This window comes from Schistocerca gregaria, chromosome 3 (genome assembly GCF_023897955.1).
Source record: "Schistocerca gregaria isolate iqSchGreg1 chromosome 3, iqSchGreg1.2, whole genome shotgun sequence".
Taxonomy (NCBI): domain Eukaryota; kingdom Metazoa; phylum Arthropoda; class Insecta; order Orthoptera; family Acrididae; genus Schistocerca; species Schistocerca gregaria.
Window position 1 is genome coordinate 156,986,136 of NC_064922.1, and position 144,179 is coordinate 157,130,314.

General features: G+C 39.2%; 2 protein-coding genes across 4 annotated transcripts; one reads left to right on the forward strand and one right to left on the reverse strand.

The window, feature by feature from the left end:
• Positions 1-30,657: 30,657 nt before the first annotated feature.
• On the reverse strand, positions 30,658-78,621 carry LOC126355743 (G patch domain-containing protein 1 homolog). The gene is made up of 9 exons (XM_050006125.1): positions 78,473-78,621; positions 78,086-78,277; positions 77,391-77,605; positions 68,442-68,593; positions 61,064-61,451; positions 57,947-58,505; positions 46,194-46,467; positions 41,559-41,805; positions 30,658-32,847 (listed from the first exon to the last, which is right to left on the reverse strand). The coding sequence occupies exons 2-9, from the start codon at positions 78,144-78,146 to the stop codon at positions 32,113-32,115; spliced, it is 2,631 nt and encodes an 876-aa protein (XP_049862082.1). The 5' UTR covers positions 78,147-78,277; positions 78,473-78,621; the 3' UTR covers positions 30,658-32,112.
• A 1,077-nt stretch (positions 78,622-79,698) lies between these two features.
• On the forward strand, positions 79,699-104,068 carry LOC126355806 (uncharacterized). Of its 3 annotated transcripts, none has more exons than XM_050006231.1 (3): positions 79,699-79,971; positions 93,801-93,991; positions 103,741-104,068. In XM_050006231.1, the coding sequence occupies exons 1-3, from the start codon at positions 79,872-79,874 to the stop codon at positions 103,906-103,908; spliced, it is 459 nt and encodes a 152-aa protein (XP_049862188.1). In that variant the 5' UTR covers positions 79,699-79,871; the 3' UTR covers positions 103,909-104,068. The 3 variants fall into 3 exon arrangements, with proteins under 3 accessions (XP_049862188.1, XP_049862189.1, XP_049862187.1); XM_050006232.1 differs by having other exon boundaries at positions 79,720-79,971; positions 93,805-93,991; positions 103,741-104,048; XM_050006230.1 differs by lacking the exon at positions 79,699-79,971 and adding an exon at positions 82,410-82,542 and having other exon boundaries at positions 103,741-104,048.
• The last annotated feature ends 40,111 nt before the right edge of the window (positions 104,069-144,179 follow it).

Below are 144,179 nucleotides of genomic sequence, written 5' to 3' on the forward strand. Positions count from 1 at the left end.
TAGGGAGAGTAAGGAGCCTGGTGAAGCACAGGAATCTGGTTTTTGGCCAAAAGAGGAATGTGCTGAAGCAATGTCATGATGGAAGTCCAATATCCTGTTGACTGCAAGTCTGGTATTTTGCGCCACACAGCATTATGTATATGGCGAAAGACATTGCTATAGTAATCTTTGGTGATAGTTTGACTCTGTGGTGTGTACTCACTATGTACCATACTGCGCGAAACAGAGAAAGCATTCTTGATGTTGCTGCGCACTTGGCAGGCCTTCTTTGGTCTTGGTGATGAGGAATGCTTCCACTGCGACAACTGGGTTTTGGTTTACCGGATGTACCCGTACAACCACGACTTGTCGCCAGTGATTATCGTGTTCATGAAGTGGAGGCCACTGTGGAGCCCAGCATGTCTTGTGAGACTTCAACAATAAGTTACTCTTGTTCTGCCGTCAGCAGCTTGGCACGAATTTCGCCAACATCCTCTTCAGGGCCAAATCTTTGGTCACAATAGAATGTGTCAAAAAACTGCTGATGTACACCTCTTCTGGAGTTTCTCTGATAGTCGCACAATGGTCCCGCATCACCACAAGCATTCACTTTCGCAATGATCTGGTAATTTTGGTATGTAATGGCTGACTGAAGTGTGACCCATTCTCTTCCGATGTACAGCCATATTAAAGCCGGTTGCACCACTCCTTAATCTGTGTGATGCCCATAGCATCATCACTGAAAGCTATCTGAATCTTCCAAACGGTTTTTATCTGACTGTCACCCAGTTGCTGGCAAAATTTAATGCAGCAAGACAGCTCCAGTCATTCTGTCATTTCCCTTACAATGAAAAACTGAAGTGAGCACTACACACTACCTCACTCAACTGCTGTTTGCCAGCAAGTGACGTTATCAACACGTGGAAAAAACCATGCACACGCACAAAGGTTCAAGAGTGGGTCATTGATGTGTGCTACATTCAAATCCATCAGGTGGTGACAAAAGAAAAAAAACTGATACTTTTCTAACAGTTCTCATATTCTTATAACGAACACAGTGTATAGAGTCCATATTCACTGTGTGAAAAATTAGTGTAGCTAAACACAGGAAAACATACCACTTCCATGATGAGTCGGAAGAATGACATTTTGTTACAATGCCTACAGGCAGGTGTATATGATTGACGTAATGCTTCTTTAGCCATACCTTTAGCAATTTATAGTAACAGCAGTCAATTTTTGTAGATTGTGTGCAAAAAACCTTTCATAAAACATAGGCATTATTCCATGTATCTGAAGTACTGATAAAACATACAAAACCATTTGATGATGGCACAGTAGTTAAGGAGTGCTTTCCCACATAGTGAGTTCTTGTCCATATTTAGAAACAAGTCACGTTTTATTAGCCATCAAAGCCATGCCCTTGTCAAGAGCTACCCAAGAAAAGTGCAATTAATGGCAGAAAATATAAAAGGTCAACTGAGAATAGATTTGCAATCCTGCTTGTGATTCTCACTGTAGTTAAACTAATGAGTACATGTAGTCAATTCATCTCAAGTTATGATTTTTGTAAGACTGAAATTTTCTGATTGCAGTGTAAAAGAAGACTTACTTACAGTTTTGACATTGAGAATATTTTTACAGTGCACTCAAATCCTTCAGTTTCAAACATGATTCGCCAGTTTAGAAACTTGTGCCTATAACTACTGATGAGGTGCCTTGCATGGCAGGAAAATACAAAGGATTTGTTACCTTCTATGTGAATGATGAATTTTTACTGCCTTTCTTTAAATGTCATTTTATAGTCTATCAGCATGTGTTTTATGGACATACTTTGAAAATGCCACATGTTAAAGAGAATTGTCACAAAAATTGTGAATTCAGTTGACTCACAATCACTACAGACAAGAAACTTCAGAGTGCTATTAGAATTGGATAGCCACTATGGAGAACTGCTTATGCACACTGATGTTCAAGGGCTGAATAAATGTATGGTTCTAAACAGAGTCAGGGAACTTCTGCCACCAATAAAATCTTTTGTGTCTGAAAGAGAGAAAGATTACTCAAAACTGTACAGTTTGAGCTGGTTGTTGGATTTTGAATTTGTAACAAACGCGACAGTTAAACTAAATGAGTTAATCAAAGAAATTCAATGAAAAATCAGACTGTCATAATTGTTATGTCTTCTATAAAGTGTTTCAACCAGAAACTTGATCTTTTGGTAGCACACATCCCTCAAATACAGTCAGAACTGTCAGTTCAGCAAATGTCATTGGACCAAGAAGCTACAAAGAAGTAAATGGCCAATGTGACAGCACTGAAGACAGAGTTTGAAAACCAATTTCCAGGTTTCAAGGCAGTGCAACCTGTTCTAACTTTTGCAGTTCAACATTACCAGAAAGTGAGTGAAACTTTACCTGAAGAGAAATACTTCAGTTTGAAAATTACATTTCCTTAAAGTCAGAATACAATGAAGAGTACTTTGAAATCAGTGAGAGCAAAAAAGTAAAAGTGGCATCATATGTTTTATTGGTTTCTGGATGAAGTTACCTGTCAGGCAGCTTTTTCAATGACAGCCACAGTGAAATCTAAGTGTAGAAGTATACTGACTGGTCCTGATCTCAGACTGTGTAAGGATTGGACTGACAAATTACTCACCTAAATGCAATAAATTGCAATGGTGTGCACAGCCCAGTATACAACTACATGTTTATCAACATATATGTTGATAAAGAGCCTATATTTTTTTCCATGTGTGTAATATCTGGAAAACTGAGTAGTTGGCTACATCTTTTCATGGAGAGAACATGACCTTTTAAAAACTCACTATCAGAAAAGCCCCGGGACAGGTATTTTTTTATTTCTGTGTTTGCAATGCTAAAAAAGTACAAATGTTGTTTTTATGTTGCCTGCTATGTGTGCGTCCTAGAAATGACCTTGTTCATGTTTCTGTACAAACTCACTAGGTGGCAGGACAATCCTTAGTCACATACTGTTTGTGTTCTTGACGCATTAGTTATGGTGACACAATGGATTGCAATTGTCAGCGAAGAGTGGACAATAAGGTCTGCGTTAAGCTTTGGAAAACCTCTTGTGATACATGGACAGTGTTAAGTAAGCATAAGCAGGCAAGGCACTTTCATGAAGCAATGTTTACGAGTGGCACAAAAGGTTTATGAAGGCATAGATTCACTGCAAGATGATCCCAGAGATGGTCACTTGTCTACAGCATATACCGATGCAAATGTGGAGCATGGAAGACAGTTTTTGCAAGAAGACTATCATGTAACTGTGCACATGATATCAAAATAACTAAATTTGAATCATAATGTGTGTCATAAGATTTTATGCGAAGATTTAGGGAAATGGAAATTTGTCCCTCACATGCTAACAAATGAACAGAAAGAGGAAAAATAAAGAATGTCTGCTGAACTAGTGGACAGAGCCAGAAGTGATCCCACATTACTGTGGTTGAAAGTTGGTACTACCAGTATGACCATCACATAATGCCTCAAAGTGCTGAATGGTGGAGTCCTGGATTACGAGTTTCAAAAAAAGTAAAATGACAACCTTCAATAACAAAGGCAATATTGATCACATTCTTTGATAGTAAAGGATTAGTTTACCATAAATATGTCCCTCCGGGTCAAACAGTGAACCAAACTTTTTACGTCGAAGTCTTGAATTGTTGGCAACTACCAATTCGACATCACTGCCTGGATTCGTGGCATTCTCAGGACTGGTTCTCACTGCATGACAATACAAAGCCGCATTCTGCTTTATCTCATTCTGAGTATCTGGCCGGACATTTCGCTATTGTCATTCCACATCTGCCATTTTCACCCAACCCCTTGCCTTGGAATATTTTCTTGTTTCTGTGAGTGAAAAGGCAACTTTAGGAAAGCTTCTTCAAGTTATTGCAGACATCCAACAGCCTGTGACAAATGAGCTTATAAGGATCACAGTTGAAAATTTCCTTGCTTGCCCCCAAGACTTCCAGAAACATTGGCAATTGTTTATAGATATACAGGGACTATGACAGAAGCTAGGATCATTACGCAGTAAGTGAAATTTTCTACTTTTAAAGAAAAACCTGTCCTGCAACTTTTCTGGCAAAGGGAGTATGATGATCTCACACATTAATACAAAGAAAAAGATATAAAACATGAACTAATTCAATAAATGAAACATATACAGCAGCTAGTGACATACCATTATTTAGTACCTTGTTTGGCACGGTCACATGAAGTGTTCAATTGTTATTAAGTTTTAATAATTTTTAAAAGAGTGTACATTTGCCCTTATAGCATAACTTCTGTAGTATTTGTTATTTACATGATGTTAGTGTCTCAAAACATACACCTCATTGTCATGGTTACTTTAAAGTAATTGGTTTTGCTGTACACTGAAGTTATGAATTAGTGTTTAATTTTTTAATTTCAAGTAGCACCAACCTGCCATATTGTAACCTCTGCGATCTTTAGAGCCAGCTGCTTCATCCATGTTCTGTCCAAGCAGCTAACCTCATTCCCCTAACTTGGGGAAAACCAGCTACTTCCTGCTGCTTGCTGGCTGGTGGCAGCAGGACTATCATGGCTGGCTCAGCTGCTTACCCCTGCCTAAGCCTCTTAGTCATATCAATAATTAAGCACTAAGCTTTCAGTAACTTTGGGTGGCTGATAGCATGCCAGCATATACATTATTTCACAACCTCCACAATGCTGGATCTGAATCTCTAACATTTCAGTAACCACCTCTGCCATTTGCCTTGATACCTCCGCTATGACAAAAAACACCCTGCATTCCAAATCTTTATTTATTTTATTTGTCCTCTGCCGCCACACACCGTCAGGTAGCTTGTGGACTATGGATGTAGATGTAGATGTAGACCTTGTTGCTACACAGAATATACATAAGATGTTGGACATCATTTATACAATACTGTTTCTATCTTTTTGGTATCGCTGATCTCTTATGGTTACTCTGCTTATTATTGGTACATTATTTGTGTTTACAATATTATGGTGCCTGTGTTATTCTGATGATGATGATGCACTGTGACGACCACAGCCAGTATGAAACACATCACATGAATTTGCAATTGCAAATACTGAGTACCATGTGCTCGACCTGGACTCGAAGCTGGATTTCCCACTTATCACGAGTGGTCACCTTACCAAATGGCTATCCGTGCACGACTCGCAGCCAGACGTATGGTTGACGACATATGGAACTTTGGGTCTGGACGTGAGTCGTGCACAGATTGCCAAATGATAAGGCGACTGCTCACAATAAGCGGTAAATCCAGGTTCAAGTCCCAGTCCGGCACACATTGTCATTGACATCATTCCACTCTACAGCTGATGGTAGTCATTATTTGCAATTGTGAATTGATGTAATGTGTTATTTGTATTTCTTCAGTGCTTACAATGTCACTATGGCTTCAGTGGATAAGACTGGTACATTATTATTCATACTGCCACATTATTATTTATCAAAACACTCTTTCAGACTGTAGAAGCAGTGATCAATTAGACACACCTTTACTGCAGCTTTGAACCCTACTATGTTGTTTACTGATCGTATGTCACTTGGTAGTTTTCTAAATATCTTTTTTTCAAGGTGTAGAACTCCATTTTGGCAGCGCTTAATTCTAATAGCTCGACAGTATTTGGAGAAGCTCCCTAGCAAATGACTCTATACTTCAGCATTAAATGGACACTTGTATAGTACACACTTTTTAGTCAGTCTTTACTATAGCAGCTTTCAAGGATCCTCGTCACATAGCACGATGTGTTCAATTTTTTGGTGACACTGCCAATATGAATTTCCCACCTGACATTATCCTGGATCCGCAGCCCAAGAAACTTTGTCAGGTCAACTCTATTTACAGTTTTGTTTGACAACTGAATATTTATAGTTTGTGTAATCTTTTCCTTGAAATTATGGAAGTTGATTCCTAAAGTTTTCCCTTAATTTACGATTAACTTAATGTATGTAAACCATTCTGCTATGCTATCCATTGTCTTTGTTGTGTTTTCTTGTTATAGTTTTTCTGATTCTGCAGTAATGGGAAAGCTTGTGTCATCAGCAAACTGGTAAGCATTTTGACACTGTATGTTTATTTGTAGGTCATTTACATATAGTTTCTACCACTATTACCATTCTCATTGTGATCAAGTCCTTCATCCTCATGCCTCCACATACTATTACCACATCTATCACATTGTAACATTGCAGGACATATTGGGACATATTGAAGTATTAGATACTGTAGACTTTTAGGGGATGTCGATACAGATATGCAAAATGTAAAGGGAAACTCTGGTGATGTTTAAATATTGTACTGTGTCAATATTAGGACATTTTGCACAGAAAGAACAAAAATAGAATTAATGTAAATATATATTAGTGTTAGTAACCTATTTTCATTCAATTTTGTAATTATATTTCATTTTGTGAAAGAAAGACTCACTGTTTGCTGTAGCTCTGATTAATTGTATAAATTATCAGTTTTGAGCTAAATTATTTCGTATAATATGGACCAGATACTTTTAAAAACTCACCAGCTAAAGAGAAAGTCTGTAAATGAACGTTTAATGCACACTTCTGGAACTTTCTATGGAGAAATTCTATAATATGATCGCAAAAATACGAAAACTTGTGAAAACTGTTTCATAACCTAATTTCAAAAGACGATTTGTATCAAGAAATATTGCTAAAAAGATTTATTTACGTTTTGAAACAAGATTTAAATCATTTTACATATAAATAGTTGTTCTAAATCACTCAAGAAATATCCATAATCAAATGTCAAGATATTTCTGGAAACATCGGTACAAATCTGGTGAAGGTTATCCAGAAGCTGGTAGAAAAATGTTATAAAATCTATTTGGAAATTATGCTTGTAAGAATTTATATGTACTGATCCTTTTACTTACTTTAATCTGTACTAAAATTCTGTAATGTCTAATTTAGTTTTAAGTCGTGAATTGCTATCGTATTGTATACAAAACATTGTCAAAGACTCTCATTGTTTGGAAAGATATTAATACACCTAGGAGATGTCAGTTGCCAGCTCGGATATGCAGTGCGGTTAGCTCTGAGAGTCAGTTGTTGAGTCTGTGAAGTCTGTCAGTTCTGTTGGTAAATAAACGTCTGTAATGAAGAATTACTTGTTGTCGTCAATATGAACTCAAGACCTTTTGCACGAAGCAGACACCTCCTAATGCAACGTTTTAATTTGGTTGAGGAACCTGGGATCGCTATAAGTGCAAACAAATTGAAGTGGAACGTTTTAATTTGGTGTTGAGGAGCTGGGATGTTATAATTTGGTGGAGGAGCTGGGATGTTATAACATCATGAACCATATCACCAACAATCATAATTCTTAATTCTCTGCGGGCTTGGATCGGAATACACAACTGATTACTATTCCTATCATGATCATTTTCATCACTACTGTCACGCTCCAACTTCCATTATAAACTTTGAAAATCTTCTATATCATCTTTCACTCAACCAGCAAGAATAATGTGATGTAAATGGAAAGGAAATTTCATAAGACAAATGCAAATTAATTCAGCACATCTGTAAAGATGGTATACAAATTGACTTTTCAGCAACATATGTTCAAAGAATTGGGCAGAGCTGCTAAACACAGAGTTGCTAAAATCATCAAAAGGAATCCTTTGAACACGAAGTTTCAAAAGGCCAATGATGTTAACAGCATTTGATACCCCACTTATTGCCCACCATGCGACCACAATATTGGCTGCTAATCGCAACAGGGTGCAGGACTAGAGATATCCAATGGTGAGCACAGCATGAGACTACACAGCATAGCAGAACTGCTTAGTTGATGAGCAACTCATAACAGTGGTACAGTGCTAGTGACGTTGATACAAAGCAGATAAATGACAGAGTAAACAAAGCTAACATTGAGTACTATCTACAACAACTGTTGCTGAAGTTGACATTTTGCCAGAAAGGAACCCAAGGAATTTTGCAGAGTTGGAAAGAAGTGGCAGATGAAATATTAGCATTTCTGCAAGATTAGTCAGACAGTGGAATACGTGGTATCATATATAGTCTACTATGCGGACAAAGTACATAAGGAGTACAATGATGATGATATGCACTGAACAAATTAAAGTGATACTGAAACAGGTGTGGAGCCATGTAGTTCATCATTCTTGATGGACAGGTGAAACATAGTAAAGGATTATCATGGTCCAAGGAGCGGATACTAAAACATAATTACATATATGGAAGATCATCCACAGCATAGTAAAAACATAATTATGAACAGATTTTGAATAAGTCTACAGCAATATGACCATGTAGTGCATAATAAAAACTATGAATACTCAAGGAAGGACAAGGTTCACCTGTTACAAAAGCTGGCGTTTGTGTGTTTCAAGGATGCTCAGCACAAGTTACATGATGTGCATGACAGTAACCTACTATGATAAGCACATCAAATTGCAATGCAACATAGATTGCAGTGATTTCAAGGTAAGCAATGGGTGGTTTCATAACTTCAAACAGTGCTACAGAATTGGAAGATGTAAGATAACGAAGTTTCAAGCTAAGCATCAGCTTGACGATGCACAGCAAACTGAATAATCAGCCCAAAAATTTGTAAATGAGATAAACAAACTTATCCCATCATTCAGCAAGGTATTTGTTTTAAACTCCAACCAACTGGGATTTGAAGAGGAAATGCACATGAAAGGAACCCTGGAAATTAGAGCTACCAAGAACGTTGTATCAACTAACATCAATGCCTAAACACATTTGTATATTTATTATGCCAAGTGTTAAACTGCATGGTTAAATTGAATGGAAAGTTGTTTATTGTGCTGTGAGGAGTTGGAGGTGCTCTGCCCTTGCCAATGATTCTTTCTCATATACATGATCTTGCAAGAGCAGTGGGAAATACTTGCACTGCAGCTAGCAAGAGTGGGGAAATGGGCATAAGAGCACTATAGCCATGGTATGAGCACTGCTTTTGGCCAATAGCTGGTAAAAATAACTTGCTTTTGCTTCGTTCCTGCTATGCGTAAAAAAAAAAAAAATCACACTCCTTTAGAGCAAACTATACCTCCTGAAACCCCGTGTGGGGTTTTCTAGTCTCCCATCGGGCACCTCCCCAGGTTGTGGATAGGGGAATGCTCTCTAGATATAGAGGGTACCAGGGAAATAAGATATCTGGGGTGGATCAAAGCTAGCATGGGCAGGAGAGGCTCACTCAGCCACAGTGAAGGCAACCCTCCTAGCGGTAGAGTGCCCCAAAATCAAGACACCTGGTTCTCCAGGTTGAGGGTTGTGTAGAGGGCTACCAAACACACTCATGTAAAAATATGAAACGCTCAGGATACTCAACGCCAGTCTTGGAAACAGGACATGATTTACTGGGACAAAAACTAGCAATGCTACAAGGAGTTCTCTTTTGGATCATGGAATTTTAGAAGCTTGTACCACCCTGGAACTGCCCAAATACTAGCAAATGAATTAAGAAAATCTAGAGTGCAACTGGTAGCTCTCCAAGATGTAAGATGGCAGGTAACAGGTTCACTGAAAATAGCAAACAGTACAATAATATATGGAGGCTGTGGTCAGTGCCATGAATTTGGAACCGGTTTCTACATTCATAAATCAATAGATGATTCAATAAGGGAGCTCAAACATGTTAATAACCATATATCATACATAACTATTCAGATGCAGTGGTTAGACAATACATTTCTAAATGCACACACACCCACAGAAGATAAGGTTGACAATATGAAGAAAGAATTCTACAGCCAACTGGAACAAATTTACAACTCATTAAGTAGACACAATGTGAAAATGGTGTTAGAAGATTTTTAATGCCAAAGTAGGAAAGGAAGAAATTTACAAGCCAACCATCAGCAATTTTACCTTACACGCGGAAAGTTCAGATAATGGGGTTTGACTTATAAACTTTGGAATGACAAATGGCCTCACGATAAGCAGCACAAAATTTCAACATAAACGCATTCATTTAGGAACGTGGATATCACCAGATGAAAAGGTAGTCAATCAAATAGATTATGTAGCTATTCATAAACGATTCCAAAACAGTGTTAAAGATGACAGAACCTTTAGGGGAGCGCATTGTGACACAGATCACATGTTAATCATATCAAAAATTAAAGTGAAACTCAAAAGGAAAGTAAATAGAAATAGAGAAGAAATTACAAGATATAACATACGAAACCTGATGAAAGTAAATATAAAAGAAAATTTTACAAAATAAATTGAGAGCAATCTAAAGAAACCAATACAGAACCACAGGATGTCAAAAGGAGATGGAGACACCTGAAGGGCTGTATTCAAGAAGCAGCTTCCACAATCATACGTAAAAGAATATGACCTAATAAAATTTGGTTTAAAACCAAGTGTCATGAAAAAGTGCTGGAAAGAAGAAATGTGAGGAATGTGTGGATTAAAAAAAGGGACAATATGACGTTAAAGGAAAGATACTATAAACTCCGCCAAGAAACGCAAAGAACCCTAACACAAGAGAAAAGGGAATATTATAACAATCTGATCAGAGAAGCAGAATTTCCAAAGGACAAGGCAGATGAATCAAAATATTAAAAAAATCCTTTGGTAAATTCAATAAAAGGGAACAGTTTATAAAGGATCAGTATGGGAAAATATTGACCAACATAAGTGACATACAAAAATGATGGAAAACATACTTTTCTCAACTGCAATGACCCACACTCTTACTTTAAATTGGAAGAATCTGATACAATTGATACAGTTACTACCCCATCAGTAAATGAAATACAGCAAGCAATAAAAAAATTAAAGAATAACAAAGCTTGTGGTGTCCGCAGCTTGTGGTCGTGCGGTAGCGTTCTCGCTTCCCACGCCCGGATTCCCGGCAGGGTCAGGGATTTTCTCTGCCTCGTGATGACTGGGTGTTGTGTGATGTCCTTAGGTTAGTTAGGTTTAAGTAGTTCTAGGGGACTGATGACCATAGATGTTAAGTCCCATAGTGCTCAGAACCATTTGAACCAAAGCTTGTGGCAAAGGTCAGATATACGCTGAGTTATTAAAGAATGGAGGCCCACAACTGGAATTATAAATAGAGGCGTTAATTTGGAAGACACCAACCATTCATGCAGATTGGAAAACTGCAATTGTGTGCCCCATATTTAAGAAGAATGATCCACTTGTTTGTGATAACTACAGAGGAATTGCCTTACTGGATGTCACCTACAAAATCTTATCAAGTGCTTTTAAATAGGCCGATTCCAATAACAGAAGAACTGATTGGGGACTACCAATGCAGTTTCTGCAGAAACAGATCCACATTAGATCACTTATACACCCTAAGACAAGTAACTGAGAAGGCATGGGAATTCATGTAGATGTCCACATATTATTCATAGATTTTAAAAAGGCTTATGATATCATACACCGACAGACACTCCTAAATATACTGAAGGAATTTAAAATACCATCTAAATTAGTTAAAATGTGTATATATGGAACTTTATGTCCCATAAATACACTGGTAGGAGAAACTGAAGATTTTAAGGTGTACACTGGACTGAGACAAGGGGATGCCATTTCATCGATTTTATTTAGCTTTGTCCTAGAGAAGACCGACAGAGAATTTTCTAAAACCAGTCCACAAGGGATCCAGCTACAGGATGTGAACATTACAAGACTTGCCTATGCAGATGATGCAGCACTAATAAGTAGTTCCAAAACAGAATTAATCAGAATGATGCCAAGTTACTACAAAATTGCTGAGAAAACAGGATTACATGTTAATGCAGAAAAGATGGAATACATGTCCATAAACAAGAAAACCAGAAAAGATACCACCTTTGCTGTAGATGGATTCAATTTCAAGACTGTTGACCACTTCAGGCACCTAGGAAGTCTTTTTAGTAATAACAACAGAACAGATATAGAAATAGATGCTCGTTTAGCAACAGCAAACAAGACACTTTTTAGTTTCATCAAAATTCTAAAAAAAAGATCACTTATCAGTAACTTCAAAATCCACTCATATCAATCGACCATTATACCTGTGATGTTATATGAATGTGAAACATTAACATTTACAAATAAAGATGAAGAAAAACTGTTAATATTCAAAAGGAAAGTACTAAGGAAAATTTTTGTGCCTGTATATGACGAAAATAACATGGAATGGAGAATAAGAAGAAATGAACAATTAAGAGGGCTGTATAAAGTGTTCAAGAGGAGAAGGTTGAATTGGGCAGGCCATATGGCAAGAACGACAGAGAATAGACTACCTAGAATGGCATTCAGCAGAACAATAGATGGAACGAGAGGAAGAGGGAGACCCAAAATCAGATGGCGGGATAACATTCGGAAGGACACAACTAGGATGAACAGCAACAGCAACTGGACAAACAGTGCATTGGACAAACAGAAGTGGAAGAGGCTCATAGAGCAGGCATATGGTCGATAAGGCCCTTGACACATGTAAAGTAATACCTCCTGAAAAGTGTGTCACATTGCAATTCATACCACGTGGAATCACCGAACAAATTCAGCCTCTGGATATTTGTTTTTTCCATGCCTGTAAAATATATTATCACACTATCTGCAGCTGTGCCTTAAAGGATAGCCAGTTTCAGGATAGGTTCCATGTTTTGCATTCGGCTGTATTCCATCACAATCCATCACTTCTCATCACCCCTTACACCAGTTTGATCCTGTATACATTCTTTAAAGTGACTACCTAGTTGAATGTCCTGCACGGTTTCTAAGTCCCAAGGAGTTCGCTTTCAATCTTGGTGGTGCAAACCTTGTGATCACTGTGGTGTGCCATTTTCCATTCAAAGTTCATGGTGCAAGTTAATGCATTCTTTTGAACATTTCTTGAATGTCGATGATGTCCATTTTGTGAAGTGTAATACATACATCCCATAGAAGGTTGATCTCTGCACTTCCCATACACTCATTTTCTGATGCACATGGTGAGTCATTAGTAGCTAATATTTTTCCTGTCATAATTGTTAACACTACAGTATCAAACGAGCCTTTTGAAAGGCTGAACTTGCAACCTTGTGCTCAAGGGGTTCCTTGTCAGACCTACATGCAGATAGGAACAAGCACCTAAACTCGTTATGAGATTCACAATTTCTAATCAGTCTATGCACGGTAACTGCAGATTCACCTTCCCATGTAACCACATACAAATGCAATGTTGTGACTAGGAGGCTAAGCTGGTAGAAGTGAAAAATCAGATGCTCCAAACTAGCACAAGGATGAATACTATTTGTCATATTTCTAAGTACTTGAAACTTCAAGACAGGTATGAAATGATTATAATCAAAAACAGACATCCCTTCACAACATACATTCTCTGACCGAAATTCCTAAAACTATGATAGGGCATCGTCCTCTGAGATACAGGTTATGAGTCATCTTCATGAAGTGAATTTACATCGTCATGACTCCTACTATAGCAGCGATCTTCACCAACACATCACTTAAATTCCCTTCAGTCTTTGATAATCTCTCATTTAATAGCTATCTTAACTCCCTTCCCTAACAATCACTCTGCCTCTCTTTAAATCTTCACAATGGTCTTACTTCTTACACTAACAGGTACTTTACCACTAGAGCCTCTGCTCAGGATTAACCACTAACTGTGCAACAGAGGTTCCCAATTCATGTACTTTTTTCCCTACATTCTGCTATTTCCTTTTCTGAACTAATCTTCAACTCCTCAACATTCTCCTCTAACCCCTGTAATAATGTAGCATAATTTTAAACCTGTTCCTAAATCTGAATAATACGTTCCTGACTAGGATTGCCTTAAGTCTATCTAGTAAATCTGTTTTATTCTTCTAACAACAGAAGATCCATAATGTAATAATGACAATATTGTGAAAAGTATAGACTCTACTCACCATATAAAGGAGACTGAGTTGATTGCAGACAGGCACCACTACGCATTTGAGCTTTTGGTCAAAAGGCTGTCTTCTAAAGTAGAAAAAACACACACATTTGCATCTGATCACTATCTGTGTCTCCAGCAGTGGTCATTCGTGTTTGACTTGAGGTTGTGTGCTTTCTACTTTAGAACAAGGCCTTTAAACTGAAAGATCAAATGTATAGTTGTGTCTGTCTGCAACTTAACATTTCCCGTAGATGGTGAGTAGCAGTCTATCCTTCCCAAATTCTTCTCACATTCCTTCCCGAAATTTTGAAAATCATTCTGTAGTTGTTTCCTTCATTCATTAATAACCTTTTGAAATTTAATTTGATCTTGCTCAGTAGTAGCAAGATTACCTTCAACATCTGAAATCCTCTCATTAAACTGTGTGCAATTCTTCCCTTAACTTGTATGCAGGATATTTAAATTTCTTGTAACGTCTTCACTAACAAATACATAATTTGTTCTAAACTATGGATTTGTCCTTGTAAAGTAGCAACAGTAGCCTCTATTTTCCCAGTTATTTTTCTTGTACTATGTCTATACTATCCCCTGACTTCTCACCAAAATCCTTCACACTATTTTCTATTTTCTCATTAAGTCCTCACATATCAGTCTCAAGTTCTGTTAGATTAGATTACTATTTCTCACTAAGTACCTGTACACTAATCCTGCTATCCTCCCTCAGCTGTTCAAACTGTACTCTGTTATTAGCTTCTATTTTTTTCAAATTGTGCTATTCAGTTCTTGACTTTGCTGTCTATTGCTATCTTCCAATCCATTTTCTAATCTCTCACCTAAGGATGCCACCAATTCATTTAGAAAACCTTGGTCAAAAGTAAATGCAGAAACTGAACAGCTATTCCGTTCTTAAATCAGAACATGACAAGCTAGAGAAACAGAAGAAGGATGTGCTAGCACACAAACATAACCACACATGTGTCTGAACTACCTCAAGTATGACCTCTCTCTCATTCATAACAACAGTGCATGTTTACTGAATTTCAGTCTTAACATTACTGGGTGCAGCACACACTACTTGGTTAGTAGCCTTAATAACAGAACCACTGTTAATTGCATTGTCACTCCCCTCAGTAGCAGCAGTGACAAAAACTCTGAATCAGAATATTCCATAACACTTAATTTCTCTCTTCTTTCCTTACTTTTCAAAAATGTGCTGTCCTGGTCTCTCTCTGACTGACTGTAGGTTTCTCCATAATGCATTGATTAGTAGCACCACCAAAATCCAACCAACAGTCTCAAAATAGTCTCACACAACAGCAAGTTGATCAAAACACCTCACATGTCCAGAACAACTTAAAAATGAATTATCCACAAAACCTATTACTAAACATCAATAAAGCACTTACGTAATTATCAAGACAATAAAGACTGGAACTCAAAATCTCTTTTCAGTAACATCTAGAATCAGCAAAAATGGAAATGCACCAGAAAATATGTATCATAGAAAAATATATAAAAAAACAGCCAAAATCTCACAATGTAATTTAGAGATCTAAAAATTAAATAATGGAAAATTCAGGGTGAAATGTAACAATATTAGGAAAAGGTAGCTGATGAGTCACAGATAGGCACAACAGAAAGACTGTTTCAAACACTAACTTTTGATTACCCAAATAAAATTACACTTCAAATTACTCCCTAATACTATCAGTGTATGTACTGAGCTCATCAACTGCAGATACGATCTCCTCAATACATCCAATTGGAAGTTGAAAAAATACACAACAATTCCTAACACTTCTTCAGTCATCAAGATACACGAATGTTGCACCCATAAAAAGCATGGAAATATAGATCCCAGATGACACAGAAAATATGAAACAAATAAAATCAGTATTTCAGAAGAATTCTGATCTTATAAGAGCAAATTAATGTTTCTCCAATACACGACATAAAATTATCATCACTGAGAAAAATCCAAAGAAAATTCATCAGTTCACATCCACAAAACTTGTGTACTAAACGGGGCTTACAGACTACACTTCAGAAGTTAGTGTTATGCCGATTTTGTAGTTATCAAACTGGGTGGGAAAATGAAAATAATGCGAAGAGGCACCTCAAATCAGAGAAACAAGCTGCTTCTCCAGAGAAACCATCATTTCCTAAAAGCTTAAATAGAATCAAAACGAAAAAATTAAGCAAAGACTGTCAGATAAAACTGTAAGTTTTTGCAGAAGCAAATATTCCGTTCAAAATGTTCTTATTAAAGAGAATAAAATCTCTCTCTTCTCTTTATTATTATTATTATTATTATTATTATTATTATTATTATTATTATTATTATTATATTTTTATTGCTGTTGTTATTTTATTTCCTATAACTGTTTTTCTAATTAATTTCATTTTCAGTTATGTGTGTGACAAACTTTAAAATTTATACATTTTTCTAAAAATATTATCCCTGTACACCAAAAATAGATACTTGCTCAAAACAGATGCTTGCACTCTAAATACTATTTTGAAAGTGTATGGATTTTGTAATTAACTTTTTATCTGTGCCTTTGCATATTGTTGTTTTAATTGTAACTCTATAATTATCTTTGTACTAGTGCCTTCACATATTATCCTTATCTGCCCTATTGCTTAATTTTATTTACTGTTAACACTAACTATTTTCCTGCAAAATTCTCTACCTTGTGTGCAATAGTAACACTCTAATTATTACTCTTTCCTTGGTTACATTACTTACTCATCTTCTTGGTTTAAACTGCCAAGAACAAAATTGCACTTGGTGCTGTTTTAGTAATGTCCAATTTAATTGTTAGCTTTTTGCATTAATCTTGTAGTTATTAAACCTTTTTTTCTCTGCTGGCAGCATTGGCCTTATAAATCATCTGCTTCTCTCTTTTCACTTTGAACTGCACAGTACATTTGGGAGGACGATGGTTCAATCCCGCGTCCGGCCATCCTGATTTATGTTTTCCATGATTTCCCTAAATCGCTCCAGACAAATGACAGGATGGTTCCTTTGACAGGGCACGGGTGACTTCCTTTCCCGTCTTTCCCTAATCCGATGAGACCGATGACCTTGCTGTCTGGTCTACTCCCCCAAAAACAACACAACCCAACAGCACAGTACACTAACCACTTTTCATCCTTTAATAAAGAGGGCAATTTTTTTCTGAAATTGTCACTATTCTCAGTCATATTCCCTCATAATAAATACTCTCTGCTTCCTACTCCGGTTTGTGTCATTTACTGCACTTAGTACTAGGGAAATGTGACTGATCTTGGAACTCCATGCTTCCTTCAGTGCCCTTACCTGCTTATGGGACCCTCTTCCTCCCTCAATTCCCCCCATATACTGCAAGTCACTAGCTATGCCAGAGTCCAGGGCAACCGCTGTCCCTACTTGCTCATTACAATGGAAGTGATTTGCAATGGTTGTATGCTACAAATCCTACATGCAAATGTGCAGCCTTCCACAGCCCACTTGACTGAGTTCAGATGAATATTTCAGGTCAGCTTTAATGTCATACTCCTGTTGGAGACAAAGCTAAAGCCGAGTAACACTTCCATTTCTATAAGCCTCAATGGCTATGTTCTTCTGAGACTTGACAGGTATATTGGATGAGGTGGCAGGGTGGCAGCATATATACATGCAAACTTACTCCCCAGTGTCATATTCACATCCAAAAGTGAGGACAATCATCGTGAATACATGTTCATTGAAATTAAGCGTCCCAACAGAAAGAATCTTATCTGTGTGATATAAAATCCACTCAAAACTGGATAGCTCTCTAGCTTTGAATGCACACTCCCATGTCTTGAATCTTAGTACGAATACATAATTGTAGCTGAACAAAAATTTTCTACACAACAGTTCTTCAGTTTCAAAATTCAAGCATATACTTTCCTGCTCAAATCTTACACTGCTTCTACTTGAGACAATTCATCATACATCAGACACTCATATCTCCATAGATATTTTCACAACGAAGGCTCCAAACGGAGTGATTCACGTTGATCGAATCTCTGCACCTGGGTATCTGCTCATGATGCAATGTTCATGACTTACTCGTTGTGATGTCCAAAGAACAAAACACAAGTAGCCACTTTTAGAGATCTTAAGCACTGGAAGATGTCTGAGTTTAAAGCTGATGCCTGTGGTATCTCTTGGCAGGGAATGACAAGAAGTAACTTTGACATAAATTTTAAAGTGTCTAATTGCACTGAGAGACTCAGTAATTTATATGCTAAACATGCTCTGATAAAAACTATGAGTCATAAGAAAATCTGCACCATGGTTTACCTATCAAATCAAACACCTTATTGAGCATCAGAGATGCATCACACAGGAAATGCAAATGGCACCCCACCTCTTGGATATCATCGGTCCTACACGCAACTATGCAAATGAGTTAGTCAGTCAGTGTGAAATACAAAACTCAGGTACAACCACTCATTAACTGAAGACTTTCAATGACCATCTGTCTTGTGCAAAAATCGACAAGGTCTAGGAATAGGCATACCTCAATCTGCAGATGAACCTCTTAGTTCCACTGAGGATCTAAATGAGTATTTCACCATGCCTACATCCAATGCACAAGGATGCAAACCATCAGCCTCTGAGTATCAGTGGTTGGTACAGACAAAAAAAGTCCTTCTGGGGCCAGTAAGCCTTAACACAGTTAAGAAGTCAACTGCGCAAATTCGTTCAGCAGCTGCAGGACATGACAGTATAAATGATCAGTGTCCTTGTTGATCCATTACTGCCCATTAAAACCAATATTTTTAAACATTCTGGGCTCTAGCATCTTCCCAAAAGCCTTGTAAAAGGGACTCATGGAACCTCTACTCAAAAAGGAATATGCTACAGAACCTTCGATTACAAGGCCAATTGCATTCTACCAGCATTATCTGAGGCTTTAGAATACATAGACCATGACCAGCTCGCGAATTATTTAACATCAAACAAATTCTGTATGAATACCAATCTGGTTTCAGAAAAAATCACAGCATGATGACTGATCTTATAAAATTGACTGATGAACTAAAATAAGCTATGGACAAACAAGAGGTGACTATTATGTCCTTTTTGGATTTCAGCAATGCTTTCGGCACTATAGACTTTGATATTCTATGTGGTGGTTTTAATGCTTCATGTGTTTCACAGTCTCCTCCCACTCAAGTACATTGCACATAATGTTCATACAATGATGTGAAACTGTCACAGGAGTCCTTTTTTGGGATGCTGTTCAACTCATTTGCCAAGAGCTTGAATGTTAGCTATGTAGTCAAAGCATTAACCCTTCTCGTGAATTTCTGCACTTTGTCGTTCAGTGGTAGGTTAGTATTGATAAAACCAAGTACTGTTAAACATGATGATTTGTTTCCACATTTTGCATTTCAGTCAATTTGCAGAAGTCATCCATATGTTGTCTTTTTGTTTGAGAGTACAGGTGTGTAGGACAAGCTTTACACACTCTTTTCTCTTCTTCAGAACATTCTGTAGAATTTCTTGGAAACTTCATTTAGAGATGTTGTTACAATGTAATTTGTGACACAGCAATGTTCACACATTACAACCACACATCCACGACTTAATGTCACCTGTTCACAACTGTCTGATTGAATGCACATCTGTTTTCATACCTGTTAGTTCCAGCTACCACCATAGCTACTGCATTGATGTCATTTATACGCCAGGAATAAAATCAGTCTTGGAACCTTTTAGAAGAACAGTGTTTAAGGAAATGGAAGATTAGTGTTTAACATCAGACCAACACTGATGTCCTGGGACACAGCATACAAGTTCAAATTGGATTAAGATGAGACAGGAATAAGACATAGCCTTTTCAGATAGGATTTCCTGATATTTCCTATAAGCAGTTTAGTGAAACTACAGAAAACCTTAAACTAGATGACTGGATAGGAGTCTGAACTGCTCTCCTGTGAGCTCAGTGTCTTAACCATTGCACCACCTCTCTCAGCCTCACAAATATGAGATCTAGTAGACAGATGTGAAAAACTGTGGGTCAAGGATCAGGGTACAATATAAAAGAACCTTCCCTCCAGTAAAAAGAAATGAATTGATCCTATGGCATTTAAAGGCCGGGATATCCCCTTTCGGGGTTCGGCCACCGTATTGCAAGTCATTTTACTTGACGCCACTTCGGCAACTTGCATGTCAGTGATGATCAAAATGATGATGAAGGACACACAACACCCAGTCCCCTGCCGGCAATCAAACCTGGCCCCCTTGCGTGGTAGGTGGTAACACTACCGCTGCGCTACAGAGGCAGACTTCCCTCCACTGACAGATTTGTAAGAAAGAATGAAAGGTAGCCCACAATAAGTTTGTTGTCTGCATAACTACATTTTGTGGATTCCAAGAAGCGAGAGGAGGTGCCACTTGCATGATGTGCAATGTATAATTATAAAATTTCTTGTGTATGAATGTGTTGGGCATAATGATCAAGAAGCTTCCACAGTGGTTAAAATACTGGAACTTTATTCAGGAGTTGTGAGTTATGATCCTTGTCCAGCCATCCCATTACAGGTTTTCCATGATTTCCATAATTTGGTTAAGATGAATGCTAGAATGATTTCTTTGGAAATAACATGGCTGAATTTTTCCCTTAACCTTATCTGATTCAAATTTTTGTTAATCTGTAGAGACCTTGTCACCTGTCACCCTGAAGTTCACCAACACATTTTTGAGGAGGGGTCAGTGAGAAATTTGGTGGTGACCACATAGATAGTTGACAAATCAAATGCTACTGAGGCTTTCAGTCAAATTTTGGCCCAATTTGAATTGCCCATTGTGCAAATATAGATGCTGATGTTAAATATTCAGGAAACAGAATGAGATTTTCACTCTGTGGCGGAGTGTGCGCTGATATGAAACCTCCTGGCAGATTAAAACTGTGTGCCCGACTGAGACTCGAACTCGGGACCTTTGCCTTTCACGGGCAAGTGCTCTACCATCTGAGCTACCGAAGCACGACTGACGCCCGGTACTCACAGCTTTGCAGGAGAGCTTCTGTAAAGTTTGGAAGGTAGGAGACGAGATATTGGCAGAAGTAAAGCTGTGAGTACCGGGCATGAGTTGTGCTTCGGTAGCTCAGATGGTAGAGCACTTGCCCGCGAAAGGCAAAGGTCCCGAGTTCGAGTCTCGGTCGGGCACACAGTTTTAATCTGCCAGGAAGTTTCATGCAGATGTGCCAAAGTGGAAGTTGATTTATGTTCAGGCCAAGGATTGTGGAGACAGTAAGTGCAGTCAACAATTTTTAAGTGGAGAACCATTCTGAAGCAAGTTATTCACACAGGAGGTATATGGCAGATTTACAGTGAACACCAGGTGCTGTTTCTTTGTATCTGCTGCTACAATCTCTTCTCTCTTGTTTTAGGAAATGAGCTTATATTTCACAAATAAGGACTTGAACAGAAAGAATTATCTTTCTGAAATGGTTTATAAGAAAAGTCTACAGAAACAGCCAACAGGGAGCAAAATGTGGTAAAGGTACTAATTCTAAGAGAAGTACACCAAAGAGTTCACAAATATGTAGTTGGTTAATCCTCTATTGCACTGTGTATATTTAAATATACATATTTTCAGAACTCTGCACTGGCTCATGTAATGTAACTGTGCTACTGACGTGCAGTGTATACGCAGATATACATCTGTGTTTTTTGCTTATCATGTCAGAGGACAGCATCTGCTTACAGTAGTTGAGTAAAAGTTCGCAGAACTGTTGGTATGTCTAGAAGGCTGTGGGCCTCCAGGTATGCGATTGTTGGAATTTATTTATTCATGAGTGATGTGTCTTTTGAGCTTTTCTTTCACCATGTTTCTATTGGAAGAATCTACAAAAGCTGTAAACGTATTGTTTCTTTCGAAATAATTGTTTCTTTGCTTTTTATACAAACTTTTGTGCGTGTGTATTTGAATGAACAGTGTGCAATAAAGGAAAATGTGGACAATATGTGAAGGGAACATGGATACCAGTTTATTTTACGGAAAAAGACAAGGGGGAAGCTATATTCCTCCATAAAGCAGTGACGAGGACTGTTTTGACAGTGATATGCATAAAACCTACATTCCTGAACGGCTTACAGGTGAGTTAGAAATTCACTAGCAATTTTCATTAAAAAATCATGTAAACAGTTACTTCAATATGAGAACTTGATTGGATTTTCGCTAGAGTGGCAACATTTATTGCTCTAATATATAACTCTTTACTGTTCTTTTCATGTGTGTTCTTTTTCTCGTGACAATATATCATTGTTGACGTCTCAAATGTGTTCCATGCTTTTTATCTAAAAAATTGTGCCTGTGACTTAGGCCAGCATTGTAGCCTGGTCAGCTTTATATAGTTTCCCAGCACCACCCCTTGTCCAGTTTCTGATGACAAGTAATTCACACTCTACTTTTCAGGCTCACAATCATGTGACAGTAGAAGCAGTAAAGAAAACTGTGATGAGCCAGATGAAGTGGGAGTGCCTTGTCTTTCAATCACAGAGCAGACAGTTGAACCTGAAGTTGGTGATAATCTTCCTCAGGCAGAATCTCCATCTCGTTGTAATGTGCCAAAATTGAACCTTCTTTGGAAGAGGAATACTGTAAAATCTGTATTTCCTTCTCCTGTTTGGACTGGAGAAATTCCACCATCTACAGAAGTATTTTCACCACTAAAGTACTTCAAAAAGATTTTTGGCTCAGGTATCATTGACTACATATGTCATCAAACCAATCTGTATTCGAAGCAGTGTGATATGGCCAACACCTTCAGTGTTACCTCTACTGAAATTGAACAATTTATTGATATTGCATCCTACATGTCATTGATTGCTATACCTGAGAACAGAAGATACTGGAACAAGAAATGTGGTGTGAAACAAGTGTCTGATGTAATGATGCTACGCAGATGGGAACAAGTAAAGAGATATTTAGATTTTGCTGACAATACTCAGCAATATTCTGCACCTGACAGACTGTTCAAGGTTAGAACGGTAAGCGAGATGCTGCGTAAAAATTTATCAAAAATACCAATTGAAGAACACCTTGCAGTGGACGAACAAATTGTGCCGTTCAAAGGTCACAATAGCTTGAAACAGTATAATCCAAGAAACCAAAGAAGTGGAGCTACAAAACATATTGCGTAGCAGGTGCCAGTGGTATTATTTAAGATTTTGAAGTCTATTCTGGACCCGTCAATCAACCCAGTCATCTCCCTAATGTAAACATCAATGGAAATGTAGTGCTTAGATTGGCTGAAAGAATACCAAAGTACAAAAATCATAAACTGTTCTATGATAACTAGTTCTGCAGTCCAGAGCTTCAAGTTGAGTTGGTAAAATGTGGTATTCACAGTCCGGGAACAGTCAGTTGAATAGAGTGAGAAACAATAAGATGCCATCTGATGCTGAAATGAAAAAGCAGGGAAGAAGCACATATGTTGAATCCATTGCATCAGTTTGTGGATATGACCTGATTCTTGTGAAATGGCAAGACAACATGTGTGTCAGCCTTCTGGGCACCTTTTCAGGTACATAACCAGAAAGCCAGGTTGCAAGATATGACAAAAAAACAAAGCAACATATCCAAATACAATGCCCAAAGACTGTGAAGGAGTACAACAAGATTATGGGAGGTGTTGACACTATTGACTCCTTATTACAGCTCTACAGAATGAAAATCAGGTCAAAGAAATATTACATGAGACTGTTCTTCCATTTACTGGACATGAGTTGTGTTGTTGCTTGGCTACTTTACAAGAGAGCCTGTCATGAAAGTAGTATTGAAGAGAAAACCCAGGTGGCTTTGTTTGATTTCAAGCTTGATATTGCTGAATCCTTATGCTGGTCAGGAAAACCATCCAAGAGACAATCGCTGGATAGCTCACCAGGCAGTGGCACCAAAAAGAGAAGGCAGACAAATACAGCAAATGCTGACATCATGGAAGGACAGAATCAATTACTGGCCTAACTACTGTGAAAAATCTGCCAGATGTAAATATAACAAATGTCAAAAAATAACAAAAGTAATGTGTACCAAATGTGACACCTATTTGTGTTTTGCACCAGATAGAAACTGTTTCTACAATTTTCACAATGTATACATTCTGGAAATATGTAATTGCAAGGTAGTGAACTGATGTATACCCAACTTTTATGTTTTTTATTTTCATTTTTAAATAAATAAAATTTCCTTTAAAGTCTTAATTTGTTCATGTACCATAAATTTTGAACTCTGTTCTCCAAAAATTTTGTACCTTATACGAACTAATATGTACGTACTCATTACATCCGTATTTGAGCAGTGTATATTTGAACATACAAAGTGATATTTTCCAAAATATATATACTAGAAAGTTTATTATCACCTAGTTTTCATTCATGGGCATTATGAAGTGTAATTCCAAAGTTGTTACTGGAAAATTCTTAGTTTTACTGTTCTTGTGCAATTGTAGTAACACGATTCAACTTTCCGTCACACTTCACCTAGTGTAGACCGGGAACTGTCTGCTAGGAATGCCTGATGTAAACTCACTAGGCTTGGCCTGTGCTGCCTGAGTTGTTGTTGTTCCACCGGCAGAGGGTGTGGCCGATTTCTCGCATGCCCTCTCGTGAACGTGACTTTGCTTGCAGCAACTACTGTCCGTGACGCGCCATGCCAATGTGTGCCTCCCGCGGTCTTTCTGGTGGCTACTGCACTCCTCCTCCTTCAGGGGGTGAAGCCTCTGTGATCCACTGCATCAGAAGGTGGAGCGTCGTGCAGTAGCAATGACCTCCATGTCCATTGGTAGGCAGGAGTCGGGGGGATCTGCTAACCCTAGAGCCGGAACCTTCGAATACGGTTGGAAGTGACCCACACGAAGAGGCCCCCGTCGTCCCACCACCAGAGCCTGGGACAGAACGGGCAACAAGCCGTCGAACTCCAGATCCCAGTCCACCTCGGGAGGGGCAAGACCCAGTGGTGGGGATGATGGGGAAGGGACGACCACAGGTGAACCAGCCTCCTGAGAAACTGGGCCTGCGAGGGGGGCCGGCTCTTGCCGAGGCATCTCTAACAATGGCGATGCCGGTGCTGGAGCTACTGGAGGCCGACAAGGCTGAGCACCATCGCAGTGTGGCGGAGTCACAGGGGAAAGGCGCGGTAGTGTCCCCTGAGAAAACAAAACGGGTGCCGACAATGGGGAAGCCGGAGCTCAAGGGGCCGGAGGGTGGGTGCCCAAACGTGGACGTAGCTGATTTTGGTGATGACATACCTCCCGGTCCCCCACCTACAAGCTATAGAGCCAGCGGCCCTTGCGGCGCAGGACCACCACTGGTATCCAACGTGGATTGCGACCAAACCCACGTGCCCAGACCGACACACCCAGTGGAAAGCCGGGTACCCCATTTTGCGAAGTCTGGCGAGGACCAGGCCGGAGGAGGTGCAGCAGAGTCCTAGGTTGTAGGTGCAGCAGAGTCCTAGGTTGGCGCCCTTGGAGGAGCTCTGCGGGGCTGCGTTCTCCCATCGGTGTGGTCCAGTATGCCGTTAGGAAAAACTTCAACGCCTCCTCCACAGGAAATTGGTGCACATACTTTTTGATCTGCATCTTAAATGTGCGCACCATGCACTCGGCTTCCCCATTAGATAGTGGATGAAAGGGGGGAGAGCAAATGTGCCGAATACCAAAGCGCCTACAAAAATCCTGGAAGGTCTGCGAAATAAACTGAGGTCCATTGTCCAATACCGGGGTGACTGGCAGACCTTCCACAGAAAAGGTTTTTGCTAGTGCCTGAATTGCAACTTCTGAAGTGATTGAGGAACAGTGAACTACATATGGGAATCAGGAATAAGCATCAATGACAATGAGCCAAAAGCCATTGAGAAACGGGCCTGCAAAATCTATGTGAACACGTTCCCATGCCTGGGTTGCAGGCGGCCATGAAGCGAATGCTGACCTGGGAGATGCCTGTTGGCTCGCACACTGAGAACCAAGTGCTCAATTGCTCTGTCAATACTGGGCCAGTACACATGTCTGCGAGCCAAGGTTTTAGTACGGGAAACACCCCAGTGCCCCTCATGTAATAACGTGAGGACCTCCTTTCTCAAGCTTGCAGGAACAACCACATGAGGAACTGTATCATCGGTAGCCAGAAGGAGAACGCCTTCCAAGACTGAGAGGTGGTCTCGTACAACAAAATAATTACGAGAGGGTCAGAGGACCGACCTGGAGGTTGGGACGACCACCCCTGCTGAACAAGGCGAACTACTTGCCGGAGAACCGGGTCAGCTGCCGTTTCCCTGGCAACTCTAGAACTAGTGATTGGGAAGCCATCAACCGCTTGGTGGGATGCCACATCCAAATGAAAACACATAATCTCCTCACGATTGAACTTAGGATCCGGGCCCACCAGAAGACGGGAACGAGTGTCGGCATTGGCATGCTGTCCGGTAGGGTGAAAATTAATGTCATAATGGAACTTAGAGAGGAACAAGGCCCAGCGCTGCAGTCTGTGGGCCGCCCTATCCGGAATCTGAGAGGTGGGGCCAAATAATGATAGTAATGGCTTATGGTCAGTGATTAACTGAAACTTCATACCATACAAGAAAGGGTGAAACTTGGTAACAGCGTAGACAATGGCCAAAGCCTCTTTTTCCACCTGAGAGTAATGGGCTTGCGTGGGACTAAGAGTTTTAGACGCAAATGCCAGTGGCTGCTCGGAGCCATCCACATTGCGATGGGCCAGGACCATCCCCACCCCAAACTGTAAAGCACCTGTAGCCAGGACCAACGGCTTATTGGCGTCAAAAGTAGCCAAACAAGGACATGAGGAGGCCCTTCAACGAGGTGAACACTCGCTCGCATGCAGGCAACCAATCAAAAGGCAGTACAGGGGGTGGGCTATGGTGTAAGCCCTGGAAATGAACTGGTGGTAAGAGGCAATCTTGCCTAAAAAAGCTTGTAACTCCTTCAGCGAAGCAGGCCGCGGAAGGTCGACAATACCTTGGACCAAACTTCCTAGCTGCTGGATGCCATGCCGAGAGATAGTGTAGCCCACATACTAAATGGAAGGTTGGAAGAAGTTCGACTTACACAGGTTGCAATGCAGGCCCATGGACCTGAATTTGAGAAAGAGGGTTCGAAGGTTGTGCAAGTGTTCCTTCGTGCTGCAGCCTGTGACAATTATGTCGTCCAGGTAATTAATACAAGGAGGGATTGTTGACTTGACGTGCTCAAGATAACGCTGAAATATCGCCGGGGCACTGCATATTCCAAAGGCCAACCGGAGTGTTGACGACCGCCAGCCATTTGGAGTCCTCATCAAGTGGTATCTGATGATAAGACTCCGAAAGATAGATTTTCGAAGAATATTGGCCTCCCACCACAGTGGAGAACAATTCATCAGAACGAGGCAAGGGATAGGTGTCCACCACCAATTGAGAATTAATGGTGGCCTTGAAATCGCCACAAAGACGTAATTTTCCCAAGGTTTTCTGGACAATAATGAGGGGCGTAGCCCACTCACTAGAAGAAATGGGAAGAACTACCCTGAGGGCTGTCAGCTGGTCTAGCTCTGCTCTTACCTGAGGGCAGAGAGCCAAGGGGATCTTCCTCGCGCATAGAAAACAGGGGCGAGCCGAAGCCTTCAATGTCAAGTGAGGTTCAAAGTCTGAAACACTCCCCAAGTCCTCCTCAAAGATATCCTTAAAGTCAGAGATCAAAGATTCCAATGATTGATAGGGAACGTCTTTGGAGACCAGCTGTATGGTGTCTGCAATAGAAAAACCGAAAGCTTGAAAGGCATCCAACCCAAAAAGGTTAGCGGAGCTCGCATCACTGACAACAATGAAAGTAAGAGGCCAAGTGACTGATTTGTAAGTCACATCAGTAGTGAATTGACCCAGTAGGGGAATGAACTGTTTACCATAACCGTGTAGACGCCGGTAAACTGGCGCCAATGGGGACGACCCAAGGTCGGAGTAAGTTTGTGCATTTAACAAGGAGACTGCTGCACCCATATCAACTTGCAGTTGTAATCGGCGCGACTGAACCGACACCTCAATAAAGAGTTTGTGTGCTGATGCATCGTGAGCCTGGCCCGATGAAACTTCCTGAATGTCAATGTCCATGTCCTCTGTACCTGCTTCCTTCGATTCTTTTGAGGCTGAGTGGCAAACTTTAGCAATGTGTCCTTTTTTATTGCATTTGCGACAAACGGCCCAACACTGGGGGCACTCTGACCGATCGTGATGTATGTAGCACGACGCACAGGACGGTAACAGGGGCCGGCGGCCGGAACTCTGTTTACGTTCTGTGCGGGAGCGGCACGTCGTACACCCCGGACGCAGTGGACACGGCCGCACCGCCCTGAACTGCCGCGACGTCGCACCACGCTTCCAGCTGTTGACCTGCGGCGTGAGACACTTCATGCGTTTGAGCAATGGACAGGACTTCCTCAAGGGAAGGGTTTTCTAACTGCAGGGCTCGTTGCTGGACCTCCTTATCAGGGGCCGAATGAACAATGATGTCGCTCACCATAATGTGGGCATATGACTCTCGCGACTGCCCCGTGACAAAATGACACTTGTGACAAAGACCGTGCAGGGTAGCGGCCCACGCCCGGTAAGACTGATGGGGCTGTTTCTTGCATAGATAGAACTCGACCCTAGCCGCCACAACATGCATGCAGCGGCGATAATATGAAGACAGCAATGAACACAATGCGTCAAAAGACAAGGACGAGGGTTCTGCAACAGCACTAGCTGCCACAAAACTTTATACAGTGAGGGAGATATCCAAGACAAGAAAAGAGCATGACATACATGCATCGGCAACATGAAACACCTGGAAATGCTGCTGAAGGCGATCCTCCGCTGTCTCGTCATACGGGGGAAAGGGAGAAGGGAACGGCGCCAGAGCAGACTGCGCAGAGAGCAATGCCGGAAGCCCTTGTTTCATGGTTGCAATGAGCTCCGTCTGCTGCTCAACCAAAATCCGCACTAAATCCTCCATGCCGTGGATAAGCTGCAAAACCAGAACAACGGCGCAACACGCGAAAGAACGACCCTGCTCGTCGCCAATTGTGTAGTAACACGATTCACGTTTCTGTCGCACTTCACCTAGTGTAGACCAGGAACTGTCAGCTAGGCATGCCTGATGTAAACTCACTGGGCATGGCCTGTGCTGCCTGAGTTGTTTCGCTGGCGAGGGCGCACCCAAATTCTTGCGTGCCCTCTGGTGAACAGGACTTTACTTGCGGCAACTACTGTCCGTGACGCGCCATGCCGATGTGCGCCTCCTGCGATCTTTCTGGTGGCTACTGCATTAATAAAGGGTTAAGGAAAGTTTTGATAAAAATTATTTCTTCCACAAATTTACCAAATCAGGAGGATGAATGGGAGTAAAATGACAAAGAGAGAAAAAAATAGTAAATACTGCAAAGCTGCCTGATTAACAAGTGCTGGGCTTCTCTACTTTTTTTCCCCTTTTTTCTGCATGGTCTCAGAAGGGAACAGTTGCAAGACCCCCTTCAAGTGTTTGTTTACTCATTTTCTTTTCCAAACCAGGTGCATGTATGTTAAACACCACTCTACTTCCCTTAAGTTAAATGGCTAACAAAATTAGACAACAGATACTGCATAATGCAAGAAATAAGGTAGCCCTGTGACATTGAACCCAAGGTTGGGAATCTTGGCAAATAAATAATCTCTTTCTACAAAAATTATGCATCTGACCAAAATACTTGTGCAAAATTCAGTTGGTGACTCTCAAACCACTAAGAATCATGTACTTACATTTTGAACAAACAAAAAAAGCACACTGAACATGTTTCAGCAACACTGCTGACTGAGTGGTGAACATAAACAAGAGTTTTTTTGTGTTTTTAATGCAAGGGAAAAGGAATGGAGTGACTTAACAGGTTTCCTACTTCTCATTCAAGAATGAATACGCGTTTTCTAACCAGCAATGAATGTGCATTATAAAATTAATTTTGATTTAATGAGTTACTAACTGTATGTATTTGTTAACAGTTTATGAATAGTTAGTGGACAATGAGACTTTATATTACAGGCATTTACAATAAATAGTTGATGGAGGGAATCTGCCAGCACTTGAATCACATATACACAAGCTTTAATGTGAATATAATATTATCGGCCTGGTAGGTGTGACTGATGACTAAGCAGCTGCACAAGTTTGGTAGATACACAACTAAAAGAATGTGGACTGTTACAATAATCTTCTCAGCAAATATAAGAAAATCTGCAACAACCAGCAGCTGTCAATTGATGAGAACATACCTAGTATCCGAATCAACTGACTCCACTTCAGAAATCTCCCACTCAGAACACATAGCACCTGGCGGACAATAACTTCAATCTGCATTAAGCTTGGGAGGTGAGAATGGTATAAAAATACACCACCAGAGCTCCAGAGTTTTCTCCATGCCAACAGCAAACCATGGGAACTTGATCTGCCTCACAGGACCTGGAGTACATTTAACAGGATCAAGAACCATGGGAGATGCAGTGACCTACCATACAGATGGGGAAAGATTATTACTTGAGAGAGCACCAGTGGCTTTCCGAGACACGCTGTCACACACATGGTGGAAGAACGCCCTCAAAACTCATACAATGGAAACCCTTGGATTTCTTGGGTCTTTCTTGGGCAGATGTGACAAATAATATAAATAATACATCTGTAAATTTTTTAATTACATACATATTGTGTTATATTGTATTTGTATTTCTCAAGTAATATATAGTTGCCATGCGATTAATACTAATGAATTTATTTGATGCTATGTTTGCTTTCCTTTTGTGAGGCTACCATTCCACTTCTTGTTTTTTTCACTGATGAATAAATAATCAGTTCATCAAAACTTAAATATCACTCTTGTCTACCATTATAAATCAGTTTTGCTTACATTTAATTTGCAAACTTCCCACATTTAGAATTTCAACTGTAAAATCACTAGTGTAACCTATTTATATTCAGCTAGCACAGCTGTGGGGCACAATGAGGTGGTGTGTGATCCACACCTATGACAGATAACAAGCCAGCAGTAGTAAGGATTATACATTTGCCCAATCTCCACAAGCTGGTAATCAGTCCCTTTTGTTGGTTGAGAAGTTTAAGTAGAATGAATTGAACATTCTTGTATTTTGTGTCAGAATGATGTACATCACACATCAATACTTCCATTACTCTATTTAGTAGCTGGAACGTCATGTTTGTCCTCGTCTCCCACTATCTAAACACATTTTTGGCACAATATTCAGCAGGTTGAGAAGTGTCAATAATCAACAAATAGAGCAGTTCATATGCAGGGGGACAGCCAAATATGTCAATCTACTTTACATCCCCACTGCACCTTTTAAAAAAAAACACTTCCATTTCACTATCAGGCACATGTGGGGAAAGATGGGAACTAAATGTATAGAAATGCAATCTGAAGACATGATGAGAAAAGAGAGGATTCAGTTTCATATCAGTTGACCAGGTTGTTACAACACCTTTTATAACATGAGATCAACAGTATAAAAGAGTTACAGCAATAAAATCTCAATGTGAGTTAAAGTCATTTATGGCAGCAACTAATGGACCAAATTTTGAAACAGAAATGTATATTTATTATTGACCTAGACACATTTGTTTGAATATTACTTCTTGCCACTAACACACGTTGCAACTATCCAAAGGGCTATCACAAGGATTGCTGTTCATGATGTGATTGACACATTAAAAAAATGAAAATTTTATGTGCCGCATAACTGTACTCTTACTCAAACATATGTGGTCAAACAGAGCCAAAATATTATTTTAATTTACTTTTTTAAAAATAATTTTCCAGATAGAAATTTTACTAATTTCAGGTGAGAGACCAGTAATACATTCCTTGAAACATACAAATTCTGCCTGCAGTAACTACACTATTACAATTTACAAATATAGTCTAGTATCAAGACAGCACATACACAAACTAATTACATTTTAAACGAGTAATCAACACATGTCCCCTTACACACACTCACACACACACACACACACACACACACACACACACACACACATACACACACCAGTACCATGAAAGATGAAAATATTGAGCAACAGGAAATCATCATACGGTAATTATAGGCCGGTATCAACACGACATTTACTTTACATATATGTACAAATTTACTATTATACATTAAATTAATGTTTACTTTTCTTATGCTTTTTTGATTTATGTTTCTTATGTTTTGATGCTTTTTTATGTTCCTTCCTATGTTTCTCTTTGCGTGAAGTTTTATTTTTCTTCTCAACCCAAATGAAAGATGACAGTTCATCTGTCAGATTAGACTCTGATATTAGCTTTGTATTTTTAGTTATATGGGGAATACGTGTACTTGGTAGAGAGGGTCCATACATTGCACTTTCCATGGCTGCACTGTCATCATCTACTGGTGCCTGTGCAGGTTTGCTACCTCCGGTGGTTGTTTTTGCTCCTGATATTGTGTCAGCACTAACAGTGTCTTCAGAGGATCGTACTGGGTCAGAATCTGTTCTGTTTAGTCCAATATTAAAATCAGAAGATTTTCCCTGCATTCTTTCCTTAATTTGAGTATTAATTGCATCAAGGTCTAGATTGGAAAAAATTCCTCGAGGTGGTGATGTATTCCTCAAAATATTGAGTGCACTTGCTGGTGTCTGCTTCAATGGTTCTGTTGTTGCAAAAGATGACCTTCCAAATAATGAAGTACCAGGTATTTCTTCAGCTGCTCTTGTGGTGCCTGGCTCCAATTTAATGTGTTGAGTAATTGCAGACTGACTAGGTGACTTATCTGTATTAGTACGTTCATCTTCAGATGCTGATTCATCTTCACTACTGCTAAGGAACACAGCTTTGTACAGGTCCATTTTTGAGGGTGGATCAGCAAAGTCCATCACCTAAACAGCAAAGAAGAGAGTAAAGTATCTAAAAGTTTGAGTGAGGCAATATCTATTATTAACAATACTTTAAGCACCACTTTCAAGTAAGTCTATGCCCAAGACAATTTTGGGATGACTAATCAGAATTAATAAATTAGCTTCAACTTATCTAGTAACTTAATCAGAACTACTTCTCAATTTTGTCAGATGTCAAACAACTGATGGAAATGCAACTACCAGCATTAAATGATTTGTTTCAAAAATTTTCATGTTCTTCTGACTCTCGATACTCTCCCTTCCCCCATCCCTCATCTCATAACAAATATATGGTTTTATGATTATGAACAATGGACAATACGTGTGCAGAACTGCAAACTCTTTACACAGAGGGCTAACCATACATTTACTTTCTTTGTTTATGTAATTAGCTGATAATGTCTTTTACAGTGCACTATCTAAGCAGAACAAAGAATTAATGCTGAAGAAAATGTAAAAGATACAGTATATAAATAAACTAAAAAAGCACATACAACAAACAAATTGAATATGCACGTTAAGTGTCAAAAATAATTTTCAGTTTTCCCCATTTTATTCCTAAACATGAACAGTACATACTGAGAATTGTTCTCATATATTATGTAACACACAAACATTGACAGCTGTCTTTATGGTCTAACAAGATACCTACATTAAACAAATTCAATGTCTATGGGTACTTTATTTTACTAGAAAAACTTAAACTGTATGAAACAGATTTGAATAAATCGGTAAGGACAATAGGACAAACAATTAACTACTTCAAAGTGTTACAAATCACTGCATCATGATTAGAAAAACAAATGGAGTGACAATGCATTAATAGAAAAATGAATGGTGAGTATTATTACAGAAATGGTTGTTCCACAGCAAAAACTCCCTGGGTCATAAGACACTGCTGAAAAAGGTAAAGCTGTCATCAATCTGAAGACTGATTTGAACAACACAGTTGTTTTTTTCTAGGTGAAGGTGGTATGTCCTTACCTTCCTCCAACATCTGAACTGACTGATTCAACCAGTTATAGGTGGACCTATAATTTAAGACAGTATCTGACTACAGTGCAACTCTGCATCTTTCACACTAAGAAACATTGTCAAACGTAAAACAAGTGATAATTTATATATAGAAATAGTGTGATTGACTGCAGAGTGAACCAAAGATGTTTGGATATATAGCCTTGCACTTCACTACTGAGCCACCAAACCACCCTATGGAAAGGTAAATGTCACTACAGAAGAGAGGTAAGAGCAAGTGAGCAAAGGACATCATACAAACATGAGACAGAATGTAGAAGGAATAAAGAAACTAACTGAAATAAAGACAAAAAAGTGTCACATTCTTAATTGTTCTCCATTTGCAGCTATAGAACAGAAACAGTCAGAATGTATTTAAAAGCCAATACGCTTTGAAGTGTCCAGCCAGGCTGATGACTCCATTTATTCACCGGACATCTGAAACATACTGTCTGTCAATCAGGGCAGGAAAATTTTAGATGTTATATGTGGTGTCCTACACTAGTGACACCACGTTAGCCACTCTACATCCAGAAGTTGGCAGCAGCACATGTGACAGCTCTGACAATTCGCAGCTGGTTCGTAGACACACCCTCTGCTGCACATGTGGGTACTGCCACCACTGACCTTGCTTAAGAAGATGCCACACTGACATCAGCCATACGATCATGGAATTCACTTGGAGCCTTTGCATCATTACTAAATTGTCTCCCTGTTACTGCAATTGTATATGACAAATGTGCCTGTGTTACAGACTAGTGTGGAATACTTTTTGGACTTGCAGAATAAAGTTAAGTAAACAATGTTACATACATATTACATGTGCTTATAATTATTTCTCTCTCTGTCTCAGAACCCACCTATTTCTCAGTATCCACAACCAGACCAAACCAAGAAGTGGTGCCAAGACTATACTCACAAGTATTTCAACCTTTGGTCTGCACTTGCCCATGTTTTTTTTTTTTCCCTCTCTCTTTTCTGTGTCTAATCAATTTTTTTCAGTGACCATGCACACTTTTCATTGTAATTTTTTTCTCTTCATTGTAGCCAGGCCTCCATGAGAATTGTGTGGTTGTTCAGTTTCAGTCACAGTACAAGCGGAAAATGATGGAAATCATGACACAGCATAGCTGGCCATAGCTCCTGCAGCACAGTCACAGCCAGCAATACCTGTTTCCATACCACCATTCCATGCTTTTAGCTAACGCATGAGGAACAGTTCAAGTATTGGGCACAGCCTGACAGACACATCATGGCACATTTCACTGAAGGTAGGGACAAGCAACCGTATTTCATTGCAACAGTTGGTGTTCCTCTGTCCTGGCTTGCCTGCTAACTTTTCACCACCCTGAATGTGTTCCTTATGAAGAATTAACTGCTGTGGAATTCAAGTAGTTTCATGAACATATTAATGTGGCAACTGCACATTACAAATTCTTTAGTTTACAGAGGCAACCTAATCAGACACATAAGCAGTGAGTAGCAGACTTACAATGCCTTACATGCCATTCCAAATTTAAGTGTGAGTGTAGACGTTATGACAGTTAGGCCATGATCAGGAACACCATTGCTCAAAATGTGTCAAATCCTCACATACACAAACAGATTCTTAAATATCATTATCCTAGTTTGCAACAGCTTTTGGAATTAGTGGAGCATCAGGATTTGTATTACAGTGCAGCGGTTGACATTGATTCCACTCCTATTTGTCATGAAGACTAGTAGAAAACAGCTTTTGCCAGTAGATCATGCAAAGTCTCAGCCAGAGAAGCAATGTAAACAGATTCAGTGTGCTAAGCAGCTCTGTTAAATCTCGTCCTCTGTGTTTCACAATGCACAAGCACCAGGTATGCCAGTGTCATGACACTAAGTGTTATCGGTGGGCTGAGTGTGCGATCACATTCAAGTTGTCTGTTTGCAAAAATGCAAGTCCAACACACACTTTGCATGTTCTCCTAAGTCATAACCAATGAATGTCAAAGCAATTTTTTCAAAGCCAAGTAGTAACTCTAGAGTAACGAGGTGCAAATCAAGTGCCACAATGAAGAAGTCACACATTTCTTCTACTCAGGGTCATGCAAATAAAATGTTTGACATTCTACAGACTGCCAATTCACAAAATATACATGCAGTTGGATACTGGTGCATCAGTGACTTTGCTGAACTGAAGGCCTTACGAATTGTCAGGCAAGTACAAACTTCATAAGTCACAGGCAACTCTTTCTGATTATAGTGGATATGACATTCTTGTATTAGGTATTTGCAACCAACCTGTCACTTTTTGTAATGTTACTAAGACAGTAACTTTCACGGCTTTGTGCTCAGGTGACAGTGGAAACAATTTCTGTATCAATTCTTTAGATTTGTTAGGTTTGTGCATTCAACAAAATGTTCTCTTTGTGAAATATTTTGTGTCTACAGAAAGGGTAGATAAACTGTGTGACGAATTTAGCGACTTTTTCAAGATCGCCTAGGGAAAGCTACTAATTTTGAGGGATATATTACCATGAACGACAATGCATAACCATAGTTTTGCCGAGCATGACTCATCCCTCAAGCTATCTGGGATTGGATGGCACAAGAACTCTTTATCTAGGCAGGAAAATGGTGTGATTTCCCCTGCAGCAGGGAGTCAGTAGGCATCACCTTTCATGATAATTAAGGAAACTTCAGTGCCACAAGTGCAGATTTCAAGGCAACAGTACATCCACAGACAGTGACAGCTTTCCTTTTCCAAGGCCTGAGGAACTCATGGACAATCTTGGTGCATGTCACTTCTTTTCCAAGACTTATCTTCACAATGTTTATTTGTGACTTCCCTTGGATGAACAGTTGCAACAGGTTTTTGTGATCAGCACCCTCATGGGTTCAGCATTATTTGACACAGCTGACTGCTACAGTTCATTCTTGTTAAAATTATTTGGATGACACAGTTGTTTCAGGTTGTAGTCCCGATGAAAATCTTTTGAAACTCAGGAAATTGTTTCAAGTGTTCTCAGATGCTGGGCTAAAGTGTAGTAAAGGCAAGTGACTCTTCTTCCAGAATGAGACTGAATGGTTAGAACATGTAATCAACAGGAAGGGTACCCATCGAATGTCAGTGAACTCTAAGCTGTGTAGGTAAATTTACTTGTTACATTCAGCTCATTCCAAACACTGCACAGATTGAAACACCTCTGCATCATCTTTGATGAAAGAATGTTCTGTTTGAGTGGACCAAAGAGTGACAAGTTGCATTTGAGGAACTGAAAGATGTTTTCGTGATTGATTCTTGTCTGGTGCACTGTTCTCTCACACAAGAATGGATTGTTTGAAAGGCCAACTGCCTTTGCACTGAAACACCTTACAAAACCACAGTGCAACTATTCACAGATTGAAAAGGAAGCTCTTGCAACAATGTATATGATGACCAAATTCTACTGATACTTATATGGCAGAAAATTTTACTTGGAGATGGGTCACAAGCCTCTCACCTCGTTGTTCAGCACTTCCAAACCAGTCCCTCCATGCACGGCACAAAAACTGCAGTGCTGGTCTCAGCTCTTTTCAAATTATCAGTAAGAAATTGTTCACAGGTCAACTGCTACACATTCACACACAGACACTCTCTCTCACATCCCAGACGGTGCTCATTCAGATTTGACACTTCTGAAGTGTCATGTTTCCACACTGATGTTCAGGACGATAAAACTCTTGATGGTTTTCCCATCAACCACTGACAGATTGCTCACACAATGGCTGCAGACTCCAATCTCAAGATTTTGTTGCAGTACCTCCACATCAGTTGGCCACATTGAATTAAGCATACAGGGGATTTAATAATATGCCTTTATTTTGCTTCATGGCACAACTTATGTCCAGCAGGGTGTTATCACACACAGACAATAACCAATTCTGTGTGGTGTGCCCCATGTGCTTCAGAAGGGCATTCTTCACCTTCTCCATAAGCAGTTCACCCGACACCAATGCACATCGGTTGGCATGGACACTCAAACTGAGCAACTGACTTCATAATGTCCAGTGTGTGTGGAACACCAGGCTGCTCCATCACAGAAACGTTTTGATTGGGTCACGCCCAGTGCCCAATGGCAGTGTCTGCATATTGACTTTGTGGGTCTCTACAGAAATTCTCATTGGTTTATTGTGGTAGATGCTTTCAGCAAGTTTCCGTTTGTAGTGCCAATGCAATCCACCACAACAGCTACTACTATCATGACTCTGATGTCGATTTTATGCACTGAAGGTTTACCAGAAGTGCTGGTTTTGGATAATGGACCCAGTCCACACCAACAGAATCCACCACTTCAACTACTACCAACACAACTTTAATGTGAATTTTTTGCATTGAAAGTTTACCAGAAGTCCTCTTCAACAGAATTTCAGCAGTTTTATGACATGAACGCCACTGAGCATTTGACGAGAGCACCATTCCACCCTCAATCTAATGTTGAAGTGGGATGTTTCATCCAAACATTCAAACAACGGATAAAAAGTTGTGTGCTTCCCATACTAGGGGTGCTTCCCATATGTGGGAGCAAGTGTTAGTGATCTTCCTCTCATCATACTGTTCCTAGCCACGCAACGAGTCAACAGCGGAACTTTGGCATGGGTGTTGGGATAGTACACTACTGCAGTTACTGCATCCTATGCAGTAGTCAGTCCATCCTCCACAGTGCTCTAAGTTTAATGTTAATGATGTCATCTTTTTCAGAGTTTTCAGAAGAGACAGGCATTGGGAGCAAGGCATTATCAAGAAAGTCTTGGGCCATTCTTTATATTTATTACAGCGTCCTGCTGGGCTCCAGAAGCACCGTCAGAATCAGCTTCACTTGTGTGGGCTGCTTGATAGTGCTGTTGGTTTTCAATTGCAGTTTCGGAGCCCGGGACGACCATGCAGCTTCAGCCACCTTCACCTCTCTCATGTCCTGCACTGCTGACACCAGACAGGGAGCCAACGGCTACTGATGCTCTGATGTCACCATCACCACAATGTCTGAATCCCCATTCACAAGAGATGGGCCCCTTTACCCTGCAACCTTCCAGTGGCTCAAAGTGTACCCATTGGTCACTGTTGCACCGTCATCAATAGAAAAAAATGCTGTGTCCCTAGGTGTAGTTGTGCACCCTATGGCTCATTTCGCAGCTGAAGTTTCCAGCCATTTGCAAGACAGATGTTGGGGTGCGGACAGGAGCTTGTCATCGGCTCGAGTTTTGGCTTCTGTCTTCTCAGTGGCATTTGCTGTCATTTTCAGCAGTACCAATACAGTTTTTGCGGGGGAGAAGTATCATAAACTATCAACACCACACCAGGCATTCTACATCATGAGTTTAGCAGTAACACATGTGACTATCCTGTCAATCTACAGCCGGCTCATACACCCACTCTCGGCTGCATACACAAGTAGCACCACAAGTGAGCTGACTTAAACGGAAGCTGCACCGATGACGGCCAGTCTAACTGTGGAGCTCGCCTAGAGCCTTTGCAGCATTACTAACTTATGCATTTGTTTATGATGAATATACCTGTGTAACGGACTGGTGTGGCATACAATTTGGACTTTCAGAAGAACATTAAGTAAACGAAGTTACACATTACATCTGCTTATAATTAGTTTGCTCTCTGTCTCTGTGCACACTGATTCCTCGGTAACCACCCCTGGACCAACCCAACGTATGTTTCTACTTTGCTTTCTCTTGCCCATTTTTCTATTCTTTTATCTCTCAGCTAGTTTTATTTCTTTTTTGTTCCTTTTATGACCCCTAATAATAGTCTTTTTATTTCATTGTCAGTAATCACTGAAGACTATGTTGGAGACTACTTTTACCAATTCTATTTCTTACTGTTTCCACCACATCTTTTGTTTTTTGCATTCAGCTCTTTCACACTCCCTACACTCAACATCTATAGCAACCTACTCTTACCACCTACTATAGTGCCCTTTCCTTCTTGGTTTTTCGGTAACCATGACATCAAACAATGCTGCACAGAGCTAAAGACGTTGGTCTCACATCTGAGGACACTAGGATTCAAATCCCTACCCAACCACCCAAATTTAGGATTTCTGTGGTTTTCTGAGATTGCTTAAGTCAAATGATGGGACAGTTTCTTTGGGAAATAAAAGCATAACAAGTTTCCTTCCCTAATTGAAGCTTGCTTTGCACCTCTAAAGAAACCATAATCAAATCACATTTTCTTCCTTAACTTTCTCTATCACTGTTGTTCTTCCCTCTTCATTATATTTTTTTCCATTTTCACTTATCCTTCTGGCACTACCCTTATACCTTTGATATCTTGTTATTCTGCCATTATCTCCTGTTAATGTGGTCATTCCCTGTCCTATTACATGAGATAGCTTTTTGAAAACCTCTGTTAATCTGTTCCCCCACCTATTTATAATGTATTACATTCAACCCCATCAACATTGTTCAAATCTCAAGTAGCTGTTTTTGCTTCACTCTCTTTCTACATCTTTCATGGCCAGTTTATTTTAATTCTAAAATACTTAAGATTCCATTTGTACTTTTAGATATTTCTGTGAGCCAGCCATGTATTTTGGCAACAATCAGTATGGCTTTCTTTCTATAATTTGGTACTTGTACATTTAAAGCTTCACTATTTTTTCTACACACAAGGTCTTTCAAAACTGCTTCTCACTTCAGTTGCACTCACAGTTGGTCCTTAGTGTCCAGAGTCGACAGTGTGTGTGTGTGTGTGTGTGTGTGTGTGTGTGTGTGTGTGTGTGTGTGTGCGTGCGTGCGCGCGCATGCATCTGTGAACAATATCTGCAACTCAATGCCTCTACCATGTGGTGAACAGCAATTTGTCCTTTTCATATTGTTGTTAATTAAAAAAACTGATAGATTGGTCATTATATAACAAGGATGCAAAACCAGTTTCCTGCCAATTTTGTCTCTTTTATATTTCTTGTTTAGTTTGCCCTTCCCATACGTCTTGACTTGCAACTGACCCACCATCTTTAGCCTCTCCATTTTCAAACTTCATTTGTTACTTGGATTTCGTTACTGGTTTTCCCATTTCATCTTGTGTTGTTATGTCATTCTGGATATGTGTTTCTGAGTGACTTTAACCATTCAATCAGTGTTACATTTTACTTTCTATATTCGTGCCATCACATCTGCTACATGAAGAGATTTGCGGTTCCAAAAGTCTTGTGACTGTCTGTGTGTGTTTCCTACTCATAAACTAAAGATTTATGGTGTACCCCTGGATAAGCAGCTAAGAGTAAGGTTAATGAATTGTTTAAAGGGAGTATAATTTGTTTGTGAACATCTTACAAATGTGAAGAGCAGTTTTTATACGTTTTTTGAAATTTGGGTCAGCGAACAGCACAAGTTGTGTACTTGAAAGACAAAATAAGCAAGATGTAGGTTTAATGACTCGATGATGAAAGGCACACAATGGGAACATTCGAGTGAAGGAATAGAAACTAGCTATCATACTGCTTGAGAATAGAACGCATGATGGATATTGGAGAGAGCATCAGAAAATAAAAGGAGATTTCACATGTGAAAACTGATTGTGGTGCCAATGTTGGAGTTTACTGGCAACAATTACACAGTACTCTATCCAAACATACAGTCACAAGTGGCATAACACGGTTTATATATTAACATATTCACTTCCAACAGTCAAATAGCAATTACTGTTCATAGCTTACCCGATCATCATTTGTCTGTTCTGTCAGATCCTTATCTGCAACTGTTGATGATGTTGTAGGTTGTGTTTGAGGAACAGTTTCTTTTTTCTGAACAGGGGACACTGCCGAAGTTTTGGCGGTTTCAGCTTCATCAGTTACTTGAGCCTCAGTCAGTTTGATATTATGATTTGCTGCATCTAGGAAATCAAATACTGAGAATTTGCTCACTCCTTTCTTTCTCACTAGAGATGCAGATGGTTGGCTAATACTGTAAAAGAGAAATGAATTAAAAAATACTGGAAAAACTATCATATTTATTCAGTTACAAGTACATCACAGCCTGCATACACAAGAGCTCAGCAACAAATATGGGCACTTAATAAGTTGGATGCATGTCTCCATGACACTTTTGCCCTTACTAAATGAACCAATGATGAATCAGGCTGCTCTTCATCTTGGGATCTTCTCTTTTTTTCTCTATCAACCTTACATGGTGAGAGTCCCAGTATGAGCAGTAATATGCAGATATACGTTGATCAAGAGTTCTGTAAGCTACCTCCTCAATAGGTGCATGGCACTTTTTACAGATTCTTCCAATGAATCTCAGTATGACATATGCCTTTCCTATAATTAGTATTGAGTTTTTGTTCCAGTTTTATAGTTCAATGTGCATACACTCAGATATTTAGTGGATGTGGCTGTTTCCAGTGACTGTGTAACAATCATGTACATAAACAGTGACATATCTTTCCCTATTTATGCACAACGTGATAGACACTGCCAATGCCTCCACCAAGTGTTGATACTTTGCAAATTTTTGTGCATTTCACAACAATTTTATAGGACTGTAACTTCTGTTCAAACAACAGAATCCTTTTTTCCCCCTAAGGGAAGTCTTTCCGCTCCCGGGATTGGAATGACTCCTTACCCTCTCCCTTAAAACCCACACCCTTTCATCTTTCCCTCTCCTTCCCTCTTTCCTGAAGAAGCATCCATCGGTTGCGAAAGCTAGTAATTCTGTGTGTGTGTTTGTGTGTTTTGTTCATTGTGCCTGTCTGCCGGCGCTGTCCCGCTTGGTAAGTCTTGGAATCTTTGTTTTTAATAGATTTTTCCCATGTGGAAGTTTCTTTCTGTAATAATGGTTCTACAACACTTCCCTGGAGTGGTTCCATATCAGTTCTCTCCAAGGCACCATAAATTATGTGGCAGAAGGTCCGTAATGAGTTTATTCCATTCACAGATAATGTGATGGAACAGTAACTGACAATATTTTCCTAATTTTATCATCAATATCATTACAGGAGACATTTATGAGAAGAAATAATTTTTTTTAGTTCATTACACAAATACACTCTCAGAATCTTATAAATACACACAATACACATTTCTTGCCAGAACCTCTTCTCACTGTAGATTGGTGGGCATTTAAGGGACATTCTCATGCGAACAAAACAAGGCTGTTGATAACATAGCGCTCCCCTCAGAATTTTTTCTATACTTTCTTTCAACCCAAGAAATACAGAAGTCGCATCCAAGACAAAATTTACATACTTCAAACTGCAGAAAGTGTGTAATATCGAAGTTCTAGTTCCATTTAAACTTTAAGTAACAATGGCAATTAAAGTAGTAGGATTCATATATTATTGTGCCTTGCGGCCAGCCTAGAACTAATATGACACTAATGCAACATCAAATGTTACAATAATATTATTCGTTTTAATGGAATGGAGTTTTTGATACACCACTGCTGTGAAACTCTTGCTTCAGTGAGGGCTAAAACTGATTCTGAAAAGAGTATAACGCAGTCAAGAGGAAGAGATATGCCACGATAAGGGACTCTGACTCACCAAAATGTTGCCATCCTTAAGCTAACTAGTAACACCATACAATGCACACAGTTCAATTATTTGAGTTTCTGTTCATTCGAACTGGCTATGGTGCAAGCTTAGTGGTGATACCAAAGCCAATGATTTGAAATCGTGGGTGAATTTTGCTGACGGATGACTTTTCATTTAGGTGGTTCAGTGAAGAAATAAAATGTTGATTGGTAGTCCTATCCAAAAGCACACTCAATGCATCTGTATTCCATCCAAACATCACATTATTGGCTTCAGTGATGTAATATTTTTTAAGACCATAGTTTTGTGGGAAGGCAGTCAAATTGACATCTGTGCACTACACAATGATAACACAGAACTTTCTTGCTGAAGAACTACATCTTTATGAAACTGATATTCAGAAATAAAATGGTTTCAGTAACATGGGGTGGACAGCAACAACTCCATGTCACCTAATAATCTGAAACACAGCAAATGATCTCCACAGGAGGGGACTTTCAGTGGCCTGCAGATTCTCCTTATATCACAAGGGAAACTCCCAGTTGCACTCCACTCAGATTTAGTGGGAAGATGTCCCAATGGATAACTCATCAAAAAATGAACAAAGACCAAGCATGAAAACAGGAATAAGGTGTAATTAACTGTGAAAAAAGAAGTGAAATAGAAACCACGAATGGTCCAAGCTCAAGATTTGCAACATCAAGCGAGTTTAAATACTTAAGGTGTTGTGGTTCTGTGGTCATGGTGTTGCACTGCGAAGGAGGAGATCCATGTTCAAATCTCCCTCGCACCCCATATCCCCCACCCCTTCCTCCTCCAAATTATGAACTGTCTGTCCAGTCATTGACATGTCTGTTCACTGTATTCAAATTTGTGTCTGTGTCGTGTGTCACAGCGAGTTATAAGGAAGGGACCTAAAGACACAACAATCTCCTATGTGTTCTACACAGGTAACACATGACATGACTCTTTTGTTTTACGGTTGGAATAACCTCCTCTGCTTACATTGGTTGACTTACTAAGTACAACTTTCTGCATTCTTTTCAATGGATATGGCATTATGCACTGGTTATCTATACCACCAGTCCCACAAGACCTCAGTTTATCCAGAAGAATATTATGATTCTAAAATGTGCCGTAAACAGGTCACAGTAAATACCAACTGGTGCTATCTTGTTATTCAATGCTTGTAAAATCTGGTGAGTAAATGTGTAAATAGCATTCTCAGTTGAGCTACTCTTGTGAAATACAAACTGTAATTTGCTGAAGATATTACAGTTGCTAAGGCGGGATACTATTCTAGAATACATGTCCTTCTCAAAAATTTTGGAGAATGATGTCAGTAGTGGAATGGGTAAGAAGTTATTGACATCTCTCCAATCACCTCTCTTACAGAGGGGTTTAACTATGGCACGTTTCAGTCTCTCTGGAAAAATACCACGAGTCATTACACATGTCAGAAAAGATGATGATTATTATATGGGAACAGACATTTAGTAATGTATTAGAAACACCATCAACTCCACATGAGCTTTTACTTTTGACAGAATATATAATTTTCTTAATTTCAGAAGAAGAAGTTGGTGAGACATCCATATGATTGAATTTTATGTAAGTTGCTTGTGGATGATGCTGTTGTATACAGAGAAGTAACAAGATCACTAATTGCAGCATATCGAAGGTACTGGGAGGAGTTTGTGTCCAGTGTTATTTATAGTATAATGACCACATAAAACTAATTGCTGGAAAGACAGAAGCTACACTGAGATTCACAAGTGGCTCCTAAAGAAATGACATGCACACACAAAAAAAGGAAGCTTACATAGGCCTATTTCACTCAGTAAGAACTTTGAAATCTCCCTTTTCTCGTGTGTGCATTTTATTTCTTTAGGAGCCACTTGTGAATCTCAGTCTGGCTTCTGAAATTCTTACTATGTAAAATTAATAGAGGCAACATATCGTATCCAAATAGGAGAAGTGAGTTTCATTGTGTGTTCTTTTGGTGAGCATGACAGCATCAAAATTCCAGTGACAGATAATGTAACAGAGGAACTGTGAATTATGAAAAGATTTACTGTTCACAGTAGAAGAATGTGTGCCCCAAGGAAAGTCATATAACATGTTTCATTCTCCCACCAACACCTCACTGCATAATTATGGTGATAAAACCAGAGAAATTTGAAGCTAATACACAATCTTACCACAGGAATAAGAAATCTTTGTCACACACAGTACAGATAATCTGAGATAGAAATGTAGATGATTCTTTAAAAATTGTCCTGAATAGTAAAAAATATCTTTGTATAAGTTATGCTCCCTGTTCTATTAAGGAATGTTGCACACTCGTTAAAACAGTGGATCTGTATTTGTAAATATATGATTCCAAACCCCCATTCAGCAAATCTCATTTATGTTCTATGGATTCCCCAAACCATTTCATGTATATGTCGACTGAGCACAATGTAGGAAGACAGGTGTGTGTGTGTGTGTGTGTGTGTGTGTGTGTGTGTGTGTGTGTGTGTGAGCGCACGCGCGCGCGCACACACGTGTGTGCGGATATGTGCATGTTCATTTTTTTCCTACAAGCTTGAACATGGAAATTCATTCCGAAAGCTAGCAAAGCTCTGTTGTTTGTGTACCTATTGACAACGCAGCGTTTCTGCCTTTTGGTGAGTCATCTCCTTTATTCCTCAATAATTCATAATTCTAAACCAGAACTTACCATACTTTATTAATTCATCTACTAATCTTTCAAAAACATAAGTAGGAAGCAAACTAACATAGCTAAATAACACAATCAGTGCAACACACTATTTACCCAGCCTGTGGCTCAGGAACATTGAAGCGCTTGCAGAGCAAACTCGTTGGTTTCCAGACACAGCGCTCTCTGGTGAGCTTGCCAAACATCTTTGCCTTCGCTGCAGATACACATGCTGGGATTTCTTCTTGCAAAACATCAGCACCAGGAACAGAGGCTGGGACAAATCGGTCATTCATGGCTGCCTCCAGTTTGGCCACACGCTCGAATTCTGCCACTTCTTGCTCCCGCTGCCACTCTGTCATATCCAATGGCTGGCATTTTGCAAAATCAGCTGAAAATAAATCATAGTCTATATCTTTTGAAATGATTAAGAATGTTAAATCGGTGGAATTCAACAAAGATGTTCAAAGCTATGTTCAATTGCTTTTCTTGTTTAGTTTTGGACTAACTCACCACTCAAATAACATCACTATGTACCATTACTCTGTACAGGATGTACACAGGGTGGATTAGAAGATGGAAGGGTTCATCATCTTCATATTGAAGATGCCATACCATTATTCTATTGGAATGAACTAAAAAAATTACAAGAAACCTAAATGGGGAAGAACAGAAAGTATGGTTCTTCCAGGTTTAAATCCAATGTCCTACCTGTAGTTTCATTTAAATGATTAATTATTCATCACACTTTCAAAGTCAAGTCTTCATACTTACATACAGGCATGTGTCCACTAGCAACTAACTTCTGCAAGCATTTGCTAAGGCATTTACATTACAGAAAATGTTTACTCCTGAAAGTCCCTTCACCACATGTTAATTTCAGGAACTTGTTGCAAGTACTTGAAGTTAAGTTAGTATTAAGAAATCAGTCTTAAGCACATTGACGGTTTTCTTAATACTAAGTTAATTTATATTAATCGCTTTCACTCCACAACCATGTTGTCCAAACTTCTACTTGAATAAGTGTTTCCATTACAGCAGCATCACGAGGCGGGCAAGTGGAAGTTTATTGTGTCATGGTTAAAGACAGAGTAGCCGCTACCATTACTGCATTATTATTATTATTATTATTATTATTATTATTATTATTATTATTATTGAAGAAAAATAGTTACTAAAATCCAGATTAGGAAAAAACAAAATGTTTGGCTGAAGTGATGGATATAGAGGATATAGAGGCATACATATTTAAGTTATCAAGAATCACTACTGAATGAAATAAAATCGGGGGGCTTCACTCAGACTGAAGAGTTTCTGAGAATGTTGTACGTTAGTTTCGAATCTCTCTCATCTATTGTTCAATAAAAGATTCAAAAACAGGATACAAAAATGCAGCAAGCCGTACCACCAAGAGATGGCCTTTTAATTACTCTTTGATTTTTGCAAACAGTATTTATTACTAATATAATATATTTATGTTTAGTCTGACCTTAAACAATCCAGTAAAATTTTAAGACATCTCTATTGCCATTCTACTTCCTCACCTGGTGAAACTTGGTTTGTTTCGTGATTCTAATGCACTGACATTTTCATACTGGTAGTCAACACAAAAATTTCTGTGAGTTTGAGGAAAACTTCCAGCAAATGGTAAGTTCTTGCAGCAAGATGCAAGAAACTGTTTCCACTAACTTGCGGAAGCTACTTCTGTGAGTTGATAAATCACACGGACGTTGACTTGCTAGGAGTTTTTCCACATCAAACAATTTGCAGAAGTAGATTCTGCAAGCAATGTGCAGAAGTTTATTACCTAGTGGACATGCACTTAAGCAGTAAAAAATTATGGTGAAAGAAAAATTCACCATAAAGAATCAACCAAAAAGAAACAACCTTTTTATATATTAGTGCAAATTACTAACAAATATCACCCTAAAAATAAATACGGGAAATAAGAAATGTGATTGGTCTTACACTAGTAATGACAATGAAATGAATACCCCTAGTTGCATACAGGCGTTGATATTAATCAACGGGGACAGTTGAAAATGTGTGCCCCGACTGGAACTCGAACCCAGGATCTCCTGCTTACATGGCAGACATTCTATCCATCTGAGTCACCAAGGACAGAGAGGATAGTGCAACTGCAGGGACTTAGCTCTGGCAAGACTCCTGTGAGACCCACATTCGCAACTTATTGTCCCGCACTATATTAATAGTGCCCCTGCCCATTATACTCATTACTCGCGGCTTTTTGCTAATTCCTGTAAGAGTTCGGACACTGTTTGTGCATTTGCACAGAAGAAAATAGTCAAATGGCTGGTGAGCCTTAACTATATATGAAGATGGTAACTGTTATTTTGGACATGTCCTGTATGCAGCTAGGGGCATTCATTTCATTGTAATTTCACTCTAACGAGCTGCATGGTCACCGATGTTATTTGTTCTTTCGGACATGTCAGAAAGAACAGATACCATCTTATATAAAAGTAGTATTTGTGATGCTAACATTTAAATTCTGAAAAAGTGACACACAAACGTTGAAACTCTGTTCTGAGGTAATGAGAATATGATATCCATATAGACATGTTTTTGAGTATTTTCATGTGCTTGAAAACATGTATTTCTTACAATTTTTGTAAGTTATGAGTGTTGTGGATAACTTGTTTTGTAGTAAACCAGCATTTGTGACTTAGTCACTGTAAATAACGAACATATTGTGCCACATTGGTTTTCTCTTTAACACAGATGTATATTGTCTGCATTATCATAAATTAATGCTATTGTCAAATTTGTTAGTGAACTTAATCTTAATCTTCAGACCTATGAATTAAAGGAGAATAAGCACACTTAGCTTAGAGTTATTTGTTTACTGCCCTGTAAAATATTGCAGCAGCACAATGCACCTCCACTCTGTATGTTGTCCTCAGTCATGGGATAATTTAATTGCTGTTCATAAGGAGCTAGAAATTACTCTAACTACTGTCAGCCAATTGAAAGTTGCCGCAAATGGTGTGTTGGAAGGGCAACCAAGAGTCATGTACCAGAGATACAAGTTACCTCAAGTATTATACTCTTCACTGGCTAATGTCTTTCCTGCAGTAAGTACAGGATCTATCACTACTTGTCATTTGACTGTAAAGGCGTTAGTGATAGGTTTAGGCATCCTGTACAGAGGAGACAGGAACCAAACCAGGGATATCTCAGAATGGTACACCCATCCCCCAATCAACAATTCTGAGGCACTGTCTTCCACCAAGCCAGTGAGATTTACTTCACCTATTGGGAAACATGCTGCATACCGTGTCAAGAGCAGTGGTCTATTTATCGTAAGCACTTCAAACATGCAGCGAATAATGTTGCACCTCAGGGAAATGGCATCAAGGGATGGGAAGGAACATGAACACTCAGTCCTTTTTTAACACGTTAAAGAGGCTAGGCAGACACAGAGGGATCAGGGTGCAACCAGCTGCAGATATGGCGGTTATTGGGACAAATGATGCCTGTTGACTGCGCTCTGAGATCGTATTTGGATCATTCCAGTAACTGGCAAAGAAGGTTGAGAATACCAGCCTTGCTCATGGTGTTTCAATGAAGTTCACAATCTGTAGCACTGTCAACAGAACAAACCATTGGACTGTTATTGTGAGTCACTCCATGGCTATCACACCCATTATAATAAGTTGTTTTCTAAACTTAATAAAGTTTGTTGTGTCGGTCATCGTTCTCTTGTGGAATAAGAATACACTAGCTGTGAGTAGGACCATCTCTTCATGTGTTTTTCATTGGGCAGTTGCTTTTTGTATTTTTTTTTTTTTTTTTTTTTTTTTTTTTTTTGGCACGGAGTCTCTGACTCAAACACTGATGCAAAAACAGAAGGCCCTCATAATGGTCATACAACCCATGGAACAGGCTTTTCCGCCATTGTTTTCCACAAATTCACCTCTGGTTCCACTTCCTCCTCAGTTCCCACCATTTGATGAGCTGATGTACAAACAGTACCTATGGCAACATTTTCATTATTTCCAGATCACGGATGCTACGATATTTTGTGCACTGTTTTTGTCAGGGATTTCTCTCACCTTGTATTAGGTGCTGCACCAAAGGCCCTGCTGCAGGAATGTTCCTCACTGGTCTGTGTTGCAGTCTGAAGAAGTTCAAATTTTTCCAACCATCTCTTGGGTACAGAATGAGAATTTTCACTCTGCAGTGGAGTGTGCGCGGATATAAAACTTGCTGGCAGATTAAAACTATGTGCTGGAACGAGACTCGAACTCAGAACCTTTGCCTTTCACGGGCAAGTGCTCTACCACCTGAGCTACCCAAGCACAACTCACGACCCGTCCTCACAGCTTCAATTCTGTCAGTACCTGGTCTTCTACCTTCCAAATTTCACAGAAGCTCTTCTGCAAACCTTGCAGAACTAGCACTCCTGGAAGAAAGAATATTGCGAAGACATGGCTTAGCCACAGCCTGTGGGATGTTTCCAGAATGAAATTTTTACTCTGCAGTGGAGTGTGCACTGATATGAAACTTCCTGGCAGATTAAAACTGGAAACATCCTCCAGGCTGTGGCAAAGCCATGTCCCCGCAATATTCTTTCTTCCAGGAGTGCTAGTTCTGCAAGGTTTGCAGTAGAGCTTCTGTGAAGTTTGGAAGGTAGGAGACAAGGTACTGGCATAATTGAAGCTGTCAGGATGGGTCGTGAGTCGTGCTTGGCACGGAGTCTCTGACTCAAACACTGATGCAAAAACAGAAGGCCCTCATAATGGTCATACAACCCATGGAACAGGCTTTTCCGCCATTGTTTTCCACAAATTCACCTCTGGTTCCACTTCCTCCTCAGTTCCCACCATTTGATGAGCTGATGTACAAACAGTACCTATGGCAACATTTTCATTATTTCCAGATCACGGATGCTACGATATTTTGTGCACTGTTTTTGTCAGGGATTTCTCTCACCTTGTATTAGGTGCTGCACCAAAGGCCCTGCTGCAGGAATGTTCCTCACTGGTCTGTGTTGCAGTCTGAAGAAGTTCAAATTTTTCCAACCATCTCTTGGGTACAGAATGAGAATTTTCACTCTGCAGTGGAGTGTGCGCGGATATAAAACTTGCTGGCAGATTAAAACTATGTGCTGGAACGAGACTCGAACTCAGGACCTTTGCCTTTCACGGGCAAGTGCTCTACCACCTGAGCTACCCAAGCACAACTCACGACCCGTCCTCACAGCTTCAATTCTGTCAGTACCTGGTCTTCTACCTTCCAAATTTCACAGAAGCTCTTCTGCAAACCTTGCAGAACTAGCACTCCTGGAAGAAAGAATATTGCGAAGACATGGCTTAGCCACAGCCTGTGGGATGTTTCCAGAATGAAATTTTTACTCTGCAGTGGAGTGTGCACTGATATGAAACTTCCTGGCAGATTAAAACTGGAAACATCCTCCAGGCTGTGGCAAAGCCATGTCCCCGCAATATTCTTTCTTCCAGGAGTGCTAGTTCTGCAAGGTTTGCAGTAGAGCTTCTGTGAAGTTTGGAAGGTAGGAGACAAGGTACTGGCATAATTGAAGCTGTCAGGATGGGTCGTGAGTCGTGCTTGGGTAGATCAGATGGTAGAGCACTTGCCTGCGAAAGGCAAAGGTCCTGAGTTAGAGTCTCGGTCCGGCACACGGTTTTAATTTGCCAGGAAGTTTCATCTCTTGGGTATCTTGGCCACATCATCTCAAGGCAGTATGCCCGACCCTTGGAGAGTTTTCTCAGGGTTATTACAGACCTGCCTGCATCCCTTGTCATTGCATCAACTGCAGGCTTTTTTTTTTTTTAAAGGTAAAATTGCCTATTACCATTGGTTCACTATTGGGGTATCCACTATCACGCACCTACTGCATCTCCTTCTACGTAAAAGTGCTCCCTATGTTTGGCTACCAGAATGCAACCAGGGCTCCACCACACAGAAGATATGCCTGTGGTCAGAACCGTGTCTAGCTATCTTTGATCCCAACAAAAAAATTCACGTTTTTTTTGTATGGCACTAAATTCAAACTAATTTCAGACCACCAATTTGTTATTTAGTGCATCTGCCCAAGTCACCAATAAGGCGGCTCACAAGTTGCTGGGTGGGCCTTGTTGCTCTCCAAACACAGCTACGACATACATTTTCACCCCACATCGTGCCTAAGGATGTCTTATGCCTCTTGCCCATTGGCCCAGACCCTGAGTTCAATCAGGAGGAAATTGTGTGTCTTCATCTGGATGTCTGCTACCGCCAAACAGTAGACAGTTTTCTGACCACTAGTGTTCGAATCGCCAAGGCAACAGTGGCCAACCCCATCCTCAGGCAAGTAGTCTGCCTTGTACAACAGAGTTGGACTTCTTGAACTCCACACTGCTCATTTGATCTGCATCGCAACTGCTTTGTCTTCTGCCATCATCTCCCATGCTTAGATGGTGTCCTGCTCATCTCCATGGACAATGAAGCTCTCCGAGTGGTCATTCCCAGGAGTTTGCAGTGGGAGGTTTTACAGATGTTAAATGAGAGGCACTAACGTGTTCCCTGCACCAAAGCCTTGGTTCACAGTCATGTTTATTGGCCCAGCACTGACTGAGAGCTGGAACACAGCTGCTGCATATCTCCACTGTGCTAGTCAACAGGCAGCTCTCAGGTCATTGTTCTCTCTGTGGCCCATAGTGAACAGATATGGCTGATTGTCACTGGCATGTTTCCCATGGTCTGGTGCCCCCCCCCCCCCCCCCCAGCCGCTACTGATATCCTATTCAAACTATTTCCAAGATTTTATCTGTGGAAGGTCTTCCAGCCATGCTCATTTCTGACAATCGACACCAGTCCCTGTCTCAGGTGTTTCATGATTTCTGTGTGTGGTCAAGCATTTGCGATGTTCGCTTCTCTCCCTTTCACCCACAAGCTAACAAAGAGGCTAGGCATGTGGTTCATACCTTCAAGACCCAGATGAAAAAATGCCTACAAGACTCCACTGACTTCACTGCCAAAGAGGCATTAAATTTTTTTCTGACGGCCTACTGGGTGACTCCTATTTGTTCCCATAGCCCTACACAGCTTATCCACGGGCACCAGCCAAGGACGCTGCTCCGTCTCCCCCATCCTATATCTCGCCCACCGTCGCTCTCCAGCATATCAGGTTTTAGACTGAGGATGGTAGTGTTGGTATTTGGTTTTCGTTGGTGCCCCTGCTAGCTACCAGCAATCATCATATGCCGGAACAGCCACTGCATACACCGTGCGGACAGGGAAGAGTGAGGTCAAGTGCCATCAAAATCAGCTCTGTATCCAGGTGAGCAGCACCCACTTCCCCCCTCCTATCTCAGCCGCAATACCCCCTTTTTAGTACCCTGGTCACTGGGTACCGCATATCCACAAGGGTTCCAGCCTCCTCTTTCGTCTGCAGCAGTACCTCCACCCAAAGGGCCTATGTCTCCTGCAACAGCTCCAGTGGTGCGCCAGCCAAAGTGCATACTCCTCATTGGTTGAATGTCACAGGAGCAGCCACCACCTGTGGCAGTGTCACCTCCACCTTCCACACCACTGCTGGACATTGCCATGAATCCCAACTTGTAGTGGCCATTGTCAGTCCTGTCATCTTGTGTTCTGACAGAGGAGTGTTGGGGTTCTCCTCACACTGGCCACTTTCGCCCATATCCCCAGATCTCCGCTAACTGGGGATTGATTGTGCCTCTCACATTCACGGCCTCCATGGATGTGGATATCATCTCAACATTGTGGCAGCCAGTGGTATCAGCAACCACCCAAGGGGGTGGTTGATTAGTGGGAGGGGACAAAACATTGAGGTCGTAAGTCCCATTGGATCAGGGAAGGATGGGGAAGGTAGTCAGCTGTGCCATTTCAAGAGAACCATCCCGACATTTGCCTGAAGTGATTTAGAAAAACCTAAGAAAATTTAAATGAGTATGGCCGGATGTGGGTTTGAACTGTTCGCCCTCCCGAATGAGAATCAGTGTGTGAACCATTGCAACACTTCGCTCAGTCCCCCAAGGGACAAGAGGTGTACTGACCAACATACATCCACACTGTAGATCCTGGTGCGCAACCATAGGGAACACCACACAAGTCAGCAGATGCAGCTAAAAGTTCGACAACTATCAGAGGCTGCCACTTGTGGATGTGGACGCAGCCTCTCATCAGTGCACCCTATCGTTTGGCCAACAGCTTCTTGAGATGGGCCTGGCCAGCCCTGACACAGTTACATGTTCACCTCTGCATATGTGTTACCAGACTTTTATTGTGAGCCATTCTGTGGCTAATGTACCCATTATAATAAGTTGTTTTCTAGACTTTATCAAGTTTGTAATGTCAAGCCATCATGTGATGTTCTCTTGTGGGATTAGAACAGTTAATAGATAAAGAGATGCTGAATGAAAATATGTTTAGATGCCAGGAGAGCAGTGTATGAAGCCTCCAATGAGAGCCACAGCTGGATATTATCATGACATCTCTTACAGAATCTGAAAAATTCTGCTCATATGTAAATGCTGTTAGTGGCATCAAGTTAGTGTCTAGGTACTCATGGATGAGGCAGGAACTGAAATCGAGAGTAACAAAGCAAAAGCAGACATACTGAATTCTGTTTTCAAAATTTCGAAAACCCGAGAGTAATTCTCCAACTTAATTCTTGTATCACTACAAAGATGAGTAGTGGCACTGATAAACAACTGAAGTCACTAAATTTGAACAAAGCTCCAGGACCTAATGGAATCCCTATTAGATTTTATACTGAGTTAGCCCCCGTTTTAACCACAATACCTCAAACAAAAAACGGTGCCCAGTGGTTGGAAGAAAGCACAGGTCATATCCCTCTAAAGTAATGAAGCAGAACTGCTTCACATAACTACCATGCACTATCATGGACATCAGTTTGTTGCAAAATCTTAGAACATATTCTGAGTGCAAATGTAAAAGATATTTCAAAAAGAATGACCACCTGCATGCGAGCCAGTATGGATTCTGGAAACATCAATCATTTAAAATGCAACTCATATTTTTCTCACAAGAGATACTGAAACCCATGGACCAAGGCAGGAAAACCAATACAGCGTTTCTTGACTTCCAAGAAGCATTTGACGCAGTACCACAAATATGTTTCTTACCAAAAGTATAATCATTTGGTACAGCAATTGAGGTTTGTGACAAGATTGATGATTTCTTTGTGGAAAGTGCACAGCACATTATCTTGGATTGAGAGTCAATGACAGATGTAGAAGTAACTTAGGTGTGCCCCATGGAAGTGTGTTGGGACCCTTGCTGTTCACGTTGTATATCAATGGCCTTGTAGACACCATTAGTAGTAACCTTGAGACTTTTAGCAGATAATGCAGTTACCTATAATGAAGTACTGCCTGAAGTAAGCTGTCCAAATATTCAGTCAGATCTCGATAAGGTTTCAAAGTAATGCAAAGATTGGCAACTCACTCTGTGTTCAGAAGAGTAAAACTGTGCACTTCTTAAAATTAAAAAATGCCAACTCATACAAATACCTAGCTGTATTAATTTGTATGGATACAAAATGAAACAATCACACTGTCTCATAGTTAAAACAGGTGGCAGACTGTAGTTCAGTGGTAGCATACTAGGGAAATGCAATTAGTTTCCAATGGAGATTGCTAACAAAACACTCCTGGGACCGATCTTAGAATATGGCAGAAGTGTGTGGGACCTATACCAAACAGGACTAACAATGGATATTAGACATATACAGAGAAGAGCAGCACAAATGGTCACAGGTTTGTTTTACCCATAGAAGAGTGTAATGAAGATGTTGAAAGAACTGAACTAACAGACTTTTAAAGACAGATGCAGACTACCTCGTGAAAGCCTATTTAGAAAATTTCAAGAATCAGTTCTCAGTGATGAATCTAGAAATATACTTCCGTGCCCTACACATCGCTCCTGCAGGGATTGCGAAGACAATATTACACCAATTACAGCGTGCATAGAGGTATTTAAGCAATTATTCTTTCCACTCTCCATGTTGTTGTTGTTGTTGTTGTTGTTGTTGTGGTCTTCAGTCCTGAGACTAGTTTGATGCAGCTCTCCATGCTACCCTATCCTGTGCAAGCTTCTTCATCTTCCAGTACTTACGGCAACCTACATCCTTCTGAATCTGCTTAGTGTATTCATCTCTTTGCCTCCCTCTACAATTTTTACCCTCCACGCTGTGCTCCAATGCTAAATTTGTGATCCCTTGATGCCTCAGAACATGTCCTACTAACCGGTCCCTTCTTTTTGTCAAGTTGTGCCACGAACTCCTCTTCTCCCCAATTCTATTCAATACTTCATCATTAGTTATGTGATCTACCCATCTAATCTTCAGCATTCTTCTGTAACACCAAATTTCGAAAGCTTCCATTCTCTTCTTGTCCAAACTATTTATTGTCCATGTTTCACTTCCATACATGGCTACACTCCATACAAATACTTTCAGAAACGACTTCTGACACTTAAATGTATACTCGATGTTAACAAATTTCTCTTCTTCAGAAACGCTTTCCTTCCCATTGCCAGTCTACATTTTATACCTTCTCTACTTCGACCATCATCAGTTACTTTGCTCCCCAAATAGCAAAACTCCTTTACTACTTTGTGTGTCTCATTTCCTAATCTAATTCCCTCAGCATCACCCGACTTAATTTGACTACATTCCATTATCCTCATTTTGCTTTTGTTGATGTTCATCTTATATCCTCTTTTCAAGACACTGTGCATTCCGTTCAAATGCTCTTCCAATTCCTTTGCTGTCTCTGATAGAATTACAATGTCATCGGCAACCTCAAAGTTTTTATTTCTTCTCCATGGATTTTAATACCAATTCTGAATTTTTCTTTTGTTTCTTTTACTGCTTGCTCAATATACAGATTGAATAACATCGGAGAGAGACTACAACCCTGTCTCACTCCCTTCCCAACCACTGCTTCCCTTTCATGCCCCTTGACTCTTATAACTGTCATCTGGTTTCTTTACAAAAATACAGTAAGGAAAACGTCGCCATTTTAAGTATTTAAAACAATTCTCATTCTCGCCGCTGGCGGTAAAATTCCATCTGCCGTACGGTGCTGCCATCTCTGAGACGTATTGACAATGAACGTGGCCTCATTTTAAAACAATGGGCATGTTTCTATCTCTTTCCAGTCCGGAGAAAAAAAATCGGAGGCCTTAGAACTTGAATGCACCTCGTATATTACATCGGTTGCTGTTCACATTAGTTGTTGGGCAAAAAGCAGCCAACAACAAATGTAAATCACACCAAATGAATATAGATGTGAACAGGTACCTGAAGATGGATCTGCTGGTCGAAATCAGTAACTGCATCATTAACATTGGATGTTTCTATTTTCTTCTATGCGAGGATCAACTTGTAAAAGCTTTCTTACTGGCACTTACAACTGGTCAGTTAGAACTTACTTTATTTTCTAATCTGTCTCATTATTTTTTGCAGTGTAGGGTAAGCAGTATAATTCTGTGGCATCAGAATACCATCTCAGTCTTTTTTATATGCATCAGTTTTGTGCAGACAGACAATGACTATTCTTTGTGTCAAAGGATAATTCAATTAAGAGAACTAATAAATTATGAAACAAAGTTACTGGCCTTGTACCTACCTTCAGAAGACGAAACGAATTTCTCTGCCAACAGACACATATCAAAGTAAAACCAGTACACTTTTTACCTTTCAGAGCCAAGAGCCCCTTCCTTGTGCAAGGTTAAAAGGAAGGGCAGGTTACTCATATCGCAGGATGAGCCCTAACTACAGGTGGGTCCCTCTCAACTCTCATCTAGAAATCTACACATTCAAGTATGGAGGCCACACAAATATAGTGAGTACAAACCTTTCCTTCCAGCTTTAACCAGGGCAGTATACTGCTCATATCGGCTCTGTTTATCTGGACGTCCTGCAAATGGACAGAACTTTGTTGCAACTGAGTTTTGAGAGAGTTTCTCAGTAATTTTTGCAGCTTCTTTGGCCAACATTTTATTCTCATCCATTTCACTTTCTTCTGAAGCTGTCAAATGCATGCAAGTATTGTCATTTAAAATTTGTGCCCTGTCGTTAGATGACAATGCGTGTCTTTGCAGACCCATTTTTCTAAAGTTGTTCTCTTGACTTTTGTCAGGTGCAGATTCGAAACGTGTCTTGCGAACTGTATGGAATGGCTGAAAGTTTGTTGGTAACTCTGGAGGAGGGAAAAATTTCCTTGAAGAAACTGAATGTGTGGCACAGACAAATCCATCCAGAGTGTCTTCCTTATTACTATCCCTTCGAACTGAGTCTTTCTTCTTTTGGAGCTTTTGTGAGTCATTGCCTCCCAAACTAAAGTCATACTGAGACATATCCTCCAGTGCATATATGTCTTCATCCTCCTCTTCTAATGCTCCAACACCAAATGCCTGTAAAAATATCAAGCAAATTAGTGAAATATCTAACCTTTAATTAGATAAGCACAGAAACATCAACTTGTTAAGAGAGCTATTTGAAAACTGGTAAAGCAGTGGTTTAATACTCTTAGTTCTCAGCAGCATCTGCCAGCGAGGGTGCACTTATGCAAGTACATTTCTAGCTGCTTCACCCTATCAGGAAATGATGTCTAGCTGAAACAGTGAATGGTACAATGGCAGGTTCAATGGTGACAGTTTGTGTTTACCAAATGAATTTTTAAGTCTAAAGGCAGGAAGAGAATGGCCAAAATTTTGGGAAATTAAAAATACAGTATCAATATGAATGTGTGGATTTGTACAGCCCTTCTCTCTGTTAACTTTTTTTAAAAATCTGCCTAGCTTACTCTTGTCATCAGTTTAATAATGCCATGTACCCAAATACTGTTTAATTCTTGGAAAAGTTTGTCAGTCTTGAATAATAGAAGAAGACAGTCCTCACAATTTAAACTGACCAAGCAGTATTCATTTCCTGTTACATATTTTCACCAGTCATTGTGCAGTGCCTTAACTGCAGTTTCACTCTAGCAATACACACCTGGATGAAATCAGAATTCAAAATCATAAATGAGATTATGTTAGTAATACTATTTCAGTCACTGTGAATTGGCTGTTTGAGATAAATACCACAATTATATCATGTTCTACAACATATTATGAACACTGTGCAAAGACTTTTGTGCATACAAACAAAAACAATAACTTTTTACTAGGAAATGTATCCATTTATTTCTGATATAGTTGTCAATATGATACTGAAAACAATCTTAATGATACTTCGGTGCAAATAGGCACAAGAATGGAGTAAAAAATTATTTTAATTATTTGTTGTAGCCTCATGAACAAGAATCAAAATAATACAAATATTTTATTCTTACACATACTAAGAAAAAAAGTTAACGACCTAAAATCTGACAAACTTTTCCCATTTCAAATACTGGGAACTGAATTATTAAGAAATAGTGCTGCTTCTTGACACTTCAGTTACCCATTTTAACTGGAAGAACCTGAAAGACTTTGGGCACTCAATCTATTTTTCTTAGGTCACTGCCGGCCTTGTGTGATCAAACAACACTATGTGCAGTACCACAGTAGTATGCATAGTGAATGTTGTGCTTCACTTTGCTGTGACCTGTTTGGTATTAAAATTAGTTACAAAGCTGTTTTTGTTGCATTAAGCTGTTTGTGTAACTTTTATTTTCAAAGTTTTACTTTCACTTTCATTGATGGTCAGTAGGAGTCACAAATCACATGTGGCTAACTGCAAAAAGGAAAGTGATATCTACTCCATCTGCAATGCTCATCTTCCCACAGCACTGGGTGATATAACACAGTTGTTGAAATATTGAACATTAGTTGGTCCAAATCACTGTCCAGGCATGCAAATTAATGTTCTCTGTAGTTTTCTAAATTGCTTAAGGGATACGCCATGACGGTTCTGAAAAGCAAATGGTCAATTCCCATTCCCATTCCCACCATTGTTGAACTCCAGTCCATGTTTGATATATGATGACCTCTTCATTGGTAGTACGTTAAATCCTAATTGTCTTTCCCTCACATGACAGAGAACGTGTGTGTTGGAGCCTATTTCCTTCACTCCTAATACATCTTCGCCATTGTGGTGACAAGTGACTAGTGTATGCTCGGACATCAGCACAACATGTTTGTTTTAATTTTGTGTTGTTTTATTTGTGACATGCTCATGTATCCAGCCATGTTTCATTTGATGCAACATTACTAAGTGACTTTCAGTATTATACCAAGTGCATACTACTAATAATGTTACAGGTCCCAATGATGAGAGCGTAGATCTGCCGAAACTGGTCATGCTAATACAAAGAATTGCAAGCACTGATTCCTGGTTGTGTGGAAGTTGAATGCCCACTGGAATCAACGGATCTCAATGGCTAATAGAGGGCAGTGTCACTGCAGCACTGAACTCGCCTTGTGAGTGTGGCACTATCTTGCTATGTGGATACACTGGCCAATAGTGTTCATCATGGCCAGCATAAATACCACTGCTCAGTCAATCATGTTCTTTGTCTGACAGCATTCGTTACTATCTCCACCGTACTACACACTACTTTGCTTGATATTGACTTTCCTCTCTGGTATCAATTTAGATTGTGGCTCGTACTTGACCTGTTGACAGCGTTGTCGCAAAAGTTTGTCACAACTCCACTGTAGCCTAGATTGCTATTGACTAGCTCTTGTTATGTCGGGTCCACCGTTCATCTGCCCTGTTGCTCGACTTCAGGATGGGTTTAAGTCCTGATTGCAGGTGGTCTACCCACCGTGTGGTGTCTTTGTTCCTTGCCTGTTCTCTGATGTGTGCACCGATATCCAGCAACTCATAGATGTAGCACTAGCAAGTGCAACATTGGCTAACGTGACTCTTCAAGAATAATACAACTTTCAGACCACCCCCAAAGTGATGCAATATCTAACGTATATCTTTTCACAATTGTTCAAGACAAAGTGTACAAATAGTGCATTAAAAATATTTACCTTACCTGACCAGATATTGACACCTTCTTATTTTTTTCATTCATTATAAGTGAAGATGGCTGGAAAAGGTTGATATGGCTAGACAAAACTGATCTTCTGTCTAAACCAGAGTATCCAATGCCAAAGCAGTTGTCTTTGGGTTTGCACAAAAAAGGTTCGTAGTCATCTGGGGCAAATGTAATGTTCTCGTCTTCTTCATCTGAAGATTCACTACTATTTCCACTTGAATTATAACCGTCAGTCGATTCTGGAGGAGCACAACCGTAAACCTTCTTTGTCATTTTCAAATGTTCTTTTCTACTTTGCTTCTTCTCCTTCTTAGTAAGACGTGGACCAACACCTTGGCCTGGCTTCCATCCCATACGTTTCAGAAGCTTAATGCCAATTGTGTCCCTGCATGAAGAAATAATATTTGTGTAAAACAAATTTCTAAAAGTACTAAATTTGTACTAACGATTCCCTTGTAAAGATGTAAGTACTCTAACAATTACCATAGAACACACAAAAATAAAAAATAAATAAAAATAAAGATGGAAGAATGCAGGAAAAAGAGGAAAAAATTAATATAAAGTGAGAGATAGTGTTCCATACTACTTAAACCTTTTATCAGAAAATGGTGGTTTCATTTCTTTAGATGTTCCGATTTCCACAAGCATATTAAATGAAATCAATAATAAATCAAAGGAAATTACTAAAGATATAGTTATCCTGCATGTTGCACAGCTGATGTGAAACAAGATGTGTTTTGAAAATTGCGTTCCTACACATAAGAATATAAAATGTGTGAGTGAGGTGAGGTTCAGGTTAAGACAATGGTGCTTCACATTACTTAGAAATATTATTAACATGCTAAACAACACTTTGCATTGGTCAGCTCTGAACAGATAGACATTTTGCTTTTGCAACTTTTTGACAGCATTTACAAGTTAATTTTATGCACCTAAATTGAATGCAAGGAGGAGTTACACACTGTCTGTTTCAGGAAGGGCAGCAGCATAAGAAATAGTAGTACCTCTAGGACATATACTGTGACAATTTGGAAGTCTGCACACTTTCAAATGCTGTCTTCCAGACAAAATTTAAATTCCTGTATAAGAAACAGGTAGTATTTTTTACATCATGCGAGGTGAGTAATCAGTGGGATATCCATTTCACTGAATAATTCAGTTTTATTTTGTGAATATTTTTTGAATTTTCCATGTTCTGCAGACTGCTACAAATATGGAACCTCAATTAACATAAAATCTCTGGCAAAAAACTAATAAAGCTTTCTGTGCTTTATAAGATGCCTAATAGTAATCCTGCCACACAATTTCTCTCCCAAGCACCTCATAGCCAAATAAGTGCTTGTATGACTTTTACTTTGCATGTTCTTACTCTCATAAGACAAGAGAAATTGCCTAGTTCTGTATTCTACCATAAAATTATCCAGGATCATTATCCACTAGACGATACAACAGGATGGGAAACATTTTCACTATTTTCAGTACAAGAGTCGGGTTCCTCAAAAGTTTTTATTTCAATACTTCAATAATCTACATATAATTAATTTACAACCAAACATCAGGCAAAGTGAGAATCCTGAACTCATTGAGTATTCTTTTTTCCTCTATATATTCTTGTACATTTTATCCACTCAGTCTCTTCTATAGAAATATGCTTTCAAACTACCATTCTCCCTCAAAGTGTGTGTCCACACATACACATCAAGTCATTGATTCTCAGTCTCTCTCTCTCTCTCTTTCTATCCCCCCCCCCCCCCCCCACCCCCCGCCCCTGCTTCATTGTTACTAGACTGGGCAGTCAAACTTGATGAGTAATAGATATCCAAAAACTGAGCAGCTGTCACCACTAACTTCGCTATTGTTTCTTCTGTATAATAATTGGTGATCTGTCACACTATAATTTACCTTAAATACAAGATCTTTCGTACAAAGTTTAATTTTCCCTTATGTCACTTAAAAATGCTGCTGCAAACACTGCTAAACCCAGTATGTGTGTCTCAGTTTCCTGTATGTTTTGTTATAACTCATTACCTTTGACACAGAATGATTTTGTAGTGGTCAGCTGCTTCAATCAATGCTTTTGCCATTCATTTGTCATGACTAAAGGTGAATGCATTCATCTTTATCACACAGTATTTTGGCTGCGTATTATTTTCTCACCTTGGAGTGATTCCTGAATAATGATGTTAGTTTATGGATGGCACACCCTTTTCTGTCACCACAGTTGCACCTTCGTCTAGGTGGAATGGCAGATGAGAAGGAAGTTACATAGGGGGATGTGTGTGTGGTGGGGGAGGTGGGGGGGGGGGGGGTTCGATGAGGGACAGCATGCACCATTATCCACTGTCTTTATTTCCAATCAGTCACATGGCCACTTCCAGAATTGTTACTGGATCTGTGCCATGTCTTCAGTAGTCTCACAGATAAGTTTTACATTTTACCCATTTGATGCACACAGCTGCAGGTAAGTTGTCATTTATGTAAATTATTATAGTGTCTTCTTACAGTAAAAAAACCTTAAATCAGCAGTATTTGCTTTGTAAAATAGTCTCTAAGTTATATTGACACAACATTTTTTGTAGGTTCTGAAAAATCATCATTTTCCAACTCAAAACTGATCACATGTTATGGATTACTGTGAACAGTTCCAAGAAACAAACACACACACACACACACACACACACACACACACACACACACACACACACACACACACATATATATGCGCATACATGTGAACGAGAAGTTAGTAACAGGAAATTTTCTTCTAGAAACAGCAGAGTTCCTTAACTGCTCTTCTTCATTTTTCTTGTTGCCAGTGTCAAATTAAGGGAAAGAGAGATAGATAGATAGATAGATAGATAGAGAGAGAGAGAGAGAGAGAGAGAGAGAGAGATTCAGAAAATCATTGAAAACACACAGCTAATCTTCCTGAATGAAGTAAAGAAACTGCATAAAACATAAAATTCAAGTGCCATATTACAAAGAGTATCGACTTCTTTCAGAACAACTATTACAAGTAGTCAACTTATGCAGTGATAACATCTCTGGACAGTAATTTAAATGAGACCAAGTACTCGCTGCAATCGTAACTTTGCGAATTTCTACCTCTGAACAAGTCAGAGGACTTAAACAGATTGCTGACAGCTGCCATGTGACTTATAGCACTCCTATTGCCTCAGTGAAAGGATTGGTCAGGCATGGTGTGTGATCATACTGACATACTGCCTTGTACTTCCTGACTGACTGACACATGTAAACAAAATGGGCAAGAAGTGAGATCTTCTATTCATTTGCTGCATCACATTAACAAAATGGGTACAATAAGATTCACAACAAGTCCGATTTTTATTCGAGAATATATTCCCGTACATGTCATATCACATCTGGTGCTCTCCCCCTCCCTTTTTTTCCTCCCTCTCTCATGCGTTAGTTGCTGGTTCTTCAGGTCTTGGGGAATAGATTTACAGCTTGTGAGATGGAAATGAATTGTTTTCATTACTAATTACAATACACATGTGTAATAATTCTGCAGTGCTGTAAATCAAACCAGAAGAGGAAAAACCCATGCAAAAATCAACAACTGGCAAACACAAACAGAAAGGAAGGAATACACTACAGAAAGCTACTCATAGTGAAAGAAATGGTTAATATAGTGACCTAGAGCAAAACAGGCTAGAGAAAGTCAATCATATAGCCTTAGCCAATGCAGTCAATTATGTATGAGAAGGAAGTATCTTATAAAACTTATGATGTATACAGGGTGTTACAAAAAGATACGGCCAAACTTTCAGGAAACATTCCTCACATACAAAGAAAGAAAATATGTTATGTGGACATGTGTCCGGAAACGCTTACTTTCCATATTAGAGCTCATTTTATTACTTCTCTTCAAATCACATTAGTCATGGAATGGAAACACACAGCAACAGAACGTACCAGCGTGACTTCAAACACTTTGTTACAGGAAACGTTCAAAATGTCGTCCGTTAGCGAGGATACATGCATCCACCCTCCGTTGCATGGAATCCCTGATGCACTGATGCAGCCCTGGAGAATGGCGTATTGTATCACAGCCGTCCACAGTACGAGTACGAAGAGTCTCTATATATGGTACCGGAGTTGTGTAGGCAAGAGCTTTCAAATGCCCCCATAAGGGGAGTTGAAGTCAGGACAGCGTGGAGGCCATGGAATTGGTCCGCCTCTACCAATCCATCGGTCACCGAATCTGTTGTTGAGAAGCATACGAACACTTCGACTGAAATGTGCAATAGCTCCATCGTGCATGAGCCACATGTTGTGTCGTACTTGTAAGGGCACGTGTTCTAGCAGCACAGATAGAGTATCCCGTATGAAATCATGATAACGTGCACCATTGAGCGTAGGTGGAAGAACATGGGGCCCAATCAAGACATCACCAACTATGCCTGCCCAAACGTTCACAGAAAATCTGTGTTGTTGACATGATTGCACAATTGCGTGCGGATTCTTGTCAGCCCACACATGTTGATTGTGAAAATTTACAATTTGATCACGTTGGAAAGAAGCCTCATCCGTAAAGAGAACATTTGCACTGAAATGAGGATTGACACACTGTTGGATGAACCATTCGTAGAAGTGTACCCGTGGTGGCCAATCAGCTGCTGATAGTGCCTGCACATGCTGTACATGGTACGGAAACAACTAGTTCTCCAGTAGCACTCTCCATACAGTGACATGGTCAATGTTACCTTGTACAGCAGCAACTTCTCTGACGCTGACATTAGGGTTATCGTCAACTGCACGAAGAATTGCCTCGTCCATAGCAGGTGTCCTCATCATGCTAAGTCTTCCCCAGTCGCGAGTCATAGGCTGGAATATTCCGTGCTCCCTAAGAGGCCGATCAATTGCTTCGAACGTCTTCCTGTCGGGACACCTTCATTCTGGAAAACTGTCTCGATACAAACGTACCGCGCCACAGCTATTGCCCCATGCTAATCTATACATCAAATGGGCATCTGCCAACTCCGCATTTGTAAACATTGCACTGATTGCAAAACCACGTTCGTGATGAATACCAACCTGTTGATGCTACGTACTGATGTGCTCGATGCTAGTACTGTAGAGCAATGAGTCACATGTCAACCAAGCACCGAAGTCAACATTACCTTCCTTCAATTGGGCCAATTGGCAGTGGATCGAGGAAGTACATATACTGATGAAACTAAAATGAGCTCTTATATGGAAATTAAGCGTTTCCGGACACATGTCCGAATAACATCTTTTTTTTATTTGTGTGTGAGGAATGGTTCCTGAAAGTTTGGCCTTACCTGTTTGTAACACCCTGTATGTGTTACAGTTTATGAGACAGGAAACAGATAATTAAGTTATTTAGTTTTTCCAATGAACGTCTTACAATGATATAGGAATTGTCATGGTAATACAATGAAAATCACTAGCTCGAAATACACACACATCGAATATATAATGATGCTTTATGAGGATAGGATAACGAGTCTCATAAATTTCTGTTAGAATGGAATGCACAATAAGTTGCAAATGATACGTACCAAGTTTCTTGTTAAGTTACTCTGTTACACATCTCTTTTCCAACTTACACACAGCAACTACAGTTCTTAGATTTGTCAACAGTTCCAATAGTGATTACCATTTGTGAATGTATTTGCAATACCTCAGCATTTGATTTCTGTGATTTCTCACAGGGATCGAATGTCCCATAGTACGCGAAACATTTTATATTTATTATTTCACTTCAAAACACAATTCTCATCTGCAATTAACACAATAATTTCTGCTTCTGGACATTGTCAAATAAAATAGCAAAATAATGGTCTGCAAATGGTTCAAAAGAACATTTGCACTTAAAAATTAAATACCCATCCACTATATTACTATTACTACTACTACTACTACTACTACTACTACTGTTATTTTATTTGAGTCAACTGAAAATTGCAGTACCATCCATCTCCTTTGACTCATATTGTGTGGTATCATAGTGGATCGAGTTTGCAGGTAGCATGTTGCAGTGTTTGGTAGTGATCTCTTGTATTGGATGTTTATATTTTGAAGTTGTTTGGTAGGTACATTAGTGAGTCATTTGACATTTGTGACTTGATCTTATTGGAAGAGTTTGTGCCAGTTTGCTAGTGAGTTACCTTGAATTTGCTTATTGTGGTTGATGGATTCATGTTTGTGTTCGGAATTATTAGTTCCGTGGGTTTCTTATAGTCTGAGATATAATACTATTTATCTTTTTTGGCAAAAAATTTATGAGTATGTGATTTATTGCTGCAGTGGATGAAGATATGTTGTATACTATTAAGTTCTTATAGTTATTTGGACTGATCACAGAGGCTTCAGCCGGTGAGAATTTTTTGTTTTGATTTTACCATGATTGTTTATGTTCACAATTGTGTGTGTAAACTTAAATTGGTGACGATGTATGTTTTCATGAATTTTGTGGTTTTTCTAGCCAATCTTTGGTAATTGTGTTGGATTATGGTTGCTAGGTAACATGGATATTGCTTTATCATCATTGGTTAGGTTACAATTTTTATATTAGTTAGGTGCATGAGTTTTGTTTTATTGTACTGTGACTTCATTTTAGATATATATGGTAAGTGAATGTTTGGATAACAGGTTTGACAATTTGAGTGTGTTGGTCTTTGGTACTGCAGACATCCTTTCAGCTGCCATATAGGTCAACTGAAATTTGTAGTATCAGGTTTTGGAGGTTCTTGTATGTTTGTTATGCTGAGGGCTTCAGATGAGCAATCTAGGTCAAATGAAATTTGCAATCACAGTCCTTGATTTGTGTGAAGGTTGCTTGGTAATGAGTGCTACAATGAACCATACAGTTCAAGAGAAATTTGCAGTACTGTGTTTTCACACTGTGTGGGGGTTATTGCTATTGTTGTCTCTGTTTCAGTTATATAGATCAAGTGAAATTTACGATTCCCATTGTATAGTTTTTGCATTTTTTGGTTGTCCTATATGTTGAGAAATCCATGTGCTTCATTTTTGGGTTAATATTTGATTTGGAATGATGTCATTATTCTTATTGTCGTATACTTAGTCTACCCCTGTCCAAAATCACCTACTTCCCATGGTTGTCCCATCAGTTTCATTCTCTTGCTGGAGTTGAATGTTTCTCATGTTATTTATGTTTGTTCATGGGTGTAATGAGTGAAGTCATGCTTGCCACGATGTATACACTGATCATGTCACGAGTCAAAGCTGAAAGGAACAATATTACAATAGTCCTACAAAATACATAAATATTACTCTGCAGGATGCAGAGTTCAACAACTGTGCAAACTGTTAGTTCTCAGTTTTTATCCAACAAAATACTATATAATGACATATGAACATTTACCTTGCTGGCTGTAGGAGCTGCTTTAAAACTGGTTCTCCTGGAATGGGTCCAGTTGCTGGGCCCACCCTCTCTCTTTTTCTTGCATTGAGGTGATCAGCATAGTCACTTGTTGAACGGAGAACCTTTGGAGCTATGCCAAATTCACCTACATCCTGTAAAACATCATCTATATTTAAAATAAGTGATACACAACCAGATATTTGTGAACTATCTAAGGTTGCAGAGACAATCAAATTCATTACTTGCATATTTGTGGCATACCATGCCAACATTCATCATAGAACAGGAAAGTTGGTGAATCTGAACTGAAAATGGGGACATATGATGTATGTATGTTCAACTTAACACACACGTAAAAACATGTAGACATTAGACTAACTTCTGAATATGTGGTGTGATTCAAAATTCTATTATAAATTTCAAATGGTCGCTAAGGCCAATGAACGGATAATACAGGTAATACAATACCATGTCTCAAAGTAAGTATTTCCAGATCTGTGAAACTGTCAGTACAGAGGAGTATCCACTTACTGCCTACAATGAAACCCACTGCCATGAGCAGTATCTTCAGCCTCACTGTTATTACCCCTTACAGACTTATACTTTGGGGGGAACCCTATCTGCTTTGATGTGGGCCATTGTGTCTTAGCCCATGCAGAATAGCACCTCACTAATGGAACTAATAGAAGGGAAAAGCATCCCTTTATCAAACATCATACTGATAAGATACTTACAAAGAATGCAACTTCTTTTAACTCGGACCCTGAAGTGAGAGTGAGGTACCATAATCCCTAGCCCACCCCCTTCACTTTCTGCTATCCATTCAATCTCTGTAATATAATACAAGTACAGCAGTCATCTAAGCAAAGATGGTTTGAACACCATAATGACTTCCTGGGCAGAGTCTTATTTGAGGTTGTATGTTCTTATCTTTCTTCAACATGAGACTTGTTCCATCAAACATTGGCAAAATGTGTGATTTGAACTACAGTACAATTTGGCATTTCTTGTGAACATATATCTTTACTATGTACGAAAGTCATTTTTATGTTAGTGAAATAAACTCAAAAAACTGTGTTTTACCACAGTCAGTATCGATAATCACATGTATGCATGAAGGGATCCTTTGTAAAATATAGATTAAGCACACTGCCAGGATCATTCATTTCTGTCACATCACTGGTGCAACACTCCTACATAGTACAAGAAAAGATAATATGCGAAATGGCACAACTGACTTGTAAGTTTTGTGCAGCAATCTGTACTGGTATATGAACAGTAGCTATTAGGCAAAATGGACAATTACAAACTATTTGCAGAGATAACATCAAATGTGTTACTGATGGATCTGCTGTGGGACAGAGGGGCGCTAAAGTTACTTCATTAATCAGATCATTTGGATGCCCTTCCAACCAAAAATTATTCTAAATTCCACAGATGTATTATAGTACTTCAACTAGCGTATCATTCTCATCATGTACATGGTCTTAATTCATGTAAGTTTATTACCTCTTTATTTCCTTGATCTTTCTGCAGTCTTTTTACCTTCTCTTCTCCATTTGTATTTTGTGTTATAAAGCTCTCTCTGCCCTTCTACCAAAATGTTCAAATGTGTATGAATTTCTAAGGGACCAAGCTGTTGAGGTCATCGGTCCTTAGACTTAACACACCTCTTAAACTAACTGATGCTAAGAACAACATGCACACCAATGCCCAAGAGAGGACTTGAACCTCCGGCGGGAGGAGCTGCGCAGTTTATGACATGGTGCCTCAAATCGCGTGGGGCCACTCCGTGTGGCCCTTGTACCCCTAACTTTGTGTACAGTGATGTCCACAAGGAAGTGTATAGGATGCAAGATAATGAGAAAAAACTGCAATCATCATTACTAAGTTCTGCAAATGAATAATTTATTTTGTATAAACAGTTTCAGAGAAATTTTAAAGTTCTCGATAAAATGCACACCTGTCTGCAGACAAATTGTTATAACGACCTATATGTGTACCTCACGTCATAGCATTGTACAATGGGTAAGCTCAATTTGAAAATTTGTAAAATGAAAACAAATTGAAATTACATTAAAAATTGCAACATAATGTTTCTCTCACTAATCTTCTGTTATCTGTAGGCATACTTAGTTTCAGCTCTCTGAGACTGCAGACATGTGTGCAAGTTGCGTGAGTGTGAGTGTGTGTGTGTGGTGTGCGTGTGTGTGTGTGTGTGTGTGTGTGTCTACTGCTGACAAATGCCTTAATGGCTAAAAGCTATGAGTGTGTGAATCTTTTTATTGTGCCTATCGCGATTCAGCATCTCCGCTATATGGTGAGTAGCAACTTTGCTTCTCTGGTATCAGTTCTAAAATAAGAAGACCCACAGAGTCTCAGTTTATAGAATATGTCAAGGCCTATAAGAAAATATATAGATAGGTAAATGCAAAGGCAAAGCTGCTTAGAAGTGATTACATAATAAGAATGTCAGGTAACAAATCAAAATCTGTGTGGGATACTGTAAAAAGTGAAACAGGGAAGATACATGAGCAGCAGGAAATTACTCTTACAAATGCTTTTGATCAATAGTGGAAAAAATGACCTGCCAAACTACATAAATGATTGGTTTATAAATGCTTCCCAAAAACTTAGCTTAAATTTCAGTAATAAGGTTAAACTTAAGTTTTACACAGAAGTATACAGCATGAGGTTAGATCCATTTAATGAGCATGAAGTTGTAAAGGTGATTAAAAGTCTCAAATTCAAAATGTCAGCTGGTGTAGACGGTGCAACAGTGTCACTTATAATCCATACTCCTTCACAAATTGCAAAGTCCTTGTCTCACGTTAATTTATCATGCACTGAGGGTGTCTTCCCTGAAAGATTAAAAATATCGAAAGTGATACCTTATTCAAGTGTGGAAAAATGATGATGATATATGGTTTGTGGGATGCTCAACTACATGAGCACCCGTACAAATTCCCAATCTTTGCAATATCCACTCTTGCCACTTTTCTCAAATGATGAAACCAACACAAACGCCCAGCCCCCAGGCGAAGAAAATCCCTGATCCAGCCAGGAATTGAATCCAGGATCCCGTGATCCAGAGGCAACAACGCTAGCCACTAGGCTATGAGCTGCAGACTAAGTGTGGAAAAAGGCAAAAAAGCTGAGAATTACCATTACACTATTCTTGGCGCTTTCCAAAGTAACTGAGAGATTAGTGAAACAATGAATTGCCAAATACATATACAAGCACAGCCCACTGGATAATAAGCAGCATGACTTTCAAACTGGAAGAAGAACAGGACAGCAATAAATGATTACACTGATGAAATAGTTAGTAATTTGCCTAACAATGAGACTGTTAGACCTTTATAAAGCTTTTGATGCAATTACTCATGAATTGCTTTTAGATAAGTTGCATGCTGTGGAGATAACAGCTATAGAAAACAAGTGGATTAAATTATATTTCATAAAGATATTACAGGTTGTGGAGCTCAAGTCAGCTCATGCTAATCATAAAATCACATTAGTATCTGATGCAAGGAAAATCAAAACGGATTTACTCCAGGGTAGTGTGTTAGGCCCCCTTCAGTACCTAAACTATAAATGATACACAAACCTCAGATGCTGCCCCCAAGATCATGTTGTTTGCAGATGACACAAGTGTAATAGTGAGTGATGTTAAGGAATCTCTATCCACTACAACTGATAAAGTCCTTACATTAATGGTTCATTACCAATAGGCTCCCCTAAATGTGAAAAAAACTAACTTTATATACAATTTGGGAAGAAGAGTCAAAACAAATATCTCCGTCTGGTACTGGGTAGAGATGAGTTAGAAGAGGTATGTTGCACAAAACTTTAAGAAATGCATGTTGAGCATGACTTAAACTGGAAAGACCATGTATCTAATGCCTCTCAGAAACTCAGTTCTGCATATTTTGCTTTGAGCATTATTTCTAAAGTTTGCTCCCAGATGTTGACAGAAAGGCTTATTTTGGTTACTTCCAGTCCCTTGTAGCTTATGGAACAGTTTTATGGGGTAAAATTATTAATCACATAAGTGAATTTTTTACATTACCGTAAAGAGCTATTCAAAACTTGCCGCACAACTTGGCTAGAGCTCACTGCAAGCCCCCTATTTACAAAGTTGTGTTTCTTACTGTTCTCTTCGCATAAATATATTAGGGCAACAATATATTAGTGCCAACACTGCTGTAACATGAAGATGTACATCCCAGGGCATGCACACTCTCTGTATCTGATAGCAGAAGTTCAGCTGAAATGGTGCAATGAGTGGCAACCGTTGTGTTTCAGTCAGTTGCAGTGGGTGCCGTGTGAGAGGGTGGGAGACCAGTTCAAGTGCCCTAACAGAATGTTTCAGAAACACAAACAACATGCATGGATCAAGACAAGTGGCATGTCATTGGAGTGCACAACATTTTCAGAGATTATGTGAGGCTTGATGAGATGAAGCATTGCCACACTGTACAGTGGCTAGATGGGTGAAAGTGTTTTGGGATGGCAGGGATTTCATTCAAGATCAGCCCTGTTCGGGACATCCACCCATGGTCAACATGGCAGTTAAGCTCCTTGTCTCTTCCTTTACATGAATTGCCAATGAAACGCATACAATCATCCTTCATGACAATGCACAATGCCATATGGTAAATCCTGTGCAGGAGCTCCTGTGTATGTGAAGCTGGGAGATACTGGAACATCCACTGTATTCATCTGATATGAGTCAGTGCAGTTATGACCTACACGCCAAAATGAATGAATCTCTTCATGGCATATGTTGCATCACAAGAGACAACATCATCCATGTCAAAGAACAGTCATTGACACAGGTAGATGCATTGACAAGAGTACGACACCTTCCATTGTGGGGGTGAAGGTGCTCGAGATGTGGGGTGATTATACTAAAGGCATGTAATATGGTAAACATTTGTCAATAAAAACTGGTATGAATTATAAATGGGCTCCCACCACTTTTTATAGAACCTATGTACAAATGTATGTTGATTACAAAAGCTAGACTTGGTGCCCTGCTAACCAACTCCAACTACCACAACTATAATACTCACAAATGTGGCTCCCTCCACATGGAACTAGTTAGACTAACCTGCACTCAAAGATATGTGAGCCACTTTTGTGTCTTTTTATAATGCACTCCCAATATACATACTGAGATTGGAGAAGAAAATGGTGTTTAGATCAGAGTTAAAATCATTTCTTGTGAGAAGTCTTTCTGCAATGTAAATGAATATGTTACCTCATATGATTACTAGGCCTTCAGTCATTGCTGGGTTCTTTTGACTCTATTAACTGATGTACCATCAGTGCTGTACTGAGCAAGGTAGTGTAGTGATTGGCACACTGGACTCACATTCGGAAGGATGACAATTCAAACCCATGTCTGACTATCCTGATTGAGGTTTCCCATGATATACCTAAACCGCATCAGGAAAATGCCAGGATGACTACTTTGAAAGGGCAAAGCTGACTTCCTTCCCTAAGGCAATGGGACCGATGACCTCACTGTTTGGGCCACTCCCTCAAATAAACCAACCAATCAGTGCCGTGCTTGTCAAGGTGAATAATGTTTCTGCTGTTGGTCTTCTGCTTTCTCTGCTTCAGATGTGGTGCAACACACTTCTGCTGAGGAAGGATCTGGTGGTAACTTAATTGCAATGGTTGTAGTGTAGGCAGGTTTTTGTGTGCTCATGCTTGATACCTTTTGGCAATGGTATAAAACATTTACTTTTTTTTAGGGGTGTTATTAAAAGTTTCATGTGTTACCTACATCATTGACTATCTTGTTGTGCATTTTGCACATTTATGCAGTGTTTTTTTAATTTGTTCATGTGTTTTTACTTTCGAAATTTCTTTTCATTTATTTACTTATAATGCATATTGCACTCACAATGTAGATAATGTGTTTTGTTATTTCCCTTCCAGTAGGACATCAAACAGGCCGACTTGGAGCAGGAGAGGCATCACAGGACATTTTAATTTCCACTGTCTATACTTTTACAAATAAATTCATAAGACTTTGACAGCATGACCAGGAAGGATTCAGGATTCATGCTCATATCAGTGGAAGCTCAAAAACATAACAAAACACATTTTTTAAATGTGAAATTTCATCATTTTTTCATTTGCTACTGGCTGCATTTGTTGCTATAGGTACACTTTTCTTCATAAGTAAGAGAGACTGTTCGATGAATTTTGCACAGCATACAAACCATAGTTACAGGTGTATGAAACTCCAGAAGTTATTTAATTTATGAAAAAATGAATGAACTGTTACATTTTAAACTTCATGTTTATCAAAAAACTCAAGTTTTACAGTTAATTATCTCATTTTTTTCCACAGTTTTTTAATAGATTTGGAAAATTCTAGAGTTTCATACACCTGTAACTACTGTTTGTATGCTATTAAAAATTCATCAAGGAATCTCTCTTACTTAGGAAGAAAAGTGTACCTATAGCAACAAATGCAGCCAGTAAAAAAAAAAAAAAAAAAAAAAAAAAAAAAAAAAAAAAAAAATGAAATTTCACGTGTAAAAAAAAAAGAAGGTATTTTGCTACATTTTTGAATTTCCACTGCGATGAGTGTGAGTCCTCAATCCTTCCTGGTCATGGTGACAAAGTTTTATGAATTTATTTGCAAAAGTATAGACAGCAGAAATTAAAATGTCCTGTGGTAACTCTCCTGCTCGAAGTCGGCCCGTTTGACGTCCTACCCCCCTTAATGTACTGGACTCACACTCAGGAGGACCAGGGTTTATTCCCTATTTCCCTGTCCAGTCATCTTGATTTGGGTTTTCCTTGTCGTAAAGGTGAATGCCGGGATGGTTCCTTTCATTAGGCCATGGCCGATTTCCCGATCTATCCTCACCTTTTCCATCCTATCTTGTAAAACTTTCACATGTTTATATTACTTCTGCTTCTTTCTGACAGGTCCAATACAACTGTAACAGGTGGTCTATGGATGAATACATAATAAATATGCAAATACTTGTGCTGTATTATCATTACTCTTTTTATTCTTTTTTTTATTATCGAATTTGGTAGGTCAGGATTATACTATTCTGATTTTTTCCTTTCAATAAGTTTAACTGAATAAAAAGTAAAAGAGTTAAATATGTTATGTGTTAGTTTAAAGACTGTAAAACTCCAAAAGAACATGTTTGAAACCAGTCATGAAAAAATATATGCTAATTTGAAAAAATTGTGACTGGCCATCATTCTCTCATGTCGCTATTATGATACCTGAAGTGTGTGAATCAATATTTACTTCATTAATTACAGGCAGCTTAATGTTAGTAGCTCTTTACAAATTTGCATCTTTACTGTTGGTATATTATTACTTCAAAGTCATTGCCTATGCCCTGCTTCCTTCCTGATGTAGGACATGGAGCAATCTTTTCTTCAGCTCAGTGCCCCTTCCTCTTTCTTTGGAATTTTTAGAAACTTCAAAAACTAAGGATTTAACCAAGGGTTTCAATTTGTTTGAATGGCAGCTTGCACCAGTAACTCTCCTTTTGATCCTCACTACGTAGCTGCACATCTTCAGTTAAAATACTTGTAAAGTATGTAGGGAGTCAAAGAGCTCTTGAGTCTTTCTAAGCAGTACATAATGTAAATTATTGTGTCAACTAGTTCCCTTAACCTTTTTACTTCATCTTTTAGAGTAATGGTTTCTTACAGTAGTGCCCCGTCAACAATTCTTTTAATTCATATTTTTAATAACACACGTTAACAGTTCAAACAACTGAACCACTGGTGCTTATCTTCTTTAAAAAAAATTGAATCAGCTACAACTAACTAATTCTGTACTCAAAATGAAGTAACTCTGAAATTCCGTGACCACAATCAACCACACTTGTACATCAAATTCTGACAAAATTGGAGGAGGGACAGAACATATATTTTCTTATGGAATGCAATAATTTGTGTTGATAAGGAAGACTGTTCATAAAATACCTTCCAGCAGTAGTATAAGAAAACAGGATTGTTCTAAATGATGGACTCATTTTCAAAAATTTGTATGTATTTAAGTACAAATCCAAACTGAACAAGTTTTATACTAATGAAAAGAGAAAACTACAAAGTTTTCAGTGGGCAGTGATAGTTTCAAAGCAGCTGGTAGAGTTCAAGTGGCGATAGGGCCGTTATTCTGCTTCACTGTCAGTTGTGAGTGAGATGGAGACTGTGGGGCACAAGGTTTACTGTGTTCTCGAATTTGCAAAAAGTGAGTCGCAAATTGCACCGCAGCACGCATTTCATACCAAATTTGGTATTCTACCATCAACTCGCAAAAGCATTAGCCATTGGTTTAAGCAATTTAAAGAGACTGGGAGTGTATGCAAAGAAAAAAGCACAGCCGATCACATGTGTTAGAGGATGATGTTCAACGTATTCAAGAAAGTTTTGTGCACAGTCAAAGTAAGTCCACCAATCGAGCCAGTCGAGAACTTGGAATATCCTGACCATCTGTATGGACAGTTCTGAGACAGCATTTGCTGTACAAGCCCTACCAATTATAACTTGCACAGGCTCAAATTTTTAAACACTAATTAATTACAAATTATTAAATTTAGAACAAACATTATGAAAAAAATCTGAAACTTCCTCTTTTCATTGATATAAAGCTTGTTCATTTGTACTCTAATAAATACAAAGTTTTGAAAATGGGTGCATCATTTAAAATTTTATAATCATGTATTTTTACGTTGATGGGTGAATTGCTTTAGAAATCAGTTCTACAGCTCTCATTTTTCTGTTTTCAAGGGAGTTCAAAATTTCATCTCTGATAAAGGGAGCACCAGTAGTCTTCCTTAGATTTTTCTGTGTCGTAGTTTACAATATTTGAAATTTATTTATGTATTTACTCCAACAACAAATCTCAGCTCACTGATAAACATGGTAAAATTTAAAGTCTATATTTACCTCATCATCCATAAAGTCTTCTGGTTTCTGAATCTTTCTCTCTGCCTTGTCTGATCGAGAGGACTTGAAGGTTGATGGTGCCCATCCTTCCAATGAGCCAACAGTATTAAAGAAACCGGCAGAAAAACCTCCAGTAAAAGCTCCATGAAACCTCTGTTTGCTATTCCTAGCAACAATTTCTTCCAGCCTGAATGGCTTTTTCTTGGGAACGGCATCTAAAATTAGAGTAATGAACAAGGTTACAATAGTATTCGTGGTATGAGGAAGGACCTATGACAACTGATGTGACAATCAATATTCACATTGGACAGGTGGGAAGAATAGCCTGCTAGACAGTCAATAACACTAGAGCTTTTATTACGTACAAGTTTAAAATAATTGGTTTGGCAATATATACACAAACAGTATTTTCTGCAAGAATGAGAATTTATGTTTCTATATATGAAATGACATTCGTCCAACAAGAGACTTCGACAACTACTTGTAAATAAATCATCTAGAACGAGTAGTCTTATCTGAATCTCAGTCTTCATAATGTGTTGTTTGTTTCACTATGTACTCCTTCTGATATCTTTGATTTACCAGAGGAAAGTTGACGTGACAGCATATAAAACATTTGGTTTCTTTTAAACCACATCGTAACAGTGATCATAATACAAGCACTATCAAAAGGATAACTACAGTTTGCAACGAACCTTCATCTAAAGGGTCTAGGGGAGTTCCATATTCAACGTAGTCCTCATCTGAATCAGACATTATTCAAAAATTCCGAAATTTACATTACTTCACTAGTAATCTGTTTGTCAACAAATCAAGCACGCACAACATGCTTTATCACCATCTCTGGATAAGCTGTCGCAGAAACTCCGTAAGTAACTTCGCAGAACCTAAAAGCAGTTCTTGTTTTGTAACAAGGTTGTGAGCTCTTGAGATGACACTGTCACTGCTTTTCACTTATTCTAATTTTAATGTTTCTTATAAGTTAAGTATGCTGACAGTTTCCTTATTATTTTTTTCCCTTAGTACGCTAACACGCTTGATGCTCTTCACTAGGAACTTGAGTTTTAAAATTTCTTATTTACATCTTCTGTTTCTTGTTAAGATTATGAAATTTTAGAAATACGCACAAAATAATGTAAGTTGACCCGCAGAAAATGTAAGGGAGAAATGGATACAGCGAGATGGGAACTAAAATGAGGGAGACAATGCGAGACAAATCAAGGAATATCGGCGATAAAAGTTCTCATTACCGATGCAGTTTGACGACAATCAATACAGTGATAATTACTTCAGCAGTCTTAAACCAGTGTGCAACACTTATGGAAAAATTGTTCTGGACAGTGCGTCACAGAATAATCTGTGATTCTCCCGATTCAGTACCCAATGTTTCATTGTTATGTCCTATATCTGGTTTAATCAAAGTCGTGGAAATGTAGATAATCAGATGTGACGTTTTTGTACAAAGAATATAAGGGCACCAATGGAAAAGATTCATAAGGTGACATTAGAAGATCGTCATTGAAAACTGATGCTGTAAAGCACAACATACGGTCTTCAATTTATCTTCGACTTTAGTTCAAAATGACAATCATGTATAAACTCAAATACAAACAAATGCTGCTAGGTCCTTTCATAAACGCGTTCCCTTGCAACTGACGGTAGTACGCAAATGCAAAGGTGTCGTCGCCATGCAACTTAATAGACGTTAACCAGTAGCATAGTTTTTGTTAATATACGATAAATTGGCGATTATGTCCCGAAATAATCCGAAAATGGATAGCAATTTTTAATCCTAATGACAATATTGGTTCTTTGTTTTGACTGTTATTCCTACAAGCAACTGTGGAATGATTCTGTGCTTCTTATTTACAAATGATCGTGCTAAACCATTAACTATCGCATGTTTTATACTAGTTTTCCACAGGAAACATCGTTTGCAAAGACCCAGGAGCGCATGGGAATATTATGAAACAGTTTTAGTGTTATCTTTACATACGCCTTACTACTTAAACTTTAGACAATTTATTTGTCACTATTACCCTATACGCTTTTCCATTACAGAACTTCATGTTCTCATTTCCTGAGAAAAGTATGAAACTATACTCCTCATAAAACAAGTTGCTTAAGAATTTAAATCTGTTTCCGCTACATGAGAATTTGTCACAGCACGTATTAGGAAACAAGTGACAGATAACTCAGACTAAGAATTCATAATGTTATTCTGACATTCTTATACAATAACAGACGACTATACGAACTTCTGTACCAGAGATATGAGAAGCCAGGCTGTAAACATAGTTTTAAACATAAGAAGTATAACAGTATCCATAGAAACGAAATAAAACTTTTTATAACCTCTATATATTTAAAAGGGAATAAAATCTTAGTATATTTTTAATTATTTTGGAAATATATTGTAATTTTTGCAAGTGTTATTATCTTCTTATCTCCCAATTCCATGCATTTTAGTATCCAAGAAAAATGTCTGAAGTAGATGATCTTTTGAAAGAACTCAATTACGAGTTTAATAAGCGAGAATTTACCATCAAATGCTACATCAACAATTTAACGTCTCCTGTAGGTAAGCATATCAAAACAGAATATCTTTCATACTCATTGTAGTGCCGATAGTGACGACATCGATATAGAAGAGCGCTACCATTCAACTCCATATGACATACTATAATAGAACTGCAGTTGTACGCCATGTGGCTGGCCTGTGATCTAAGCATAATTTTGGCAAAAACTGGTCTATAATTTTGAACCTAAAACCTGATTATCTACACAAGGGTGAGTAGTCCATATGACATTTCCCTCTCTAAATGTCTCATATATGGGCCTATTTTGCTTTGATTTGTGATTTGATGTTTCAATTAGTCTTAAGTGAGTATTTTATATCATTTGTTGTTATTTGGAACATAGATCAGTTCGATACCATATTACGTTTCATTTTGAGGTTTATATTGGCCCTGTGTAAAAATACTCTTATTTTTGTCAGTCATTTGTTGTCTTGTCTTCTAGTATCTATAGTTGATATATATTACAAGACCACATATGAGAACTTGTTATCATTTTGTATCTTTCTATTTAAGGTTAATTGTAGAATATTTTATTTTATTATTCCATATTATAAGGCGCCAAACAAAGGGAACAGTGAAGAAACTGCGATACTATAGCCATGTTATCAAATGCACATATGCAACAAAACTGATGCGACTTAGTCGCCATTCGAGTGGCGGCACCGAAATTCCTGTGCTGCCACTCGAGTGATGCCTGTTTTAGCCATGACAGATAAATAACAGTCGCTTTAACTTCGGGACAGCACTTTCCTTCCGCAACCCACGATTTGCATCAGAAGCAAGACGAACACTTAGCATTAGGAACAACTCAGCTGAAACGAGAATAACCAATAGCAATAGAGGGTAGCAAGATGAATGCAACATTGGCACTCTTTGAAATACTGCAATTCATGACATAAGTTCATGACTTGTAGAAAATAAATTAATACTTAATCACAGTAGGACTCCATTTTTACATTTTCTAACACATAATTTAACAAATCCCAACGTTTTAATTTCACCAAACAGGCATATGATTAGTAAAACTGAACGGTTCAGATTTAATGGTGGTCAGATAGGTAGTAAACTGTCATGGAAAGCCAAATTCAGGATCTTGTTAAAAGACTTAATGCTGCCATTTTTACTACTGTAATGGTATTTGAAGTGAGTGAGTGTTCAACACGAAAAGTAGCCTACTTTGCTTATTTTCATTTGCTTTTGACGTATGGTATTGTATTCTGAGGTAACTCTTCCCATTCTCAAAGGATATTTTTGGCTCAGTGATGGGGTTTTTGTGAAATAATTGGTGTAAGTTTTCGAACATCTTGTCGACATTGGCCTCTCAATATATATATATATATATATATATATTACTGACGTGTGTTGTAAATAATATAAGCTTATTCCCAAGAATTAGCAGCATTTGGATTGCACTTTCTTTACTCTTGTGCAGAAAGCTGTGCAGTAACTACTGCATCCATTTTCAATAAACTACCACAAGAATTCAAAAATCTTAGAAGTAATCCACACACTATCAAATTGAAGCTGAATACTTTCCTCATGGGTCACTCCTTCTATTCTATCAAAGAGTTCCTTGAAAAATTAAGCTGATTCCTGTGTTACATTGGTGATTGGGTTTACAGAAACTTATGGCTTGTCTTCTTTGGATTCATAAACATTTTATTTTATCTGTTATTACTTTCATGTTTTAATTTCGAGCACTGACACGTTCCATACCCTTGGAAATTTTCTCCTCAATTTGATCATACGGAACTATACATGTAAAATAAAAAAGTAAAATAAAGAGAGAAAAGGAGTGCTTTGTTTCAGATGAGCTCATATGCAGCCTGGCAGAAACGTTTTTATTTTTGTGTTCTATGGGTGCTATGGCATATGGAACAAATGCAAAATTTTTATGTGTAAAACACTGTGAGGACAATTTGTCATCAAATTATTTATGGCATAATGTATTTTTTCACTGCAGTTATTCACTCCCAAAGGCGAGTGAAATAAAACTTGCACCAGAGTTTCAATCTGTGAGTGCTCATGTTGATGGCTTCTGCATCTGAATATTCATAGTCTTATTGTAAAGATGCACCAAAAACTTGAACATGTAACACGTCAGCCTCAGTTGCAAATAGAAACCAATCTTTAGCCAGATTTCAGCTAAAACAATTTGGCCTTTTTCACAAGCCAGTGACACTAAACTATTGTATGCCAAAGTTCCGCTATGTCAAGTATAAAACTGTAGCACGGTAGTACCTATTCATAAATCTACATTACTTGGGCTGAAAAGAAACAGCATGCCCCACTGTGTAAATGATTAAGCTAAAATAATATTTTTGGTTTGAATATTGACTATTAGTTTCGATGATTTCCTCACTGACTTTTATGTTTATAACATGTAGGTTCTTGAAGGACAGTGGAAGGGAAATCTTGTGGATGCAAGCACTGTGACGAAATATAACACACCAGTCAAATGCAGCACAATATGTTCAAACTGTTTCCTCAAAATTCAATTTGTTCGAAATTCATTGTCATGTGTTCACACCAGAGTCATACATTTTTCATTGTTTCTGTTCTACATGCGGAATGTAAGTGGGACTAAATTTTTCGTGAGTAACTGTAGTGTTTCAATGGATAATGCTATCTATTTGATAGAAATTGATGTTCAACCCATTTTCCTTTGCGGATGGCAGCTGGTGTCACAGCAGTTGTCTATGCACTCTATATTTCACTTAAACGTTTACGTTTGATATAGTTCAGTGAATGCAGGTTGCGTCTAGTGAAAAATTACAAATTGAAAATTTTCAAATTGAAAATTTTCAACATATGTGCATATGTGTGCATATGTGATTATTCTGCTCTGTGCTAACTGTTATATTGGAAGAGTCTTCTTTATTTTGGGAACTACCACTCTGGAAAGCAATAATAATTTATGAACATAAAACCTTTGACATTTTAAGGTTAATTTTATGCATTTGTTTGCTTCTTAGTGTTGCCAAGAGACATCCCCCCTCAATCAATCTAAATAGACCATTTCATGGCTGTTGTTCATATCAACAGAGAATTGTACAGTGTAAGTGATGTAAATATGCAAAGGAGGGGCGACATCAAGCTTCTTCAGCAGTCATCAGTTTTGCATCAGATAGTGAAATAGTTATCTGAATCATGTGATAAAGACCTTACAGAAGATGGACTACATACATGAGGAGTACTACAGTATATCCAATGTAAATGAAGAGTTGTTACATCAGTTTGCAAAGACAATAGTTCTTGCTGTTCTTACAAAATGTGACTCAGGTTAGAGGCCTCTGAATTGACGCTTGACCTTTATTCAACAAGAGAATATGATTATGTCAGTGTTATATATGATACATCTGTGCAATATGTATGTCCACAGAATTCCACTAATTTAATGACTGGTGAAGTTATGAGTAAATGCTTAAATAAGATTTTGTTTGTGCAGTATTCTCTTGAGACATCAGTGGTCGCTTGATAATCACTTGATGTTAATTCTAGTATGGCCCTTGAAGTGAGAATTCTGATATCCTTACTCACAGAAACAAAAATAAATGCAAATACAATAATCTATTTGTCATTGAAGGACAGTGAACTAGAATTGTGATAAATCATTCTGCTTAATAAGCATTTATATGTTGACCCTTGCATAGAAGATAACAGAAACCAGTCCCTTTTTACAATGCTATTTATTTATTGAAATATCGCAATTGCCAGTTTTGAATGGACAGGTTTTTAATTTCTTAGTGTGTGTGTGGTGCTTTACGTTACGTGCATACATATACATCCAAAAAAAGTGCATCATACAATTATCGCCGCTGCAAGATCATAAGCAGTCTGCACTGGAACATAATGTCGCGGATTTTTCATCAGTACCACCACTCCAAGGAAGTTTTAGCAGCTGGGAAAACTAAAGGCGAAAGGTAATGTAAAAAGTGAACTAGCTGTCTGAAGATAAACCTCTCGGTTCAAAAACGGTAATGGCGATATTTAAATAAATAAATAGCACTGTAAAATGTGGCTGATTGCTGTTATCTTCTGTGTGAGAGTCAACCAGTATTTTGTACACAGTCATGAGCTCAAAATGTCGGTTTTTCACAAAATAGCATTACATTTATTTTGTTTGTTAACGTGACTTAAACATTTAATTTCAGAATGCACTGGAATATTGTTTTGTTACATATAAAATTATGATTTAAATCTATAACCCATTTGTTGTTAAAATTCCTTTTTATGGGAATCATAGCTCAAACTTTGTGCATTAGTGATTATAATAGTAAGTTAAAATCATGGCTGAAATATAGAAGGGTTGGAGCTTAAACAGTGGCAACTATTTATTCCCTACCGATACAAAAGAGTTACATGTTTGCACCTGTTAATGCCCTTCAGAGTAGTCAGCAGCGTTGTGTAGAACCAATTGCCATCGATGTGGAAGGCGTAGTATACCGTTAACAGAGCCTGTTCAACATTGCTTAACTTCAGTGATCAGACAGGAACTGATACCACCACTGTGGCAGGGTACTGGGCGATATTCACTGAAGTGGACAGAAAATGCGAAGTTTGATCATCGTGGTCCCTGGGCAGATGTTACTATTAGTGCCAATTGTTCATGTTACCAAATGATGATAATTAAAATGGTCAGCTCTTTTGCTGTGATGTAGTCAATGCTTAATAATAACATTTTCTGTAAGCAAGTTAGTTCTCAACCGTATGATTATGAGTAGTCCTCTACAAAAGTCGTATCTAAGTTCATACACAAATGTGACTGCCAGTCAGTGGCTTTCAAGTAGTGAGAATAAGTTTCACAAAGGATTTAAGGGGGAAACCCTTGTTTTGGTCTCAACAAGATGGTTTACTGCACTGCCCCCTGGCTTCAGTCAATGCCTATTATAAGCTTGTGTAGTGGCATCTCCCTTTATTCTAATCTCCTTGTTGCACCTACTATGTTCAGTCACAGAATAATATGAGAAAAATTTACTGAAAAGAAAATGAATCAAATGTCATAAAAGAAGATCTGCAGTTGTAATGCATACCACCACATACAACACGACCTTAAGGAAAAAATTGTATGAAGTACTAGTGTCACAAAATATACTTTAGATATGTATCTCAAGCAGTTCAATAAGCAGTTATGTATATGCGGAAGTATCAGCAGTAAATCGAGATGGTTATCACAAGAACACTAACTATTTATCAGAAATAAAACGAATAGAAGTACACAAAAAATTTCGACAGGTATAGTGGAAGCTGTAATAAATAGCATAAATAAAAACTGTCATAATACCATTGAAGCTAGCATGGTAAAACGCACTTTTGCTATATAGCTTAAGTGGAGACTGTAGTACACAGTTACAAATGTACATACATACTGTACTAGAAGTAAATCTAAATGATTGCTGATATCACTAGAACTTTCACCATTTATTGGAAAGAAACAGAATCGAGTATAATTAAAAAATTCCCTACAGCTCTACTCAGCACCCTGACACAAAGTGCGAGTTTGTAAAAAAGAACATAATATTTATCACAAGGGAAAGAAAGACTGACAAATCGACGAAATATTGTAATTCTTGCTGAAACAAAGATACATATCATCTTTCTCATACACAACAGAGATTAAAAATGTTTTTTCTCTCGAATTCAAAGACAATATGACACCAAATCACGAATAAAATAAAAACAAATTTCATGTTAAAATGTCCATTAATAAGTTATGTCACAGCAACCATTACCACTAAGTCACAAGTGAAAGTCACTGGACAGTTTCACAAGTTTCTCTTTATGCAAAGAAGAAACTGCATGACATAAAAATAAATTTTGCTGCTAAGTAAATGTTTTGACAGTGAATAAATTTCGAAGAGGATACTTCATTTGTTGAAAAACAAACGATTTTTCACATTGTAAACAGCATATTGTTGACTAATTAACGATCTTGTTGTGGTGCATACTATGCCAGGACTAAGCAAATTTTTTCTGGGTGCTGAGAATGGTATTCTTATATATTTTCATGATTAGCACACTGGACTCGGACTCAGCAGGATCATGGTTCAAACCCATGTCGAGCCATCCCGATTTAGGTTTCTGTGATTTCCCTAAATCGCTTCTGCCAAATACTGGGATGGTTCCTATGAAATGGTATGGCTGACTTCCTTCGCTATCTTTCCCTGTTCCAGCTTCCTCCCCCCCCCCCCCTCCCCAAATCAACCAAGAAATGTTCATGATTAAATTAAACTGTGGAGTGTGGGGTCCTAGTAAAATACAAAACTTTTTGTTGTAGTGTCTACGCCACTAGACATTCCTTATTGTATAAGTTCACCAGTTTTACCAGCACGTTGTTGTCATCTTCAGGTCATATAGTCATTACCACAGAAAACTGTCACTTCGATAAATCCCAATTTTTCAACTGACATCTGATCGCCTTATATATGAAGAAATTATAGCTACCTAGGCATTACAATAAATAGTTTTATTCTTGTACATGTTTCTTACTTGGACTCCGGTCAGACTGCACCAGTATCTATGCAGTTTCACCTGATACTGATAATATGATCAGTCGTCGAAATTTTGTGTGCAAAAATGCAATAGTGAACTCGAATGGATACATTTAATGGTGATGTTTATCAATCATGCCGAGTGAATCCCAGCAATTACGTTCATATTATAGCTAAACAAGCTGTTCCTCAAAGAAAATGTAGGTTTTTACTGGAGATGTTCATGGAAAAGATGTTCATGAAAACCACGAAAATTAACGTTATTTTGGAAAGCAATTGGTTGTATAAAAACAAAAATCTCGCCGCCCCCCTTTCTCTGTCCGTATGTATGTTTGTATGTGTATGTGTGTCTTCGATTTTGATGAAACTTCCCACAGCGTAAGGACATATTTCAACGTCACAAAACGTTTGTGCATTTGTATGCCACAAAGATCAGTTCCTTGGTAATACATTTAGTGTTGTACCCTTTCCTATGGTGTATTTACTTTCACTAGCTGCATTTACTAAAGTTTTGTTGCTACAGTGCAGGCCTGGATCCAGTAAAATGTGAGTAAACTACGAAATATTACCATGATGTAATGTAGTCAAGTCTTGAGGATATACTTGACCCTTCTTTCTGTTTGCTTCTTTAGTACTATCTCATAAATATCTTACAAAATAGCTTAGCCACTTATAGCGACAAGAAACTTCTTGAAACTTCCTGGCAGATTAAAACTGTGTGCCAGACCGAGACTCGAACTCGGGACCTTTGCCTTTCGTGAGCAAGTGCTCTACCAACTGAGCTACCCAAGCATGACTCACGCCCCGTCCTCACAGCCTTACTTCTGCCAGTACCTCGTCTCCTACCTTCCAAACTTCACAGAAGCTCTTCTGCAAACCTTGCAAGGATATTGCAGAGACATGGCTTAGCCACAGCCTAGGGGATGTTTCCAGAATGAGATTTTCACCCTGCAGCGGAGTGTGCGCTGATATGAAACTTCCTGGCAGATTAAAACTATGTGCCGGACCGAGACTAAAACTCAAGACCTTTAACTTTTGGGGGCAAGCGCTCTACCAACTTTTTTTTAAATCTTATTTTGTTAGCATTTGTTCGTTGCATCTGCTCGGGGCGGACGTCGTAATACATCCTTTTAAGCTCTTTGTTGATCGATTAACTCAGTTGTTTTTTATTACAGAGGGCAGCTAACCCTCTTACCGAACACGCTGAGCCACCGTGCTGGCAAATCAACTGAGCTACCCAAGCACGACTCACGCCCTGTCCTCACATCTTTACTTCTTTTCAGTCTTATCTTTAAAGCCAGATATAGTGATTCAGTTTTTCTGCATGGCTTTCACATGTCTTCTTCTATCTCTTTTGATGACGAGTAACGTTGATGCAGCAGATATAGATACACTAAAAAGCGATCTTCTAATCAGTAGCAGAATACGCTTAAGTGCCAAAGAAACTGGTATAGGCATGTGTATTCAAATACAGAGATATGTAAACAGGCAGAACACTGCGCTGTGGTCGGCAACGCCCATACAAGACAACGAGTGTCTGGCGCAGTTGTTAGATCAGTTACTGTTGCTGCAATGCCAGGTTATCAAGATTTAAGTGAGTTTGAACGTGGTTTTATAGTCGGCGCATGAGCGATGGGACACAGCGTCTCCGTGGTAGCGATAACGTAGAGATTTTCTCGTGCGACCATTTCATGAGAGTACTGTGAATATCAGGAATCCAGTATAACACAAGCCTCCGACATCTCTACAGCCAGAAAAAGGATCCTGTAAGAACGGTACCAACGACGATTGACGAGAATTATTCAGCGTTACAGAAGTGCAAACCTTTCGCAAATTGCTGCAGATTTCAATGCTGGGCCATCAACAAGTGTCAGCATGCAAACGATTCAACGAAACATCATCGATATGGGTATTTGGAGCTGAAAGCATACCCTGTACTCTTGATGCCTGCACGACACAAAGCTTTATGTTTCGCCTGGGCCCATCAACACCGACATTGGACTGTTGATGACTGTAAATATGTTCTCTGGTCGAACGAGTCTCGTTTCGAACTGTATAGAGTGGGAGGACGAGTATGGGTATGGAGATAACCTGTTGAATCCATGGCCCTGCAGATCAGCAGGGGACTGATCAAGCTACTGGAGGCTCTGTAATGGTGTGGGGCACGTGCAGTTGGAGTGATTGGGACCCTTTATACGTCTAGCTACGACTCTGACAAGTGACATACGTAAGCATCCTGTCTGATAACCTGCATCCAATCATGTCCATTATGCATTCTGACAGACTTAGACAATTCCAGCAGGAAAACGCAACACCCCACACGTCCAGCGTTACTACAGTGTGGCTCTTCTGAGTCTAAACACATTCGATGGCCACCAAGCTTCCCACACATATACATTATTGAGCATATTTGGGATGCCTTGCAAAGTGCTGTTCAGAAGAGATCTCTACTTTCTCATACTCTTAGGGATGTATGACAGCCCTCCAGTATTCATGGCATCAGTTCCCTCCAGCACTACTACAGACATTAGTTGAGTCCATGCCACGTGGTACTGAGGTATTTCTGTGTGCTCGTGGGGGCCCTACATGATATTAGGCAGGTATACCAGTTTCCATGGCTCTTCAGTTACCGTCAGGACAAAAGAATATAAAGGTTTCTGTAAATCACGAAACTAAACGTATTAGTTTAAACTGCAGCTAGTGTAGGTGTAATATGAGAAAGGACAAACTTCATTGTCACAAAACAGTTGTGCATTAATACACCACAAGAAGTGGTTCTTTAGTAATATGAGCAAAACTATTCAGCTTGCTAGCTGCATGGATTCAAAATAAAAAAAGATTTAGGTATAAACTAATTCAATTGAGAACAGGGTCATAAACGACAGAAGATAAAATAGAGAACACTATCACAGCCTAGACACTACAAAATATATGCATAATACATTCACTTTTGTTATTGTTGTAAAATTTTTGTGACACAACTTCAGAATTAACGTTACAAATCATTATAATTCACTAAAAGCATTAAATAAAAATATAGAAATACTTTTTTGAAATATTTGAAACCTGAAATGTGTGGCAGTTAGAGCCAGATTTCAATTTTTAAAATTGTGTCTGTTATATTTTTATGTAAAAGTTGTCAAAATGTGGATAACATATTTTTCCAGCAAATTCATAACTTTTGATGAAACTTAAATATTGTATAAAAATATTTTATTTTTTAGAAGTTCAGCTTAAGATTTATTTTGTTCATTTCATCATTTACTTTCCGTAGCATGGACAATTCTTTCACGATATGCTTATGTTATAGAAATTAATATCCCATATGCAACTATTTCAGAAATTTTCACACCATTACTACCAGCACAGTTTAAAACATACTCTATTTGTCACTTGATATTTTCCATTTTGTAAAATGTTCAGACACTTGAACAGAGTCAAGAGCTTTTTTTTGGAATTAATCCTTGAGCAGACATACTGTGTTTTATAACATGAGGGGTACACATTGTAGTTCTTACAAATGTAAAGTATGTTAACAAGATTAATATGAATGAGCAAAATCACATTTTGAACTTAGTTTAATTAAACAACAATGAAATAAACATACATTATATGAACTACATCACTATTTAATTAAGCAATAGTTTAATTAAACAGTAGTTTAATTAAACAATAATGAAGTATAAATGTGTTACCCCACAGTAACAACCGACTCTAAGCATTAAAAACTGCAGTTACATTAGCTAGCAACGACCCACTTCTTTGATACTAATTACCTTATAGATTACTGCTTCATTGTGGGATTATTCTGCTACCTTGGAATCTGGGTCACTTTCTTGCATGGATAGTAAGTTTTTTCACCTATCTCGAAGTTTATTTTCTATTACTGCACTTTGTTTGGACATCTAACAAAACAACTTACGACTGTGGTAACTGAAGCAATAATGAAGGAATACATGCAGGTTCACAACTGTAAAACAACAATAGAATGGAAGAAGACAACATTATTTGTGGTTGGCGCACTTTATACATAGGCATGCCTGCTCGACAGTTAATCTCACTTTGCCAAAAAGGTCATCTATATTCAAAGCCAGATTTTTTCAGCTTTAAATCATCAATAAGTTAAAAAAATTATTTTATGCTGAATTATTTAACTGACTTAAAATTTCACTAAAGTTAAAAATGTTCTTCATGGTAAGTAATAGATGAAGGAGGAGGTAACTTAGACCATCAGTAATCTCCTAAGATGTTTGCTCCAGTGTAAAGTGGGACTGAGTGATCTTCAAGTCTAGGTTTTCAGTGTGCCAGTGAAAAAAACTGACAGAGGTTTGGCGTTTTAAAAAGGACAAGTAAGGTAGTGCTGATCAAACGACTGTCCTATCAAGAAAAAAAGGTTGGCAACCCCAGGTATCATTATTTTTGTGGTGGTATAATATGTTCTAGAATTCTGCTACAAATAGTAGTGCATGCCATCAATAAGTTGTATTACTTTTTCTTGTAAATGGATGTGATCTTTGTTCTCATACTTTAATTGGAAATATCTGTCTCCTAAAGGTAACTGGCTATGTTCTACATAGTAGTGGACGTTATTTGTAGTCCTAAATAGGTGCTGATAGTTATTTCATCGATCTCACAATGGAGTGGCATATAAATGGTGCCACCATTCACTGATTTTTCTCGTTAAATGAACATTTGAAGACAAAATTTAGGTTTTTCTCTCTCATTTTGCTGTTTTCAGTTCTCAGCCTGGAAATACACAGCTGTATGAACATAATTTCACAGTGACTGCCTTAACATAAGATTGAGTCTCTCAGGGGTTTTGAAGGAGTCTTCTATGAAAAAATTTGAGCAAGAATTAACTGTAATAATTCATACAGTACAAGTGTGGTAGGCAAATGAGTTTTGATACCTATTATCATTTGAACTTTTCTTATCTCTATTGAATAGTAAATAGTGTTTTAATGCAGCTTTGTCACATTGTTTGTACAACAAAGGCAATCTCTCTCTTCTTCAACTGTTCCCTTCGCTACAATTTTTCATCATGCATGAATCATTTTTCTTACATCAGTTCTCCACATTTGACTTGCCTCAGTTGAGAAGCTCTATCTTCTGTATTTGCACTATTTATAATAATATTTAGCATAATATTGACAGGGATCTGTTTTAAAATAATTCTTGTGTCCACACAGCAAAATAATGACTGATACATGAGTTGCATCTGGAGAGCACAGTATAAATTGATTTTCAAAATAAGTACATGGCACATTCCTAAGTACACTTTCAGAAATCTTTTTTATAAGAATTACATACTGTCAAGTATTAAAGTTTAAGAAATTATAGAAAATTCTTATGGTATTTAATTTTGATTGTAATAACATACAGCAGGGAGAAAATATGTCTTCGCTACATGATAGCTCGGTTTTACTTCCTATTTTTCTACAATGGTTTGAGATTAAAACATAATTTCCTTGAAAATTTTACTTACTGCAAAATGTATATATAATTAATTTGAGCATCACTATAACATAGGTCTGTGTGATTTATTAGTAATAGTAAGGGATTAAGTTAAAATCAGCCAACTATTTTCATATCAGTGTCCAGCAAATTTGATGTCTGATTGCCGCTATTTGTAACAGACTGTAAACCGGTACTTGATTATAATACTGTGACAACAAGATATGACTTCTTTCAAGACACATTGGTGCAAACAAAAAGCTTCTTAACCTTCTGACTACAAACAGTGTATTGTCAATACCACACCTCGAGTTTCAAAAAGCAAGAGTGTACTTAATCCATTAGACCATGAACCACAGACTGTTGCTATATTCTGCGATCTGTCAAGGGCATTAGAGTGTGTAAACCAAAACATCCCTTTTAGTAATTGGAATATTATGATTTAACAAGAAATGCTATAAAATACTTCAAATTTCATATCTCTGGCAAGGGACAAATGGTGTGAATACGAAAGAATCTTGTGTTAAGTTATTAGTCATTATCAAACTGGAAACTATTTACATATAGTGCCTCACAAGGCAACGGTTTTGTAATTATTAATGAACTTTCAGCAGCAACATTACCAAAGCCCATGTTTGTTTGATTTTCGAATCATAGAAACATTAAAATAAATATCAAATCAATATAGTTTTTGAAAATCAAATAATGAAATTTTCATGGACATTAATAAATGGCTCCTATCTATTTATTTGTCACTAAACATCGTTATAGTATTAAAAAGGCAAACTATATGCAGTTCATAAATTGTAAGAAGTCCACTGCCCCTCAGTTTATGTCTAAAAGATGATGACAGACAACATAGGAGATTGGCAGTGCTATGTTTTTGGGACAATAACTTTATAATAAATTCAATTGGGAGGAGCATGCTACAGAGTTACTAAATCACATAAGTAAATCTTCATTTGCAATGAAGATATTGTCAGAAATATGTGATATAAAATCTTCTCTTACTTTCATTTCATAAAATCATAAGTGAGGATTTTTGTTTTGTGATGGGGAGGGGGGATGACTCATCAAGGCAAGCTAAAGTTTCCAAGTGCAAAAGAATGAAGTATATTATTTCTGCTGTCGACTCAAGGATGTCCTTCAGACCTGTTCAAGAAGAATGTACTAACTACTGTTTCCCAATACTTTTTCTTTAATGAAATCTATCATAGATAATTCACTTCTTTTCTAAACCAAGAACTCAAATCACTGAATACTACTAGAAATGAAAATAATCTTCATAAAGTTTTAAAGTAATGCACTTTGGTCCAGAGATGTCTCCAATATTCAGGAACAGGCAGATATAACAACTTACCAGTGGATAAAAAAAGTTTAACTGCTAACAAAGAGCAGTTTAAGAGAAAACTGTATGTGTATTGGTGGTTAATTTCTTCTACCTCATTGCCGAATTTTTTAGTTGAACCTATTAATGTTCATGTATTATCAATAGTCTCAAGTAATTTGAGTGTTTGGAATATCTGTCTTCTTCAGGCCTTCAGTGCATTAATGTGAACAATGTAACTAACTGCTGTAATTTGATTTTTCTCTTGATGATGTGTGGAAACATTAATGTAAGAACTATCAAATGCACTTCACTGTACTGTACATTTGCATGTTTTGTGATATTACATCTTAAATAAAACAGGCTCTTAAAATATCTCGACATTTCTACATATCTGAGGACAACTTCTTTTAGGCTCTGTGAAAGGGACTTCTTTCTTTTTTATCAATATGTATTATTTATTCCTTTTTTATGACATGTTCTACATCCTTAAGGACTTCTTCAGTATGGATTTATGGTAAAATCTAACCTTTAATTTCATTTTATTTTTGTCTGAAAGACAGATCGCTGGCGTCTGCATGGCTAAAGAAACTGGCCAAGAGCAATTCATCTCTTAAAGAAATGAGCCTGCGAAATGATCTAGCCCGTCAGCTTGCAAAAATTGTGCAAGTTGAGAAACGCCTTATTCCACCTTTCACGATGTTTCCTCCAGTGGGACCACTACAGCCATGTCTATGTCCATCAACTACTGTGAGTATATGAGAATACGGACAACATATGAGATCAGAAGTAATGTTCATTATTCTCCTGTACTAAGCTTTACTTTCATCAGTTCAGTATTTGTATTTATCATTGTCATTATTATGATGATCATTCAATAATTAAAGAGAAAAATTGGTCTGGAGTAAAAACTGTTAGTAGGGCAAGTTTACTACTTTCGTGGCTTTAAGTTGGCATCCCTGGGACGAGCCCTGCTCAGCTGATGTATCAACATTGTTTTGTTTATAACCTCAAAAATACATTTCAAGATGGTAAGTCCGCTTAAAACATGCACATTAGTTGAACAACGTTCTGTTATTCGTTTTTTACTTGTTGAAGGCGAGAAACCAGTGAATGTATACAGTAAGATGACTAATGTTTATGGTGAGGGTTGTGTGTATCGTGCAAATTTTTAAAAGTGAGTAGAGCAGTTCAAAGATGGTCATGATTCACTGACTGATGAACACCATTCTGGCTGACCAATTGCAGTTTCAAATCCCTCTCTTGAAAGTCGAATTGATTACATTATTCGTGCAAACTGCTGTGTGACTGTGGAAATGATAGGTGATAAGGTTCAAGTTAGTACTGGTGCAGATCATAACATTATCTATAACAAGCTGAAGTACTGCAAAACATGGACAAGATGGGTCCCAAAGGAGTTGATGCAGCTACACAAGGAAACAAGGTTGAGAGTGAGAGCTAAAGGAACGTTATGAAAGACGAGGTGAGCATTTCCTCAACAAAATTCTAACTTGTGATGAAACTTGGATTATTATGACCCAGAATCATGTTGATGGTGTTTCGGGATGCTGAAGGTCCAGTTTTTTGTGCAGCATACAATCAACAACCATTACTACTCGTATTCGCTTTTAAACAAGGTAAAACCAGCCATGAGAGAGAGATGTTGTGGATCTCAGTGGACAGGTGAGATTTTCCAGCAAGACAATGCACGTCCGCATATTGCTCATCTAAGCTGTTAAACCATCGACAAAATGGGCTGGGAAGTATTGCCTCATTCTCGTAGTGATTTCCACTTGTTTGGTGCACTGAGGGAGGCTTTATGTGGTTAGACGTTCCAGGGCAATGAGGGAAAAAAGTTTGTGGGAAATTGGTTCAAATGTCAAGATAAAGAGTTCTTTGCAGTCAGAATAAAAAAAGCTTGTAGCCCGTTGGAACAAGTGAGTAAATATTTAGAGGGATTATATTGAAAAGCAGAAAAAGTGTTTTTAAAAATAAAGACATTTTTATCCAGACCAACTTGTCTCTTTAATTATTGAACAACCCTCATGCAAGGTTTTCATCATGATCACCAATACCAAAATTGTGTGTCAATAGAAAACCATTGGATTGCAAATGAATCCTTGTGGCTAAAAAATACAGACAAGACATGTAAATTATTTTCTTTAATTGAGTCAATAGCACATTCCATTTTTAGATGAGGCTACTTTGAGAATTATTGAAAATTGACTCATGTTTTGATGAGTTACTAATGCAACTACATATATAGTCAAATGTCATTATTGTTTCCAATTACACATTCTGAAAGTGCAGACTCTGATGAGAGCAGCATGCTCTGTCTTTTTACACATAATTAGGAGAATTAGGTAGGCCACAAGAGTATTGCAACGTAACATTACTCTTCTGAAGATCTGGAATGTACACATGAGGATATAATATTTCTGTAGAAAATTTAGTTTCTTCCCTACAATATCTTCAACACACATTTGTATAGTTACTGCTTCATACAGAGACCAGTGATGATGATGATGGCTGTCAGGATCATGATGTGCAATTGGAAAATGAAGCAATAATTTCAGTGCTTATAAAATTCCTTTGTATTAATGGTAGAAACTGGATCACATTGCTGCTCATATTAGATGTCATGGGAAAAATGTGCCAGAGATGTTCTGGTGTGCTGTGACATTTTACACCAGGAGACTAGGATATTGATGTTCGTTGCTCCTGCAAACCTCAAACACTCAACCTTCCCATAATCAGTTAAGATTAAGCAGCACCACTGTCCCATGAATGCCTGTGAACATAACTGATATAAACGTCTGGCTGCTATATGGAAGATTTTGGCTTTAGCCCCCTACTGCCAAACACTGTCCTTGTTAGGACTGGAGCATCTTATGGACAAAAGAGTAATTATTAGAAAGAATGATTGCAGGTGCAGTTTCATAAGCAAGTATTGTGGAATGTGACACTATAGCCTATGCATGTGCCAACCAGGTACAATCCTAAAATGATCTCTAATGCAGATCATGTAACAATGGTCAGTCAGAACGCTAAAGCCCAATATATATTGCAGTGCTAATTATTTTAACGATATAAAATGAACTATTACTGCCGTATATACAATATATCCAGCACGATATCACTGTCATGTTCATATACCAATAATAAGGATAATTCTAAATATCAACCATTCCACTTCTCACAGCATGACAATACATTATTTCTCAACTTATAACAGTTTGTGGGTGTACATGTGCCATGCAGGCAATAGTATAATACGAACACACACTTGTAGTTGGTAAACACTTTAATACTCTGAATCTTCACAATGATACAGTATGAATACAACAGGGCTAGTCAGAACAAACTGAGGTCCAAAGAAGTTAGCTTGCAGAGATCAGACTATCGATTGCGCAGAGGTAGATGGTCGCGACAGAATCTCCCCACCCAGGCAGTGTGAAGCAGAGCAGAGGACAAGCAGAACAGACAGTATCTTCAACACACATTTGTTCATGTGTCTGTTGGTTGGCAGCACTGGTTGACCACTAATGCCATGGCAGGACCCAAAGGTAGGTATTAGTGGACCATTCTTCAATGACAGGAGGAGCTCGATGGTGACAAGAAAGACAAAATAGTGTAGGAGCCAGAGGAGCGTGGAGAAGATGGCTCACATGGGACATGGGAATATTGAGGTCGCATGTGGGTGGGGGAGTGTGCATGAGGAGGAAAGAGATGGTCAGAAGTCCATTGGTATCAATAGATGTGGAAATATTGTCCATATCAGCAAGGATTTGGAATGGAGGGATGAGGATAATATGTAGAGGGAGTTGAGGAAAGGGCGAAAAGTGTGCTGTGCAGGAGGCATCAATGTGGAAAGTCACCATGCCGAAGGCAAGCACATCACTCAAAATACTCATTTGAGATTTTGCATATGGAAGATCTGCAGAACCCTTGATATAGGGGAGTGAGGAAGTGGTAGCACCAGGGGAGACAATTCACATGGAATACAAACATCAGATGATCTACTGTGGTTGTCAATGGAAGGGGGCTGCAAGTCAGGTACTGGGGGGATGTGGCAACACTTGAGGAGCGGTCAACCTGTGCTTGTATGAGGGGGAGGGGTCCTTGTTGAGAGTCCACACTCGCTTGACACATGAAGAGAAATGTCTGTTATCTTGACTGACCTGCTAAGCACTCATTGTGGTCCTGAGTCGGGGACTGCAAGGCTGTATGGACAGAACCATCACAAAGCATGACAAATTCACATTTGCTGAAGTCTTTGTAACAAATTCTATTGATGAGGAACTGGGGAGGCGAGGAGGAATATGTAACTGAGCAATTTGACAGCAGACACACTCAACAAGTGTAAGGAACACTGATGGAGCAAGAAGAACGAAATCATTGACAAAGTCGGCTTCCTCGCATCTGGTGTCGCAGTCCATAATGGAGAGATTGTATATGAATCCTTCAGAGAAGGGCAGCAGAGTGGTGAGGTCGAGACAGATGTAGCGAAACCTACTTTAGGTAACTCGAAGTGTCCCATTGAAGACTGGGCGTGGCAACTAACTTAAGTGTATTGATAGGGTAGGCATGTGTGAGTCCAAGAGCAGCAGTCACTCTAAATTCCAGGCCCAACAACACGCTCAGCTACCAGGCACGTGATAGTCCTGAAACTAGAGTATGACAGCTCATGTAAGACTTAGAAAACTTTAAAGAGGAGGGGTGCAACGTCCATGGTACGGAGTGTTCTGGTGGACATGTCATACAAAATTGATGATGCAGGAACAGGCAGTTGACACAGTTGAGTGTTCAGAGAGAAAGAGGTGTCACGTAATAAGCCTAACATTTCAGGGTTCTATATCTGCAGTGAACCATTTTGTTCAGCTCAAGGGGGGTGGACACAGTGTTCAAATGCAACATGCAGTCTACAACATTGTCAGCACTTTTAATATAGCAGACGTCAATAGTATATTACAGATAAGGTCCATGTGCTGGAAGCTATGAGGGGGGAGACCATCTGCGAGCAGTGAGTTACCAGTAGAAACAGTGACATCACACCCCTTTATGTCCTCACAGATGTAAAGTGTAGCCTCATTGATTTCTAGCAATTCTCTATCAAAGGCTGACTACTTACATTGCAAAGGTGAAATTTTTTTGGAGAAGAAGTGCAGAGATTGTGAGGTGTTCATGATGTGTTGTTGTAGAACAGCCCCAATAAAAGAATCTGTTGCAGCTATGGTGATGAAAATACGAATGTCGGCAATCGGATGTGCAAGGGTCACCACATTAGAGAGAGAAGTTCTGAGTTCATTGAATGAGTCATGTCATCAGACAATAACTGCTCCTTTCGTGTGGTGGAGGTGCTTTTATCCATGAGAGAATCTGACAAAGGAGCCTGAAGTGCAGCAGCACGGGAGATGTGGAGCCAAAAGAAGTTCATCCTGCCAAGGAAATGGCGTAGGTCCCAATAAATCATAGGAAGAGGCAGGTCTTTAACGAATGGGACCTGCTCTGATGTTGGACAGACTCTGTAAGAGGTGACAGTATGGCCGAGGAAGGTAATGATAAAGCATCAGAATTATGGCTTGTCATAATTCATTTCAACACCATTGTCCACAATAACTTTGAACATTTGGGTTAAATATTGTTCTTGCTCCTTGGTAGAGGTGGGGAAAATGAGGATGTCATTGAGATAAGCTACGAAAGCTGATTATGTACTCGTAATCAACAAAGAGTCAATGAACCGTTGACATATATGGACTGCATTCTTCAGGCCATAGGACATAAAGCAATACTCAAATAGACCAAATGGTGTGGTAATGTCAGTCTTGGGAAAATCATCTTTATGTATAGGAATTTGATGGTAAACATTTAGACAGGCAATGACGCTGAAGAACTGCATGCTGTGGATCTGTTGTGCGAAGTCTTGAGTACAGGTAATTCAATAGCTGTCCATCACAGTACATGCATTGAGTTTGCAATAGTCTTCAGAAAGTCTAAAAGTACATTTTCTTAGGAGATGACCAATTGCTATCAGACAGGCATATGAAACTAGCATCTAAGACTTCTTGCACTGCGAACGTTTCATGATGTAGTTGTTTGGTGGTTAGCTTTGTACAAGATGGGAGGACCTTCAATCATAATCAGCCTGTATTGGGCACTTTTAGTAATCATGTCAACCAGTAGCTCATAGGCTGTGGAAGGGGGAGTGTCACACTCAACATTAATAGAATGAGATTCACTGACTTACAGTGTCCTTGGTGAGGTCAGTGAAGGAGCAGCAAGTGAGTCTGCGGCATCCCCAAACGAGGGTGGCAGTGAAGTGGTGAGGTCATCAACTGTGCAGCGAGTACATGCCAGGCTTGTAGATGCATCGTCGATCAGCTGGTAGTGAACGACTTTGATGACATGTAGCATATCTATGTCGTGGTATTAAGTCATGAATTCAGCGAAATAACTGACTAAAAAAGTAGTTAGGTAAGAGCACTCAGAGGATGTTCATACAAGGGGTTTGCAATATACCACAGGAGGGGTGCGAGAGGGGGGTTAAGGAGCATGATTTGTACATACCTGATGCATGATGAAGGAAGGTGATAGCGTGAATGACCAGCAAGAGTTCAAAATGGAGAAGGAATTCTACCCTGACAACTGGGTCGTCCACATCAGCGACATAAAAGATTCACGAAAATTGAAGCATGGGCGTAAGGAGAAGCTGAAGTATGGTGGCGCTGCAGACAATGATATTGGAGCTTTTGGCTACCTGTAGAACCATCGACGATAGTAGAAGGCTTGAAGGATCAAGGGCGCGAAGAACGACTCTTGAAGCTGTACTGGTATCACCAGGAATAATGTGTCAATTGCACGGTCGAGCAAGTAGAGTCTGCCAGTGGTAGAAGATACAGGAAGTGATGACTGATGATGGAGGTGGCACCCTCTTGCGACTGTGTGGCATGGAGTGCCTAAACAAACTTGCACTTGTTATCTGGGAGCTGTGTGCAAGGAAGACATCAGTTCCTTGCGGCATCCCCACTATAGTGGCTACCAGTAGAAGACTGCTCGACGGCAGCAGGAGCAGGGAAGGGGGCCAGAGCCGGTAGCGCCACTAGCTCCTATCTGCATGGCAGTTCCGGTGTTGCTGACGTCACACATGACCTGACGTGTCTCCTGCACGAGAGGCGAGGCAGAAGGTGGCGATTGGGTCACTCTTGCCATCTTTATCCGTACACAGGTGTCGATGACGAATTATATCGTATGCCCTGTCGGCAAGGCAGAGGATCAGAGACATGTGATATCAGTTGGAGTTGCAAGTTTTGTGGTAGTTTTATCAACTACACTGACCACAGGGTGCACACACTGTCGACGAGAGCATGTAGACGACGCCAGAGATGAGATGGCAACTTGTGAATAATGTGACGTCTTCTGGAGAGCGTGATAAACACTCGATAATGATGTTTTTGGCACCAGTGTATTATGGCATAGCGGGTAACGATAGGAGCAGGTCACTGGTAACCTCTGAATATTCACTAAATTGTGTGACATGGCACACAAACCTGATGATGTCATCACTGACGATCCATGTGTATCAAGGATATTACCCACAAGGGCTATCCGTGTAGAGCTGTGGTGATTAAGAGCTGTGGTAATTTCGATAAACGTTTGACCCTGTCGTTGTGCAGTACGAGAGGCGCCAGTGTCTTCTTCTGATGTCTCGTTGAGGGGACTGGGGGTGGGCTGTCCACACGAGACACACTGCACAGTGGGCATGCAAGGGGATGATGCAGGCACAAAAATGACGGCCTCGACGTGTGGTGAAACCGGCGTGGGAGCCACAGTGATTCCAGTTTCTAGAGGTATTCGCGCATCCATTGGCAAATGGAGTCATACAGGCGTGAAGTTTGGATCATAGTCTTGCGTAATAGTCTGTAGGAGGATATGCTCCTGTTTGATGTGTCCATGTGATAATGCTAACGTAGGCATGTAACTGAAGTGGAAGATGATTTCGGTGGTATAAAGTGCATCATAGTGGTCCCGCCAGGGTTGTATTAATTGTGTGAGGTTAGAGTCTTGTAAAGACAAATTGACGAGGCAGTTGCAGTTAAACTGTACCACTCAACTGATGCACGGTGAGTAATGTCCAGTGTGAAAGACATCGATAAAGTGCAACCTGTCCATCGTCGAACCGAGAATGCAATACCTTCATGTTGAAGACAGCTTTATCTTATAGCTGACTCTAGTGAGAACTGCTGGTAGAATCTTTCATCAGTGTGCCTTCCATCTGCCACTGACTGTTGTCTGTTTTCTGCCTTTTGACTATCTCATATCTTTGAATAATTTTGGTAGCAGTGATGAATTATTATCTGCAGTTTCATTTAATTCTCCACACAGCACTTCATTAAACATTGACAGACTACTATGTCTGTTCCTTTCTCCTGTGAGCTGTGCAGCTGGTCCCGAAGGAGATTCGAGTCCTCCCTCGGGCATGGGTGTGTGTGTTTTTCCTTAGGATAATTTAGGTTAAGTAGGGTGTAAGCTTAGGGACTGATGACCTTAGCAGTTAAGTCCCATAAGATTTCACAATCATTTGAACATTTTTTTTCTCCTGTGAGGATAAGACAGAAAGGGACCAAATTCACACAGAAAGTGGGTCATTCATTCTACCAGGATCATGTATGTGACGGTTTGTCTGTTTTATACATTTAGTGCGAAATGATATGTTCTTCTGCCTTTAACATCTTTCACATTCTATACATTCTGTTACTTTAGTCAGTATATTAATGCCTTTTTTCCACATTCAGGTGTATAGCATTGATGACGATTATTACCAGAATGACTTCTGATAATACTGTTATGCATATCCTTGGAAACTACAGCAGAGCTTTTATTTGCATCCTGAACATGATCATTCACATTTTTAAAACTTGCAACTTATATACCCAAGTGTGTTCCAAAACTTGGAAATAGCAGGAAATGTTTCCATGTCATATATTCAAACAGATTTTAATAATAACCCAAAATTATTTATGCTTATAATCAAAATTTTGATGCTTTCTCACATCTTCTGATGAGATGGTCATTGACATTTTGTTTCTCATCCAGCATCAAGGTATCACCACAGTTCATTCTTAATGACTGCTTCGCCCTTTTACTCACTGTAGGAGTTCCCTGTTCTGGACAGCCTCCCTTCCAGCAACATACACAAAGCCTTGTGAACTGCTACTCTGAGCTTGACTTGAAACACCATTTACATGTTATATCTAGGACCAGATTACTGTTCCCTTGTAAATTGATTCTTGAATTCCCCGACATTGCAGTAACACTTCATCTTTGTTAAGTGTGATTCCTTTTGTCACCATTATTTCTACTTAACTTTCTGGCAGTAAACTCATAGCGATGACATTTGAAGCGTGTCCAAATATGGAATCCTGGTGACAAAGCTTCAGGACAGTTTCTGTTGACTGGTTTCAGGAATCCGTTAACTATTGTTTACACTTTGTAGTATACCAAGAAGCTACAATACTGTCTTTTAGCCACATAAAAAGAGCAGACATCCATAGGTTTGCATATACTAGTGCAAATTCAATCTCATCAGATCTACTGTATTTCCAGTTACATTGTTTACTCCATGTAGTATGTTATTTGTAGCGTTTTGCATTGATATTTTCTTTCGGTAACTGTACTGATTTAGATTTTGTTCAGCAAGTCCGTGCATTCTGTGATGCAAGAGCATATAGAATTTCTCGAAGATTGTGCAGCACCATAAATAGACACGTGACTTTTGCAGCATAGAGCTTTTTGTGCCTTTGCATCAGCTTACAGCTTTTACTTTTTCCATACTCTCAGTATGCGACTTTCCAGTACATATTCATTTGATAGCTTTGTCAGATAGTAGGTGACTTCTTCCTCTGTACCCTGTAAAAAGTCTACTTTTAACTAACTTTCGAAGTTTTTCCTTTTTCAACTGTGTGATGAGCATTCTAAATTCCTCTTTAGCAAGAGACGTTATCCTTTTCAAATAGGTACCTCATCTCATTCATTAATGTTTTATGTTTTTCTGTTTCTGCTACAATGTTCCGAAGACTGATTTCTTAATATCAAATGTGCTTTATCCTTTGATTTTGATATCCATTTTAGGAGAATCGTCTGTCACTCCTCTGAGAATAAGATTGTTTAACCACTTATAATACAATCAGTTACTATTACTTATGGTTTTTCTGGGTGCGTATCTGATGGTTAATGTTAAACCTTCAACTTCAAGCCATGCTTGAGTGTGTAGATGACAGCAATAATGATGGTAATAACGCATTTGTGCCCATTGAAAACGACCATCTGATAACAGGTAAAAACAACTTAAATAGAATGAACTAAAACGACATTTAGGTGTCTTCAGTTTAGATATTTATTCTCTTGCACTGCAATAAGCTTGTTCATTCATTTTATGAACAGTAATATAACATGGATTTGTCTTAAGTACATCTCGTTGCAATGTCTCCTTTTTTTTGCAGCCAGTATCATGCCCTGCTGCCACTCCTACACAGAAAAGGTCGAAACCTTTGCTACATAAAATTTCGAGAGATGGTGGCGCATTTCTGTGTGGTCAGCCAATCCCACCCTGTGGAGTCTTTTGCTACGTCGCTGTTGTTGGTGATGAGGATAATGCAGACACAGATTAATCCGTCTTTCCAGGCGATTATCAATATGCAGTGTACGATAACTAGCAACCTTCTGAGTCATGTCTGTGCTGATATATTGTAACAATTTTGAAAATCACGTCTGTAATATTGTTATTTTTATTTTCTTTGTAATAAATTCAGTAACTACCTCTTCAGAAAATATGTACATTTCATTAGCATATATGCATATATTTTCACCTGTAGATCGTTGTGAGTAGACTGGTCTTTACACGAGTCAGCAGTGGATGTCATATAATTATTGCGGTAGCATATCTGAAAACCTCTATCAGTAATTCTACAAGGGTCACTCCAAAAGAAATGCACACTATTTTTTAAAAATCCATCTTTTATTCTACATGTTTGAAAGTTTTACAGTGTGTAGATACATCCTTTAGGAACAATATTTTCATTTCTCCACATAATTTCCATCCCTCTCAACTGCCTTACGCCATCTTGGAACCAGTGCCTGTATACCCGCACGGTAAAATACTGGACCAACCTGTTGGAGCCTCTGTTTGGCAGCGTGCACAAGGGAGTCATCGTCTTCAAACCTTGTTCCACAAAGAGAGTCTTTCAGTTTCCCAAAGGGATGATAGTCACATGGAGCCAGGTCAGGACTGTAAGGCGGGTGTTTGAGTGTTGTCCGTCCGAGTTTTTTGATCACTTCCATGGTTTTTTGACTGACATGTGGCCGTGCATTGTCGTGCAACAGCAAAACATCCTGCTTTTGCCGATGTGGTCGAACACGACTCAGTCGAGCTTGAAGTTTCTTCAGTGCCATCACATATGCATAAGAATTTATGGTGGTTCCACTTGGCATAATGTCCACAAGCAAGAGTCCTTCAGAATCGAAAAACACCGTAGCCATAACTTTTCCAGCAGAAGGTGTGGTTTTCAATTTTTTTTCTTGGGTAAATTTGCATGATGCCACTCCACTCACTGCTTCTTCGTCTCTGGTGGAAAATGATGGAGCCATATTTCATCACCTGTCACAATTCTTCCAAGAAGTTCATTTCCACCATTCTCGTACTGTTCCAAAAGTTTGCTGCATACCATTTTTCCTGTTTCTTTGTGTGTCACTGTCAACATCCTGGGAACCCACCTGGCACCAACCTCTTTTCACGCAAACACTTCCTTCCCTTATCCAAATGTAGCATGACAATTCGTTCACTGTGATGCATCTGTCAGCAGTCACCAACTCTCTGCACGTTGTCTGGAGTGTGTGCAGTGTAAGGCCTGCCACTGCAAGGACAATCCTCAAAATTGCCGTGCCTGCTTTAATCACGTAACCTGCTTGCCCACCATCTAACTGTACTGTAATCGACAGCAACATCTCCATACACCTTTTTCAACCTCTTGAGGATGTCTTCGTTGATCCATTATGGATCGTGGGACGACGGCCGGTATCAACTTCTTGATGCAATAATTTACCCACAGTGGTATGTATTGTAGAAATTTATTTTATTTTATGAACTTCTATGTGCTACCAGTTTCGGCCAGTTATATGGCTCCTTCCGTGTATAGCGATTTTACGACTATTACGAGTGGGGCCTGAAGGTAGCAACAATGTAATGCCGAAACTGATAGCACATAGAAGTTCATAAAATAAAATAAATTTCTACAATACATACGGCTGTGGGTAAATTATTGCATCAAGAAAATTTTGTAAATGTTTCCCACTGTCCCGTTTTCACAGCACAGGAATTCTATGACAGTTCACTGCTTCTGACAAACGTCAAGTGCAGCAGCCACCTCTAAGAAACGTTGTGACAGCGCCACTCACGGGAACAGGTTGAACTTAATTTGAAAACAAGTGGGAAGGATATATCTGCACACTGTAAAACTTTCACACATGCAGAATGAAAACTGTATTTTTACAAAAATAGTGTGTATTTCTTTTGGAGTGGCCCTCGTACATATGACTGAAACAGTGGTGAAAAGCGATGTCAGATCAAAGTTGAATTAATGTAGTGTGACATAGCCTGAAATTTGTTTGTACATTCAATTCACTGGGAAAATTTTAAAATTCACAAAGTATTTAACGGATTGAGAGATACCACTTACAAACATCACTATACTTAGCATCATTCCCACATTGTCATGAGTACATACTTTGTATTTGGACCACTGAATGAGGAATAAAACATTCTGAATAGAGAACAGAAGCTCCTGTCTCTGTTCTGCAAAACATTGCACTCACACATCTTGTAATACAAAGGTGATTTGAAAAGTTCTCGAAATCACCACGAGACGTCAGCGCTAGCGTATCGAGGTCTTCACGTGATATTCGTTCTACTGTTGCCTGTAAACACGTGACACGCCATTGCTCTTGGAAGAGAGCTGTGGCGGTGACGTGGCTCTGTTGTTGTTCCCGCGTAGTGATTTGCAAAAATGGAAAAATTCGAGATTCGGGACACTGGGGGACTCTGCTTCTTCATATTCAACTGTTGCCAAGTGGACAAATGAATTTAAATTTGGTCACTAGAGCTTACATGATGATCTGAGTAGTGGTCGGCAAAGACGTGTCACTACTCCAGAAATCATTGCAAAAGTGCACTAAATGGTCTTGGAGGACCGCCGATTGAAAATTCATGAAATCGCTCATGCTTTCCAGATGTCATCTTAAGGGGTATATCACATTTTAACTAAAGAATTAGAAACGAAAAAATTATCTGCAAGATGGGTGCCATGACTCTTGATGCTGGATCAAAAACACACATGCCATCGCCATGGAAAAATTACACAAACTATGATATGAATTGTTGCCACACCCACCTTATTAACCTGATATGGCTCTGTCAGACTTCCATCTCTTCCCAAAACTGAAAATTTTTCATGGTGGACGAAGATTCACTTCCAACGAAGAACTGATAGCAGAGTTGACAACTAGTTTGCTGACCTGGAGTAAACTCATTTTCAAGGTACTTGAACATCGTTGAGCCAGATTCATTAATCTACAGCCAGCCAGTGTGGCCAAGCAGTTCTAGGCGCTTCAGTCTAGAACCGTGCGACTGCTACAGTCTCAGGTTCGAATCCTGCCTCTGACATGGATGTGTGTGATGTCCTTAGGTTAGTTAGGTTCAAGTAGTTCTAAGTTCTAGGGGATTTATGACCTCAGATGTTAAGTCCCATAGTGCTCAGAGCCATTTGCATTAATCTACGAGGAGACTACATTGAAAAATAGAAAAAGTTTCAGTGATGTGACTATGTTCCAAGAACTTTTCAAACCACCCTCGTATGTTTTTATACTTTTATACCATAGTGTCATTTCATATTTCAAGTATGTCTATCCTTCAGGCGAGTCATTAACACAACTTTCACTGTCCAAAAATCACGAGTTCCCTCTTCTACTCTGCTCTGCAGTGAGCTTAACGCCAGTACAATGTAATCAACAGTTAAATTCTATTTTAGCAGACACATCTCATATAGAATCACAGATGTATGATACAAAATACTTATAAAATATATCTAAAATTATTACAGTTGTTTCTTTAATTTATTTATTTGCCAAATAAATCTAAGAAATATAATATTGTGAAAGTTATTGCTCTGCCTGTCAACAGATGGCAGGAAACTAAAAAGCAAGACTGACATGTGACTACGGCCTCCCTTAGAACATACGCCCGGTGGAAGTCTTTCGATTTGACGCTACTTCGGCGACTTGCGCGTCGATGGGGATCAAATGATGATGATTAGGACAACACATCACCCAGTCCCTGAGTGGCGAAAATCTTCGACCCAGCCACAAATGAATCGAAATCGGGGCCTTAGGATTGACATTCTGTCATGCTGACCACTCAGCTACCAGGGGCGGATGGCAGGAAACTAGGGAGATTCTCATGCCAATAAAACGCCTGGCTGGGATAGTTAATGCTACTTAAGAAATGAATACAGTAATCAGCTTAAAAGTTATGTAGACAGTAGTAGTTATTCGGAGATGATGAAGCCTGCACATTATAGAGTAATGTGGAGAGCTGCTTCAGACCAGTCTTCAGACTGAAGATCACAGCAACAACAACGACAACAACAACAACAACAATGTTATTGTGATGACTGTCACTGTTTAAATGATGTGGTAATGCTTGCCCTTTACGTTAGTTTAAAAAAATTAGAGTCTCCATAATATAAATACATGGGAAAGGTAGACCTAAACACTTACACAGGGGCTTACAGGAGTTTCTCACTTAGCTGCTGCCAAATTACATCAGAGCCCATATTTAAGATGGAAAAGAAAATAAGTATAATAGGCACTCTTAATTGTTGTTTCACATTACATCCTTTTTAAGTAACATTGAAGGTATGTACATTTTCCATCCCAAACTCAGTGACACAGTTAATGAATATGCTCAATCAGACAGCTAGCCATGCACCTACATCTCAAACTGGCATAGTAGACACACACTCAGCAGCTATTAAAAATAGTTTCTTCTTTCATAAATTAGGAACCATTGTAAGTGAAAAACAGCTGCTTACTTACAACACTTTCTCCTGTTAAAAGTTTCTTCTTTGTATCAGTCTCTGTTACCCCATTTACATGGTGCTCCCAAAACCGGATTTCGTAAAACGTTTTCTCAGTAAAGCTTCTGGGTGGCCATGTAAACACTTCAATATCGATTCTGGAAATCCCATGTAAACGCAAGCGGTTTTGAAACATGCTTGGACTTTCAGCTTTCGTCTTGTTTTTAAAAACCGTAAGCTAATATCGACAGAGTGGTTTTCTGTACAATGAAGGATAAGTAGAAATATTGAAGCTATTTGCACCTCATCTAATTAAAGAGAAATAACGATTGTGCTGACTAAATCATAAACTGTATCATTTATGACGCCATATTTAACTAGGTAAGCAAATGCGCTTCAGACCTTAACATGTAAACACGACAGCAAAAGGTGGTTTCCGAACTTCAGTTTTCGTCTTTTGAAAGAAATTCATATCTGTCAAGCTGGTCAAAACCATTTAAATGATGTCGATATGTGGTGTACTACGAGGTGTGACAATAAAGTAATGAGACTGATGTGAAAAAAAAGTTGCTTACTGTTGTAGTCAAGTTTAGTGTTGCCTCCTTCGAAGTAGTTCCCTTCTGATTGCACACACTTTTTGCAGTTTTTCTGCCATTGATGGTAACATTTCTGGAACTCATCTTCTGCAATATCTTCCAAGACCCTCGTCACAGCTTTTTGGACATCTAGTGTTGTTTGAAAATGGTGTCCCTTGACCGCCGCTTTGATTCTTGGAAATAGAAAAAAGTCGCACAGAGCGATATCTGGTGAATAAGGTGGCTGTGGTAGTACTGAAATTTGTTTTGAGGTTAAGACTTGCTGCACTGACAGAGCAGTGTGGTATAACGCATTATCGTGATGCAGATCTTCAGTCAGATCAGTCTTCGGTCAGATCATACGAGTTCACGCACCCTGGCCAAGTTGACTTCCATCCATGAGGTCGATGGTCATCCACTGCAGTCTTCATCTCCAACATTCACTCTGCCTTTACTAAACATTTTATACCAACGAAAAACTTCAGCTCTTGATATAACCTCCTCTCCAAAAGCCTTCTGAAGCTTACCGTAAGTTGTCGACGAGTTTTCACCCAATTTAACGCAAAAAGAAATGGTATACTGTTGCGCAATATTATGCATTTCCATTTCCATGATGAGAGACACAAACACATGTTAACTTATTACAGCACAACTCACGACTTAGCAGTTGCATCGATGTGGCGCTTGGACTAAAAGCAGCTTATAGACCATGGTCAAAGATATCGTGCCTATGCAAGCCTGCAGGGTTGTCTTGCAAAGAAAATCAATCTCATTACTTTATTGTTGGACCTCGTATGTGTGTGTTTTCTTTGACTGTTTTTTCATCTTTATTCCTACATGGTGTACTGTTCACTTCCAGTTTGTCCATATTGATTGTGAGTGTGATAACATGTAGTAAAGTGTACCAAGGTGAAATGTTATAATAAATCACCGAATGTGTACATGTTTATCATGTTCTCAATATCCATGAAACCTCAATGGATACCCAGATAACATATCGTTAAAAGTATCACATGTTGTGATCCAAACTGCAGTGTGTGTTGCTGTTCATAAAGAAGAATTGTTCGTGTCGACGAATTTGGCGACGAATTATCTAAGTAATGTGCCAAACTTATGGAGACTGGGTGTTAGCTATCGAAAATGTGCTTATTCTCGAAGGATTAGCGAAATGTGTCCCAGAAGTAGTTTCATCAGAAGATTCGAAGGCCAAAGCGAAAATAATACTTACGATTGATCCATCTTTATATGTGCACGTAAGAGAATCAAAAACAAATCTGGACTTGTGGAAAAACTGGAATTAATGTTTGTCGACTCTGGATTGGCGAGAAGAAGAGATTTATTCAAACGCTGATATCAACACATCTAGAAAAATATGATTCAATTATGATCTATATGAATCATATGGTAGATAATGGAATGAAATTATGTGGAATGGGTTTTGCTATTAGTGATGAATATATTGCATTGTTACTGGTAGCAAGATTGCCTGAAAAATATTCTCCCATGGTAATGATAAATGAGAATTCAGGAATTCCAGTCACAATGGACGCAATCTAAGTTAAGCTTCTTGACATGGAAGAAGAATTCACCCCAACTGGTAGTGCTTTTAGGGCCAAAAGTTGACAAAGTAAACCAACGTTTTCTCACCAAAATGGAAATACAGTGGGAAACCAAAACAGGAAGGACGTTGTTTGCTTGAAATACAAGAAACCAGACATTTAAAAGTAGTTGCTCGAAAGTGACAATGAGACAAGACAAAACAAAAGTTCAAACGTTTTCAGTTAAGTGTTTATAAGTGGCTCTTTTGATGGAAGTGACTGGTATGTAGATTCAGATGCTAATATGCATCTCACACCAAATGAAGAATGGATGGAAAACAAAATAAACGATGTTGACATGTAAAAAATTGTGGCTGCAAATCAGACAGAAATCGCAGTGTTGTTCTCTGGAGAAGTTGATTTAACAACAGCAGTCGTAAGATCTATTCTGATATTACTCTAAAAACATTCCATGTGCTCCAGAACTAACTATAAATTTGCTCTCTGTGAGGAGGTTGATTCAACAAGGAAATTTTTTTTGAATTTAATAGTGATTAGTGCAATATTTATAACAAGCATAAAGAACTATTTGCAACTGCAGATCTGATTAATGATGTGTACAAGCTAAACATTGACGAAAGAAGTGATGGGAATGATTACAGGCCCTGATTGACATAGAAGATTAAGTCACATAAATGCAAATGATCTTATTAAAATGAAAAATGGTGCTGTAGAATAAATGTGAAGACATTAACATTAGCAAGCAAAACTGTGTCGTATGTAATGAAAGCAAACAAACAAGACAGCCTTTTCCACTTGAAGGCACTAGAGCCTCTAAACACTTCAAGTAGCACATGCAGAACTGTCTGGACCAACGAAAGTTATGTCATTAGGTGTATTTTTTCATTTTGGAAGATGATTATACGAAAATGGGATTTGTGAATTTTTTGAAGACAAAGAAGGCGACTTCAGAAAAGTTTCAAGAATTTCAGAAAATGGTGAAGAACCAGCAAGTAAGGAAAATCAAAACAGTAAGAACAGATAACAGAAAAGAATTCTGTTAGGCGAATTTTGACAGTTTGTTGAAAGAAATTGGTATTGTACATCAGTTATTCAACAGTTATACACCAGAGCAAAACGGTTTGGCAGAAAGATTGAATAGAATTGCTTTAGAAAAGGCAAAATGTTTACTATTTTATGGTTGATAAAATATTTTGGGCTGAAACAGTTAAAAATGCAGTATATTTGCGAAACAGGTCCGTGAGTTCAAGTTTAAGGAATAAAACACCATGTGGATTATGGACTGGCAAGGAACCCCACACCAATCATCTCAAAATAATTGGAAGTAAGGTCATGGTGCATATTCCCAAAGTCAAGAGAACAAAATGGGATAAAAAGGCAAAAGAAATTATCTCAGTGGGTTGTAGCAATACTGCAAAAGGCTATAGACTCTATGACCCTGAAACAAATAATGTAGTGATAAGCTGAGATGTGACTATAATGCAAAATATTAATGATGCAGAAACTGAAATAAAGAATCATGAAGAAATTGCCACTGCGCTGGGGAGGATGAAAAAATGACACATCTGATACTGTATTAAGAGAGGACTTATATGATATCCCAAAAGAAGCAGTTACATCAAAGAAAGACATTGATGATAAAAATGTGTTACACAAGAAGATGAAGTAAAAAAATTAGATGAAAAAGGCAGCTCAAACCAAATAGAGGATTTGATGATTATGAGATTTACTTTTCTGCCAGAACTTCAGATCAACTCAAGCACCCAACAGATGTGGAGGAGGCGCTTGGTAGACCTGATGCAGAAGAATGGAAACGTGCTTTAGATGAAGAAATACAAGTTTTTGAAGATAACAGTGCTTGGGAAGTGGTAAATCTTCCAGTAAGTGCAAGTGCTGTGCAGTGTAGATGGATGTTCCAAAAAAAGTCAACAATGAAAGTGAAGTGCAGTATCATACTAGACTAGTGGCAAGACGATTCACTCAGAAACCTTGAGATGATTATGTTCAGAATTTTCTCCTGTAGTAAGACATTGAACACTTAGATGTCTAATGGCTTTGTACGTTGAACTAGATTTGAACATTACACATCTTGATGTTAAGATGGCTATTTTAAATGGTATTCTCAAAGAAGATATTTTCTTACAACTATCCAAAGGAGTAAATCTTTGTAAAGCTAAAACAAAAGTTTTTAAGTTAAAAAGGGCTATGTATGTTTTAAAGCAATCATCCAGAGTGTGGAATCACTGCCTAGCCTTCCTGCCTAGATTACAAAAGATCTGACCTTCCTTATTTACAATAAATGAAGTTAAAGGCTTAGTTACTATGATAGCTTTATATGTTGATGACTTTTATATTTTTACCAATGACTCAGATGAGACTGAATTATTGAAAAACAAATTAAGTTCGGAGTTCAAAATAAAGCGTTTGTAATGGCTAAAACTGTTTGCAGATGGAAGTCACATATAATAAAGCTAATGGAGTATTAGCTTAAAGTCAAGAGAACTGCATTGATCAGTTTCTGAAAAGGTTCAGTATAATAGACTGTGAAACTGTAAAGACTCATATTGAAACAAAACTTGATTTTATAAATGAAAAAGAAACTAATACTGATGATGTATCTTATCAAGCCCTAATTGGTAATTTATCAGTACTTACAAGACCTGACACCTCTTTCTGTGTGAGCCAGTTCAATAATTCTTATACTGAAAAACATTGGATATGTGCTAAGCGAATTTTGAAATATCTGAAGGAAACTAAGAATTATTTTCTTAAGTTAAGAAAAGGAGATTTAGAATTATGTGGTTATGTAGATACAGATTGGGCAAATTTTCCATTAGACAGAAAGTCATTCTCTGGTTTTGTTTTTAAGCTATGTGGTTCTGTAGTGTCACGGCAGAGTGTTAAGCAAAATACTGTTGCTCTTTCTAGCACAGAGGCTGCATATATGGCTCTTTGCAAAGCTTGTCAGGAGACCATTTATTTAAGGAACTTCTTACATGAACTCATGAGCTATAATAAGTCTGTCACATTGTTTAATGGAAATCAGAGGGTCCTGAATTTGTCTGTTGATCCTTCAAATCATGAAAGTTAAGCACATTGATGTTTGAAATTATTATATAACAGAAACTGTGCCCAATAAAGTTGTAAAAACTGTTCGTGTACAAACAGCTCATTTGCTTGCAGATATAATGGCAAAAGTATTGAGAAGAGAAAAACATTGTGATTTTCTGAACTGTATGGGTCTAGGTATTTTTTAAGAAAATCATTTAAATGTTTTGAAGTGGGGGTATTAAACTAGTCAAACCCATTTAAGTGATATCGATATGTGGTGAGCTATGTGTGTATTATCTTTGACTGTTTTTACATCTTTGGTCCTACATGCTGTTCTCTTCTATTCTGAGTCACCCATATTGATCGTGTGTGGCCTAAAATGTAATAAAGTGTACCGATGTAAATTGTTACAATAAATCACCAAATGTATACATGTTTATCATGTTGTCAATATAAACTGAACCTCATCAATGTCATATGTAAACATAGTGTGAGAAAACTATACAGTAGCGTAGGTGCGCTGAGGAAGATTTTTCAGGCTTAGGCTAATTTAAGGTTGTTTTCTGTCTTGGAAGACCACCGGTGTCGCATATCAATAATTTGTTCATATCATCTACACCATTGTTGTAAATTGTAAACAACTCGGTTTACACCCTGTATGTAAAGACTGCCGTAACTTAAGGAGCTATGTATCGACCATGTAGTTCGTTGCTTCTATCTCCCACACTTTGTTTGCATATTTTAAAGGTTAGTTGTGAACAAAGACCACAGAAAAATTCCCTGTGTTAGAGGTTAGTGTCACAGATGGAGGGCCAGTAGAAGACTGAAATTGTCTAGTGTAGACACACCACATTTATGGCGATTTATTGCAGGCAAAACATCTCGTACACATTATTGCAAGTGGACTGTCCTTAAGGATACAGATACCGATGCAGTCACGAAGTATTGTATCTTGCTCTTACTTACTATCTTTACATAGAGCTCCCAAAACTGATTCTGGCTAGTCTTGTAAACACCATACACTGTCGATTCTGGAAATGCTGATCTCTCTGCTGGATTTCCACTTCCACAATCATGCAAACGAACGATAGTTTTAGCAACGTACTTGTCCTGTCAGGTTACTTGTTGCTTTCAAAATTTTCGGGTAATGTGGATGTAGAGACTTTTTGTGCAGTGAAAGAGGAGAATAAATGTTAGACCGAACGTGAAGTTATCTACATCTAACATGTACCTGAATAGGAACAGCTCTTGCATGGATGAAACCAGAAACTGGTGCAATTGATTTACAGATGCCATGTTTGGTCGGTCTACCAAAGCCTTAACAAAAACTTGTACCTGAAATTCAGTTTTCAGCTTCTGGTAGCTGTATTGAATCTAAACGTAGTGACTCACTCTGCCGGATCCAGAGCCCACAGATGCCGTGAGGATGCTTCATCATGTAATATGGGAGAGGTTTTGGCGTGTGCAGGTATGTGCACAGCATGTGATCTGAGAGAGTCTGCAGAATGAGTGCACACTCAGGAATCAGAGTGTGGAAAGTAGGCGCAAACAAAAATAGTTCTTGATGTGCGTTAGTTTTATATGAAATGAGAGAATATATGATATTTTATGATTGATCAGAAAAGGAATTCCTAAATCAAGTGAACTGTAGAATCATTCAATGCTAAGGCTGATGTTACACTGTCAAAATTCTTTGATCAGAAATCTTTGTCAAAGATTTTGTCAAACTTCTTTGATCAAAGTGCTCCACTGGAGCAATTAAAAAAAGAAGGGAGTCGTTATTATGTCATAGACTTGAAGCTGACTTTCGCCTTGTTACATAACCCAAAACATTCGGTTCACTGCATTTCTACCTCCATGGTTCATCGTGGTGATACGCACCAGTGATGTCACTCTGACATGATCATGCCCAGAATCGACTGTTGGGTATGTCTATCGACCATTGTGGGCATACACCAAATAACATCTGGTGCTTTTATTGTGTAGAGACGTAGCTGTTTCATCAAAAATGCTAGTTGGAATCGTTTGTGGGTGTACTAATCCATCAAAGTAATAACATTTCATTCGTAAGTTGAGCCATTCAAGCAATGTTTTCTTTTGAATACACGAATTATGACTGCGCCGTTTACTTTTATTCTTTGCCTTCCAAATCGAAAACGCTCCAACCTCTGAGCCATACTGTATCAATGGTCTTGTACCCACACAATACACAGCTGATTGTTGAAGCAGCATGTCATATCCTAAATTCCTCACTCGGATAATTATTCATTGTTCACATTTCCTCCCCCTTTAAAAAAGATTCTGGGCAGAATAGCTGTAGACAGCAGTCATGCAAGAGCTTTGCTTCCTCTCTGAAGAAGTATTTGGTCGGAGACTTGCATGAACACTTATTTCGTCGTGCCTGCCTGCTGGACAGTGTCTGAGTAGCAATCTATCCACTTCACAGTATAGTTATATCCTCGTGAAGTTTGTTATAAATAATCCACTGTACTTCAGACGAACAATGATGTACCTAATTACAATTCCAGAGGGAGAAAATGACATTCATTACGACACATTAAGGTTGTCTGCAGCACAAAGAGGAATACACAATGCTTCAACCAAAGGTTTTTCTCACATACCCAATAAAATAAAATGCCTACCAGTCAACGAAGTAAAGCTTTAAACTAAACTGGAGACGTTTCTCTTTGACAACTCCTCTTGTTTGGTAGAAAACTATATGTTATCGTAATGTGTAAATGGTGATGGGCAGGAATTACTAACAACTGTCTGTCTTTCATTTAAAAAACTGATAAATAATCAGCAAGGAGGCATATTTACAAAAAAACTGATGTTAAATATAAAACAACTCAATCCACATCATTACAATTTATTGTGCAAATGATACAAGGAACATGATACTACCTAACTGTTGGTATTTCACAAAGCATGGTACAGACTTACATACTTCGAGAACCTGAAAATGAAATTCAAAAGTAAAATGAAGTAGGCGTTCAAAGTATAAGACCATTTCAATTTTGATAGGTTTGGTTATTCCTAAAAAACTGACAGATTTACTGGCGAGAAATATTCCAGGGAAAGATGCAAAAATAGGCTACCGCTCGAAAGGTATTGCATATACATTGATGAGCCAAAACATTATGACCACCTGCTTAATAGCCTGTTTCTCCATCTTTGAAACGTAATACATCACGGATTCAGCTTTTTTTGGAAGGTTTGTGGAGGTATTGGCATTAGATGTCTACCCTTGGGTCATGTAATTCGCGTAAATAACGAGCCCCTGATTGGCGTACATGGTGATGGTGCCCAGTGCCGACCCAGGTGGGTCCATAGGATTTACATCAGGAGAATTTCGTTGTCGAGACATAAACGTGAGTTCACTATAAGGCTCCTCACACCAATGTACCACTGTTCTGGCTCCGAGACATGGATAACTATACTGCTGAAAGGAGACATCGCTTTTGTGGAAGACATCAACCATGAAGCATACAGGTGGTTCGCAGCTGTCAGTATATCTTCGATTATTACCACATGTCCCATGCAAGCGCAGGAGAATGTTTCCCTTAGCATAAAACTGCTCCCAGCAGCCTGATTCCGTGGAGTGCTGCATTTTTCGAGCCGCCGCTCATCTCGGTGGCGGTGTTTAAGACGACCATCTACCTAATGTAGCAAAAGTGTGATTCACTCTAAGATCCGACACAGTCGAATCCCGATGGTCCCGTGCCTACTGAAATCGTAATTGACTCATAAGGGTGGTCTGCTGCGGAAGTCGATGTGATGATGATAAAGTCCCATACTCCGTGACGGAGCATAGGCGAACGATGAGGAAGACCCGCACAGCCGTACTAGGCAAGGTCCTAGTGGAGGTGGTCCGCCATTGCCTTCCTCCGACCGTAATGGGGATGAATGATGATCATGAAGACGACACAACACCCAGTCATCTCGAGCAGGAAAAATCCCTGACCCCGCCAGGAATCGAACCCCTGAGCCCGTGCTCGGGAAGCGAGAACGCTACCGCGAGACCACGATCAGAGAACGAGGTCGATGTACAACAATGAATTATGAACAGTGTGCTCTGAAACACTTGTGTGTGCACCAGCATTGTGCTCTTTCGGCAGAGATTCCACAGATCACCATCTATCCCACTTTACAGAGCGCACAGGCCTCTGAACCCCACGTTCTCTGAAGAGTCATGGATGTCCAACTACTTAGCACCTAATGGAAGCTTCATTTTCTTCTATCTCTTTCCGTGTACCTCTTGACAGTACAAGTGAATGTTTGACCAGCTTTGCCGTCCACGAGACACTCGTTCACAGACTCCGCATAATAATTCTGCCCCTTGTCCAAATCGCTCATGTCAATGGATTTCCGCATTTGCAACCGATATCTTCACTAGGGTGATCCCCCAGCCGTATCTGCTCCGCTTACATGCTTTTTTTACCATGTTACGTACCCGAAATGCCACCAGGCAGTATCCATTGTCGCGATGTGCAGTGGTCGTAATGTTATGGCTGGTCAGTGTACGTTAAACAGGTTATGCTATCATTATTAAAAATGACTTACATACATGTTAAAGTAAAATATTCATTTTACCGCATCTAAGCGTTTGAGACCATTTCCTTAATCACATATATAGTAGTGCAGAATGCTGGAACATGTTTAAAAAATCATATTGTTTTTTTACCCTGTAAACTGCTATTATTGGTCAAACACTGAATGACGTATTGTAGGTAAGATTCGAAATGAGAAGGTATGTAAACTGCAGTGAAATTAGAGCACTGATAATATAATAAGACAAGAACTCTATTCTGCATGGATATATAACTCTATGAAGTTCTGTTTCTTTGAAATTTTAATAATGCTTCACTTTACATACATGCACAAGATACAATAGCATGCCTTACTTCTTTCCTTATTGCAAACTTTTATGGGCTAACAAAGAACATGTAGGTAAGTGCTTTTCAAAAGTGGACATTAAAAATGTTATGCATACAAGTTGAAAATGTAACAAACAAGAATCAGCACCAGTAGGGAAACAAGTATTGGTATCGTAGTTCCAGCTTCATTTCATATCGATACAAATACAGTAAATGTCTAATTAAATGGATTACGAAAGCATGCTTTTCGTGTCACTTCGTCTTCTTGGTTATTCGAGATACACTGAAGTGCCAAAAAAAGTGGTACACTGCCTAATACCGTGTAGAACCCTCGTGAGCAAGCAGAAGTGCCGCAACACGACGTGGCATGGATTAGACTAATGCCTGAAGTAGTGCTGGAGGAAACTTACACTATTAATCCTGCAGTAATGTCCATAAATCTGCAAGGAGGTGGATATCTCTTCTGAACAGTATGTTGCAAGGCATCCGAGATATGCTCAATAATGTTCATATCTGGGCAGACTGGTGGCCAGCGAAGTGTTTAAACTGAAAAGAGTGTTCCTGGAGCCACTCTGTAGCAATTCTGGACATGTTGTGTGTCGCATTGTCCTGGTGGAACTGCCTAAGTCCGTCAGAATGCACAACGGACATGAATAGATGCAGGTGACCATACAGGATGCTTACGTACGTGTCACTCATCAGAGTCGTACCTACACGTCTCAGGGGTCCCATATCGCTACAACTGCACACACCCCACACCATTACAGAACGTTCACCAACTTGAACAGTCCCCTGCTGACATACAGAGTCGATGGGTTCATGAGGTTGTCTCGATCCCCATACTCATCCAATCTCTCGATTCAATTTGAAACGAGACTCGCCCGACCAGTCAACATATTTCTAAATGTCAACAGAGCAATGTCGGCGTTGGCGCGCCCAGGCGAGGCGTAAAGCTTTGTGTCGTGCAGTATGATGTTTCGTTGAATGCTTCGCACGCTGACACTTGTTGCTGGCCCAGTATTGAAATCTGCAGAAATTTGCGGAAGGGTTGCACTTCTGTCACGCGGAACGATTCACTTCAGTCGTCGTTGGTCCCGTTCTTTCAGGATATTTTCAGGCAACAGCGACGTCGTAGATTTGATGTTTTACCGGATTCCTGATATTTATGATACACCTGTAAAATGATTGTACAAGAAAATCCTCACTTCATCGCAACCTCGGAGATGCTGTGTCCCATCACTCGTTCGCCGACTATAATACCAAGTTCAAACTCACTTAAAACCTGATAACCTGCTATTGTAGCAGCAGTAAAGGATCTAACAACTGCCCTACACTCTCGTTGTCTTATGTATGCGTTGCCGAACGCAGCGCCTTATTCTGCCTGTTTATATATCTCTGTATTTAAATACGCATGTCTATACCAGTTTCCTTGGCGCTTCAGTGTATATCAACAAGAAACAAGTTACATTAACGAGGCCAAATGTGTCTTCTTACTGCAACAAATACGCAATCAAGAAGAGAAAGATGTTCTAAAGTACTTTCCTGACACTACGTTGTTTGTGTAAGCACTGTAATTTTTAGTTTTTAAAACACTTGTTGCGTCCACACGATAGAAATTGTGAAAAAGAAGCAACCGTAAACGGTAGTCTGCTAACGTTTTGGGCTATTTAAGATGGCGGTAGGTCTCATCCACTCTGGCTTCAAAACAACTTATAGCGTAAGTCTATTGCTCCATCTCCCTTCACTCTTTACTTCCAGTGCTGTTACACTGTCGTCAAATTCTTCGCCATAATTGTTGGAGAGTGAACGCTGAACAGCTAATCATCTGCAAAGCACCATTTAATGTAATATTACTTAAAAAAAGAGAAACGGAAACGATTGTGTGCGAAACCGTGAATAGCAAGAAGGGAAGCTCGAGGTGTTCACCAGAATTTACTTGGTGATCTACTGTGCGAGAACATAAAGAGCTGCGAAAATTATTTGAGAGAATGAATAAACATATCCATTTTTCCTTACGAGAGTTTTTGTCACATATCTGTAAACTAGATACTCATTTAAGAAATGCGATTTCCGCTGAAAACCGTGTCATGATTACGTTAAGAACTATAGCAACTTTCGAAACCTATTCGAGGTTGCAATACAGTACTTTAATCCTATAGTGCACCATTTCGCACATCATTCATGGAACATGTGAACCAATGTATAAATCACCTGCAGAGGATTTTATGATGATTAGGTTTCCTTATTGAGAGTAACAAATAAAGTCATGTAACCGACTTATGTATATGTTATTGACAATAGTTTTATTTCCACATCACCATAGACAACTTAGTCTTCCTTACATTACCACAGCACATCCACTTCAAATACAGCTGATAGCTGCAAGTATTTCTTTACTACATTCTGTACGGGTACAAGTGGGCACCTACCTATATTTACGAGGGTCACTCCAAAAGGAATGCACATTATTTTTGTAAAAATACAGTTTTCATTCTGCATGTGTGAAAGTTTTACAGTGTGTAGATACATCCTTATCCCTTGTTTTCAAACTTAGTTCAACCTGTTCCCGTCAGTGTCACTGTCACAGCATGTCTTCAAGATGGTTGCTACACTTGACGTTCGTCAGAAGCAGTGTGCTGTCATAGAATTCCTGTGCTTTGAAAACGAGACAGTAGGACACATCCACAAGAAGTTGAAAAAGGTGTATGGAGATGCTGCTGTTGATCGCAGTACAGTTAGTCGGTTGGCAAACAGGTTATGTGATGAAACAGGACATGGCAATAATGAATATTGGCCTTTCAGTGGCAGGCTTTGTACTGCACACACTCCAGACAATGTGCAGAGAGTTAACGAATTGGTGACTGTTGACAGCTGCATGACAGTGAACGAATTGCCACACTACGTTGGGATAGGGGAAGGAAGTGTTTACAGAATACTGAAAGTTTTGGCGTTAAAAAAGTTTTATGCCAGGCGAGTTCCCAGGATGTTGACAGTGTCTCGTAAAGAAACAAGAAAAACGGTATGCAGCGAACTCTTGGAATTGTATGAGAATGGTGGAGATGAATTTCTTAGAAGAATTGTGACACGTGATGAAACATGTCTCCATCATTTTTCGTCAGAGACGAAGAGGCAATCAAGGAGTGGCATCATACAAATTAACCCAAGAAAAAAACTTCAAAACCACACCTCCTGCTGGAAAAGTTATGGCTACGGTGTTTTCGATTCCGAAGGGCTCTTGCTTGTGGACATCATGCCAAGTGGAACCACCATAAATTCTGATGCATTGTGTTGACACTGAAGAAACTTCAAGCTCGACTGAGTCGTGTTCGACCACATCGGCAAAAGCAGGATGTTTTGCTGTTGCACGACAATGCACGGCCACATGTCAGTCAAAAAACCATGGAAGCGATCACAAAGCTTGGATGGACAACACTGAAACACCTGCCTTACAGTCCTGATCTGGCTCCATGTGACTATCATCTCTTTGGGAAACTGAAAGACTCTCTTCGTGGAACAAGGTTTGAAGATGATGACTCCCTTGTGCACACTGCCAAACAGTGGCTCCAACAGGTTGGTCCAGAATTTTAGCAGGCAGATATACAGGCGCTGGTTCCAAGATGGCGTAAGGCAGTTGATAGGGCTGGAAATTATGTGGAGAAATGAAAATATTGTTCCTAAAGGAAGTATCTGCACCATGAAAAACTTTCAAACATGTAGAATAAAATATGGATTAAAAAAATAGTGTTCATTTCTTTTGGAGTGACCCACTTAGATTGTTAATATTGCCCCTCGGTAGCTGTACACTGGTTATTTGATGAAAATATTCAAGACAGGATTATATCTCTTAATAAAGGAAAAGAGAAGCCCAGTAGTTCTTTTCAGACGTTCACGCGAAATCGTTTTGCATATTTTTTTACAAGCTGCAATTTCTATAGCTAAAGACCAGGCCTCATTACAAACTCTGTTAAAAGGATGAGAGTTATGAATTAATCGGCACACAAAGTAATTTTTCATATAGTAGATCAACAAATTGTCTACAGGGTACAAAGAATGATGTTTACAGTTCGTTAAGGTATAGTGGCATGTTTACAAATGTTACATGTTAACTCTATCACTGGTTCTAATAGTCACTGCTGATATCCGCAAAGAATCCCGAGGCTACTTCAAATAACAGCTCTGTAGCACACAGTGTAGAGAATACAGTAGAGACTAAGTAATTCGATCCCCAATCCTTGTGTAATTCGAACCGGTTTTAAGAAAATTGAAATTTTACATGAAAGTATATTAAAAACCTGTTTTCATACGTTGTCCGTATGTACGTTTTATGCACCTTCGAAAGTGTTACGTTTTGAACTTTCTTCCAATTTTCCATGTACAATACAGGTAAAACTGTCCTACTTAGGGTTTTCGTTCATAATGCAGAGAAATAAGTTTGGGCTCAGCCTGCTAATGCATTTGCATTACAGATGGACTGTTACCATTAGGTTTAGAGGCGCTTGTTCTTTCATTTGTCGACCCTTCAGTAATTGGGACCGCCTGACAATCAGTTGTAAAGCACATACCATCCTTTCGTTACCACTATCGTTGCGCCTACTTAGCAACAGTGGTCATTAAAATACAGTATGCCTAAGTAACAACAGAGCACATATTTTACATTGTTACATTTACATTTACACTGTTGTATGCACTGTATACCATATTGTACCATATGTACAGTAGTGAGCCCATCTTTCTCACATTCATTTTAAAGTGTTGTATGTACATATGTAATTGTGTGTTTCTTAATGTTTTAATTCATACATTAGAATGAGTGTGAGGAGGAAGAGAAAATTTGTACCTTGAGTGTGAAACTGGAGGGATGAAAAAAATAGACAAAGGAGAAACATGAAAACAACTTGCTGCTGGGTATGGAGCCAGAGAAGTGATAGTTGGAATCGGTGTAGAAACAAAATCAAAACTGAGAAGTATTCATCAAACAAGTGTTCTATTTCGTCATCTGAAAAGAAGTCAGTGAATAAATGTGAATATGAAACACTGAGTAAAGCTTTGTTCGTTTGGTTTACTCAACAAAGGCAAAAAGGAAATACAATTTCAGAGCCTATTCTACAAGCAGAAGCTCTATTTTTTAGAAATGAGTTAAAGGAATGTGAGGATGACTTGACTGCAAGCTCAGGATGGCGGTATAGGTGGTATAAGCGATCCGGCGTAAGGCAGCTTGAAATTTGCGGCGAAAAGTCTTCTACAAGTTTTCAAATTGTTAAACAGTTTTGTGAGAAATTAATAAAAATTATACAAGAAGAAAATCTTACTCCTGATGAACTGTTTAGCTGTGATGAACCAGGGCTAAATTATAGAATGCTTCAATCTAAAACTCTAGCTTCAAAAGAAGAAAAGGCTACAAAAACGTAAAGAGATGTTAAGAATTCTTGCTGCATCGACTTCAGGTGGCGATCGTAAACTGAAGCCGCTCGTAATGAGGAAGTCTGCTACTCCCAGAGCTTTTCTGCAGTGCCTGTTACATAATTATGTCCACCAAAAATCTGCTTGGCCGGATAAAAATATTTTTAAGAAGTGGTTTTTGAACATTTTGTTCCAGAGACCAAAAGATAACTGAAGAAAAAAGTGTTTGCGTTCCAAAGTAATCTTAACTCTTGACAACACTGGTTCACACGCTGATGAGGAAGAATTACAATGTGACTGTTTTCGTGCATTGTTCTTCGCCTCTAATGTAACAAGTTTAATACAGTCTATGGACCAAGGTATTTTACAATACTTGAAAAAAACTTATCGTCGTTGTTTGCTTCATACGTTTATACAATGAAAAGAAGGAGAAGAAACCATCCAATAATTTCTAAAAGAAACCTATGATAAAGGACGTAGTTTACTGGATAGCCGATTAATGGTGTGAAATAAAGGCGGAGACACTAAAAAAGTCTTGGAACCAGATATTATGGAATGAAACGCATAACTACATTACAGACTAAGTTGACCTACCATTGGCAGATCTGATGAAAAAGTTACTGGATGTGGAAATACGATTGAGATTGATGATTCAGAATGGATGAACAGTGATGAGAAGTTTGAAACGATGGATTGTTGAAATGGTTAGTGAACCCGCTGAAGACAGTGACAACTAGGAATTGCTTGGAGAAATTGTACCAGTGTTCACTTACACCAAAGATTTGGCAGTACTAGATATGACATTGGGTTATATCAAACAGCAAACGGTAGCTCCTCCAACTAACACAAAGCTTCTTAGAAAATGGCGCGCCTTTGCTGCTAAAAAACGAGGTTCTGTTTTAAAACAAAGAACTATGGACAATTTCTTTAAAATGTGACTTACATTTTTGCCACTTGGAAACGTGCCCCCATAAATGTACATATAACAAAGGTATGTTCTATATTGTTCTTTTATTTTTTTAATGATTATTCATGATTTATGCATTGATTTAGTGATGTTTCTGTATCACCCAAGTTTTTTGTAATTCGAGGTAGCCTCAGGGTCAAATTCGGCGCTCAACTGTACTGAAATCCTAGAGCAAGTTACGTACTTTAGCCCAAAGAAAAACTAAAAATGTAATCATGGAATTGCGTGCGTTTTTTCCCGTATATAGACAGGGGCTAGAATATTAAGTGATTTTGGTTATTTGATTATTATTTGTAATTTCTCTAGATCAAATTATTCCTTTTTAAATAGGTGTAATAATTACTGTCAGATTTTGTTTATCAATATACCGATATGAGCAGTAGCTTTAAAAATATAAAGAAACAAGTAATGTTTACTCTAAGGGAATTCCTGACTTTTACGTATGCCATTGCATACTGGTTATTCAAATTTGGCCATTAAAAATTACGCAGTTCTTAGTTATGGTAATTACATATTAGTTATTGGTTCACTAGGTTCAGAAACTTTAGCCCATCAATAGCACGTAAACGTTCTCGTGAAATTTACAGTGGTTTGGTCACAATATGATATGAAAGTTTGGGATGGATCAAATTTTGAATTAAATACATCTCCTGAATGAATGAGGTTTGATCTAAAATAAACATGTTTTTAAAATGAGCAAAAATTGGTCTACAGTTGAGAGGTAATCTACTTTTCAGGTTCTTATGGATGCCTTCTAGATCGAAAACTTCGAAATTCGGTAACTTTTGAAATACAGTATTTACAGCAAAATCAATTAATACAAAACATTCAGAACAGGGAATTGGATACTTTGAATATGTAGGTTTTCAGGAGAAATTAATTTATGTTAGTATGTAAATTCATGTAATTTGTGCTCAGTTAACGGATTCTGTCATCAAAATTTTGGGAACAATAACAGCAAGCTAAGAAAAAAACTAGTATAGATCCTAGCTATTGTAATTAGGAGTATAAAAAACAAAGGAGGATGGTGTGGTCCAAAACTGCTTTGTAACAGGTCTAACCACTTATTGTGGTTTTTATAATCATTTTATAATCAATTTGTTTGGTGTTGTGGAGAATACTTTGAAATTATCAAAGTGGTGGTAGCGCGCACTTTTTGGAGCAAGTGACAGTGCGGAAATGAGTCGAACGGCTTTCGAAAGTCGAGAAATATGGCATCATCCTGAGAGCCACTGTCTAGAACCTGATGTATATCATGTACAAAGAGGGCCAGCTGTGTCTTGCATAACTGTTGTTTCCTAAAACCATGCTGGTTTCTATAGCGCGTGAGCAAGCCATCGAAATTACACTGCTCGAGTGCACTAGCAACAAATTCTTTAATCATGGACATATTACATAATGACCTCAGAAGTTAAGTGCCATAATGCTCAGAGCCATTTGAACCAATTAAGCCATTGGAATGTTTAATTAATTCAGTGATAACTAGCTATTTTACATTTGTTACTGCACTGCCACAGTAACCTTAACATTAACCTGTTAACACAATGTCTATTTTAGCAATTCAGGGACATAAATAAAAAACTGTAAATAAACACGACAATAAGGAAAAACAAAAGAAACACACTACACACAACTGAAAAGTTGAAAATCTTGTGTAAGCTACGAATGCACTTTACATTCTTTTTGTAATTACAAATAATTCCCTTATGTTTGTTCATCTTCTGTGACCTCACCTTCTTTTAACACCCTTTCTTGCAAAAGAAAAACAGCTATTGACTTTGCTTCATTTCTTTCTGGTTCTGAAAAAGGAATGCGATATGACACATTTTTCCTTTTGGTGGAAAACAGTCTTCTCTGTGGAATAATGTTTCTCTTCAGCGAATCATTTTGTATTTTGAAGGTTGGCGCTCGCTCACTGTCATTGCACACTGTTCCCAATGTCGCCTTCAACTATGCAGTATGCTTCTCAACATATTAAGCTCATCTGTCATCGGTATGTCGTTAACCAAATTAAATAACTGAGCAGCGATTATATGCTTGTATTACGACAGTGATATGGAGCTATTGGACGTTCCTGGTGTACTGGGTTGGGCTAATGTCTGACACGCGTTTACAGCACAACTCTCTATGCTGATAATTTCAGGTTGTGCTTGTCAGGAGAGCTTACAACAGGTTGATCGTGCACTTGAAGTTTTCATGCATTGTGAATATGTTTGTACATGTTCCATTTGATCCTAGAGTCCAATCATGCGAAGGAATAATTGTGTTTAAATGTATTGCCTTCATTGCATAACAGTTTACGTTGACACTGATCGTCAATTTCATGCAAGGGATATACTTCACTTATATTTGACGAAGATGCTATCTTCCATCCACATTCTTCCTTTAAAATCACCATCTCCTTTTTCAACAGCTGAATTAGACTCGTGCCTATTCTTTTATTTTATTTGTCAATATTCCTTTCATAAGTAAAATGAGCCTGTGTAAAGTTTTTCCTTAATGAACGACATTAGAGCGAATATTGCCTCACCCAGACGTTTCACGTGTTTTGCATGGAGATGCATGTATTTAAAAGTGTGGTGCATCCTCTCTACATGCATGTACGGATTTATTCCTGCAGGCAGTCTGTGGCAGAAAGTCCTGCATTCTACGTCATTAACATAGTTCTTTTGGCAGTAAGTAGCAAAATCTGGTGTTTTTTCGTAACTCTTCACCACGTCAAAAGCAGCTGGAAACTCCTTATAAAATGCAGCCGCATCTCTCTCTTCCAAAAAAATTCTGAGAAGCTTGTAAAACATCTGTTTGATTTTCTTGGCCTGTGACTTTACGGCTTATGTTCTTCCTCCACGCTCTGTTCACATGCGATGCACGGTACTGCCTCATTTTCGGAACGTCCATTGTAGAATTCCATGGATTGTAGAAAGACTCAGCTAATCCTGAGAAAGACTTTTGGAAAATCTTCCCAGTCTTCACGTTTCTATAGTGAAAAAATATGGACAACACTTGACTGTCGCTCCTGTTGGAAATGAGAAAGGCACATGGGAATCCAAGTCTCAAGGCATCTAATGTAAGTAATGCAATGAGCTCAAAGCCATAGTTGTTAAGCCTATGCATTACATGAGTACATACACAGTCATTTCCACACATCTTCAATATTTCACTTTGCACGCTGTTGCGGTATGTTTATGATCAATAAGCTGATGCTATATGAGTTATTTGATTATGCTACATATCTTTGTGATGAAATATTCAAGAAGTGTCAACGAATAATGTAAGGAATAATGAGTAGTGGTTAGGGACTCTGGTTTATGAAAAAGGTGGTTGGAAACCAAGAATCGTACTTTAAGAGTTATCAAATGTATGTAAATGCGTGAATGTATTACAATGCCGACGGAACTTTTTTGGACACTGTTATATCAATAGGATTTTGTTTCTGCAGATTTGTAACGCAAGTTTTTGACCTGTGAAATTTTTTATATGAGACTGCCACTGTAGCGGAAACTGGTGTCGTAAATATTTCGGTAAGACAGTTAAGTGACCACCTGCACGTAATGCGTCGTGGGCACCCAGCTGGGCGACAGCCACCAGGAAACAAGCCATTAGTGTGTGCCTTTTAGAGGCACAGGTGAAAAAAAAGGGAGGCCATTATCCTCGCTATTGACATTCCTTTGTAGAAAGCACCGCAAATACGACACGCTCATTTCTTGGAAACATTCTTACATCTGCACACCTGCTTATGACAAGTGTCTTTCTACGAGAGTTGAGAGAACTTCTTCTGACTTATGAAATGCCACATAGCTATTGAATGATGTTTTTATTCTTTACTTTGCATAATTGCTTATTTCAGTTGATATCTGTTTTCCAGCTGTGTTACAACATTGGTTTTATAAAATAAAAGTAAATGCATTTGCTAAGGTGAACACTTTCTGTCAACAGATCTGTTCAATAATAATTTTATGATCCACATTCTTAAAAAAAAGGAGCACTTGGAAAGGAAAGAACAATAAGAAGGGACTAGTAACAGGAACTGCATACATAATTTTCTTTTCAAGTACTTGGTAATTTATTTCATAGAATAAGTTGTGGTGCACCACTTTAATTACATAGTTATTAAGTTGTGATTATAACTTTCCCTTATCTGCATTGTTGTCTTCAGTGTACTATTTTTTCTGCTTGTGGGTTTGTCATGTTTAGGTATAAGTTATTACATTTATTGCTGCTTGCTTTGGTTACTTGCACTTTTTTGTCATTGCTGTTTGTATTAATTGTTTTGTGCTGTTGCATTGCCTCGTCCCTTAGTTTAGCATCTGAGCTCAGTAGGTTTAAGTTAGCTTAAGAGGGGGTAGACTATATAAGAAACTAACTATGATGAATTGGAAGAAAAGCATTGAGAAGCTATAAGAAAATGGTTTGACTAAAAAAGTAGTGTACAGTTGATAAAAACTACTTTTGAAAGAGGATGTGAACAAAATACAGAAAGCATGCTTGGATAGGATATTTTTGGTGGAAACAAATGTTGAGATATGGCGAAAGATCTACAGAATGAAGTTTTGGGTTGGACTGAAGTACCAAATGTGACACTCAAAACAAACCCTGTCCTTTCCCTCTGTTATCCCATTATGTGTTTGTGTACCCTTGTGTATTTATGTTCTACCGGTCTTTATATGTTTATCTGATAAGACTTATGTTGCAGAATTTTTCTAATACTAAGCTACATTCACTATGATGAGGAATACTGTTATCCTCAAATATAATTTGCATTAATAACATGTTATTTACTTTGTAAAGATGTTTACTCATTATTTATTCTGTTTCGTTCTAATGCTCATGTGTGAAGTTGATGTTTCAAAAGTTATTCTGATCTTTTATGTATGTACTTATAATTTTTGTAACACTGATGTATTTGCTATTTCGATTTTTTTTGTAAAGCCTGTACTACTGCAAATGTTATCTGTATTGTTATGTTCTTTAAAGATGTATTTTGTACCTCTGTTACTGTATTCTTATGTTATAAAATTGTAATTGACACCATTTCATCAAATTAAGTAACTTGTAAATTACATTTCACTGCACACGTTTCTGTTGGTCATAGTATATGGACAATATGTGAGAAGTAGGGACTGATAATGTTTGAACGTGTGTTAATAATTCAGTAAGGGACTGGATAACTGCATTGCTGGTTCTAAGGACATTTCAAAAACAATATTTGTGAGTGCACAAGTGGTGGTTATGGACTTGCTATATTATCCGCAAGACTCTTCAATGGTGACTGTGCGCCTGCACAGTCAAACAGATGGCTGCTGGCCATCTCTACAAGGACTACAGTGGGTCTACACCTTTGATGACCCACGAATATCATTATTTCTACAAAGTCTACAGTGGGTCTGCATCTCTGGTGGTCCACCAATACCGTAATCTCTACCTGGACTACAAGGGGTCTACTCTGTGTTGACCTACCTACCAATATTCTTCAAAACTTCGACTGACTCTGCTGTGGGTTTGCTCTGTTGTGGCCCATTACCTGTCTGCATGTCAAGAGTCAGCACTGTCTTTCCGTTGGAAGGACATCACTACTTCTTCAAGACTGCATGGAAATCCACTACTTCCGTATGCATTTTCTTTTACTACTCAGACTTTGAGAAAAACACTGCAATTTTACTTTGATGAATGATCAGGACTGTCTTTTGGACTGTGAGAAAATTTTAGCTTTTGACCAACATTGTATCGATAAGTGCGTGCATTTCATTTTTTTGTTATTGTAATTATGTAAAAATTTTTCCAATCTGTATTGGCCACTGCCCAAAACAATTTGTAAATTTTTTGTGGGGAGCATGGGGGCTACGTAAGTAGGATGTTTAGGTTTTTTTATTGGTAACGCCAACGCCACGTAGCGCTCTGTAAGAAAAGCACTGGCTGTGCTGTGTGCAGTCTGTGGCTGGTTTGCATTGTTGTCTGCCATTGTAGTGTTGGGCAGCGGCAGCTGGATGCTAACAGCGCGTAGCGTTGCGCAGTTGGAGGTGAACCGCCAGCAGTGGTGGACGTGGGGAGAGAGATGGCGGAGTTTTGAAATTTGTAAGAATTGGTGTCACGAACTGATATATATATTATGATTATTAATGTAAATACATTGTTTGTTATGTATTAAAATCTATCATTTGCTAACTATGCCTATCAGTAGTTAGTGCCTTCAGTAGTTTGAATCTTTTATTTAGCTGGCAGTAGTGGCGCTCGCTGTATTGCAATAGCTTGAGTAACGAAGATTTTTGTGAGGTAAGTGATTTGTGAAACGTATAGGTTAATGTTAGTCAGGGCCATTTTTTCGTAGAGATTTTTGGAAGTCAGATTGCGTTGCGCTAAAAATATTGTGTGTCAGCTTAAGCACAGTCGTGTATAAATTGTTCTAAGGGGACGTTTCAGATCTACAGTAGCATCTGACGACCTGACAGGAGGTTGTTCAATTTATAAAACCAAAGAGACGGAAAGTATAAAAATTTGTAGCAATTACAATATAACTACTGGTGACAATTGGTCAATAAAAGCGAAAACCCTCTTATGATTGAGCTTCTCAATTTTCAGACAGCTTAAGACAGAGAGGAACTAAAGTAACAAGATGAAGCTGGTTACCCTAGGTGAGTGTGGGATGGAATTTCCTATGCTGTACCTTGTATTTAAAGCATTCTGCTCGTAGTTTATTTTCCGGTTATTTCACACTAACTATGATTCTAGGCTATCACAACAGCAACCAGTTTTAGGAGAGTTCATAGATGAACAATTAGCTGATGGAACAATAGAAGAAAGTAATAGTGTATGTCTATAGAGAGTTCACAGAAGTATCGGTTTTGTAGCGATTATCACCATATGAATAGCAAATCTACAACAGATACATACCTTTTTCCGAATATCATGGAGACCGTAGATAACCTGGGCAAAAGCAAGTATTTCTCGACATTGTACTTAAAGAGAGGATACCATCAGTTAGAAATAGCCCCTGAAGATAGACAAAAAATAGCTTTTTAAGCAAATGGGGACACTACCAATATAGGAATGCCGGAGTACTTATAGTATTGAAACTATGCCAGTACTTAGTATATCTTAATGACAGAATAGTCCATTCAAGGGATACACAGGAACATAGAAACGTCTAAAAGAAGTATTCAGCAGACTATGGGCAGCACATCTCACACTCATAGCTGAAAAATGTCACTCTGCACTGGAGGAAGATAACTATTTGGGTCTTGTCATAAGTAGGGATGCTATAAGTAGTGCAAGATTTTCCAGTACCACAAACTACTATGGACTTACAATCTTTCCTCAGTCTCGTGAATTAATATAGGCGGTTTGTGACGGGATTTGCAGATATTGCAAGAGCGCTTACACAACTGTTGAAGAAAGAGGTTAAGTCTGTATTGTCAGACAAATGTCAGAGAGCATTTGACGAGTTAAAGAAGGGGTTGAAATCCAGTATAGTTTTTGTGTTTCCAGACATTCAGAAAAAAATGTATTGTCATGAGATGTATCAAACTAGGCCTCTGGCTGCGTTTTGAAGCAGAAGGTCGATGGTCAAGAACATCCCATTGCCTTTGTATCAAGACAATTGAAGGTCGCAGAAAGAAATTATTCTACAGTGGAGAGAGAGACGATTAGTCTGGTATACAGAACAACGTATTTTCGACATTATTTCTACAGGAAGAAGTTTAAGGTGACAACAGATCATGCAGCTTTAAAATTGTTACTAGGCTTAAAGGGCCCATCCAATAGATTAACGAGATGGACATTGAAAGACAGTGAATTTGAGTACAGAGTAATCCACAAGGTGGGTAGGAAACACGGAAATGTGGACGGGTTAAGCAGAAATACAGTTGTAATACAAGCTCTGGATCACGACCTTGTGGAATGGCGAGCAGCACAGAACACCGACGAGGAAACTAGGCAGTATAACAAACAGCATTAATTTGCTATGCATGACAGATTATTGTACAGAGAGACAAAATTAGAACCACCAGTGGTGTAGCGGGCCAAGTTAAAACTGGAAATGTTAGGTGAGATGCATGATCACATTTTGTTGGGGTATGGTGGATGCAGGGCGATGAATAGAAAGGTGGCAGAGAAGTATTGATGGAAAGGATAGAATGATGATGTGGATCGGTACATCAAGAATTGTGTGAATTGTGCAGAGTGCCAATTTGAATTGGAAGCAAGAATTGTTACAAAGATTGCCAGAAGCAGTAGAACTGTTTAGTTTCAATGGGATGGAGGTGTTAGGACCTCTCAACCAAACACTAGTGAGTAATCGTTTTATGCTGACCATCATATATATTTTTTTTCGTTAAGTCGAGTGGTGCCAATACCAGACCAACAGGCAATCACAGGCGCATAGACATTAGTTAGTACATAGATAATGAAGTTTGGAGTGCCACAGACGATGATAACGGACCAGGTGACGAACTTCATGTCAGACCTGAAGAAGGAATTGTGTCGGTTGCTGAGAGTGAAGAAGTTGAGGACCTGCCCACTACACCAGCAAGCTAATGGAAGGACAGAGAGTTTATAGAACAGTTGGGAAACTGTGTAGTTACTACTGGGATACATACCTAGCTTTTGTCATAAATGCATATGGCTCTAAAGTACATATTAGCACTGGGTTACCATCATTCGAGGTAGTGTATGGCCAAAAGATGCCATCACCTGTCGACATGACTGACCAGAAGAGTGGCAGAAGGGGAGAAGCACTCCACAGTTTTAGAAGAAAAGTAAAGGAGGTGCAGAGCAGAGCACAAAGAGCAAATACAGAGGTTTTGGAGAAGCAGGGAGACTAAGTGAGGTGTGTGGGAACGTTACTGCAATATAAGCTGGGCCAATGGGTGATGTTGTCAAGTCCATATACGCCGAAGGAAAAGACAAAAAAGTTCTTAACAGGGTACTAGGGGCCATATCAAGTAGTCAAAACTACGTCACTGGTGAATATGAAGCTGCAGTTGCCAACAAAGACACGATTGTGCATGTGAGACGTCTGCGACCATTTAAAGATGAGCCAGAGGGGATATTAAGAGGAAAAAGCGAAACGATGAGCAACAGGAGAGGAAAGTTGGGATACTCCAGAGGTACATTAAGAGAGTAGTTATGTGTATCAATTCTGTGCAGTTTATTTTTATGTGTAGTGTAGGACATAATGTTGATAGTAGTAGGGGTAGACATATATATTTATTTCTAGTATTCTGATCAGTAGAAGAAAAAATGATGGCTGTCAAGAGACAGCAGACTTCTTGTGTCAGGGGAGGTGATGCACATCGCTGTCCTTGGGTTGCCAGGCAAGGGAGAAAAATAATGCTAGTTTTATCAGCACTGTACCTCTTCACTGGGGGTGAAGTAATGGAACTGCAAGAGCGTCAGCTGCACTGTCGAGTTTTGTTATCCAGACATCCAGATGTGGTGTTTTCTAGCCATAAATGGTCTTTAAGTTTAGTACGCAGTGTGTGGGAGTTACGAAATCGAATATGGAGGCTGGAAGAAGTATTTTCAGGGGTGCAAGAATTGACGATTAATAGTGGGAAGTAGAGAGAGGTCTCAAAGGACCATAGGAACTTGCATGATTAAAGGAGCAGATGCAAGATGTGTTTGAAGAAGTTTCAAACGAACTTAGGAGATTAAAAATGGGAAGCATACATAGTGGGAGTGGAATACTTAAGACAACCTTCGGGACAGCAGAAGCAAGTGAAATTAGCAAATTGAATAAAATGACAGAAGCTGCAAGGGATTTAGCACAAGTGAATAAGGTGATTGTAGAGTGGCATTCCACTCAAATAATGAATTTGTAGAGTGGCATGTTGAACAACACATGTATGCTCCATCTGGTGACTAAAAAATCAAGGATTATGCCAGGACATGAGCCAGTACCCTGAATTGGCATGTGGAGGCAGTGCAAGCATTTATGCAAGTATTAGATGCAAGGTTAACCTTGACAAGATTGTTGTTCACAGCAGGTGACAGCATCTGGGTTGCAAGGGTTGAGCTAACAAATTTGCAGGAGGCAGCCCATCAGGCGCTACATGATCAATCAAGTCCTGTGTTGTTATCCACTGAGCAATTTCTGGAGAGATTGAGCAAGGTGCAAGGAGAGTTGCTATTAGAATTACAACTACACTCCTGGAAATGGAAAAAAGAACACATTGTCACTGGTGTGTCAGACCCACCATACTTGCTCCGGACACTGCGAGAGGGCTGTACAAGCAATGATCACATGCACGGCACAGCGGACATACCAGGAACCGCGGTGTTGGCCGTCGAATGGCGCTAGCTGCGCAGCATTTGTGCACCGCCGCCGTCAGTGTCAGCCAGTTTGCCGTGGCATACGGAGCTCCATCGCAGTCTTTAACACTGGTAGCATGCCGCGACAGCGTGGACGTGAACCGTATGTGCAGTTGACGGACTTTGAGCGAGAGCGTATAGTGGGCATGCGGGAGGCCGGGTGGACGTTCCGCCGAATTGCTCAACACGTGGGGCGTGAGGTCTCCACAGTACATCGATGTTGTCGCCAGTGGTCGGCGGAAGGTGCACGTGCCCGTCGACCTGGGACCGGACCGCAGCGACGCACAGATGCACGCCAAGACCGTAGGATCCTACGCAGTGCCGTAGGGGACCGCACTGCCACTTCCCAGCAAATTAGGGACACTGTTGCTCCTGGGGTATCGGCGAGGACCATTCGCAACCGTCTCCATGAAGCTGGGCTACGGTCCCGCACACTGTTAGGCCGTCTTCCGCTCATGCCCCAACATCGTGCAGCCCGCCTCCAGTGGTGTCGCGACAGTCGTGAATGGAGGGACGAATGGAGATGTGTCGTCTTCAGCGATGAGAGTCTCTTCTGCCTTGGTGCCAATGATGGTCGTATGCGTGTTTGGCGCCGTGCAGGTGAGCGCCACAATCAGGACTGCATACGACCGAGGCACACAGGGCCAACACCTGGCATCATGGTGTGGGGAGTGATCTCCTACACTGGTCGTACACCTCTGGTGATCGTCGAGGGGACACTGAATAGTGCACGGTACATCCAAACCGTCATCGAACCCATCGTTCCACCATTCCTAGACCGGCAAGGGAACTTGCTGTTTCAACAGGACGATGCACGTCCGCATGTATCCCGTTCCACCCAACGTGCTCTAGAAGGTGTAAGTCAACTACCCTGGCAAGCAAGATCTCCGGATCTGTCCCCCATTGAGCATGTTTGGGACTGGATGAAGCGTCGTCTCACGCCGTCTGCACGTCCAGCATGAACGCTGGTCCAACTGAGGCGCCAGGTGGAAATGGCATGGCAAGTTGTTCCACAGGACTACATCCACCATCTCTACGATCGTCTCCATGGGAGAACAGCAGCCTGCATTGCTGCGAAAGGTGGATATACACTGCACTAGTGCCGACATTGTGCATGCTCTGTTGCCTGTGTCTATGTGCCTGTGGTTCTGTCAGTGTGATCATGTGATGTATCTGACCCCAGGAATGTGTCAATAAAGTTTCCCCTTCCTGGGACAATGAATTCACGGTGTTCTTATTTCAATATCCAGGAGTGTATTAGTGGAACCAAGTAGTCAGAAAGACAGCATGCGATTTTACATATTGGTAAAAATATCTGTAGCAGGAAAACATGAATTATTATTTAGGTGCTGCACAATGCACACTTATTGGGTGAAACAAGGGGCAGTTGGAAAATTTATATCAATAAGGGAAGAAATGGTGTCACTACTAGCAGAACATGGGGGTCGACATGTGGAGAGAAGTGTTTGAACTCCAGGAATGTCAGAACGGTATGGTCACCATATGCCCAAATTGGGAGGTTATAATGAGTAGGGGCACATGCATCCTGCAACTAGTAAAGAAGAAAACAGGAGAACATCTTTGCCAAGAGCAGGGCTCCACTGAGTCTGTTCAGTGTACAATGACACAGTGGTGGTCGCTAGTTGTTATCAGCAAGGGAAACTCATGGGGTAAAACATTTGGAGTTGCGAGGCAGCAGACTACTAATTAACAGGAATAGGTGTGATATAGTAGGATCTATGTTTTATATACCTGCGATTATGTCAGGAGTTAATCTGTTTCATGTGACACAGACACATCTTTACTGGCCAGACAGTCCAGTATAGATCTTATCCAAACAGAATTTTTCCTTTCTGAACAATATTTGGCATCCAGGTCTGGACAACTCCTTAAACCATATGACAGAAGCCCAAAAAGTGCAAAGAGCTGGGGAACAAATGCTACAGCATATAGAGCAGTATCAGAATAGGAGACGTCAAGTAATAGTGACTTATAAGCTTCGCAATTGCTAACACCATGGTAAATCAGATTTTGCTATGCCTGGTTTTTTTATTATATTTGACGCAACTAAGAGTGAAGAAACCCAATACAGGCTTAATACAAGTTCTGGTAGATTGCATTCCAGGATAAGAGATGACAGATAGATCGACTTATTTGGTACAGTGCTTATGTAATAGTTTGGAATAGGCAAGTTGGGGAAACTGTACAGATAAAGAGCACAGTTTTATCAAAGTAGAGTAATGGATCAGAGTAAGAACTGAGGAACTGGTTCTTCTTCTTAGAGGGAGGCAGAGAAGTGGCACTATCCAGTAATTTAGGCATTAAATCTGTAGTGTAGGTGACTGAAAGAAGCATGGAGGCCGCCGAAGAGCACTGCAGTAACAGTGCTGATTATCAGCCACGTTATGTCGACATGTATGGCACAATAACAGGTGCAAAAGAGAGCTGGAAACCGAGGATAGCCAAGCGCAGTAGTAAACTGCTTCATACAGCAAAGGATGATGTAGTAAGCAGGCTGTTGCAACCACACTCGAGTGAGAATCTTTTGTCATGGGTGACATGGCTAGACACCAGGTTTTAGATAAACAAATTAGCAGTAGTGGAGTATAAATGTGTTTGAATTTGAGGACGGGACGTCATTTATTCGGCGACTTGATCACAACTGAGTAGCCATACCACGGCACGGGAGCACCGCTGGACTGCGAGACGATTGGGCAACGCCAGCAGCAGCCTCTGGTTCGAGACCAGGCTGCATCTGCTGCCACACTGGGCCCTTCATGAGACTTGGTGCCACAGCCTTACTGGCCTGCTGTCCATGCCTGCTGCCACCGATGCTGAGACCCAGGGAGGGACTCAGCGTGACAACGCTAGCTGCTGCTCACTGATTGTCAGAGGGGCACGGGTGGGGACCTGCTTGCAGCCAACTCCCAACTCCATGGACCAAAGAGGCGTGGGGCCACCACCTGGTGTGTCGCTCCACCGGAAAACGCTGCTGTAGTAACTGGCAGTGGCCTTGCCTTCGCTGCTGGGCCGGAGTTCTGATGCAGCACTGCCACGCACTGTCTCAGCAGCCGACGCCAGCTGCCCCGTCTGGAGCTCACAAGGAGAGGCATGCCTATATTCTATAGAATTGAAGGTATAATAAAATTATATTGTAAAATTGTCCACAGCGTTGCCACTGATTACCCATCATCTACGGCATTACCACATATGCTCCACCCCCTACAGAGGTCGCACTACAGAGTGGTTCATAGAAGTCGTATTCTAGCTGAGCAGTAAAGTGTTTGCCCTTCAAGAAGAGGATTGCATTAGTTTTAGGTTCTAACATCACTGGCGACAAAATTTTTACTTATTCTGTGAAGGAGTCGCTAGCAGGCAGATCTACAATCAGTAAATAAATATAGAAGTAATTCCTCAAGTTTTGTCACTACCTGCAGATCCAAAGGTGAAAAACTTAGAAAATTGCACAGTTGTTAATGACTGTTTTTTCTACTTCTACCAATCTTATTGACTTAATTGTGGCACTGAATGATGTGTTAACTGGATTTCTTTATGTAGCTGTAACTACTGCTACATCTGCATACTTTCATGGTAGTTCTTCCTGCAACGCTACTTCAGTATGAATGTGGACTGAATGTAACACAGGCCATTTTGAAGGCGAAAGTGTGTATTATGCTGATAACCTGTAACAGTTTGGGAGTCTTTGAGTTATTTAAAAAGATATTTTTAAATTTATTATAATAAGTTATGAGTCATTTGTATTAGTACAGCTCATATTAAATAGTGTTTTCATTAGTTAATGAACACAACAGATAAACATAAGAAATAAATTAGTCATGAGTAATATAGTTTCCCACATTAAACGGTTTGAGGATGTTTGGATAGTTTTCTGGGTTCACTGTTGTAGACAATATGTTGGTAGCACTTTGTCTCCTTTCATGTTACTTTGTAGCAGAGACATTAAGGTTGTGCAGTTCTTCGTAACAATAAGGTGAGGGTTCTCGCGAATTCTGTCACCGATTGTATATCGCATAAGGCAGAGATACATCAGTTCAGCAGGCCCTCTTCACAGCATTACCACTTCTCTTGACTGCAGCTTGTGGAATAACTTCAAGTGTCGCTATCTTAAAAGTCACGAAGTAGCATTTTTAACTTTGGCTTGTGGGAACGCTAACTTGATGTAAGAATAGTGAAGGGGAGATGCACCTGTAATAAGCAATTCATGCCTGTGGAAATCTTTCTTAAGATACCCACCACTATGCTGTCATACAAGTTAGCATTTTCACACGCTGTAGACAAAACGCTAGTTACATTTCTTTCAAGAGGGTGACAAGTATTTATGCGATAGTTGCACAGCTTTTAGCTAAAGGGCATTGCCTTATTGCCCTCACAGGATCCTTCAGTGCTTCAACCAAAGCTTCATAAAGTGCAGAAATTATTTGAGCTATGTCTGGCTTTGTAACGTGGAATAAATATAAAGACTTCAACAGATATTTTCTATTGCCAAGTACAGCCAAGTAACAGCAAGTCTTTGCTTCACAGGAACTGCTTTTCTGAAATTTGTGTCTTTCTTTGCAGTAACTTGTAAGTAGTCTGCCTAGGTTTTTATATTGGTAAGGCCACGTAGCGCTCTGTATGAAGGTCACTGGCTGTGCTGTGTGCAGTCTGTGGCTGGTTGGCATTGTTGTAATACTCGCCATTGTAGCGTTGGGCAGATGGATGTGAATAGCGCGTATGGGCAGTTGGAGGTGAGCTGCCAGCAGTGGTGGATGTGGGGAGAGAGATGGCGGAGTTTTGAAATTTGTAAGACTGGATGTCATGAACTGCTACATATATTATGACTTTTGACCACTATTAAGGTAAATACATTGTTTGTTCTCTATTAAAATCTTTCATTTGCTAACTATTCCTATCAGTAGTTAGTGCCTTCCGTAGTTTGAATCTTTTATTTAGCTGGCAGTAGTGGCGCTCGCTGTATTGCAGTAGTTCGAGTAACCAAGATTTTTGTGAGGTAAGCGATTTGTGACACGTATAGGTTAATGTTAGTCAGGGCCATTTTTTTAGGGATTTTTGAAAGTCAGATGGCGTTGCGCTAAAAATATTGTGTGTCAGTTTAAGCACAGTCATGTATAATTGTTCTAAGGGGACATTTCAAACTGTCTTTATAATATACATTAGAATTTCAAAATCAGATGGTGGCATCCAAGTGAAGTCCCTAAATCCAGAACCATCTTCCAAATTCAGCTCACACAGTATGTCATTTCCAGGATCTCTTCTATAGTGTGTAAGACAACTACATCTTCCTCTTTGCCTGCTTATTTCGTCGAGTATTGTTAATGCTGCATCATATCTCATTAATTCATCCTCTTCACTTGTTATAGCGTAGCTCTTGATGGAAATTCACAATATGAAATGTTTGGTGCTAGTTTAGCATAGCAGATGATAAGAATACATATGTATAAATGCTTCTTGCTAGTACAGATAGGGACACAAATAATTAGCATTGTTGCCAACATGTTGTAGACTTTGATAGAACACAGTTGCTGACAGATAAATGTTTTTATACTCAGTGTAAACACGAGATAAGTAATTGATGCATGTCAAACCCGGCCTTACAGAGTGAAAGTCGATTAGATATCAATTGGCTTAGCCCAGTACCAGAGTGCAATAGTGAGACTGAGATACCATCCATGATACAAAAGGTTGGAATAACATTCTCAGAATATAGCGTCTGGATCGAGAAACTAACAACGATAACATTTATCAAAGGCCCACTGACAGTTAACTATCAGTTTTGTATGATGAACTACTCAGAAGCGAAGCAACATTTCAAAAAAATCGACATTTACTTGCTGTGGAAATTATATACATACAAACACATTAGACAGTATTGATAAGGGAATACATAGAACCTTTTTATCTTATATTTAGAGATTTCTGTCCTACCTAGCAAATAACATCGGAGAGAAATGTATTTTTCGCCTTCCACAGAGCTGACATTTTTACTTAAGATTATTTAATGAAAATAGCTTCCTCAATTCAGTTCTTATTTAGGCACAGTGTATTTATCTGCTCTGTACGGTTATCATAAAACATACTTAGGTTTTCACTTTCAGACATCTGGCTTCTCTTGTGGAAGAAGATTCAAAGTAAAACAATATCCAAGTCACCATGCAACATTCACAATGTGTCACAAAAATAAAGCAAAGTATTAAGTACTAAGAAGACAGAAAAACACAAAATCTACTACTAAAAGATGAGTGGACTGGTGATGAAAGGTTAATTTTCTCAGTTAGAAGAAGCGCCACTGTTCGTATCACCAGTGTCAACAACTAAACTGCAGGCCCTCAGGGTATCTCTAATATCTGAGAAGCAAGGCCGACGCACTCGTCGTACCCGATACATACTCAGCACCTTACGGACTAGCAGGCTACCAGCGGAGGTGAAGACTATCACGGCACCTCAGACAAAGATGTCTCTCAACACTGGTGCAGAATTAGCTGTTAACATAGAAGACACGATAGCGCTTGCCTCCTGTCCAGATACAGCCGCATCGTGCAGCAGTTCTATAATACAAGCCAAGTAGGATTACAAGAGCCTACAGAGAAAACTCAATTCCTGAACAAGCGAATGAATGAGAATATCTTGGAAAAGGTAGACTCCCTGGCCAGACAGATGAATGATCTGCTAGCTGACACAAGGGAGAGATTCCACCACAGGTCATACTGTCGATCTTCATCAGACCAGTCCTCTGATGACTCGAAACCGATGGGAATGTGCTGCTGGCATCACCAGTTTGGTGAGCAAGCACAGAGCTGCAACCTGGCCTGCATATACATCAGCCAGAACCATCAGTCAGAGGTAGGAGTTTTTGGCATTCATCCTCACGCCGTTTCATAATTGCCTGGAAGACTGGGCACGAATTCCTCATTGACACCAGCTCAGACCTCAGTATTTGTCACAAGGTAGCCAGCACAAGTATCGACCAACCACTACGTTCAACTTGTCAGCAGCCAATAATTCCACTGCCGCAACACATGAATTGTAACACATGGAGCCATGGCTTGGAATTTTACGGTTGCTGACGTGAGATAACCGATCATTGGTGAGAATCTTTTGGCTCATTATCACCTACTGTTTGACGTCCCGCGTGCCCGCCTGTTAGACACCGTCACAGAGTTGTCTGTGATCAGCTTTCGACAATGTGTTGCCATTTTCGACGCCAAAGTGGTCCAGTTTACTGCAGACAGGTACACACACAAAAACTAGAGCAGTTTCTATCAGTCAAGTGCCCCTCTGGGCCCCATAGAAGGTATGTCATAATACGGTACGCTATATTAATACTACTTCTGGCCCACATATTTTCTGTCGATCTAGGCGACTGGCACTCCGCCAATATGCCATAGCTTGATAAGAGTTTGACATGATGTTGAAAGAAGGCGTCATCTATCCCTCAAGTCGGCATGGTCATCACCATTATATTTGGTGCCTGAAAAGAATGGTGTGTGGTGTACATGTGGGGATTTCTGCGCTGTGATTGCATGTACAATCCTGGACAGGTATCCAATTCCGCTTCTAAAAGGTTATAATCATGCCCATTCCGGCAAAATGGATTTAAGAGTTTTACATTGTGCAAAAGCATACACACAGATCCCTGTTGCTGAAGAAGATATTCCATAAACAATCATTACACCCTTTGATTTATTGAAGAGTTTGTATATGACATTTGGACTTCGAAATACTGCACAGAGATGACAGCGATTTATAGACGCTGTATTGAAAAGATTGCATCACTGCTGCTTTGCCTACCTTTTCGACATCCTCATCTATTCAGATACTCCTGAAGAGCATGAACGTTACCTTTTAGAAGGTTTTGATGACTCAACGAGTCTGGAATCGTTTTGAATACAGCAAAGTATGTATCTACCAATGCAGCAATTACATTCTTGAGAAACCTTATTTCCTCTAGAAATACAGCAGTTACATTCTTGGGACACCGTATTTCGTCTGAGTGGTCATGCCCGCTACCAGACGCTATCCTCAGTATATCTCGACCAGAAATGGGTGAGAAATTTGGTCGTGTCTAGGGGTTCTCAGGTTTTACCATTGCCATTTGCCCCATGCGGCAGAGCTAGCAGCAACACTAGCCTAAAGGCAAAGCTCCCATGCCATGGGCCCAGGCAGAGTTGGACGCTTTTGAGCAGGCCGAACAAAGCATAGTCGAGAGGGCACTACTAGCACAGCCTGCATTGAACTCTACTCTCGCACTTGTTGTTGACATGAGCCAATCAGCCATCGGCGCCCCACTACAATAATATGTGAACAGTGGCTGGCAGCTGTTCGCCTTTTTCTCCCACAAGCTGACGCCAATTCAGCCAAAATACAGTGTGATCGAGCGAGGTGGCGCAGTGGTTACCACACTGGACTCACATTCGGGAGGATAGCAGTTCAAACCTGCATCTGGCCATCCTCATTTAGATTTTCTCTGATTTCCCTAGATGGCTTTAGGCAAAGGTCGGAATGGTTCCTTTGACAAAGTGTGGTCTGTTTCCTTCCTCATCCTTCCCACATCATAGTTTCTGCTCTGTCTGTAATAACCTCGTTGTTGATGGACATTAAGCACTACTCTCCTCCATCTCCAATACAGTGCTTATTATAGAGAATTGTTAGCCATCTACATCGCTATAAAATACTTCTGTTCGCAACTCAAGGTCAGATTCTATACAATATGTGCAGCTGATAAGCCTGTAACATCAACAGTCCAGCAAAATAATGATCAATGTTCTCCATGAAAGTCTAACCAGCCAGAGTGTACCTCATAGTTTTCTACAGACATTTGGCACGTTTTGGGTCTGATGATGTAGTGACAGACCGTTTATCACAGACAGTTGACTTCATGCAACTGGCCAGAGCTCAAGGAACTGGCAAGGAGCTTCGTGATTGCCTGGATGACACTGTGTCAGACTTACAGCTTAAGCTTGTTGAAGCTCCAGCCTCAGATACTAAAGTCAATTGTGAGGTATCTTATCCCAAAACCAGGCCGTTCGTTCCAGCACCACTTTGTAGACAAGTATTTCAA

Excerpts from the sequence above, each read along its gene's own strand:
- LOC126355743 (XM_050006125.1), bottom strand. The coding sequence starts at position 78,146 with ATGTCTGATTCAGATGAGGACTACGTTGAATATGGAACTCCCCTAGAC. Across the intron at positions 77,606-78,085 it reads CCTAGACCCTTTAGATGAAG|ATGCCGTTCCCAAGAAAAAG; the intron begins GTTCGTTGCAAA and ends CTCTAATTTTAG. Across the intron at positions 32,848-41,558 it reads AACAGACAAATGATGATCGG|GTGATGGACTTTGCTGATCC; the intron begins GTAAGCTATGAA and ends TTTGCTGTTTAG.
- LOC126355806 (XM_050006230.1), top strand. The coding sequence starts at position 82,428 with ATGCAGCACAATATGTTCAAACTGTTTCCTCAAAATTCAATTTGTTCG. Across the intron at positions 82,543-93,800 it reads TTCTGTTCTACATGCGGAAT|ACAGATCGCTGGCGTCTGCA; the intron begins GTAAGTGGGACT and ends TTTGTCTGAAAG. Across the intron at positions 93,992-103,740 it reads GTCTATGTCCATCAACTACT|CCAGTATCATGCCCTGCTGC; the intron begins GTGAGTATATGA and ends TTTTTTTTGCAG.